Below are 144,179 nucleotides of genomic sequence, written 5' to 3'. Positions count from 1 at the left end.
TCTGAACCAGCAGATCCCCACCTCTCTGCTGCTCCTGTCTCGAGCCATGTTCCTCCCCGACACGCTGTCTCCCGCCGATCAGCTGAAAACCACACTGCAAACACTTCCTGAAATGGTGGTATGTTCAGTATTTTATTCAAGTTGAAGAAAGGAAATACCAGAATTAGGTCAAACGTATTTAAAGAACAGAGAAGTTTCTTTAGTTATTGGTCCTTTTTATTCCTTAATGATAACGTGCAGCCAGCATTTTTAAAAATTTTTTTTTTTATTCCGTCTCCCTTGAGATAGTTGACTCCTCTCTTCTCTCCTCTCCAGACCAAAGAGGCCCAGTTAATGGTGGCAGAGTTGGAGCTCTCCAAGGTTGACAACAAGACCAAGGTGGAGGCGACGCTGAAGGAGGAGGCGGCGATACGCCAGGACAACGAGGACCGGGAGATGGAGAGGCTGGTGGACGCTGCAGAGAAGGCTGCCCGGGTAATGGCCTTGTCTTTTAATTGTTTAGGGCTGGGTACGGTTTGAAAGTTTGGTACCGGTGCAAACAAAAGACCTGGAGCTGACTTTGTAAACTGAAATAAATATCTTTGACGAGAGTGAAATTTGACAAAAAGCGGCAACATAAGAACTTAAGGTCTTCATGGATTTGTTGTTTTTCTTTCAATTTGTCGACATAAAAAAGATCACTAAAAGTTAATAATAAGACTGACTTCTTTCACTTCGATGACTTTATTCAGTCCTGTTTTTCTCAGTTGCACTGTCACTGTCCTCCACAGAACGGTGAGTTGGAGCTCGAAGCGGAGGCGGCGTTATCGAAGGCTGACCTGGCAGCTCATAAAGACACTCTGAGGGATACGGCGCCCGTCCTAGAGGGGCTGAAGGTAATGTGACTGAGCATACAGGGGAATCAGTAGAGCGCAAAATGCTGGACAAAGGTTTAATTTTTGTTTACATTTTACACAACATTTACCTTCAACATTGAAGTTATTTTATGATGGAAAAACTTTCGAGCACATTTAGATCTCTGAAGTCAGTCCTGGACATGAGTAAAGATTAAATATTCGTATAGTGACATTTTTAACTAACACAAACTTTATGTCACAGATCATTAATCATATTTTGTGTGGACACAATTTCTGCTTCTTGTTTCCTGATGATGTACCCGACTGAGATTATTTTGTCACTCACTTGTTGCCGTTCTGTACCACACAGTTTGAACAGTGGCAGACGCTTCTGCGCTTCCAGGTTAGGTTTAAAAAAATGCCTCCTCCCAAATGACCCCTGACACCAGTTTATCCCTGATATCCCCTGTATCTGGTCTATCTCTCCGCACACCCGGAGGTGGGTTAAACAGTGCTTGCATATCATTCTGGCGTTTCATGTTTTGTACAAGTGAGAACATAATAAGGGATAATTTATGGGAAAGACAGGATGGCTGTTGACCTCAGCCAAAGCACTCATTTTCAGCTTTGTGTTCTTCAGCAGGATGAAAGGTTGACAAAGTAAATTGTCAGCAAAGAACACGGTGAGGAATGATCAAATGTGTCGAAATTCAGATTATTTTTGACCATTTAACCCAAAATACTGGCAATAATTGAGAGCATTTCCTCTTGTCACAGAAAATCTCACTCCTCCGTTCTCCGACTTTGTTAAAGAAATGCTAAATATGATCTGCAGACTCTGTTTGACCCACGTCTACATGAACTCTTCCTCCTCTTTCCCCTGTCCATCCTTCAGCCAGTGTGACTGACTGACCTAACAGCCTTTGTAGCAGCACACAGTTCCTCCCACCATGTGGTCATGTGTTGTGGGGTTTATGGGGAATATCCCAGTGTCCCCTCGAGCTTCCCTTTTTTTTTTTTTTTTTTATACCAAGTTGGTGTTTTTGGGTCAGTTTCTTATGTGGGTTTATATTAAAAGCACAGGTGGTACTTGCTAATTGAATTAACAAAAAAAAAACAACAACAACCAAAAAACAGCTTTGAACTGCTGTGTTCATTATTCAAGATCAAAAAATTAGCCTTTAAAAGGATTTATACATTTTACATATAGGATTTTATTTCAGATATTTAGGCCCAAATTTCCTCACATCTAACTCCCTGTTCCAGGGTGAGGAGATCACTAAAGAAGAGATCGACATGCTGAGTGACGCCTGCTCAAAGCTGAAGGGGCAGAAGAGGCTGTTGACTCTGGAGAAGGAGGAGCTGGAAGACCTGAAGGATGACGTCCAGGAATACAACGAGGTGACAAAATTCAGGCATCGTTTGCGTTCAAATCAAAGGTTTTTAAGGGATTCATTTGTGAAACTGTTGGTGCATTTCCGAGCTTCGGTTGTGCACGGATTCATGTCTCGCTTTGTGTTTTGTCTGCGAGTGTAAGCGTTTATTCATCTCGTTTCCTTCGTGTTTTCTAGGATCTGGAGGAGATAAAGAAGGAGCTCTCAAAGACCGGCCAGGAGAAAGCTCTGGAGGAGTCCAAAGCCAGCAAGCGCCTGACGAAGAGGGTGAACGGCATGATCGGCCGCATTGACAAGATCATCCTGGAGCTGGAGAAGGACAAAGTTATCCTGGACGGACAGGTGGACAGCGGAGTCACTCCGCCTGTTGGGTAAGAGCTGAATCATAGCAGTGTGTGGCGAGTTTCATCCCAAAATGTTCCCTGTAGAAAAATTAACTAGAAAAAAAAAAATCCTCCCTTAGTTGAGTTATTGTTTCAGGGGTTGGCTTTGGATTATAAATGTTTTGTTAAGCCGCTTATATATTTTTTTTTTAGTATTTGCATCGCTATTTGCATATTAAAAAAAAAAAACTTATCAAAATGGTAAGTAAGAGAGTCATGGCAATGAACTGAGCCAGTTCTGTAAAGTTAAAATGCTAACTTTCCAGACCATATCTGATCATTTGGCTTCATGACGGTTTTACTCTTTAAATGAACAGTTCAAAGTTTTGGAAATGTGCTCACTTGTGATCTTTCAGAGGGTTCGATTACAAGATCAGCTTCATGTCTGCGTGTTGAGTTCAGAACTGGACGTCGGACATAATCAGCTTGGCTTAACATAAAGACTGGAAGCTGGTAGTAAATTACACCTGCCATTAAATATCATCAAACTTCTCATATTTCTCTTTTAGGAATAAATCAACTAATCAGATTCCCAAACTTGTTGAACTTTTCCTTGAAACTAGAAAACCTTGACTCTCATGGCTTTGCTTCATTTCATAAGCTGTCGTGTTTGTGTCTGTAAAGGACGTGAGGTTTTTGAAAGTGAACGATGCAGAGGCAACTCTTTGTTGGACAGAACTGTCTTTGTTTACACAGTTTTAAAAAGTCAGAAAAACACTCTGATTTCAACAAACATCAACTCTGATGTTGTTGTTGTTTTTTTTTTTTTTTTTTTTTTTTTAGCAGAGTTTGCATCATATAAGTCAGAATGAGAATATAAAATCATCTGCAGTTTACATTGCAGTCCATCTCCATTGCTTTTGCAGTCAGCTCCTGCACACGCTGATGATAATTATCAGCAGTTGAACACAACAGTGATAGAATGAAAAGAAAATATGTAACTTGGAAACAGCTAGTGATCCAGTTTTCTGTGATTTTTCTCCAAATGTTGCCTGTGCATACTTTACTTTATCTCTTTATGACACGTAGCTGTGTATTTGTCTGTCATAGATTATGTATTCTGTTGGTAACAGTCAATATCATCATCATGTCTTCATCCTCATCTTCATCATCACTACTTTCCTTGTAAAATGGTGGTGGAGATAGATAAAAAAAAAAAAAAAAAAATTTAAAAAAAGGTTTCCCCCAAAAATAAAAATAAACCCCCAATCATGTAGTTTGAGATTGTCAAACCAAATCCTCTTTAATGCATTTAAAATCCATTTGAAAATTTCACAGACTGTTCTTTACTAAACATAGTGATGCCACAAGGTAAGAGAAACTGTGGTCAATCGCCATTTGCTTGCTTTTCCAATGCTAACATCGCATCGTGGTTGGTTGAAATCATGCCGTAAAAACTAAAGAATCAAGCGTTTCATCTCAGCTTCCATTTCTGCTCTCCAAAGCTCCGCCCACTCGTCGCTGTGCTCCAAATTCATTGAACAGCTTTTGTGTTTTGATGAATGAAATCATATTGAATACAAAGATATGACCCGCACTGCTTGATGGTCTTTCAGACTCTTATCTCAAATTCACATGAATATTTATGAGCAAACATCTTGTACGACTAATTTATTGTTTGTTTAAAATCCGAACTTTAAATGCATATACATCAGCTATAAAGAAATCAAGTAAAACCACGTGTGCTGCATTCAGCATGAATTAACGTATTTACCAAATTTAGACTCAAAAATTGGTTTGATTGGTGTGCTCCGGGGACCTTGAACGCAGCATGTAGACCTCCAGGCTTCTCCACCGCATTTTACGTCCAGTCAAACCTGGTAACCGTTTCCTGTATGCAGTCTGTTCTACACCTTCAGGGAGAACCTGATCAGCATCGACGAGCTCATCGCCATCATGCGGCAGATCCAGAACATTCCCGAGCACAAGCTGCAGAGCATCGCCCAGGCGCTCGACGACAACAAGGACGGGAAGATCGACATCGACGACGTCATCAAAGTACGTTCGTCTCCTCTGGGGAACACGCAGGAGTGTTCGTACTGTCGTTTGTGTACTTTTTTATAATGACTCGCTCATTCTGTTTCAAACAGAAAGTAAGCGTTTATTTTTGTGGCTCATGATGTGGTGATGAAGACTTTCACCTTAGCATTACAAAATATATTTAATGTGTGAAGTAACACTGATTTGTCCAGTTTCCAGCTTCTGGATTCAGTCAATTCTGAAAAAGACTTTGTTAGATTTGGGCTGGTTATAAAGACTAAGTGCTCTATCTTACACCCAGCAGGTGTCCTTGCTAGTTTGAGACAAGTATACTTTGTCATTTTCCCATCCGGTGCCGGCATTGGTGGCCAGTTGCAACAATCTGAGTGCCCTTGAGTGTGTTAGTCTAAAAATGCGGTGTGGTCAGGAGCATTGTTGGTGCACTGCTATCTTGGGGCAGCAGAAAGTGACTGACCAAGAAAAAGCTGGTCTTAAGTCAGTGTCGCCGTGTTTTACGCTCACATAGGTGGTGCACAACACACATACCCGTTGCTTATTACAGACACGTGAAGCAGCACACAAACATGAAAAAGATTAAAAAGAAAGATTATTATTATTATTATGTACATTATTTGGCATGCAAGCAGATCTGTTTCCTCTGCAGAGAAAAGCTGCTTCCTAGTCCTTTTCAAATCTGCATTTCTAATTGCAACCTGCAATTTTTATTTTTTTTCATGTCAACGGGCCAAAAATACATCTATGATGAATAAATAAAGTAAATACAACCCTTTTGAACCACGCACCTCACTTTGTACTGATATTATCCATCTTTTAGACAAGCACGAGTGGATTTGGACATGTCTTAAATGCACTAATGCAATGTGCTTTAGATTGTGCTAGAGATTTGTGCATCTCTGGTATCTGAATGAGTTCCTTGGGTCCTGATTTCCAGGTGGTGGAACTGATTGACAAGGAGGACATCGACATCTCCACCACGCAGGTGGCCGACATCATGGTGATGCTGCAGAAGGAGGAGAAGCTGATGGAGAAGGAAAAGGCCAAAGACAAGGCTGAGAAGGAACAGGCGGCCACGCTCAACAGCTAACTCGCCTTCCTCACGGACACAGAGTGCTTGTTTGTGACCGGTACCTGGTCACATGACACTCTGAACACCAGACTGATCTGGAAAACATCAAGAGAAAACTACAAGGTAACAGCTGCCTTCTGAAAAGAGTTTTTCACTGTAAATTGAGCTCCTAAAAAAAAAAATAATAAAATAAAAAAAAAAATAAAAAAAAAAAAAAAATCCAAAAAAGAGGCTTATTGCCTTTTAAAATGCACAAAATCAACAAGAAACTTAACTGTTATTATAATAACCTTTTGTGGACTAATCATGTACATGTGTAAACTTCATTTTGTGTAATTATACGCAATTATTTATTGAAGCAGGGAACACAGTGATATGAAACCATGCTTGTTTCTCCCAATGTACAATTTGGAAAATAGGAAAAATGTATCAAAAAACAATATTTTTGGGAAAACATATTAGGAGATGTATTATTTAAAGTTTGGGTTGGACCGTCTTTGCCTTTCATTTCCTTCATGTCATCATCTCAGAGAAATGAGAGATCATTTCTGGACATTGCACAGTGAACATCATTACCGTCATTCCACTCTGTTTCCTTTCCTCTTTAGAGTTTATTTATCCATCATGCCCCCACATTGTAAAGTGAAATGTTATGTTGTTGTTTTTTTCCTGAATTGTACTCGGACAGGTAGCTCAAAGTTGGCTGTAGGTTGTTTAAATGGTGGCTGCAACCAAAAACGTTGCGAGACAACATAAAAAAGAAATCATGAAAATTCATTCAAAAATGTCAAATTAGTGCAGGTTCAACCTTTAAAGGGTTGAATTCTCATCTAAAAAAAATTAAATATTGTAGTTTCAGGTCCATCATTCCCTCTAAAACAGTTATATTCATCTGAAGTGTTGGATGTTTGTCCGAAAAGCCAGGGACTACAGTTAAAAGTTTTAATATTAAATAGTACTGAACTGTAGTTTATTTTCAGTTTGCACTCATCATCCAAAAGATTCCTGTGAGTTATTTCAGTAGTTCACGTCTCATTTTAGCGCAGCTCTTTGTTTATATTCTTTTCGTATTCATTCTTGGCTTTTTTTGTAAAATGCCAAATTTGAACTGTGGCACATTAAATAACAAGTTTATTCCTAAAAACCAACAAACTAACCAGCAAAGACTGATTGATGCGTGTTAAACGGTCAGTGTGGGGGACGCTAAACGGGCCACCATCCAAATATTTTGTCTGTCGTTTCCGTGACAAGAGATAGAAATTAGTTTTGCAGCAGTTAGTGTAAGAAAATCAGTTATTCGGAGGTCGGAGGGTGAAAGTGTCGTTTCGTGGATGTTAAGTTGTCTGATAATCGAGGTAGTCTTGGACCTTTAAGGGTTAAATGCAAAGTGGCCTTCGCATGACACTGATATTGTGGTTCAGATACTGTTGTGTATTTGTTTTGGAGTATTCGAAGGAGACAGTAGAGCTCCTGATATTATTTTCACTTGACTTAATTAAGGTTTTTTGGGCTGAAGAAGTTTGGCTGAATTTATCTGTAGATCAGGCAGTTTTGAGTTTTCGGCACATACCGAGTCCTCGTTGTGTTCTTTGCGCTGCAGCCATGAATGTTGTGTTGGTTGGATTCATCAGGACCAAGTGATAATTTCAGATAAATTATATTTATCCTGATAGCTGTTGAAATATGTTTGTCTGTGTTCACAACGCAAACAGCTTCGCAGTTGTGTTTTCATACACAGGGCTGCAAATAATGATTAGTTTGATTATATCATGTAATTAATCTATCAAAAAAATGTAACAAATGTTTTTTCTGACTAACACCCGTTATATTTGGGTTTGATTTCCATAAAAGAGATAAAAAAATGAAAATCAGCAAGTTCTCACGAGCTAATTTTCAGCCTTTTTGATCACTTGCTAGTTATACAAGTAATAGATTATTTTTAAATGATTTTTCTGTTGATCTAATCAGTGATTAATCTAATAATTTCAGCACCGATTTACACAGAAGCTGCAGTTGATGATGCATTTTTTTTTTTTTTAAATTTGCGGCACACATTTGATAATTAAACTTAATGAACTCACTCAAATGAAAAAAGAATAAAACTTCATTGACGTACAAACAAACCCAAAATATAATTGTTCTGGTTTTCAAGTCAAATCTTCTGGTTGATTTCCCAACAGGTTTCTGTTCGCTCATTGACATCGGTATTGTGTGTCGTGTTGCTCGCAGTGTGAACCCGGTAAAGGGTCCATCCGCCTCTTTATGTTGAGGAGTTTATGGTCACTGCCAACCGTCCGTCATCCCCGTTTACACCCGAGGTCTTCTCGCGGTACTGCGGAGGAACACCAGAGTGGTACTTGAGGTAGCGGCGAGTGGTCGACGCGCCACTTAATCCGTTCCCGGAATCCTCCGTCACACACGCGGGTGATCGAGCGCTTCTTCCATGAGAGCGTCGTCCCCGCTCAGGCCCAGCGCTGCTCCGCCTGGGACCGCTCAGACTGATGGGGGGGGGGGTGCCGGGGGTGCCGGGTAAACACTCGCCCCATACATGGGCCACAGCCAGCTCCACTGGAGGGTTGTGTTTAGGTTCGAGGCGCTCCGGCGGGGAGATGGCACGCTCTGCGCCCCATAAATCAGCGGCGGGTGTAAACACGTCGGAGCAACGTTGTGACAACTGCTTCGATTACACTCGGCAGGAGAGAGCGGTGTTTGTGTCGCCCTGACAGGTCGGACTGAGGGCAGCGCCGCGCCGCGCCGCAGCACCGCCACTGTTTCCAGAAAGGGCGGGGTCAAAGGTCAGAAACAGGCAGGCTGATGGAGATCGATACTCGGGTCCAGTGGAGGTCCAGAAAGGTTTGACAGAACATTCATTTAAAGGCCTCTGTGTTTGGGCTTTGACAAGACACAAAACTTTGATCCGTCAGCGGGACACCGTTTGATAATCGATTACATTAGTCTATAGAATGTTTTGTAAAAATATTTTAAACATGATCTCTAGGTTCTACACAAAAACACTTTGGGCACTCAAAGATCAATTCTATCTACATTGATATAAAAACACAAGAGCGACTTCAGCATGAAATTTCCAACTTCCAAAGTTACATCATAAAATTGCTTTGTTTGTCTGATCAACTTTCCAAAATTCTGTTTTATGTCATCATAAAATGAACATATTTTTTTTTTAAACAGCCGAAAAGTAGCAAATCCTTAAAACATAAGAACCTGAAACTGCTGAATTTTGTAGGAGTTTATTTTCATTTCATGCACGGACATCGTTGTGAATAATAAATGTCAGTTATGCAGTCATATATATGACCTGACAGCCATATTTCCCATATGCTACCAGGATAAGATTATAATATATGAAACCTGTCAAACCTTCAAATGCATTCAGGAAATGAAAATAAAATTTTGAAATGACAGAGACGCCGGGACCCTGATATGATTATCAGCAGAACGCCACAACCTCCTGAATATGGATGTCTAGAAACAAACAAACAAATATATGTGACCTTATATCTCCGAATGTGTCGTATTACAGGAGCGTTCTGAAACAAAGGTTTCTCCAGCCGTGCATCGAGATGGTTCTTTGTATGTCCTTGTGTTTGGCTGCAGTGTGAGGAGAAGAGCCGAGTTGTTTGTTTTAAGCTGCTCTCTTTTAAAAAAAAAAAAAGAAAAAAAAATACTTGAGGGAGGAGCACAGGAGAGCTACAGTCGGTGGAAAAAGCATTTTGACAGTGAGCTTAAATCAGTCATTTTTCATTGCCATGCAGTCCAGTAACCAAGACGAGGGTCGTGTTTTTTTTGTTTTTTTTTGCCTTTCTTCCTGCATTTAGTTACTTTTTGTTTGCATTTTAGGTGACTGAGAAAAAAAAAAGCTCATTGTCATGAACTCTGACTGTTCTCTGCAAAGTATTGCCACTGTGTAAAGTGCACTATTCATTTTTTGATACAGCAGGTGTGTGTGTGTGTGTGTGTGTGTGTGTGTGTGTGTGTGTGTGTGTGTGTTCGCCGATGGACTCAGGGTGTGAATGTTCAGCAGGGAAACGCGAGTGTTGTAATCTACCATGCAAACCGTCCTCTTAAGATTCCCGTTGAGTTTAAGGATCTGATTTTTGTGCTAGAAGAACAAATAATATAAAAGCAATAAGTCATTTACGCATCATGTAACTTTGTTTTTGAATTTTGTTTTTCTCCCTTTTTGAGGTGGAACAAATGTTGTTAAAAAAAAAAAAATCTAATGTAATAATAATTTAGCATGTTAAAAGCACCAAAGAGGATGGTGTAGGTAAAAAAAAAAGAAAAGCCACAGAAGATAACTTGTGGATTCGACTTCTTTTGTTGATATCTTCTTATTTGGGGTTGATGTGCTTACAATTGGTAATCGTAGAGACTTTTTGAGAACAGATGTACCCACTTTTTCTTTTTTTTAAAGTATATTGCACCAGTCTGTTTTATCACCAGAGGGATGCTACTTTTTCTAGAATATATAAAAAGATGAGTTTTTTTCTTTGACTGGGAGTAAAGAGTACAGTTTGCTGAGGGAAAAAAAAAAGGGGCAGCCAAAAACCGGATCAGCAGCGGGCTGTCGCTGCAAATAAAAGCTTGAAGGAGCAGTTTTCTCAGATTCATACAAAAGTTTTATGAGACTCTGAAATGAAACGAGATTTAACTGCATCTCAAATAGTCGTGCAGCCACCATCGTTTTAAAGAGGAATCTGGTTCTGAAGGCGTTGAGGAGGAATTTAAAGTGTGTTTTTCGCCTCGCATGAATCGCACAAATTGTCAGTCATTAGCTGTGAGCGAGCTTTAAACAGCCACCAGGTCTGTTTGCGTTCAGCTCGGCCTGCGACTGAACTCGTAACCCACCAGAGACTCCGGCCCCTTTATTATTTTCCTCCAGATTCATAAAAACTTGTGGATGTGCAGGCAAATTCAAATTTTTCTGTCTCATTTTGTGTTTACAAAATGCACTTTGGTTTCTTCCTGAACACAAAGTAAAAAGCTAATTTCAGCTTACAAATGTTTAGAAGCACCAGCTGGGCCACCGTCATCTTGCATGATATCAAACCCCAAATCCAATTTTCAGATATACTCTACAAATAGAAAAAGTAAAAAAAAAAAAAGAAATCGAGTTTTGAAAACCAAATTAATGAGGCAGAAATCTGAAGCGACAGCTGCAGTTTAATATCTTACTTGATAACATTATGTTTTTGAAACTATATAAAAAATATAAAAATTAGTCATTGGCTCAGTATATGGTAATAGCGTACTGGAGTTTGGATTAATTTTTATGTTATTTATTTATTTATTTGAATCAGATTTTTTTTTCTTCCATTTTTTTGTTTTCATCCCAATGTGGAGATACGACATCGTTCAGGTCATAAGGCGATGCTGGGTACTGGATTTGGTTTTTAGTTGAATCTCAAATGTATAACAGACATTACTTTTCATTTTTAGCACAAATTTAATGTAAAGGAAGCATCATTTACAATATGACTCATCCGTGTTGAATAAATTGTGAATGATCCCGTGTTTTCTTTTCGTTTGGTTTTGTTGGTTTCTGTTTCTCATCTCATATTTCCCACATTATGTATAACTCACTTCCTCTCTGCCATTTTTTTAGGCTGTGTGTGTCATTTTTTTTTTTCATCATTTCTCTGCCCGAACCCTCGTTCATTCCTGAGTCCTGACTGGCCTCGCCACACTCGCGGCCACTCCCCACTCAGCCTCCGTTGCTCCGCCGCTGGAATGCAACCAGACTCATTTTTCCAGCGACAGTTTTAGGGTCCTGCCTGTGGAGTGGTTGTTTTAACAGACTGGAGCAGGATACCCAGAGCATTAAAAAGATCTGGGTTTTAACTCTTTAGGTAAACAAAGTTAACTGGCAAACACAATGTAATCAGGAGCTTATGTGTCTTGTTTTTTTTTTTTTTATTATTTTTTTTTATCATGAAAAGAAAAAGAAATGTAATGTCCAGATCTGACCTTTTAAAAGAAAAAAAAAAAGAAAAAGAAGTTAATAGTTTGGGAGAAAATTTTTCAGGGTTAGAGTTTTTTTTAAAATTCGACCACAAAATCTTTTGTTAATGCTTTTAAGGCCATGAAACTCGTTATTTACTCTCAAAATCTTAAACACGAGCTTCACTGCTCTTAAGATTTCATGGAAAAGTCTGGAAAGGTCTATTTTGTTCTGAAGTTAAAATGCAGAAATCCAACAGAAACAGCATAACTTCAACCAATTGAACAAAGTTTGTCATATGTTCTGCTTAAGATGTGGGAAAAAAAAACAGCCTCCATTTGATGGCAGCATTGCTCCATGGTTTACGTGGCATCACATATGGGAAGATGTGTATATGTTTGTGCAGATTTTCCTGGAGTAAGTCGCCTCTTTGAAAGTATGCTCTTGATCCAAAGGATGCTCGCAGCCTGTGAGTATTTGCTGGGAGCAAATAGGTACAAAAGCAGTTTACCAGCAGTTTTTTCTGGTATTATAACATACTACAGCTTCCTGCAGACTGCATGTCAAGTGCAGTGATTTGTCTGTAACACGTTGTATAATGAGATCTGAGATGAAAAAACCCCGCAGTCGGTGCAGAAACCGCTCGCGTGCGTGTTCCGAGACGAGTCCTGACCTCACTGTGAGCTGACCCAGACGCTGTGTGCAGGTTTCAAACATGCTCTGTCAAAACATCCGGAAATATAACCTGCAGGTATTTGAAAATAATCCGTTTTAAACCCAGTCGCGCAGAATCTGCGTGGCGACTTTTAAACACCCACCGACAGAGGTCTAAAGAAGTCGACCTGAAGCTCCTTGAAGCCGCAGACACCCTGTAACAATCCGTTCCATCCTTCATCACGTCCCCACAGAGTCAGATATTTACACCTCGGTCGGTTCAGCGGGTTGGTGTGTCGGAGGGGCAGGGGGTGGGGGGGTGGGGGGGTTGTTCGTCGGGACGGTGAAGTGCGTCTGTAAACCGGCTCACGCTGACGCCGTTTTCAGGCCCGCAGCCTCTGACTGATCTCAGGAAGCGAGCGCTGTCTGCTTCGGGGAGTTTCTGTTTTTGAGGCACCGTATTCTGATGAGGAGGTTTTGATTACTGATGAGGGGGAAAAACACCTAGGAGGTTTTTGAGTAGCTTAAAAAAAAACACCAAAAAAAAAACACCAAACGATGATGTTGACAGTTTTGCACATGCAGTTTGTACTCGGGTTCCTGAAGACAAAGACTTGGATCCCTTTTATTTTCTAAGACTTCAAAGTATCAGTGTGTGATGCCAGAGGTCAGGGGCATTCAGCAGTATTAGGAAATTGTGTGTGAGGGAGAATATGAGTGACACAATTAGGTCTTTTTTCAATTTCTGTGATTTCATTTGGTAGGGTTGGAAATAAGTTTCTTGCCGTGGAAATTCAAATTTTTTTTTTTTACCCTAAAATTGAATTGTAATGCAGCTCAAGTGAAACAATTTTGAAACTGGGTTTATAGATGATCCGATTTTTTTTTAACGGGAATTCAGGTTAAAGGCTCAGAAGTGCAGAAAACGACATGTTTTAGAGCGGCACGACACTAAAGGAAGCTGATGGCCATTGTTTCTAAAAGTGAATCTTTGTATATGTTTTGTAAATGGGAAATGTAGGTATTACTGTATATATAAGATGATATATATCAGATGTTTCTTAAGTAACTGATCCCTCATTTCCACGGAAATAAGTCTGCAAATCTGAATGTAGCAGAATTTCTATCCGTTTAGAAATATTCCTTCACACGACAAACAGAGCTGTAGCTCGAGTTTCACAGGTTTGAAGGGCCTTTTTTTTTTCCACAGATTTTCCCTCCATGAGTCTTCTTCACACTGATGGGAGTAAAGTGCTACAGTTTTTCGTTTGTTTAAGGTTTCAACCAGTTTCCTCCATTTTCATCCCTTTTTGAAAACATTTTCCGCAGATTTTGGTTTAATTTATGGAAATATTGCACTAGTGAAAATAAGTTTTTCTTTGTAGGCTTTATTTGTTGTAGAGCATCTTAAGTGAAATTTGTTGAAGATTAATAAGATGTTTACACATGTAACACTCAACCGAAATACTGAAAACACCCAAATATAGCAAGTGTGCTAACTAGTGTTCATGCAAACACGTCTCCAATCTCTAATTTGATCACAAAATGAAACATTTAAGTGATTCTCAATCAGGATGACGAGTTAAACAACAAGTGTTTCCAAGAAGTGGACACTTAAAACAGCTGTGGGATCGTTGGGAATTTTATTTAACTGCTGTATAAATTGTATGTAGGACTTCTTGTAGATACAGCATGTTGTGCAGCAGTGAGTGAAGATCCTCCACGGGGCATGCTCAGTGTAACTCCCGCTGCAGACTGCATGCTGGAGAAGAAATACTCACGTTTTCACGTCAGTTTACAGATCCAACTGTTCTAACAGCATAAAACACACGCGACTCTTTGTAACTGCAACATTTTGGAGGCTTTTTCTGCCGCTGCTGAACAAGAACACCCCGCAGACTGTCATCCTGTATATTTCAAACTGTCCTCACAGCTCCTGTGTTCTCAGATGTGTAAACTGACTGGGTCAGCTCGAGTAAAAAAACAACAACAACAACAACAAACTGTCGGGCATGTGTTGCACGCACCGGCTCTTCATGTACTGTTAAAACACGAGAAGAAGAGGAGGAAGGGACTTGTTTCGACACACTGATGACGTCTTTTCAGCTGAAATGTATTTCAGAGTCTTGTCATCTCATCACAGGTGCTTCGTGCTGCCGCACTGTGACGTTTTTATCGTCTTTCTTTATTTCCTCTGGAAGTTTAGTTAATCAACGAACGTCTGCAAAAAATCAAGCGCCAGTAGATCAGTTCAGCTCTGGTCTCGCACATGTCCTTGTTTTTGTTCCCGGTTATGGTTACGGTGCTTAAAACAAGTTGTTATTTGTAACTTTTATTCTCGTAAACACATTCATTGTTAACATCCCGTTTGGGTCCTAAAAGGAGATTGTGGTTGCGGTGGACTTTTTATGTTAATCACTTATTTCCTCTTTAACAGGGATGCTGTTTGTTTTGTTTGCTCTGAGGGCAAAATTGAATTTTAGAAGTTACACTTTGATATAAAAAAGAAGCAATTAATACCATGACACAAGATTTCAATCTCAGCTCTGCAACATTATGTTTGTCAGGTTTAAACACAAACTTTAAACTTAGTTTATTAATGTTTCGAATGAATCCACTGAAAATGATGAGTTCTTGAAGTATCAAAAGACAAATAAGTGACGCATAGATCTTGATCCACAAAATCACAATCAGCTGAGATAAAAAAGAAAAAAGAGCCACAGGGTAGCAGTTGCTAAGTGCAGATAAATGGGCATGTTTTCACACATTTCCTCCTGACCTTTGACCTTTAATTACACTCTGCCGTCCGGCTTTTGTTCTTCGTTTTAGTAACCTTGGTGGGTTTAAATCTTGCAGCGTGCCGAGCCAAACAAACCGCCTTATAACTGGCAACAGCATCACTCACTGCAGCCTTCAGTGCCTGTGCGTGCAAAGTGTTTCTTTACTGATTACTTGGTTTATATTACTATCAGTCTTTCCATGCAGTTTAAATTGTCTCAGTATTGTCACATGTGAAGCTGCATTAGTTGATATTTTCAGTCTCTTAGCAGCAGTGGAGCCGGCTAAAAACGCATCCTAAAGAATTGTTTTACAAAGTTGTTATTGTGAAGCTGGCTATTGTTTTAAACATACAGCAGACACGGAACAAACTTAGTATGTTAAAGTAAAATTTTCGTTCTCCACCACCTCCTGCTTAATGCTTCTTTATGTTCACCAGCTCATCTCGAACTGGTTATATATTGGTCTAATTAAGTGACGACATTATGGTTAAGATTTGGTCAGGGTTAGGCTTAGTAGTAAAGGTTAAGGGACATTTGTTGTCACGGTGACAGCAATTAAAACTCACGACAAACACTCGGTTAAGAACAAAATGTTGGCAATCAGGAAAGGCTTAACTTTTTACATGTGCTGCATCACTTTGCTGTGGAAATCTTAGCTGCATTTCGAGAGGCTGCACACTGCAAGAGTCTGCCCACCTTTAGTTTAAATTATTCTATCCACACAAAAACAAACCTCACTTTGCGACACTGGTGCTAACTGATGATGTAACACCTGCCAGATATGTTATTAATACCGCTGTAATGGTTGGACACCAACAAAATCCCCAAATTACACCTCAAGGGCAATATAAAACATAAACTTGTAAAGAATGTGCATCTTATTATTTGTTATTTTACGGATCCTGGTATACAAGGTTACTCCTATATCCTGGATTTTTGTATGACTCTTCAAGTGTCCCTTGGTTGTATAGTTCAAAGCCTTAGCGATGAAAGCCATTCGTTCAGCCATAATGCATGGTCACTCTTGTTCTTCTGTTTGTTGACAGCTGAATGTTCACGTTGCAGGATTCCTGCACTTATTTACAAAGTCAGGAAAAGACATGAGTGTAAGAAACAAGAAGGAAAATGTGCTTGCAGTAGCTGTCATTCTACATTTTACACTGAAATACTTGTGGAAGAAGGTGGAGAAAGAGTCTCTCGCGTTCACGTAAATCGATGTTTATGATCCCTGTTTTGGGAGAAAACTATTTTCCACTGATGGTGAAACTGATAGTGAAACCACGCTGTTGTCTGCTGCAGTGAGAACTACACCGTGCTGTCTGTCTGCTCTGCTTATCTTAGTCTGATGCGCCGAAGCCTCTCTGCTCCTAAACGAAGCAGAACTGAACACATCTGAGACATCTGGATTGTTCAGAAGCTGCTGTGATCACATCGCTTGAAAATAACCTGCAATAAATCTCTCAACACAGCTTCTCTCTGTGGTCCTGTCTTCTCTACTCACTGTCTGTTGGGCTCTTATTGGATATAATCCATTTTAAATAGAGATACAGTAGACTGCTGCTCTGGGCTGATGCTCAAATATTGGATGGTTCTTGTCTGTAATCTTCGCTAATTGTATTTCATTGGTTTAATGTATTCATTAAGTCCTTTATGTAAATTAATTCCTCGTGTAATAGCAGCATTAACTCTGAACATCCCCTGCCTGTTTAAAACTTGGGTTATTTTGGCATAGGAGGAATTTAATGATTCTGGATTTCAGTCTTTTCAGGAGTCTTCTTTGAAGTTTTTCCACAAAAGAACGATAAAATAAAAAGGATGAAAACACTTTTTTGGCATTAAAGTGATAAATAAATGTATCCTGATCATTAGCTCCTGACTTCTTCGAGTAATTTTTGTTGAATACAAAACACATTATACAGTATGAATAATAAAAAAAATAAGTTTTACTTAAAACCCCCCCACAAAACATTAAGATAAAAAAAAAACAACCAAATAAAGCAAAGATATAGGTTAAAAAAAAGAAAGAAGCAGTGATCAGCAATCAAAAACACAGTCTGGGTGTACTGTGGGTGGATTCATGGGGGTGAAGTGCTTTTGCTCAGGGGCTACTTGGCAGGTTTTGCTGCAAGAGCACAATATTAATGTCTCACTCAGTTCCCTGTTGTTTGCAGTCTGGCCACCAGATGGCAGGGTGTGACAGTTTTTCAAGAGACAAATAAATCCTCTCACTGACAACCTGAGACTTTTGAGAATTTATGAGCAGACCAGAAATTAGAAAAAGAAAAGAGAGAAATTAGTGAAAACTGTTTATTCCTCACAAATTAGGAGATTAAGGTCAGGGGGGGAGAATTTTTTCTGGTCTGGGGAACTTTGATACTGTCAGGTGAGCTGTTAATAACTACTAATGTGTAGTCTTTCTGGTCCTTGCCGCGAAACTTCCCCTCCATGGCATTATAGTGAGGAAAACAAACCATAAAAATGTTAGTTTTACTCAATTATTCATAAACTTGCCAACTTCTTGTTTTACTGATGAAAAATAGAAAAGTGATTCAGGATATCCTGAATAAGGCTGTAAGACAGGGAGTTGTGCAAAAAGAGACACCAGGAAGAGGTAATTAGATCCTTTAAGCCTTAGAATTAATATTTTACTTGCATTGGTTGCTCAACATGATTTACGACCACATGAGGGATTATTTGCTCTTTTATTGGTGAGAAAAATGATAACAAAATACCCCAAATACAGGTCTGTTTTGAACCAGCACTGAAAAAGCATTTTAGTGCGGCACTGTATTAAATACCCCACCTGAATTAATTGGATCGAGATGTTGATTTTTTTTTAAATGCCAAAAGTACCTAGACTGGACCCATTATTAGTTAGTATTATAGTAGTAGTAGTAGTATTATATCGTGTTATTGTTACAGCAAACCGTGTTTTTGACAGAGTGCATCCAGCTTTGTGGCAGCAGTTTGTGTAAAACAGGTCCATAAAGAAACATTAAGTTCACTGACTGTTGTTCCTGAATGGGAGCAGAGCGGACGCTGAAGTGTTGAAGAATTAATGTGCCCGTCCACCAACCTTTGGCCTTCCAGAACAAATGTAGAAGACTTTGCTGCCTAGATGTAAAAGTCTGAAGAATTATACTCTAGTCCTTGGAGACTTTCAAAGTGCAGCACCCGAGTAGAAGTAAATGCAAATTTTACAGCTCTGGTCTTTGTGTACGGCTCTCTTAAGTTTTGTGTGTGAGTTAGTGGGCGAGAGAGAGAGACAGAGAGAGTCTCCAGGCCTCTCTCCTCCTCCAGACCAAACACAAATCCATCTCTGTCCGCCGGGCTGCCGGTGACCTCTGCGATCTGGCGTCGAGCTAACCTTCGCTCTGGCGTCCGTAAACAGCTTGGCCCGTCACCGAAGGCCACCCAGCAACTCTGTGGTCTCTCACAGGGATCCGTATTAGTGGGAGATGATGAACGTCTTGGAGCGCCTCAGTGAGCCTCGCAGTCACCGAGGCTTCCCAAAGTTCTCACAGAGCTGTTGCCTTTTCTTTTCTCTGTTTGAGCTGCAGGAATGTTTATTAACTTTAATTGTTCATTTCAACCAAAGTGTACCGGTCACCAACAGGAGGAGGGTTTCGTGTCCCTGGAAACTTTGCTCTGTCACACTTTGTGTGACTTGCATTGGTTTTCTATTGACTTGTGTTTCTAGTGCTGAATATGCATCTTCAAATTAGAGGTCATTTGCTTGTTTTCTTCACTTATTTGCTGTATGTGTGCCATAGATTTTCCTCTAAGTGTGCTCCTTTTTGGCACTTCCTGCATCGTTTGCCAATCTATCTAATTTGATTCTAGTCATCGATACACTGGGAAAAAAAAAAGCCATGCACGAGTCACAGTGACTGCAACATGTCACTATCCTGACAGCAAACCTTTTTGAATGAAACCCGGTGAACCTCTGGAGTAACAACAAGTCATGAAAGCGATATTTGAATTTAAATGCAAATGATTGCAGGTGACCGGAGGCCGAGTGTTTGGCCGGCTGTTCGGGTTCACAGTTCGGTGCGGAGAGATGAAGGGAGGCTGCAGCACCGTCGGCCAGGTGGGAAAGGCCTGATGCAGGTTGTAGAGTTGTTGGCTCATCTGGAAGGGAAAACAGGGCGGCGATGAAATGCTGGTTTTTAAACGTCGGGGGAGGGTGGGGGGAGGAGTACTGGCTGCTCCTCGGATACTCATTAAGAGATCCAGCGGGTCCTGGTGTCTCCTGGCATCATCCAGTTCAGCTGACAAACACCAGAGGAACAAAGAAAGCTGCTTCACCGACAGGAAAACTGCCGTGTGTTGAAATCAGTTGTATCGGGCACTGACGGTAAAATGACCTAATTAGAGTGTGCATGATTGGAGTTAAAAAAGGTGCGTCTCTCCTGTGTGAATTTTATTAACCAACAGTTGCTTTCCAAGTGGCAACCAACAGTGACGTCACCCGTCGGTTTGTGAACGGTCCCCCCGACCTCAATGAGGACTGGCTCAGGCCTCTTCACGAGAAAGGTGAGTCACTGTCATCCTGCTGAATTATACACACCGCTCAAAAAAATAAAGGGAACACTTAAACAACACATCCTAGATCTCAATGAATGAAATATTCCAGTTGAAAATCTTTATTCATTACATAGTGGAATGTGTTGAGAACAAAATACCATAAGAATGATCAATGGAAATCAAAATCATTACCCCAAGGAGGTCTGGATTCAGAATCATACTCAAAATAAAAGTGGAAAAATCAGATCACAGGCTGATCCAACTTCTGTGGAAATTCCTCAAGACAAGTCAAAATGAGACTCAGTAGTGTGTGTGGCCTCCACGTGCCTGTATGCACTCCCTACAACGCCTGGACATGTTCCTGATGAGACGATGATGTTCTCCTGAGGGATCTCCTCCCAGACCTGGATCAAAGCATCAGTCCACTCCTGGACAGTCTGTGGTGCGACGTGGCGTCGGTGGATGGAACGAGACACGATGTCCCAGATGTGCTGGATTGGATTCAGGTCTGGGGAACGGGCAGGCCGGTCCATAGCATCGATGCCTTCATCATGCAGGAACTGCTGACACACTCCAGCCACATGAGGCCTGGCATTGTCATGCATCAGAAGGAACCCAGGGCCCACTGCACCAGCATATGGTCTTACAATGGGTCTGAGGATCTCATCCCGGGACCTAATGGCAGTCAGAGAACCTCTGGCTAGCACATGGAGGGCTGTGCGGCCCTCCAAAGAAACGCCTCCCCAGACCGTCGCTGACCCACCGCCGAACCGGTCACGCTGGAGGATGTTGCAGGCAGCAGAACGTTCTCCACGGCGTCTCCAGACTCTGCCACGTCTGTCACATGTGCTCAGCGTGAACCTGCTCTTATCCGTGAAGAGCGCAGGGCGCCGATGGAGAAGCTGCCAATCTTGGTGTTCTCTGGCAAATGCCGATCGCCCCGCACGGTGTCAGATGAGCTACTACAGCGGGAGAACGCACTCCTCCGGCACTGCCACAGCCTACTCGGCCTACCATCACGACACTGAAATGGACTCTTCAGGTGCTCCTTTGCTGCTCTGAAAGGCAGCACAGGAAAAAAAAAAATACCTATACGTACAAAGGATGTGAATTATTTCATCCTTCTGCTGTTACTGAGCGGAGCACCTGCGCGGTTGTCTTCTCCTTTTAGTGGTCCGGCTAATGTTTTCGACTGAACCACCACCCCCTTATGGCGACGTATTTGTTCTCCTCCCTTGAGAACAGGACATGTTCTTGGACACTGACGTGTGACAAAATAATGAATCCCTTGCCGAAACTCGAGAGAAGGGGCAATGGAGATGATGTAGTGTCAATGACTGATGTCTGGTTGAACAATACTCAACAACAATTGTGTGATTAATGATTTTCCTCATTATGATTCTTTTTTAAAAATTTTTTATGTACATGTTATACCTTGAATAAACAGGAGGGATATGATGGAAAGAAAATAAGATTGTTTCATCTTATTTGCAAGTGACTCCGGAAAGTTTCTTTTGTTTTATTTTCGGCATCTAATTTACAACTCTTTTGTGTCTTTATCTTGTGACCTACAACCAACTCAGTATTACCATACGAAAGCAGATACAAAGGAAATGGGGGTGACTGTCAATTGTTTGTCACACTGTATAAAAGCTGCCCTAAGGAGGAGTGGCGTTGAGCAATGCTGGCCATCCTTCTTTGAATGTACATGTATTTTGCTCTTTCTTGCAAGAATAAATGTCCGATATGTTTGATTTTGAATCTAGCCTCTGAGTAATTTTTCTAACATAATTGGTCCTTCGAGCCGGATACCAACATCTCCTCTTCACTCAAGAAGCATCCTGAAACCGTGCACGGGGGAGTCTGGGACTCCTGAGGAAATCCCTCCGCCCTGTTTCCTTATCGAAACAGTTTGGACATTGGTGAGGCCAGGACTAACTGGAGAGAGGACGAGTGACGGGATCCTAGAGAAAGGCTGATTCACCATCAAGCGTCGGACACCCGGGTAAGACTTCTTTTTTTTTTTCTCCTAAAGAGTAAGGTCAGGGACCTACTAAAGAGTCTGAGTAGACTATATAAACTAAAGAGTCTGAATAGACGAGGTAAACTAAAAGTCACGCGCAAAAATAGGTCAGGGACCTACAGGTAACTAAGTCAGGGACTTAGGGGATAGGTCAGGGACCTACAGATAACTACTGTATATATATACATGTGTGTGCGCGTGTGTATGTGTGTGTGTGTGTGTGTGTGTGTGAGAGAGAGGGAGACAGTGACAGCTTCACAATTCAAACTCACTGCGGAGTCCGTCTGTCAGAGCTGCTGGTTTCATCTGTGAATGTGACTGTTTGAACACTTCGGTGGTGAAGGTCTGTTCTCTATTGAGATAATGACCCACATTCCCTCTGTGGGGGGGGAAGAGCTAGTGATGAACCACAGAGAGCTCCAACCTGTCAGTGTGTCCGTCAACCAACCGTTGCCCCTCATATTTTAACTGCATGGAGGTTTAAGGGTATCATTTGCAGCATAGACTCACTCATTTTGGAAATCTATTGACTGCATGAATAAGGAAAACAAAATTCTAAACAGTGCCCTTTGTGTTTTTGCATTGGCCTGCAAAGATAATGCCTTTAGAAATGATGGATACTAAATATTTACTGTTGTGGAGTTTGAACCAGGATGTCTCGGCCCCCCTTTTATCTGATTTTGAAGATTCAAATGAAGGAGAATTTGCCTTTCTTTGATTTTTCAGACACATAACTCCATCTAATTGAGTCCTAAGCAAACGGCAACCAACAGTGACGTCACCCGTTGGTTTGTGAACTGCTGTTATGAAGCCCCGAGTTTGGATTTTGGCCGTCGTCATCTTGCTAGTTCGGAACGGTTTGGAGCAGGAAGTGACCATATTTGGACAAGCTGGGGAGGAGCGAGGGGTGGATCTGACTTGACCTGATTGGAAACCTGACGATACTATGTCCCGCCCACCAATAGCTGTAACCTGACCACACCACAGGCCTGCCAATCAAACAGACGCGCTCCCAAAAAACATGACTTTTTGAAGCTTATTTTCTAATTAATTATGGAACTATTTTCAGATGGACCGCCAGAAAACTAATAAGAAGGAGTGACTAACAACACTGAGATAACTCGTGGAGAAAATGTATGACTTGAGAGAAGTTGAATGGAAGTCTATGGAGCCGGAAGCTTTTTGGAGCCGACCTCTAGTGGCACTCGGTGGTATTGCAGCTTAAGGCACTTCTGCATCGGGCTCATTTTTCAGACCCGGAAGCTACGTCCACTTTTATATACAGTCTGTGGTCTTAATGCAGAATGCAGGTCAAAGTGAAGTTGTAAATCCTTCTTTTTGTGACAGATGTGACCCGTCTTCCAGAGGTAAGAGATGAGATTTGTATGCAAGGAACCAAAAACGTACAAAACGGCCAGCACGGTGCTTCAAACTGGTTAGGAAACATGCCATGACTCTGGTTTCTTCGATCCCCCTTCATCTCTCTGGAGAATCACCAGTCCTTTCCCAATGTGATAAGATGCTCTGTATTTTATTTTATGCTAATACAGTCTCATCATCTCTAAGAGCGCTTGTTCTTCACAATTGCTCTACGGGTCATCAGGGGTGATGTGATGGAGTTTCATATGGAGTTGGAGCAGAAAGTTGAACTTTTACATCACGCACACCTCCCTCCACGTCTCCCTGCTTTCCAAACCACACTACAGATGTGGCGGGAGCTCTGCTGTGGGATGGAGGGGGAGAGTGTGGGGTGTGGGTGTGGGGGGTGGGAGGGTGGGAGGAGGATAAAACTGGCTAAATAAGACGGCTTGAAAGAGGAAGAGCGCATGGACGGCACTGCCAAGAGGATATTTCCATCTTTCTTAAAAGCATCTCTGTTAAATAGAAAACAAATGTGTGATTGATGTGTTGGACTTCGGCGATGACGACAGACGCGGGAGAAGTCGGGAGGCCGTCCCCATCGCCAAACGATCGCTTTGAAATCAGAGAGCGGCGCGGGGGAGGAAAGCAAGAGTGAATAGTTATATGGAGTAACACAAGAATGTGAGGTCGCTTTGATGGTGAAACAGATGAGATTTTTCTTCAAAGCTTGTGATTAAAAATGCATTAAATACAAATAAAGGTGTGAAACGTAGACAAGGAAGATTTAATTAGGGGATTCAACCTTGACAGAGAAGCTCTTGAAGAACTCAGAAATACAAAAGAAGTCACCTTGATAGAATTAGTTTTATACCAGAGAGATTTACAGAGACAAAGTCCGAATCTACAAATAAATCTCCAACATCCAGAAACAGCGTGAGAGCTCAAACTACTAATGAAAAAACAAATGGTTCACTTCCTGTCAGTATTTTGGCCATGAAAACCATCTAATGGAATTTGGAGTTAAGCCTTTATTGTCATTACTGACAGTTATGACTGAAAAGCTGCTCCTAACTGTTCCTCTGTGAAAGATTGTCCATCAACTTTCAGTAATCTGCTGCAGGACAAGTGAAAGCTTTTTGGCCGAGGTAACAACAAATCACATTCTGCTAAAAGGATTATCTTCATACAATGGTCTCTTTCAGTATTTTCAAAGATTAATGAACAAACCCAAGAACTGAATTTTGGTCCATTAATCTTTTTAGGAAAGGGTAACCATTTAATTTTTCAGCAAATAGCAGCTAGAAAACCAAACAAATCTGTCAAAAAAGTGCAGATTGAAAGGCGAACGCATGTTTGATTCAGCTTTCTCTTTAGCATCCTTTTCAGTTTTGCATGAATGGATTTCACTCAAAGCAAAATTTCAAGTGGAGTCCATGAAAATAATGCCCAAACATTTCTAATCATAGTCATAATCATAATCATAGTGATTATTATCATAATAATAATAATAATAATGGTGCGAGAGCTGATAGAGCAGTCATGCTAAATATGTAGTGATTTCTGGCCGGCCGAAAAATCCTTTTAACATGTTGCAGAAATTATTTTCAGAAACTAATCTTTGATTTTTGTCTACACGGACTTAAAGAAAAGAGCTTTGGCAATTTTTGTGGACATGGATGAAACCATTTTACAGTAGTGGTGTATTCATGAGCATCTGGGAAGTGGGAGAGTACCTGAATGCCTGTCATACTGGAAGTATTTGAGTGCTCCGAGGCATAGGTTGGATGTCACTTTGTCATGTCAGTGTTTGTGGTAGAAGGAAGAAAAGTACTTGCTACAAAAATATGCTGAAATAGTCAGACTTGGGTAGCCTACCTGGTTTCCAATGGCAATAAGTCAAAACATGTAGAAATATGGTGTACAAATAATATTGACTTCCAGAGCTCTATTGCCTGTGATTTTTTTAAATGGATGTATATGGGTGGTTGTTAATTTTTCTGTTTCTCACAGCAGAATAGAGAGCGTGTTGCCTGTTTGCGCTCAACCAGGACGTTGGATGTTCCCAATTGGGAATTTCCCCAATTCCCAGCTGCCTGAATGTACCATAAGTACCTATAAGGTTTTGCTTGGGCCCTTTTTTTTTTTTTGCTTCCAAAGTAATGTTGCCTTCTTATTGCTGTCTAATATGGGGAGAAAAACTCAATTTTTTTTTCATAAAGACCAGTGAACGATGCTGAATAAGAGACTGCAGGTTAAGATTGACTTTGGCTCTTTCATGTTCTTTTTGTACAAAAATTACATTTTAAAATTTTAAAACAAACCCTACAATTCACAAATATATCACCGGAAAGATATCAATGAATGTTGATGCGTCAGACGCCCTGTCAGTGTGTATTTGTGTGTACAGGAAGCTCCACCCTCCCCAACTGTTGCAACACACCTTCTCCAGAAGCTACTCAACGCCCCCTCTGCAGGCAGGTGACTAAAGGACACACACACAGGCACGCACGCACGCACGCACACACACACACACACACACACACACACACACACACTAAACATTTCACTGTGCTTTGGATGCTTCTGCACTTGGCAAAGCGCCGGCTGGACGACCTGCCACCACCTTGGCACCCAAACAGACGGGACCCTCTGAGTGCTGAAGTTGGGGGTGGGTGGCCTCCCTCCCCTCCCCTCCCCTCCCCTCCGCTCCGCTCCCTTCCCCTCTCCACCCTCCCTCCCTGTTTCTTACTTTACTCCTCACACATTCTGGCAAGGTGAGAAGGAAGAGGAGGAGCTCCACTTGTAGTCAATCTATCCTCACCCCTCTTGACTTGACCACCTTAACAGGAAGGGAGGGGTTTTGGGTGGGGGGTGGAGGGGGCACCATGCCCACACACTCTCACACCCCCCAACACCACTCTCAGCAGCCACCCACTGCGCTTCCAATTTAAGACCCTGGCACGACCAACGGAGGGAAGGGAGAGGAGGAGAAAGTGAAGATGGAAAGGAGATTGGAGGAGGTGGAGGCGTGGGCCTCACCTTGTGGAGAAGGAGACCCCCCCCCCCCCCCCCCACACACACACACACCGCCCACCACCACCCCAGTCCTCCCAACCCCTCCCTCCCTCCACCAGCACAGCCACAGTCCCATACTGGCAGGAGGGGAAGACAGGTGGAGTTCCCTCCTTCTCCCTCCCTCCGCCTTCGCTGTGTAACTGCATTTTCATTTATGCAGCCATGTCCAGTGTGTTTGAAGGGCATACACACACACACACACACACACACACACACACACACACACACACACACACACACAAACTGTGGAGAGCTGCCAGGTTGCTGCTGTTGATGAGCGGGAGAGAGGGAGAGAAGCCTTTACAGTGACTGATGCAGTTCAGAGCCAGCTCTCATCCCCACCCACCAACAGCAGCTCCGCGCTTTTTTTTTACTGCCTTTAACTTGAAGGAGAACAAAAGAATAACATTTTTCAATGTAATATTATGATTTAAAGGTTAGATAAAAAATAATAATAAATAAATTTTAAAAAAAAATCAATAAAGGTCATGAATGCATTGTTGTTTTAAAGATTCGACTTTCAAACATGCATCAAAAGTATTAATTCACAACTACTAATTTGCAGGTATTGTCTATTTACACAATGATGTAAATAGAAGAAAAACAACATATGACAGTATAAAGTGTAATATAACACTTGATTCAGTGTCCTTCGAACACTTTTATATTCTGTCCCAATTTGTCCATTACTTCCCGTTCCTGTTGTTAAATCTTTTTTCTGTTTTGTTCAGTTTTGCATGGCTGACCCCCGTCACTCCGTTGATTGGTAATTTTAAAGACCCCAGCAGGTACAAGTCCAGACTCTAAACAACAAATGAAGCAATCTTATACCTCTCCTCAGGCTCTGAATGAATACCATTCATGCAGGGAGCCCGTCTTCGACCATATCACATCCAGGCTCGAAAAATTTTACGTCATTAGTCAACTTTTCTGTTGCTGTGTTACACATTCTGAATTTGCAGAACTTTGTGCTTAAAGAAAACATGTATTTTGATATAAAAATGGAGCTGATGGTGAACAGGATGCAATATGAAATCATTTCCTCTCCCCAGTTTACAAAAATATTCAGTAATCAAACATTCTACGTTACCCTCGTGTGAGCAGACTGAAGCCCCGTTTGTCAAATGCAGCTCTGATTTTTGCATATTTGCATTTCCAATATGTAAAACTCACATTTTATGTGCAATATTTATTTCCTGTTTGCTTTATTTGAATTTCAATTCATAAAAGTTGTGTTCAGGGAGAAAGTGAAGCCAGTTTTGGCCTCATGGCTTGAATTTGACCCCTCAACCATTTGTCTTAATTTGTCCAAAGCAGCCAACATACTGGCTGTACAGACATTAGCTGTGGGCTGCTAAAGCAATGACCGTCTGTGTGTGTGTTTCAGCTCAGCCTCTGAATCATCTTAAAATACACCAGAAACTCTGTTATTTCCTCCCACCAAACTCCTTTTTCAACTCTTTACATTTATGCAGCAGATTCATAAAGCCTGGAGATACGTGCAAATAATTCACTGCAAACTGAAACTCGAGCCGACTCCTCTTTGCATCAGCCTGGATGACTTCATGTCTAATTGGAGGCGTCACACCGTCTCGGAAAAATCGCTTTATCTGAACACACGGTGAGAGTGTATGTGAAACTGGTCTTTAAAACCAACCCCACAAATGCAAAACAAACAAAATAGGTTGTCAGTGTCCCTGCCAAGCTCTTTATTTTGTATATCTGTCTCTAAAGATTCTCTCTTCTACAATGATGACACACTATGAATCCAACCAGCTTTGTTTAAATAACATAACAATGTGCCAATATTACAAATGTCTCTATGTATTCCTGTTCCAGGAATTGACCAATCTGAGGTCTTTTGGATGAGTAGTCTTATAAAATATTGTTATGATTTTCAGAGAACGACCATGCCTTCTCTCACCCTGCAGTTACAACTAATGCATGTGTGGTTGAAAGCTCTGGTTGTACTATGAAGCTGGACTTTAGTGCAAACTTTTCCCATCAGTTGGATTAAACACTGAGAGGACCCCGAGTCCGGTCTGGAGGTGGACCAGCAGCGACAGCTCAGGGGAACACGGCGTCCTCTCTGTGTGGTGGCGAATAGATCTCCTTCAGATGGAGATGGATGAGGCTGCGTGCAGAGCTGCTGCAGCGTGGCTACATCACCATTTGTTTTCATTACGCAGTCAAAACAAGCTCATGAGAGACGGTCGACGGCTACGGTATAGATGTTCTACAACACGTCATCGTTTCTGTGAGACGGGCAGCAAAAAAAAACCAAAAAAATGTTGAAGAAGAAAGGTAGTTTTCAAATTCGAGACCAGCAGATTCACGCGAAACATAATGTATGGAAGATTCAGTCACAAATCACTGACTTGTAGGTCAAAGAGGAGAATGAATGGCACATCTCACTGCACCTCTCACTGGCAGACAGCTGACAGTCCATTTCTAACCGCCTCTCTGGGATTTCTCTGCCGTCAAACTGTCTCAGGAGCTTCCCAAGAGCTGAAGTTAGCGACAGCCCAATCTCATGTGCTTTGTAGTCTGTGGACAGGCTTTGTGATAGTTATATTCTCAGGGGGTGGATTTTATTCTTTGACCCTGAGACAGACAGACAGACACCTCAGCGTAACTAGAGTTGCAGCCTGGCGGTTTTATGCCTCTGCTAAACACTAGAGTTGTAGTGTACATGCAGTTCATGTGTGCAACAGTTGTAGAGATTTCCTCAAGGTGTCCCTGTGATATCGCGTTCATAGTCGAAAATGGATGTGAACTCTGACCTTTGACCACCAAACTTTTTTTTATCAGTTCATCCTTGAGTTAAATTGAACATATGTAACAAATTTTAAGAAGTTCCCTTCAGAGGTTCCTAAAATATCACGTTCATGAGCATGAGCCAATGTGATGGTACAGTGACCTTGACCTTTGGCCATCAAAATCTTAACAATTCATCGTTGGTATCAAGTGAATGTTTTTGCCAAGTTCAAAGCGTTCGAGATTTTCACGAGAACGGGAAAGACAGATGAGAAGGACATGGGAACACGGTGACCTTGAACTTCAACTTTTGACCATTAAACTTCAATCAGTTCCTCCTTGAGAGCAAGTGAACGATTGACAGATTTCAAGAAATTCCCTCTAGTTGTTTCTGAGATATGTTCACGTAAAATGTGTAGAATTAAGGTCACAGCGACCTTGACCTTTGCAGCCCATAATCGAATCAGTTCATCCTTGGTATCAAGTGAATGGTTTTGCCAACTTTCAAGAAATTCCCTCTAGGCATTCTTGAGATATCACGTTCACAAGAACAGGACAGACAACCTGAAAACATGATGCCTTTGACATAGAGACAGAAAAATTGTATGCGGCACACGTTTTATTTCAGAACGGGAGAACATACATGTGACATTTTAAAGCCTTCACATACATGGGGAGACGATATTCCCTGAGGTGCTTCAGTGTCAGAAAGACTTGGGATGACATTCATTTATATTTTTGGCACAATGGGGAAAAACAAATCTTCACCTGCAGAGTTTCCTCACTTGTCACGCTGTGATTTAGAGAGAATAGAAAATAAATACACTCAATACTAAAAATACAGGCTCGTAAAGCACTGAACATTCACACCCTCCAACTGCACAGCGAGGCATCCTGTACAGTAGATTTATTCTCTCGGTACATTTGACTTAAATACTCACAAGGGCGCTTGTGAGTCTCAAAAGATTTCAGCTGAAATAAGAATGAAAGCCTGAGGCTTAACTTATTTGCCATGACATTATGCAGAACTACTGGAATAAATGTGATTGATTGACTCGGGCTTATCCTTTCAAGTGCGTGGCCACTTATGAATCTCAAATATTGGTTGATTTCACGGATAACGTCGACACTCAGGCTTCACGTCACGCTCGGCTTTCTCTCCCTCGGCGGAATTGCGCTACAACAGGTCAAAAAAACCAAAAAACCTCAAGGAGCGGTTGATGAAATTTCATGAAAGAGCAACGAGGAGTTAGTCACACTGCTATACTGGGACACGTGGGAAAGTTTGATGTGTTCCCCCCCTCGGCGCTGCCCTTCGGTTAGCTCATACTTTTCTCAGTGTGAGAGAGACCCCCCAGATGTCTCATTAGCTATATCATTAGGGAGACAGCTGGAAGGGGGTGCAGACAGCTGACGCGGGGCTGCAGGGGCAGGATTAGCTGTGACTTTTCAGTGTGTGTGTGTGTGTGTGTGTGTGGGGTGTGGGGGGGGGGGGGCGGGTTGGGACGTGGGATATATTCAGATCTCATGTCCAGTGTTTCAGGGTCTCATATGATATCCCACAGACCCACTAGAAGGTTTACTCAGAGTGAGCACCATTGTGTTTGCAGGTTTCAGTTCCTCGACTCCAATCTTTGTTTGCACAGAGTTTGGTGGAGTATTTCTTTAATATTTACAGATGATTCTCTGGTAGACTTGAGGTGCTTCTAACATATCAGAGCATCTATAATAGCCCCTTTTGGAAATCGTGATCTTGCAATCATAGTAATCCTTGCAAGTCTGACCAAATTTCACAGTATTTACGGGAACTATTTTGCAAAATTCCCATGATTTCTCTAAATAAAAAAGGCTCTCAATTGAAGGCAATGCTGAAGGCATTAAGGTGAAAAACTTGTTTCATCAACGAAAAAAAAAATAAAAAAATCCTCATTTACAGCCAGCAGAGCTCCTCAACCTCTCTTCATAATCAAAACAAACCCCATGCTGATAGACTAACAGGAAGTGATGGGCTTTATGGGAAATGTGGTCTTATGAGAATTAGGCTGCACAATTTTTGTAACTTTAAACTGGTTTGTTGAGTTCAGAAACAAAAAAAACAATTCTGTGATGTGCAGTTTGCCTTTTGTCATGGGGAGCAATTATATATGACTGTAATTAGTTAGTAGTTAAAGAAAAAAAAGGTGTTATTTTCATTTGACTTGCAATTTTTTTACAATTTCTGCAAAAAAAATTGAAGTTTTTTTCAAAGTTTGCTACAAATATCAGGTGTTTTTGTTGTTGCAACAATAACACAAAACTCTGCCAAATGCTGGAGGGATTGATATATAAACATTTTAAAGCACTCTTTCAGGATAATCCCCTTTTGCAGGGGTTTTCACGCCTTTGTTTTCACTTTAAAGCCGCAACAGCAGCAACTGAGTCGGCTACAGCAGAGCTTGTGATGTGAACTCGTCAACAGGGTTTCTGTAATTCCCTCCTTTGTTGAAGGGGGAGACAAAGTTCAGCTGTGCAAAGTAACCAGCAACTGAAGCAGTTGAATGTTAAAAAATAAAATATGTCCTGAAGAGATCAAATTTAGTGTCCCCTCTTACATTCAGGATCCCAAATCTCCCTTCATAGTCTGCTGTACTGTGATATCATAAAGACCTGGGGTGGAAAGCCTTCAATACACTGGAGACAGGATAAAGATAATCATGAAAACCCCCTTTAGTGAAGTCACGATGGACAAATTAGGCGTTTAAAAGTGCAGCGTGATAAATGAAGAAGCAGAGTAAACATTTGCTGCGGGTCTTGTTGAGCGGGCCTCAGTGCAGTCATTAATGCGCTCTGCGTTGACTCGAGGATCACTCACGGCTAAATTATAGGGTTCCCTTTGCTTATACAGTCGATGGGGAAATTAATGACGTAGCAAGCCACAGTTAAGCCTTTTTTTTTTTTTTTTTTTAAGTGTTGATTCATTTACAGGGTAATATGGTTTTCACATTAAAGCATGAAAAGTTGCTCCGCTGCAACTTTGGCTGCAAACCACAGGGATCAAAGCCTGGCGGTGGATTTGTAATGTGGGGTGGTATGTGCAGTATTACTTTGTGTAAATTTGCAAATGTAAATATGCCTGTATGTCTGTGCATAAATCAAGATTGTACTGTACACTTTTTTCATTAAGTTACTTGTATTCAAAAACCAAAACGGGGACAGTAAAAAGGTTGATTTGATATTTTTAGGACTGCAAGTTATGAAATTAATAACACTGGCTAGAAAGGTCAGAATTATACACTTGATGAATAAAAGTGAAGGTTAATTATATATTCTCTCAACTCTTTAACTCTCTCTCTACAGTTATGTCTGTGAACCCCCCGTCTAAATATATGCAATGAACACGGGAGTGTGATAATTGTAAGAACAGCACTGAGGGGGCGGTGAGGATCGAGGTTTACATTCTTGGGGTATTGCATTTTGCTGCACTTATGCTCCCTCAACAATGTCGTGCCTCATCGGGGCCGCGATCCTCGGCGACCGCAGGGCCAAGCGGGCGACAGCTGCTGAGCCAGAAAAACAACGGACGCCATTTTATTTCCATGTGAACCCCTGCGAGAGAAAATTCCTGGAATGGCCACGATTGTAATGTGGTCCTCTAAGGTTACATAATGAGGGTGCTTCATAAACATAATCTCCGCTTCCTCTTTCCTTCCTCTTCACCTTCTCATCTCCCGCCCGTGCACAGGCTCACGTCCCCCCCTACCCACTCCCTCCCCACTCACTGTCTTTTACATATTTCACATTATGAATTTGGACATACACAGCTGCGCTTACACAGCTGTTATTTAATTGCAGTCGTGATTTGCTTTTGCACATCGTTGTGATTTTTTTGTTGTTGATTCGAGTCCTCCCTGACAGCAGCTCACATCTGACTATGAAACAGTAAACATGTGTAATCCCCAACATGATCCAGAGCTGAATGATAATTCCTGAATATTGTGTCGAGCACCTGGTGGCTCATCGTGTGTCTCTGAGGTTAACAGACATCAAATCATTTTTTTTTTAAAACCCAACTTTTATCGATAGCTTTGTGCCCAAGTTAGAATTATAACAATAATTTTACAGGAGATTTAGTTTTCTTTGAATGCCTATTTCTTTTCCGTCAGGATCTCAGTTGTTTCTTCATTTAGAGTCCAACAGTATAACATTTAGGTTCAGGATGTGTCTCTGATGGGTTGTCTCCTTATTTATGGAGATGATGCCATCAAATCTGCCCTAAAGAAGCATATTAAATAAATATAGGAAGGTGACGTGAACTTAATGCCGCTGCAATCCTTTGCTTTTTAATGGCAATGATGTCCACTCAGTTTTACAGAGATTTATTGTGAGTTTCTATTTTAGCTGTTCACCTCACAACCGGCTGTGCTGGTTGACTGTCACTGCTTCAGTGCACTTCTGCACTTGTTCAGCACCACAAAGCAGACACACGGTCACAAACTGGTAAATATAGTGGGGCATTTAGTGACGAAACAGCCCAGTACATCCTTCAGGAGCTAAAAGAGAGTGAATATTCACCTGGTGGACACAAACATGATCCCAACGGCAAGATGTGTAACAGTTTGTCATGTGAACGGAGAATATAATGTTTAATTTTTGTGATAAACATGCTTCTACCAGCCACTTAGAAAATCAGGTTTTAAGGTTCTTTTTATATGCATTAACTTACTAACACTTAGTTGTTGACAAGATTTCTGTTTCAATAATTTGGGTACATTTCAGGCTACCAAGGCAATAAACCCTTTACATGATAATAAACATGTGGCCTATCCCTGATCGACACCCTGAAGGCTGAGGTAAGTTTGAAACAAACTAGTTTGTATGACGTATTATTTGACGTCGTCTAAAAGGTATAGGAATAGGCCTGTGAAGATTCTCAGTCATGCAGATCATGGTCTGGCTAAGTGTTTCTGTGAAGTTGGATTTGTTTGAGGTTCTTGAAGACGTTTCATCTGAAAGATTTCTTCAGTTCTGTTCTCAAGAACCTCGCAAAAGTCCAGTTGTACTTAAGATATTTTGAAATGTACGAGACTGTCCCAGACAAATTTTTCATTTTTGGCCCAGCAACTCTAAGCTGTTTGGTCTGTGAACACCGTCACATCACGGTGGCCTCCAGAGGTCGATATGGGACTTCAGAGTTTATAGTCTTTGTTTTTTTCACAACAGTTCAAAATGTTTGATCGGTTATGTGTGTACCCAACATGCCTGGTTGAGTGTAACACTCTCTCCTCCCGTTCACCTTCATACACCGTAGAGAAAAAAAGCTCCGTCCACCAGTGTTGACAGTCTGAAATAACAATTGTGTAACTGAAGAAACTGCCAGCGCTCTGTTTCCACAACAGAAGTGGCTACAGTTTATTAGTATGCTCCATAAACAAGCAGATCGCCTTCGATACGCCGAGTTTTGTTGATGGCGGGCTCATCGTCCTCTTTGGCCGCCCTCTTCTCCCTCATCTTTGTTTCTTGGAGTACTTGGAGTGGGTGTTGTATGAAAAGGCCTATTTAAAAAGGACCTGAGGGACCCTCTGCCTCCCCAACAGCTGCCCAGCTGTGCCCTTTGTCAACTGCCCCAACTCCCCCCCCCACAGCCTCCCAACTACCTCCGACCACCCCGGCCTCTCACCAAAAGCCTCGACATCACAGCAGCGCCAGCAGCTACTGTACAGCTGTAATGAAAAGAGCTCCTTTCTTTTCAGGGTGATATGAGGGTCAGCGTTGAATCTGTGTGAGGTTACTGACTTGGACACTTTTAGGCTGCAGCTGGAAGCAAAAAAGAAAAAAGAAAAAGAATCTCCTTTTGAATGTGTAATGAATGTAAATCAGCAGATCGAAAAACTGCATTTCATATCAGAAAGATTAACACTGATTTGATACCACTCTGCCTTTCTTTCCCTGCATGCGCTCCGTCACCGCTCCTGCTTCACCCTCGAGATCCACTCGTTCCCTCCTCCACCCTCACCATCCTCCACCCGAAGGCAGGAGCGACAGATGAAAGGGAGCCAGCGAAAGCATGAAAGGCAACGACTTGGCAGTCAAGTTGACCTCTAGGCTTTTCTCCTCACATTCGCTTTCTTTTTCTTTTCTTTTTTTTAAATTTAATCCCCACCCTCCCACCTATTCACCTGTAAAGCCCTCCATCTCTCCTGCCTTAATGCCCGTCTGCTCCTCCAACAAACCCCCAAACCTCTCCTCCATGTCCATGGGTGGGATTTAGTAGTTCGAAAGCAGGTGATTAAAAGTCCATCATCCCATTTTTCCTGTTTTGTGTTTGCTCCAGAGGGAGAACCTTCAGTTCTGCCATTAGTCTAATTTCCCTCTTTCAAAGTCCATGTTTTGATAATCACAGGGGGTATATTAATGGTCTTATTCTGGCTTTTATCCTTTTGCTGATAAGAAAAGCGGATCAGGTAACGGGGAGCTGTGGGTATAAAAGGTTGAATAAAATTTGCTGATCTGAGGCAGCCGCCTTTGACACGCCTCGAATGGCAGTGTGCAGTGTAAGCATTTGTTCATTGTTTGCAGGTGGGGATGTTATCAGAGGTGAATGATTGAAAACCGAGTTATGGATAGGATATGGGGCCAACAATGAGATTTCACCATTCATACACAGTGCTTTTAGAAAATGCTGCCCTCTGGACAAACATCACAAAAGGTCTTTAGATAAAAATATTAAAAAAAAAAAAGCTGCAGTTTCCAAGACGTGCTTTAGAAAAACAGAAAACAAATTTGCCATTGATATAATATACTATTCCTTGTTTCACAATATTTAGTTTAATCAGTATCTTGCCAAAACAAAACGGCAAAATCCTTCAGTTTTTGGAAATGTGCAACACAAATGCACAGATTCATGCGCTTATTACATAAATTACATCAATAAGACTGATCAAAAAAGAAAAAAAAAACTATGAAATTTATTTATTGATAATTTCTCATGGTAGAACATTTGAGTATTTCATTGGTATTAAGTTTGTGCTCTAACCGTGACGGCACCCATCGGTTTGTGAACTGTCGTTCTGAAGCCGCAAGTTCAGCATTTCAGCCGTGACCATCTTGCTATTTTGGAGCCAGAAATTACCATATTTGGACAAACTGGGGAGGAGCCAGCAGGGATCTGACTCTGACACTATGCCCCACCCACCTAGCTGGAAACCTGACTATATCACAGGCCTGTCAATCAATTAGACATGCCCCCAAACATACTGCTTTTTGAGGCCTGATATCTAAATAATGATGGGATTATTTTCAGATGGACCAACAGAAAGTTAATAAGAAAGAGGGACTTTAGCAAATGACATCATAATGACTTGTGGGAAAAAAATATTGGCTTTGTATTTCATGAGATAAGGAATAGGAGTCACTGGAGCCAGAGCCTTTTTTGGAGACAACCTCTAGTGGCCATTGGTGATATTGCACTTTAGGGAACTTCCGCCAAAGAGGGTTTAACAGTTTAAAAGGTCAGATTTTTCAACCATTAGTTGGTAATCCAAAACTCAAAAGTATAGTAATGTAAAGCAACATCCTCCCACAGTCCTCTACAGGCTTTTTCTAAGTGGTCGACAATGTTTTGGTGTTAAATCCACCACTAAAATCCTCCTACGGTCCTCGACTTTGTGACAAAGGTGTCGCTATTTGAAATGCCTTTACGAGTGCTGAGCACCAGAAGAACACGAACGACTGGATGAACTCAACATCCCATTCCCGAAAAGCACCTGTCAGGCCTGCTGGTTGCTAGGCAACAGCTCCCCTTGCCTCTCTCCTCCACTTTGCTTTATTCTGATGGTCCATTTCTGTTTTATTTCCACCACCCTTCCTATCTCTGTGCACACGCCCTGAAAAAGCTCAACCCGGTGTTCTGCTTAGCACAGAGGTTCGTATTACCTCAGGGATGGGTTTCACCACGCTGAGACAGAGCGCTGTGTTAGCTGCCTTGGTGTGTGGACAGGTTTAGTGTTGGAGGGCTAACTAGGTTAGGGACCAAAGTGTTTTTTTTTTTTCTTTTTCCTACCCCCCACCGCCCTCTTTTCTCCCTCCGTTTATAGGGATGAACAGCAAGGTGCTAACAGCCATGATAAATCAGGCATGGAATTATTCAAAAAGCAATTCAGTCTAAACAGTGGGGAAGATATGGAGCTAGCCTTTCCCTGGAGCAGGCACCTACTGAAAAAAAAAAACACCCACAACTGCTATTCACTTCACCCCATGAGTGATTGAATGCTGGAGCAACAAGCTTGAACACTCAGGCTGTGATTCTGCTGCATAGATTTCATGATTCAACAAACTATTATGAATTATAAACAGAATCTAAACAGGGCAGGGTTTGTTCAAGATGGAGTGATATTTTAATCTATACTTCAAGCCAGGTTTTGACTTGAGGTGAGAACTTTTCAGATAAAAAGACTGCTCCCCAAATGCTACATGGAGTTTTTTGTTTCATTCATATGTTCTGTTCACTGCGACAGCAAAGACGGTCTGACAAGAGTTCTGCCAGAGAGCTGCCTTTAAGCCTTCAGTCTGACGAGCCAACAGGAGGTAGCTGAGCAGGTAGCGGGCCGATCAACTGACGAGAGGCAGGTGTGCTGAATCAGGAACCCTACAATACTTTCAACTACTTTAAATTAAAATATACATCTTATTTACATGGTAAATGTGATCTACTGCAGTTTAGTGTCATTATACAGGTTTTAAATTTGACCTCCCAACTGACAGAACATTAAAAATGTGTCTAACATTAAAGTCTAACATTAAAATATATTAATATTGTCCCTTACAAATAAAATAGGATCTGGAAACTGCAGACATATAACTCAGAAACTTTACAGAGGTACAATTCTTAAAACACCATAAAGTGGTAAAGTTAAATGGTTATGATGAATCATTGCAATTATTAATATATATATTTATTACAAAATATGTTTGGGAATAAACCACACTTTGGATTACATTTCTGTCCAATCAGGAAGTGTCAGAAATATTTAAAAATGGTCTTTTACTTCAAATTAGTATTTTTTTTTTAAAGATATGTTATGTTATGAGCAAACATGAATATAAATAGAGTTTTCGGACTATAATCACAGCAAAATCTGAAGCTTGTATCAATCAGTGGGCGGAGCCAGGCTAATAAGTTGACTCTTAAAAAAAAACATTGCATGTCTTAGCCACACCCACTGGTAACTGATTGGTGAGCAAACGTTAATGTGATCAGGGTTTCTAGAGTATGATCAGAGAAAAAAAAGGAGGCGTTGGGCAACAGGTGGGTGGAGCCAGCATAATAAGAACCTCAAAAGAGATAACCAACCATTTGAATTAGCCACACCCACTAGTAACTGATTGGTGAGCAAATGTAAACAGGGTTTCCAGACTATAATCACAGTGAAAACTATGTTTTTTTTTAACAAAAGGTGGGCGGAGCAAAGCTAATAAGTCACCTCTCAAGAGAAAAACAACCACCTGAATTAGCCACACCCACTAGTAACTGATTGGTGAGCAAATGTAAACAGGGTTTCCAGACTATAATCACAGTGAAAACTATGTTTTTTTAACAAAAGGTGGGCGGAGCAAAGCTAATAAGTCACCTCTCAAGAGAAAAACAACCACCTGAATTAGCCACACCCACTAGATTGGTGAGCAAACATTAACGTGATCAGGGTTTCCAGACTAAAATCACAGGCAAAAACGGAGGCTTTGGGCGACAGCTGGGCGGAGCCAGCATAATAAGAAGCTTTTCTTTATGATGCAATTAAACTTTTCAATTAATATAAATGTATCAAATTCCAGACCTTTCTGCAGATTATTACATGCCGTGGATGTAAGTAAGAAAATGCCATCCCCCCCAGATCTGTCAAAACTAGGGTACATTCAGAAGCAGAGAAGGGTACAATGGTTGGATGGAAGTTTACCCGATATCGCTGAATCAATGAAATTAAAGCTGCGCTGTTGTCTGTGAGCGTCAGTGACATTTTCACGTGTTAGGGTGTCTTTTTTGATGTTGCTGGAAATGTAACCTCATCCCCGGTAGTTTTGTGCCAAAACTCTTGTGTCTCAAGAAATGTTTGGTCTGACTTGACCATGTTGTGACTTCATTTCGACTGCCAGACTATAATTCCCACCACATGTTTTGAAACATGTTTACCGCTTGTATAGCCAGGGATAGAATAACAATCCAGAAATATGAAATATATTATTCTATTCCCACACACGGATTTCAAAGCAACCACAAATTGCAAAGGGAAACATATTTCGTAGAAAAACTAATTAGGATGCAAACAGGAAAACAGCTACTCAACATTTGTTGTCCTGATGATAAACAAAACCAAGTAAACAACCTTTTTTTGGGGGGGTACATTTTACACACTATTAGCCAAAGTTTATCTGCATGCATTAAAGGAGTTGCAGTTCCAGATGTGGACATAATGGCGACCCCGTCATCTCTGGTCACATAAAAGGTTGAGCAGGTGGTAAATGTTTGTTGATACGGGAGCGAGGACGTCAGGAAGAATGTTCCAGATATGATGATTGCTCACAGTTGAAAGAAAAAAGAAAAAAAAAAAACTGAGGAGGAGGAAAAGAAGCAGACATACAAAAAGAAGAAGAAAGAGAGGAAGGCGATGAGAGAGAGAAGCAGAGGAGATAGGAACCCGTGGGTGCTCAGCAGGGGTCAAGACAGTAAATTACACTTGGCAGAGACAGGTGTGTGTGTGTGTGTGTGTGTGTGTGTGTGTGTGTGTCATCTTCTTCGTTCTCATTGCTTCCTTTCCGTCTGTCTGCTTTCATCTCTTGCTTCTCTATCTTTACCTCTTCTTTCCTTCCCAATGCAGACTTCCTCCATCTCAGACATCCACCAACTCTTTCTACTTTTCTTCCTCCTGTTTTTGGAACATTATGGATGAGATTTAAACGATGGTAGTGTTAAATAATCAGCCCACATCTTTGTTTCAGACTGACCACTGGATGGATTGCCATACAGTTTTGAGCAGACATTCATGGTACCCGGAGAATGAATCCTTGTGATCTTCAAACATCTCTGACGTTTCCTTCAGCAGCAGATCAAAGATTTTTATTTCTCCAAAACCAACAAGACTGTGAAGTTCATATATCTTTAAGTACAAATGTAATTTTTGATTTGATTTCTCTGTCTCTGTCTTTTAGGCTTGGCTAAAAAAGCCACAAAAGTACCTTAATAAGTGTAACCCTTTACCAAAAGGTTTTCATGCAAACCTTAGCATGTAGCTCAAAACACTGCTCGATAACATCCTTGCAAAGCTGCAGCACCTTGTTTCTTTCCTTCTCCTCCTTTTATTCTTCTCTTCTGCTCTCTTCATACTACATCTCACCCGTTTTTTTGTATCCACTCTTTACCCTCTTATCAAATATTGGCAATGGGCTCCTTCATTTTTGTCCTCCTTATCTTGTCCTTTTCTTTCTCCACCTCATTTCCTCTCCCTCCTTCTCCTCCCCATCCCTTTCCCCTCAAATCCTGTCTCCCTTTCTCTTCTCCATCTTTCCCCTTTTGTCCTTCTTGACATCCCTCTCCTCCGCCTTTCTTCCCTCTCTTCCCATCTTCCCTGTGCTCTTCCTCTTCTTTTCTCTCGTCTTCTTCTTCTTCTCTACTTTATTCCTCTGTGCGCCGCTGCCTCCAGGAAATGCCTTGTCAATGGGGACCATTGAGCGTGCCCGGCTCTGGCCCAGTTGGGCCTCTCTGGCCCGTCAACAGTTGTCTTGGAGAGGGACAGCAGCCGCCAGAGCTGGCCGTCCTCCCACTGCGCTCCTTTGACCCGGCCCGGCTCGAAGCTGCCGGGCTGCCCGCTCCCAGCCCAAACAAGCTGGTCCAGAGCCTGCAGTGCTGCTGCTGATGGAGGATGTGTGTGTGTTTGTGTCAATGTGTGTGTGGGCTGGTTAGTTTTCTGGCTGAGCTCAGTGTCACAGCACAATAAACTCCCTGGCTCGGACAGCGCGGCCAGCAGTCGAGAGGAAGCAACAAGACTTCTTTACTTGCTTAAATACCATCTCAACACTGTGTTGGACATAAAGTATAAACCAAAGTAACAACATAAAAGCAAATTATCTTAATTTTCCAAGTATGATCTAATTGTAATAAGCCCCATTGCCCACATTTAAAATGCTGCAAGATGTCAATTCAATAATAAGTAACATGAGGCCAGAGATTCCATTAAATTAGGCATCAAAACTTCATGCTTTGGTTAAAAAAAGATCTTGCTTTGGATTAAAATAAATTTGTTACCTGTGTATTCTTGGTGAAAGTCCTGTGTTTGACCCATCCAACCACCCGAACTCCTCCACACTGGACACTTTCCACCCTGAACCGACGTAAAAGAATCTCAAATCAAGGCGCCTGAGAACAGAAGAATCAGTGTGTTTATTGAGTGTGTTAAACAGAGGGCACAAAAACATGTTGATTTCTGGGTAAAATATTTAAAGCTCCAGATATTTTGGGGGGTGATGTGTTCACATGCTGAGATTATTTCCGGTCAGTGCAACACTGACAACACGACCCTGTCGAATTTCCTGCACTACACATGGAGACCTTGAAACGAGTGGAAGCTGTTATAGCAGCACATTAATGTGGATGTTTTTGGAATAAGCAATTGCATGTGTTTGAATACTTTTGGCCATCTAGTGTATGAAAAGAGTTACAGGCCATGCTACAAATGCAGACAGACTTAAATTAGAGCTCAAAGTTTAGACTTCACTCTCAGTTCTCTTTAAATCCAGTGTGCTAGATGTACTTCATAACACCAATGACTCTGAAGAGGATGAATAGAAACACGGAAATACTGTATAATTATACTATAATGAGTTGCAGCCCGTTTCTGAAAGAGAAATGTGAGATTTATGTGATTTTATTTTGCTCTGCATTTAAATGCTCCATGAAAACACAGTCTGTTTGTATAAATGCTCGCACCGCTGGAGTTACACCACATAGAAACTATCCTGGAAGCCACAACGGAGGCCTCCGTCGCCGAGGAGAGCGGGACATCGCTGTGATTTTTATTTGGCTCTTCTTTTCCATGATGTAGGAAAACATGCTGCAACTGTATGAGTGCATGGTGATACTATAATTACGCAACGAACAGTATGTAATTACACTGTAAACCACAGTCTGTGGTTTCTTTCAACAAGAGAGGTTGTAGTGGAGGAAAAAAGAAAGAGGAAAAGTAGGTTGGTCTTCTTTACCGTGCAGCTGTGAAGGGAAGAGAGAACCAATGGGAGCAACTGCCACTAGAGGTTGACTCCAAAAAGCCTTCGGCTACATAGACTCCCATTCAACTTCTCATAAAATTCTCAGTCAGTAAAATGTCTCCACCAGCTATCCTCGGTGTTGTTAGCTAAAGTCGCTCCTTCTTATTAGTTTTCTGGCGGCCCATCTGAAAAATAATCCCATCATTAATTAGAAAATAAACTTTAAAAAAACAACGTTTTTTTTTTTGATTGACAGGCCTGCGGTGCAGTCAGGTTACAGCTATCGGTGGGCGGGTTGTAGTATTGTCGAGTTTCCAATCGGATCAGTCAGATCCACCGCTCACTCCTCCCCCAGCTCGTCCAAATATGGTCATATCCTGCTCCAAAGCGCTGAACTAGCAAGACGGTGACGGCAAAAATCCGAACTCGAGGCTTCATAACGGCCGTTCACAAACCAACGGGTGACGTCACTGCTGGTTGCCGCTTGGGTTGGACTCTGTGGCTTGCTCAAGCGTATGTCGTCCCGAGTGGTTCGACACTGTAGAAGATATAGCCTCACAAAAGTTGCAGTCTAAAACTGGAATTCAGTGACTGTTTGATCAAACTTTCTGCCTCTATTCACCTCTTGAGCCCATAAATGCTGAACTGTAATATATTCAGGCAATATGTAGCTCAAAAACGAAAAAGAACAGTTGCAGCTTTTACTTTAAATAAAAATGATTTGTGCTTTTTTTCTGCTCTGCTTTAAGAACAGAAAAACCACACTGTATATATGCATGTATGAATGAGAGCTTATAATAACTGCTGTATATGTACTGTATAATTACCTCCACCACAGCTGTGCGGTGTCTGTTGTTTGGAGAAGAAAACACAGCGTGGCATTTCTGTGCTTTTATTTTGTGCAGGAAGACGCAACGCAAACATATGCATGTATGTAACTCTATACAGTATTTACAGCATATGTAGGCAACAGTCGCTGCCTCTGTTGTTGAGAGTTGTTTTAAAGAAAGAAGCTCGGAATGTTTTCACTTTGGTGTGCATTGAAAGCATGTCGACAGAACAAGGACGGCTGAAAATATATCAAGCAGCCACAACATATCGAGACTATGAAATAGTGTTTACAATGTGCAGCTGTCACATTCGTAGCCTCGATCGATGGATGGAATACTAAAATTGAGACGTTTTTTGTTTGTTTTGTCTCGTTGACATGGCAAAGCATGATAACACCCCAGAATACTTAATGAAATGCAATCACCATAAAAACACTGCTCTATAAACAAACTGCAACTCTGAATACATAAAGCATCATCATGCCAATGTTAGCTGTAAACTGCTGTGACGGCAGCCTCCGACTTTCTAAAGAATAGAAATTGTGGGATTATTTTTGCTCTGATTTGACTAACAAAACAGGAAAACAAGAAGAGTGGAAAGTACATGAAAAACACTGGCCAAATACTCTTATCACAATTACGCACAGTAGCTGTTTGGATGTATATAAACACTGCAGTTGATGCAGAATCTGAGTGAAGTGACGTTGGAAAATTTGAATGATTTAAAGCAAACAAACTTGCGACTTCAAAACTGTTAGTACACATAGACAAGCTTTATTTTTCCTACTATTTGACATCGTATCTTCTCTCATTATTTTATCAACTTGAACATGCCGTCACTCAGCACGTGTAAGTAATTCAGAGGTATGTGATTTCTTTTTAATGTATATTTTGTATTTCAATTGCACATTTTATAACACTTTTCTGTGAAAATAATGCTCGAAAAGATTTCATTTTACCTCACACGCTTCTTACGTGTCATATTCTATTTTACCACCCTGAAATGCATTGTTTTCTACATTTAATTTTTGAGGCACTGCATCATTTCGATACTCTGAAAGCACTCTACCGTGCCACACTATATTTCATCGTCGTTTTAATTGAACTCCCCGAACGGTGCTCGCGATGCTCTCCAACACGGTACCTCCATATTGATCGCAGAGAACAATGGAGACCTGCGGGGCCTTAGTAGTCCAGCTTTTTAACAAAGAGCCTCGTGCCATTTGCAGACAGATAGAAATGCAGCGGCGTGGAGCACAGAGCCGCCGGACTCACCTGTCACTGCACACTGAGGGGCGTTTAATCTCCACCGCAGCTCATCCATCACACACTGACAGCACAAGAGACAGCAGCAATGTTTACATGCGCACAGCACTCACTTCTAAGTAACCCAGTTACCCAACCGTGATACATTTTTGGTCCTGGGGACAAGTAAAGGACTATTTCTGTAAAAGAAATAATAATTGAAAATCATTCACATCCCCAACAGATTGATCGGTTTTCTACGGTGGCCCTGAGGTTCAAAAAGCAAAAACGTTTTGTGAAATGTTTTGGAACAACTCTGAAAGGTTTTTGTGTTTTCAGAAATGTTTTTTGCTTTTTGTGTGACGCTTATATGTTCTGTGAAATGTTTTTTGTGGTTTGACCTTTAGGGCCACTGTAGTTTTCCCTGCTTCGAATGCAGAAACAAAACATCTCAATGCTGTTTCTGTTTTCATTTCCGAGCACAGAAGCAGCCTGGTTTGGATCAATGCATATAAATGTCATAACTCTAGATAACCTTGCTGAGCTTATAATTTAATTATGGGTCATATTTGGATGTCAATAAAACGGCGTGTCGAGCCAGCAGTTTGTACGATCACCGCTGCCGTGGAAATCCTTATTTATTTCCCCTGCAGGCTGATAGTCTCGGTCACTGAGCTGGCAGCTGAACTCTTTCATATATTTATGGAGCAGACAGGAATATTCTGTTCACTTTTTTTTTTGACTAAAGAGAAACTCAATCCCACTGTATTAAAGGATCATGTAACGGTCTGGCAGCTTAACCTGAATACTACTTTAAGTATGACCAATAGCTGGGTGGCTCTGTACATGTATTCATCCCCGCTGTGCAGGCCTACATATGCAGTATTGTGCTGTGCTAATCTCATACGCATGTGTGGATTTCCATTTGGTTTTTATGTGGTTTGAGTGCAGCGAAGGTGTTTATTTCCTATTTAATTTTGGCTGGCCACTTTCAAAAGGGTTGGGTAGCCTCTGCATCACAAAGCTGTCTACATTATTTTTGTGGATAGCAGAGGAAGTCACCCTTACAGGTATTAATTATGGGCCAAAAGCTGCAGCCTTCATTTCCCTGTCTAATGCTCCATGAATGGACAGCTGCTGCACAACAACACAGTTAAATGGTTCATTTTGGTGCAGCTAAGCCTGAATTTACACAAGTACTCTGCTTTTATAACCATCCAGGCACCAAGACTTTAGAAAGGGAGTGAAAAGCTACAAACATGGTGAGAAGGTAGTCCAACTTATGTTGCTTTATCGACATCAGCGCCTGAGTTACACACATTTTTGTGACCACAAGTCCACATTTCCAATTTCGCCTGAAACCCGAGTCGAGAGCGAACATAAAATTTTGTGTCAAATTTTTTGGGAACAGATAGAAGTCGCAATGAGTTAAATCCAGCGAGGGTGCGTTGTGGGAAGCTACGATTGTGTTGTTGGGGGCAAGAAACTTGTTTTCAATGTGCGGTAAACAAGTTCTTTGCCGAACCTAAGTGCTATTGCTACACAATTTAGGGCGTTGCAGCAAATGTTTTCCCTCAGACGCCTCATAACGTCAAAGAACAACTCAGTGTTGACATTCTGAACCCAGAGGACGAATTCTTTCTACCAAAACTGAATCTAACCTCCATTATCCAGCTTTGTACTGATGCACTGGACAAAACTTGAAGCACAAACAGACCAGTTTTTCAGCAGCTGTGTGACAGTAAGTCTGGCTCAAAGAAGTTTGTTTGTTTCTGGTCTTCGTATCAACTTAACAAACCTTGTCTTGTTTGTTACTCAAGGACAAATAATTAAGTCACGTGTGACATGAATGTTACAACTTCCAGTGTTTTTCTTTAATTTGTTCTTTCTGCTCTTTCGTTCTGGATAAAAGCATCCCCTTCAATGAACATGTAAAACTGTGACAAGATTAGTCAAGACTTGTGATTCATGTAAATGCATGGATGCGCTATGAAAGAGTGGAGCTCCTAAAGACTTGCAAACTTGCATAAAAAGCTGGACAGTGTTGAAAAATGCATGAGCTGGGCTTTTATTTTGCAGCATAAATAAGTGAATTTCATCATCCATACGAGATTTCGGATGATGGCTGCATTGTGGAAACTATGGGGGGGGGGGGGGGGGGGGGGGGGGGGTTCATCCATCTCTGCTATTGATCTGTTTGCAGGATGAGATCTCCAAAAGTTACCATCGGATTTGTCTGAATAATCAGCCAGGTTTAATTTAGTCACCTTGGAAGCCTGAAAAAAACAAAACATGGAAGTACTCAAATTAAATCACACTTTGACTAAGTAGGACACAACTTTAAGCTAGGAGGTAAGAAGTATGAGCAAATACTTCAAAATAAATTCGATCAAAATTGTCATAGTATGTCCAAATTCAGACTTTTGTGTTAATCATGTTAATTTTGACTTAGAAAGTAACACTTTTGACACGAACTCTTTATTTTTGTGGTGACAATAGGCCTCCAAAGCTTACAGGTTACAAAGTTTAAGAATGTATTTCCACAAAGGAAAAAGATGCCAGTCTAAATGCATCAAACTTTTCAAGTTTTACCTATTGGTGCCAAAAATGCATCCCACATGACAATCAACAGCATCGAGCTCCTGTGATTTAACCTGATGATATCATCGTGCGTCAGACTTGGTGGAAACATCCTCCATCTCCGTCTGAAACACCTTTAAACTTCCTGTTCACACCTTCTATCCATCACGCTGCGCCCGGCCTCGTGCACACGAGCTCCGTCTTGATGGTAGGAGCTAAGTTTCACAGGCCCACTTTAAATTCCACATCGGTAGCTCCGTGTTACCTCAGTGCCATCAGTCATGTTCGTTTTTGGCTGACGAAAAGGGAGGAGGAAGTGTGTTCGAGTGTGTGTGTGTGTGTGTGTGTGTGTGTGTGTGTGTATGTGTGTGTGTGTGTGTGCGCGCAAACGCAAACATTCGGCAAGGTCAAACAAAAATGTGAAATGTGTCGGGCGAGAAACAGAGATGTATTGTCGGCGCTGCGTGTTGTTAAGTTTGTCATTGATGCTACTTTCTAGGTCAGACGTCTGGTGTGAGGGGAGATGTGTATTCTCAGAGGGGCTACCTGCAGCTAACCAAAGCTTTTAAAAATAAAGTAGGAGCGATTGAGAGAGCGTTAGAGCCGTCTTTCTTTGTTGTTTACCGTGAACGTGCGAGCGAAGACAGTTTTCGCATGTGGAACTATTTTCGCCCGGCTTTAATGACTCCTAATTTCATGGCAAATAAACCAAACAATGATGCCTTTGAGTCTCGCTTCATTTGGGGAGTGTTGCTGCAAGACAAAAATCACATTCTTTTCCAGCTCAAGTGCAGCTTAAATGTTCCTTTCTTATCTACGATCGACCTGTGAGTGCACTCGGGTTGCTTTTTTTGCGATTTAGTTTTTTCAAGTTCAGTCTGTTTGAGGTCTGCTGTCGTGTGGGGTCACTGTAAAGAATCCCTTAAAAAAAAAAAAAAAAAAAAAAAAATGGTTATATTCTTTTGTAAACTGGCTCCATAAACATCTTTTCTTTTTAATTTAGTCAAGAAAATGTGTTCAAACCACTGATTTGCCGTCAAAAATTGTATTCCGATTGAAGTTTGCTTATTCTAAAAAAATGCATATCTCTACAAATCCAAGTGTTAAAGATCATATGAATATACAGAAATGTTTTCATGCTTCCTTTAACAACCAGGATGGAGTTTCTCTTTGTAAAAATGATTCTCATTACCCGCTAATTTCCCAGAGAGCCACTGGGCAGCTGCAGCACAGAGAATAATAAAACATGCATATTTTAAGCTACTATTTTAAAACGGTTGTGTAACATCAAACATAAGTATTCAAGTCTGAAGAATATTCTTTGCTTCTGTTGATGGGTGCTGTGCTGCTGTCGGTTGTGACCAACTGAAATCTCTGCTGCACATTTTGCAGTGAAACAGTAAACACTGAAGCGATACTATAGATGGAAATTTAAAAGAGACTCTGACCATAGTTCACACCGCACACGAGTAATGATTTGTTTGCATAACCTTTCTCGCTGTAAATCACCAAGGACGGTTTCAGAAAGTGTCCAGAGGGAACCATAAACACACCGTGCCCTCCTCCTCCCTCCCTCCTTGAATCACCCTGAAAAATGCCTATTGAACGTTGAGATAACCATGACCCACACGGACATTTTTCCCTCATGATCGCACATCATGGGCGAACATGTCAAAGCAGCTCAAGAGACGACTGTCAACAAGCAGGGCCTTCCCGTCACCCCTCTAATCCAGCAATTAGAGAAAAGGCCAGAAGTAACAGATGTTCCATAAATGGGAATGGCAGAGGGAGTCCTGGCCGTCGCTGGTATTCCTAATCTCTCCAAGGAGGGACGGCTAAGGGAGAGACGGAGAGCAGCCACCCTGCCACATCAGACTGGGGTCAAACACTGCACTGCTAATAACTCTCGGGGCTTGTCGTAAGCTCCATGGGGTTGGCAGGAGGGTGGGGTTTGCTTCTTAGGGGCTCACATTAAGTACTTGTTGGATCACTGAACCTTTCTGATAATGAAACTGGAGGATCTATGTTTGGACATTTTTTTTTTTTACTTTTGAAACCAGCAATCCATGACCCTGCACACATCATGCAGCACTTAGTCAGGTGTGTGGAGATGAGAGAGTGGGCAGAATTTGGACTTCTACTTTTTTATAGGAGCCAGTGAAACACCATAGAAAACTTCTTGTTACCCGCATTTAAAAAAGGTAATCTTGTCCCTTCACTTCCCTCTTAAATTTCACTGAGCTAATTTCTTCATCTAAATCTTCTACATGTCTGCAGGCTATTAAAAAAGGTTTTTACTCTAAATACAATCTATCTTCATTGACATGCTACATAGTATAAACTTTAAAGGCTGTTGTAATTAAACCTACTTTAAAACCTAATCTTGATCCAAGAGCTTAAACAAACTACAGACCTAACTTTTGTAAAAACCTCCCCTTTACTTCTAAAATACCAGGACAAGCTGCTGTGAGTCACAGTAATGGTTTACTAAAGATTTTCAGTCAGTTATCACAGCGCAGAACCAGCGCTGGGGAAAGTTATCAATGATCTCTGATTGCTTTTTTCCTTAAATAAAATTTCTAGAACCAAATGCACTCTGGATCTCTGGGCTGAGGAGGAAAGTTTAAGCCCTTTACTCTAAAGTTTGCAAAAAATACAAAGCAGGGCTGAAGTTGATCATTGGGATAAGGCATGGACAATTTCCCAAAAAGGCAATGGTCAAAAAAACAGATGAAGTACAAAAAGGGCTGGACTGGAGGCTGGGATCATAACCGGGAAGACGAACAACGACCACGGGGGGGAGGGGATAACAGGTGAAACAAAGAGCATGGAGGAGAACAACTAACTGTCACAGACTGACAGAAACACACAGAATAAATACACGAGAGGACAATTAAACGCAGGTGGAAACAATCAGGGCTGAGGCACGACGACAGGAAGTCAAGTCACCAAGAGATGAAGGTATAAGAAACAAACTAAAACAGGAAGTAAAGTGGACTCAAAATAAAAAGAACAGAAAACACGACATTTTATGTCCAGTTTTATAGTCAGACTTCAATTTGAGTCGACCTATAACTGAACTTACTGTGTTGGCAACATCATGCAGAAGTTAAACTTTCCCCGACTTTTGTCCATTTTCCAGTTTTGTTGTTTGATTAAACACAATCATGAGTTCGACTGACACTCGAGAGGAACCCTGATATTCGGAGGGCATCTACAACTTAAGCAACAAACAAAACTATGTCGGTCCCCAAACTATCATCAGGTCTATTCCTGCCGCTCTGTGGGACCCGAGTTCTCCAAGGAGCCCTGAAAACCAGATTGTTTTACACACACCTGTTCCTGAACGTCACTCGGCTACACGCCTGTCTCAGAGGGAGCGCAGTTAATCGCTGATTTGGCACACTTACAGTGACAACATACCAAGGTCCAGTTTCAGGAACTTAGCATGGACACACACACACACACACACACATGGATACACACTCTCATTCTTGTACTTACTAACACACATAGACATAGTTTCAGACCTCTGACCCACACACATCTACACATACAGACATTCACACTCTTTTACAGGAAAAAAACAAAACATCATATCGTGACCACATCAGCCCGATGGCTATGTAACAGACACTGAGACCTCATGATGAGACAAACAGTCTGTCTGCTCAGCAGCCATCTTTGATTTTCCTCCAACTGTTGACTCACCAAAATAACTTCAAACTGTGCAAAACACACAGGAGACTGCGTTTTCAAAGCCAGCCTGAAACTTGCAATTATTTTCAGTTGTCTGCAAAAAAAAAAAAGAAAAAAAAAAAAGAAAAAAAAAAAAAAAAAAGGGGGGGGGGGACAGTTTGTATATACTGGAACGCTTTAAGCTCTGCGGCTTTGACTGAATGGGAAACAATTAAAGTGCTTTTTGGCAACACATGAAGCCAGACAGCGATAAAAATGGCTGAGCTTTTCAGCGCGGGTGAGGCCTCTTGGTTCGGCCCGTCTGGAGTCATGAGAATCTTCCAGACAACTTTCCTCATGGACTCCGGGTCGCTTTCTGCTTCCTTTGTTCTCTTTTCTCTTTGATTTGGGAGATTAGGATACTTAGCTGCTGAAAAAGCAGCTCTCATGTCATTTACACATGTAAACATTACATTAAAATGACATAAAAAAAAAAAATTAAAAAAAAAACTGGCATCTGTGACTCTGATTTCTCCTTTAGATTTTTCTGTCATCTGTCAACTAGCGCCCTAATTCGTTAGCCTGGAATTTAATTTATTGTCTTGATAAATATCTAAAGATTTCTTTGGTATCTATTAACTTATATCTGCCTCACAGCCACACCTCCTTCTCTCCAGCTCCTCCTCCCCCAGTGACAGGTAGTTCAAAGGTCCTACAGGAGCCTAAAGCAGAGTTTTAGTTTATCATGCGCGCCTAAAGTGATGTCGGTGCCGCTGTCGCGCTGTGCTCTTTGCTGTCATTTCGGCCGGTCACACATTTACCGGTATACCTGGAGCACACAACATGGCTGCCACTTGTATTTAATGGACAACCTGGAGGCACGAGTCAGTGAGCAGATCCATTTCCACGATCCATCAATGTGGAACCTTAGGGATTGAGACAATTTTTTTTTTTTTTATGTCATTTTAATGTAATGTTTACATGTGTAAATGACATGAGACTGAAAAATATAAGAAGTTCTGCAGAAGAGTGTGGAAAGACATCAGCAACAGCTCACTTTCCGTGAATGATCTCTTCTGTTGCAATTTCAGCATAGTAGATTTTTCTCAGCAGCGCCACCTGTCATCTAGGAGGAAGACTGCAGCTTGTGTTGACGCTCTGGGTTTTTGGCGCGCGTGGTGACCTACCGGCTTAGATTCGGAGAGTGGGTTTGACGAACTGCAGCCGAGAGGGTAGTTAGCAGCGAGCGGAGTGGGGAGGAGGAACGGAGGGAGAAAGGGGGAGGAGGGGGAGGAGGGGGGAGGGAGGTGGGAGGGGGTGGGGGGGTGGAAAGCGTCCACCAACGCAAACACCTCTGAAACAGAAACATCCATTTAGCGGCGAAAACAAGCCCCCCTCACAAGACCTCCGTGAATGGGCCACTTCAGCCGGCCGAGGAAGTTCCAACGCGGGGCAGGATGTTCCCCTCAGGACGCACTTGAGACGGGCTGAGGGCCAAAAGCCTGAATACATAGACCCCTCTCTCTCCCTCTGTCACTGTCCAGCTTTGCCCTCCCACCCTGGCCGAGTGGCTTCAGTACCCCTTGAAATAAATAATAATAAAAAAAACAAAAACGTCCTCCCCTGCCTGCTTGCCCGCTCCTTCCCCTCCTACCAGCCATTTACTGAGCCGCAGCCAGCGAGGCGGCGAAGGAGGGCGTGGAACTGTACTCAGCACACAAAGACGGAGGGGGGCAAAGACTTTCCCTGATTAAAAAGCAGTTAAGATGCTATGAGAGGCTAATTTGTTCCCTGTGTGACAGAATCAACAGGAAGTGGGGGCAGAAATTCTTCTGCTGCCTGCATTTCCTGCTGAAGCATTTTTCTCTGCTGCAGATTTTCAAAGTTTGACGCAAAATTTGATTGTTTTTTCTCCGTTCAAGCCCACACAAATGAACACGTACCTGGTCACAAACACTTGTGTGGCTCGCTTTATCGCTTCCCTGTACTGCAGGAAAATCCCAACGCTTCGTTTCAGGCATTTCAAGTATATAAATTGGACGTAGCTTCCGGGTCTGAAAATTAAGGTCCATGCGGAAGCGCCGTAAACTGCAATACCGCCAAGTGCCACCAGAGGTTGGCTCCAAAAAGCCTCCGTAGACTCCCACTCAACTTCTCTTAAGATCCTAAGACAATACATTTTCTCCGCCAGTTATCTCGGTGTTGTCAGCTCAAGCTGCTACTTCTTATTAGATTTCTGGCGGCGCATCAGAAATGATCCCATCCTCAATTAGAAAAAAAAGCCTCGAAAAAGCTATGTTTTTTGGGGGGGGGGGTGTGTGTGTCTGTTTGATTGACAGGCCTGCAATGAAAACCATCGTTAAATGTGATCACACGTTCTGTTCTAGCTATTAATAAGTGTTTTTATTGCCGCCGGATGCCATGCGGTTTGACATCCTTCACAGAAATCTCGGTGACATTTGTTTTGTTGACTCGCTCGACGTGAACGTTCACAAGTCCCAAGCGTGAACACCTTTCCCGTCGCCACCTTCCATCCCGCGTCATGGAAACGCCACACGACTCCATCCCGTCTGTGACCGCGTCCGAAGCTTCTTCGTTTCCCGTTTAAAAAAAAAACCGCAGTCGGGTCGGTTCGCGCGGGAAGGAGAACGCGTCACGGTGTCCGCGACTCGTCCCGACCGCGTTCAGACCAAACAAACCGAGACAGCGCAGGTAAACAAACACGCCGACATGTGCGCTCTGCGGTGTTCTGCTTCCATTTCATTAATGTGCACTTTCTAAACTTTGGATTTCATCAAATCTGCTCGGGGGGGCTTTTTTTTTGTTTTTTTTGTTCTCGACTCGTTGTTCGGGAGCCGTTTGTTTTGCAAATACGTGGTCTCTGTGACAGACACTCCGTTGACAGCAAATGCTATTATAACATGTTTATTGAAAACCTTTTTTGACAGCATAGTTTGTCAGGCACAGAGAGAGAGAGAGAGCGAGAGAGTCGTGAAATAGCCGTTTGTTCCCAGTGGGAGATGTTCGCCCAGAGGGGTTGTTGTGGAGGAATGTTACAGAGGATTCATCATGATCAAAACAGGTACATTGCAACAAACAAGCTATGAATTACAAACAAAACAAAACAAAACAAAAAATCATAATGCCAAATGGTTAGTTCCACCTTTCTACGTTAGAAACATGAATGCAGAGGGAGTAAAAAATAAATTATGTGGGAAAACAATCAAAAGGACAAACAGGATTTTGTCTCGCTATTGTTTAAAAAAAAAAAAAACCTGACGTGGAATGCAAAATGAAATAAACTGCGTATGAAAATCATTTCCTCTCTAAGATTCGTACAAAATAGCTCACAGCTACATAAAACTCTACGCATGTACATCGGCAACGTAAAAGCGGTTTTCAAACTATAAATTAATCTGCGCTAACGGGTAAAAAAGGAAAATGAACATGGGATGAAAAAAAAAAAAAAAACAGAAGAGAGATGCGTGAAAACTGGCCGTGGGGGGGGTGGGGGGGGAACAAAAACACAAACATAAGCAAGAAGGTGAGGAAATATGGAAGAAAAGGTCTCTTTTTCTATCTTGTGGATGAACAGAACAGAGAATAAATAAATCCGGCAGACTGGAGGTTAAAGGTCAACGTATGACTGTACATACAGTAATGGTCCGTCCCTGCTGAGGCTCTGATGTTTATTCATTCAAAAGCAATGAAAACATGTTCAAACTTAATTATAGTTGTTGTTTTTAACACGCGCCTGTTGAGCGACACACATCTGAGTCCGGTTTTCAAGAAGTTTTGCGAATAAACTTTGCAACTAAAACTTATTAAATAGTTAGATTTGACTCTAATTCAGAAGAAACATAACCACAAGTAAGATTTTTCTTGATTAAAACGCAGCCACCTTTACCGTCCAATGAAACGGGAGGCGTTGCGCTAGTCAGTGCTAATGTTGGCAAGCTGCGCTGACTGTTTTGGGGGGAAAAAAATACTGCAGCTTAATTTTGCTGCTAAAGACAAGACACATGTTAAAAACAACATTTTAAAAGTGATCGAACAGAGACAGAAGCCGTCGGTGTCGGAGTAAAAAGGGGGAGAGGGCGTCCAAACAAAACAAAATAAGGTACAGGATAAAACTACGCCGGGATTACTACTCTACATCATCATCATCTTCTTCTTCTTCTTCTTCTGGCTCTTTAATTAAAAACAACACTGAAAAGCAGATATGAATAAAAAAAAAAAAATACTCTCACCATAGGGAAAGCTTTTACTCAGCATGGAAGAATAAATAAAACCAAACAGCATCCGTTTCATTAGATCCATCCAACCTTTACACTAGTGCCTTTTTGTCTGTTTTGTTCACGTGGGACAAAAACAAAACCCCAATAACAATCGGGCTAACCGTTGCATCGCCTGCTTCTAATAAAAACTTACTTTTTTCAAATTTTTTTTTGTTTTGTTTTAGTTTTTTTTGTTTCAATTATACATTCAAAACGTGATTAAAACGAATCCATCTCCTTAAGGTTTGCTAAATTATTCCAGGCACTTCATTAGACTCGGGCCAAAACGACCGAAAACAGAAATAAACACTGACTTTGTGGAACCGTTCACTTTCCAACGACCTCGTTTCTGAGCATAAACAAACAAACCCCCCCCCCCCCCCCCCCCCGCAAAAAAAAAAAGAACATCATTTGGTGCTAATGACAAGGATCGACCGGTGTAGCAACAAATTTAAAATACAAATTTTGTACACGTTGAAGTACTTTAAATACCGAGGGGATTTCACTGAGTAATGACACGGTACCGTTGGGTAATTACAGTTAATTTGTCTCCATAAATACTCTAAAATAAGGCCGTTGCAGAGTAACCGTTTCCAATTAGCAGCGAGTGAATCGCTTCGATGCCACTTGAACGTCGCTTTTCCCTTTTGTGACTTTGCTAAAAACGGACGCTGTAAACATTTCAACCCTTCTGCCTTTTTATTTTTTTTTATTTTTTTGGGGTCAGCTGGAGAGACGACTGCATATAAAAAAAAAAAGAAAAAAAAAAAAAGAAAAAAAGGTGGAGATATCCATTTGGCAATCCCATGATCCTTCCCTGCACGTGTAACCCTCCGCCCGCCTACATTCGACAGTGCAGCATTTGGTTCAGAGATCCGGAGAACTCGGGTGAAATAGACTTCTTAAGACTTAATTTGGCACTTTTCTCAACAAATGGAGATAGAAAGAAGAAACCCACCACAGACTTCGGAGTCTCCTTTAACAAACCGATATATTCATATATATTTATACTGTATATATATATATTTTTTTTGCCACGTGATCTGTAAGTCGCGCAGCATGCCTTCATTTCAGTATTAATACTAAAGAGCAGCGATAAAACCTCGAGCGTCGGGGCAACACTCGAGCGCAAAAAGGACATAACGGCTTTACGATTCCTGCGTTTTAGACACCGCACGCAAGCTTGTCAGCATCGACCCTGTGACCTTTAAGAGTTAAGAGATTGAAGCCTTCAGAAACACCTTTAAGAGAGATAAAAAAAAAAAAATCCACCTATAACCGCTTTAAAACTGTTCAATTACTGGCCGATTTTTGTTTTCTTTTAGAGCGTGTAAATATTTGTTGTGCCGTCCAACGATCAAACATGAGGATACGCATCTTTAAGAGGCAAAGAAAACAATCTCTGACTTTTAATTGGACTCAGATTCCCAGCATGCACTCCAGCGAAAATACTGAACGAGTTTGGGATAATGAATGAAACTTTCACTTGTTTTAGTTTGGTCCTTTTGGCATGTTTTTACATTTCTCTGAAGGCCACAAGTTTAACAGCTGGAAAGCAACGAGTCGGGTACCAAACTCAGAAACTTTAAAAGGTACCGACCGAGTTGCTTCAGTACCATTTACAATCAAAAAAAATACTTTGTGATTCGGCAGTGTCAGTACCATACAAAGCCTCTTTTTGGGCAAGCCCGCCTACTTGGCGTCAATTGAATAAAATCTTATATTTCAATGCCTAATTTTTTTAAAATTTTATTTAGAATAGATTTAACTAAATCCGCATCGAAAAGGAAAGCGTAGCTCGGGACCGGGTATTATAGTCAAGGTATTGGTACCACATATGGAAAGGAAAAGCGTGCAGGGAGCTGTAATTCACATTCATCTTCTATTATTCAAATAGTACAAATAGGAGGATTTTTCCTTAAAAAAAAAAAGAAAAAGGGCCGACGAGGTTCTCTGAAGGCTTCTCATGATTCACAGCTCGTTGTTGTCGGTGTTCATTGTGTGTTTTAAGTACTTCAGTCGTATTAAAAAGGTCTCTGGTACGTTCCCCGAAGCGCTACTATTTCTTGCCCAGCAAGAGTTAATCGTTGCTTTGATATTGCAAACTTTTTGAACCAGAATTCAGACTGGGCTGAAACATCCAGCTCACGGGTCGTCCTCCGGCGGTCGGATCACACTCGCTCTCGAAAAATCATCTTCGTGTCTGTTCTACATTCTCATGTTTTTTTTTTTTTTTTATATATATATATATATATAACTGTAAACAAACCAATAAAAAAGATGGATCTAAAACCAGAGGAGTCTGCCAGTTGTGAAAAATAACGCTGCGGTTCTGTTGTAAAATAAATTACAAAAAAAAAAAAAAAAAAAAAAAAAAATTTGAAATAAAAATCTTTGCGTACAGTACTAAAATCCTAAACTAGACCTTTTTTTTTTCAAACGTAAGAACCACATAAGTCTATAAATATCTTTACAAATATACACGTTAATTATTCAAATAAACCTTTTCAGCATCACTTTAAATGATTAAATGTTTTACACGTTGGTGACAGTGTCTTCTAGCTTACAATGTTTCCCATCCTAAAACGATATCTTAGAAAAATGTAATTTTTTTGTCTTTTAAGTACACGGCTGTGAACAGCAATATGATACATATTTGCATTTATATATTTACAATAACTCACTTTCTAAATACATTAAAAAAAAAAACAAAAAAAACCTCCAAAGCTCCCTGTTCTTATTACTGAATGGCCCTGAAACTTCCCCTCGCGTTCGATGAGGAATTTGTTCCATGATTATCATAAAACTGTTGTGTCTTCGGAAGAACGAGTCCCATCAGCGGGTCGATTCTGGCTTCGCTGGTATCGTGTCAATCGATTTTTCTTCGTCGCAGACGAGGGACAAAAAAAACCCAAAACAAATCGGAGGTCCCCCCGACTACTTGATCGCCAACCAGTCGCTCATCAATGCCCTTCATTTCACCCTCGTGTATCCTTTTTTTTTTTTTTTTTTTTTTTTGAATTCAGTCTCAGGAGGTTTAATCCCAAGTAGGCACGGAATGGTTTCACCCCACGGATTGTCTGTCCGTAACAAACAAAAAAAAAAAAGACTGGCCCGAGTACAAAAATATAATTTCATTTTTGAAAAGAAGAACACAAAACATGGTTCGACGGCAAAAATAAAATAATAATAATAATAATAATAATAATAATAATAATAAAAAAAAAAAATAATCCTTCAATGTTTCAAGGGGTCTCTCGGGGACGATGGGGAGGAAAAAAAGAAAAACTCGCTCAGAGAGAATTTTCGACCGAGAGTTTAAGACGAATCGAAGAGCTGAAGCGCTGTGGAAGTATTGCATGCTGAGTTTTTGTTTTTGTTTTTGTTTCCATGTCTTGAGGAGCTCGAGTCACTGAGAGGTGATTATTCATCACAAACTGGGAGAAGAGGTTAACGTCCAACCCTGGCTCACATTTTTTTTATTTTTTTTTATGTCCTGATCACCCCGTTACTGGGAAGCTGTTTGGGAAGACAGGGCTCGTCAGGCAGCGGGTCGTGGGCGAACACCGAGTCGTCCCCCGAGGAGCAGGTGCTGTTGGAGTCCTGACAGGTGGGCGAGTACTGCTCGAAGGGCACCGACAGGTCCAGGTACTCCTGTCAGGGGAGGGGTCAAAGGTTAGGCTGGGGTGTCGCCGTCAAATCCACCTTCTGTGGTCACACGATCGGGAGAAAGATTTGGACTTTTCTTGCATATTTTTTTTAGCATTTCACAACAGTTCTCCACAACACTTTAACCACTGCTTTATAAAAATGTATTTGAAAGTCTGTATTTCCTACGTACTTCATGTATTTCTTTGGCGTTGTGAGTATTGTTTTATATTCTTTCCGTTGATTTTTATCGTGCGACCTACGAGCGTTTCCCAAATTTGCGGCCGTGGTCAGGCACAAGCGCCACGTCGTTAAGTTTAGGGAAAGATAATGCTTTAAGTTAAAGAGTAAGGTAGGGGTAATGCAACCTTCGTCGTCATGGCAACAGTAAAAGTAGTTTTCAAAAGAGATCATAATGGATGCCATCTGAACTGCGTCACTCCTCCGGGACGCCATTTTTCCTAATTCATAAGATTGCAACGGGTCGCTTTATTTAAAAACGTAACTGTGGGTCACGATGAGCTGCTTTTATTTTGGAGGACGGTTTCACTAATACGTACATAAAATAGTAAAACATAAAGAAACATTTTCGGAAACTTTTAACTGCCATTTCGATGCGACTTCAGATGCTTTAGCGTTATGAATTGTGTTTCTTTTTTAGGCGAGGCGTTAAACTAAAAGTGAAACTAAAAAAGTAACTCATTCTGAGTCGCTGCTTGTCTCCGTGTTAGAGGAACGGCAGCGGCGGAGGGAGACTTACATCGGTGGAGGTCATTGATAAAACCCGGTCGTGATCTTCTACCAGCTGTCTGAAGGTCGGCCTCTGCGACGGCACCGCATGCCAGCACTCCCTCATGATCATGTACCTGAAAGGACCACGTCGAGGTTCAGTTACTCTGCGTTTCAGCCAATCAAATATTCTCAGATCTTAAAATGAACCGTTTTCAATGATTTGTAACCAAATCAGACACCTACAGTTCATGGGTGCAGTTGGCAGGTTTGTCCATTCGATGTCCCTCCTTCAGCAGTTTAAAGAGTTCCTCCACGGGGATTCCCGGGTACGGCGAGCCTCCCAGGGTGAAGATCTCCCACAGCAGTACCCCATAAGACCACCTGAACACACACACACACACACACACACACACACACACACACAATGAAAACAGATTAGAGGTCGAACAACCCTCATGGCCTGAAGCAGTGAAGCCAATCGATCTGTTTAGGGGACATATTGATCCTAAATCATGCTAACTGCACTCTATTTAGAAATCAATGTGAAACTCTTATTGTCTGAGACAGTAAGTCGATGTTTGTAAAAATCAACATCTCTTGCCTCCAACCAGAAACAAGACAAAAGGGGAAGTAAACGGATCAGAAAACGATGATGAGACTCGAGTTGGATCTCGTTAGGAGACACAGAAGTGAGCTGAATAATGAGTGTTGGTCTGTGATAAAGTACGACTCTTGTTCCTCATGAGTAATCTATAAACTTGTGAGGACGGAGCCTGTTTTAAGTCTGTACTTTTTTTTCTTTTTTTTCTACTGTCAACACACCATCTGTGTGGCTCTGAGCCTCAAGAATCAGAATTTAAATATGTAGAACGCCAAAAAAAAAAAAGAAGTATATTGTCGTTTTTAAAATGGCCGCAGTTTCTTTTTTTTTCTTTATCAGATGTTACTCAGGAAGAATAAATTGATTATATGTTGTAAATTGGTTTCAGCTGTGGGTCGATCCACATTAGGTTTTGTCAACAGCTCGAGAGATCAATTAATCCCTGGTTTTGGTCTTCTACTTACAAGAAGATAAATATAGATTATTGCCAACCTTGTACGAGAGATTTTTAAGCAAAAAGTTTATTCAGAAAAACTCATCAATTTTAATATTCGGACTCCCCAAATGTACAACGGTGGTATCAACCTGCCATTGGTCGACTATTTCAGTCGATTTTCTCCTTCCCTTTCTACTATCCGCGTCTTTTAATATCTCCGTCGCGATGAGACACAACAACAAGCCCCGAGAGAAGCCCACTTCGCGCTAAAAACGGAAAGTTCGATGAAGATTTTGAACCATGCAATACGGCAACATGCAGGGATTTAATTGATTTAAATGTCAGGCCTCACAGCGTCCGCGTGTAAACGTTACCCCACTGACAGGACTTAGCAAAGACACCTTCGCTGCATCAGCGTCGAAATAGAAACAAGCCCTTGGTGTGCTTTTTTTTTTTTTTTTTTTTTACCCCTTTACCAGAATGATAAATGGGTGCAGCCAAACCCTCATCCAGCTCTGTGCAGTGCAGATTGGTGTAGCTATGCAAGATAAATCGATTTAATAAAGACATCGCTGTTAGCATCTTTGATGTCGGCGGAATACTTTCCACACTCAACGATTACACACTGAAGACAACAACAAAAAAAGGTCTTTTTTTTTTTGTTGTTGTCTTCAGTGTGGCATCACAAACAGCACGGTTGCACTCATGTGTAAGTCGTTAACTGTGTGTATCATGGGATTCATAATCATGCCAAAATAAAAGAGCTTTAACCGTCTGCGTGTTGTTTTGATGGCTCAGAGTGGATGAACACATGAACAACACATGCATCTGCATTTATTTTGGACCCGAGCCAAAAAACGTCTCCAAAACATCTGCACGCTCTGACCTCAAGCGAGCAGCGAGGATGAATAGAAAAAAAAAACCCCAAAAAAACGTATTATACAGTATCTACAGTTACAGCCCAGCTGCTGACCGCTCCCGAGTCTCATGCAGCTCTAAACCAAGCCATCATCTCGCTTCCTTTCTCTCTCCGTGGCAGCAGCTTGAGTGAATCGCCGCATTATTCCTAAATGGCAAAAAAATGAGGGAAGGTAATCAGATAATGGGCAGTCTATTAACCCAGCGCACTATTGTCCGGCCGCTCGTCCAGTGAATCAGAATGAGACCCCTCCTCCCACCGCTGCGCTCAGCGGGTCTAATCTAATTATCCACGCTCGGTCCAGAGGCTGGAAAACAGCCGCCGCTGGCCGAGCCGGCTGGTCCGTCATCCGAGCACAGAGAGCGAGAGAGAGAAGACTGAGGGAGGACCGTGGTGAGAGAGAGAGACATCAAAATTCAGAGGGAAAAGAGGTGAAAGTGAATCTGAAGACGGACTGAACAGATCTCTAACTCATTATTGTTATTGACATTATGGTCCTGACAGAAACAAAATCATGTTGGAGCCGGAAGAACCAGAAGAAATAGCAAAAAACGGACCCATAGACTGCTTATATTTACTGATAGTCGTCAGGGGTGAATATTCAGAGAAAGTGGAAGGCGTCAATAAAACGCTTAATTTCTCACGGGCACTTGCAGCAACAATGTTTGTGATGTTTGATTTTGTGAGATTAAGATGTTCCGCTTATGAAAGGACCATCGTATTGTGTAAAATCTCAACAATATTGGTTTCGTGGAGGCCAACATAAAGCTGATATTTGTAGGTTAAAGCTGTTAATAGTTTCGAAGCCTCCAGTTTGACATTTTGCCCCTTGCCATCTTGGTTTTGTGGAACCAGAAGTGATATTTGGACGAGCCTGAGGAGGCCTTAGGCGTCAATCAAACCAGGAATAACCCCAAAACATACCTTTCTTCGAGGCCTAATATCTAATACATTTTTGAATAATTTCCAGAAGGACCACCAGACAACTGATCAGAAGGAGTGAATTTAGCTAATGAAAAAAAAAAAAAATCAATTTACTTTGTATTTAATGAGAAAAGTTTATGCTTTTTGAATGGGATTCTATTGGAGCCCCTAGTGGCCCTCAGAGGTATTGCACTTTGAGGCAGTATTTTATCCTGTCAGGAGTAAAAGAAAAAAAATAAAAGTCACTAAACTTGTATGTAGAACGACATTAAAGATCTCTACATTAACAGAAGAAAAATAAGGCTTTGAGATTGTATTCAGCCACGTGGAGTCTCTAGCTCCCCTCAAATGCTGCGTTATCACTCATTATTTTTCCAGAGCATACTTGTTATCTGCTTCGGTTTTCTGACGGCCAAATCAGATCCAAAGTGTTGCTGATTGCCTGGCAGAACCTGAAGTACTCGTCGCCAGGTGTTTGCAGACGGGAGGCAATCTTTGGCTGTGAAAAGTCAACCACAACTTTATTGTCTTCTATCAAGTTTCAGCAATAAACTCCTGGCGGTTTTTATAGTCAACACGGCCTCCCTTCTCGACTCATATGGAAAAACAACACGATAGCAGCGTCATTTAGTCTGACGCTGCAACTTGTTCTAACATTTAAGGACCAGTGTCCGTCTATGAATTCAGTCCTGAAGACATTTTTATACGCAGTTTTTACACAAGATGCGACTGATGTTTTATTTTAATGGCAGAAGATCCTTTGAAATAAAGACAGCTGTTAATATAACCGTCTGCATAAGTCTGTAAGCTCTCAGAAAATTTCATTTCTGTTCAAGATCGTGAAACCTTTTCTTTTCATTTCCCTCTCTTTAGTAGTAATTCAATTGTTCTAATGGAAAATGATCAATCAAGTGATTTATTTGCAGGGTTTTCGCCCATTAAATATAACTCTGATAGTCCGGAGCGTCATATTTTTTATAAACCAGCAGATTTTTGGCCCACACCTCGCCCACTTTCCCCCGTTAGTGCGTCACCGTGGAGGTGCAGCAAGATTTGTTCACTGCTGCTTTTATAGGCTCACACCTCCGAGGCTGTCCAAAATAAAATCCTCACCTCCGTGACATTGGCAGCAGCGAAACAACCTCCTGGCTGAGGAAAAATAAAAGGTGCACTAAATAAACCTGGTATGTGAGCAGAGAAAGTGTCACTTGGGCTCAATAAGTGATGATTCAAATGAGTTATAGGCGCACTGTTTCTCTGCAAGTATAAAAACAGAAAGAAATGTGCGAAATGACCAAAATCCTATAAAAAGGCTCCTGAAATGTTGTCGCTGCCAGTTCTGCCTTTTGCAGCTGTAAATGTTTGGGAAGGTGCAAAAAGTTTTGACTGTTTGAGCTGCTCGCAGGAAAAGCTTTTGTTACTTTCAGCTGTTTTTTCTTCATTGTTCGGTTGTGTTTTCTGTGACAGATTCGTTTTTAATCGTTTCCCCGTCTTTTTTCATGAAAAATCATCACGGGTCAAAAGTCGAAGCCCCCCGGGGTGTGTGAGAGTAAACTGGCTTCGGAGGGACTACTGTATGAAAGGGAGGGAGGAGGTTTGGCGGGAGGATTGACTCTGTAATCCAGACCTGCTGAAATAACAGAGCGGGCTGATTCGCCCCTCGGCCCGTTCCCAGTCTGGTGTAATCACACGGCGAGCCAGTGTTGACAGCGGCCCGTGTTTGGCTTGGATGGCTGTGCTGGGGACACAGCGTCTGGCTGTAGCCGGTGGGGGTGTGTGTGTGTGTGTGTGGGGGGGGGGGGGTTGAGAAACAGTTTAGTGGGGTGGGGGGGATGTGTGTAGTGGGGTGGGTGGTGTGGGGAGGGGGTTGCAGCTACTGCAAGACAGATTGCCTTCGCGACCTCGTCGCCTAAACGTCGCCTTTCGTTCTTCTCTCGAACGCAGCCGACACAGAGGCAATCAGAGGTCGTAAGAGTTGCGTTTGTCTCCTTTGAACTGTTCTGTAAAAACGTCCCGAAGGGAGCACGCGGTGATAAATCCACCGACCCTCTTATCTCCTTCTGTTCTGGGGCCGCTTGGATTTACGCTGATAAAACAACATTAAGACGTCGGGGCTCCGCTGTGCTTCCGTCTCTCTCTGATGTCGTGTCGGGAGATTAAAGGAAAAAAAAACACACACACACAAAAAAAAAAAAAAACGCAGCGACGAACGCGAAGCCGGCGATGCCAGCGCGGGATTACCGGGCGGGGAGGAGTTGACACTGAACGGGAGATATTTGGTGAGGGAAATGTTATGATTCCATATTCACACGCGCTGATTCCGCGCTTGATGCTAACGCGCTCAGTCACGATATTTCAACACCCGGATTCCTCCGCTGCACAGCGGCTCCACATGAGTGGACGGCCGGCATGCGCCGGTCGGTTTGTGCAAACTCACACGTCGCTCTGGTGCGTGTAGACCCGGTCGAACAGAGCCTCCGGAGCCATCCATTTCACGGGCAGACGACCCTGAAAGAAAAGAGGCACAGCAGAACCGCTCCGGTCAGCAGAACCACTTCTGCAACGGAGCCAACGGCAAAACGTGGACCCCAAATTCAACTTCGTCCTGCCAGCTAGTGGTTGCTATGGAAGTACGGTAAATAGCACCTCATTGAGGACGGCATCTTAAACTTCAAACTAAAATATTTAAACTCGGAATTTAACACGAAAGAATCGTTTTACTTTGCCAGACAAAAATGTGTCCTAAAACTGATTTAAATCTGAAAATATCGTATCAAATAAGGGAACATTTGATGCAACTTTTATGCACGTTGATTGGTGCTACAAGTAACTAATCATTGTCACCAGGAGCAAAACATTGTCATATTATGAATACGAAAGGATTCAGACATATTTTTTCATTTCTAAAACTGTACGAGTTTAATTTGTTTAATTCTGCTCTCTGTCTGTAACCTGACCGTGACACTGAAAGATAAAACCTCTTTTTTTTTTTTTTTTTAAATAGGACTTAAGAGTCACCGAGTATGAAGTCAATAACATCCCCATCATGCAAGTGAAGACAAATAATATTTCCCCTACAGAAAACACTGAAGAGATGAGACTCACGTTCGTGGTCTTTTTGTAGTAGTCTATATTGTGCACATCTCTGGCGAGACCGAAGTCGGCGATCTTCATAACGTTGTCCTCTGTCACGAGGACGTTCCTGGCTGCCAGGTCTCTGTGGATGCACTGAGGGAAGAGGTGCAAACGCATCAAACACATGGTCAACACAACGCAATGCACTGGGACATAATAACACACACACACACACACACACACACACACACACACACACACACACACACACACACACACACACACCTTCATACACAGATGTAGGCTGACAATTTTCTTTCCTGACCTGAGAATCGAGCGTAAACCTTTAACTAACCTTTGACAAAACTTAAATTAATCTACTCCCAATTACTTTTTGTGAATCTCTAAAATGAAGATGATTTAACCTGAAAACATTCCTATTTTTTTAATTGCATCCAAAAACAACCCCACAAAACATTCACAAAGAAAATAAAGTTTGCTTTTGTCGAAAATGCAGAAAAAAAATAAAATAAATAAATGCTCAAATGTCCTTATTTTGTCAGATTACTTCCAGGTATTTCTATTTCCTTCGGAGTAATAACGAAGTTGAATTTGCAGCGTCACTGCGGCTGACCTTTTGCGAGGCGAGGTACTCCATGCCTCGGGCGACCTGGTAGGCGCAGGATACCAGGTCTTTGAACGTCAGCTGCTCGTCGGGGATCTTGCAGGTGTCGAAGGAGTAGTCCATGCCCGGCGGCCGCCGCGCCCGCAGGTACTCCCTCAGGTTGCCTTTGGAGGCGTACTCCACCAGGACGTACAGAGGACCTGCGTGGAAGGAGCACACAGACAACAGAGTCACTTCCAGGACGTGGTTGAATTCCTGCGTGAATCACCTCCTCCTCCTCCTCCTCCTCCACGCGGCGCTGCGGTGCTCACCGTCCTGCGTGCACGCTCCCAGCAGGTTGATAATGTTTTTGTGCTTTCCGATCATCTTCATCATCTCCATTTCTGACACGAGGTCGGACAAATCTTTATCCGTGGCGTCATCTGAGAGGAGCAGAAGAGAATAAAGCCGGACTAGAACATCAGTGCAATTTGCGCTTCGTTTGTAAAGAACGTAGAACACAAAAGCGAGAGAGAACAATGCACGATGAACAACGGAGCAGGAAAGACAGAATCCTGCTGATTTCCTTCAGGAAATCTCAGCGCATAATACCGCCGCTGTCACCGTCAAGGTCATGTATTAATTCCTGTTTGCAGCAACAGCGATTACGAACCTTTCAGCATTTTCACAGCAACAGTGAGTGGCTTGTTGGGCTTCTCCTTGTCAATGCCGACAGCCTCGGCCATTACCACCTGGCCAAAGCAGCCCTCTCCTAAAGGTTTTCCCAGAGTTAGCCTGAAACAGAAGAAAAATAAGTTTAGAGCTTCAAATTTTTATGCAAGCAATGTTGAGTTTAAAAAAATGTTTTTTTTTTTTTAATATGTTGCTTAGCAGCGTCGATTGTTTCTGGTTCTTTCGCACCTTGTTCGAGGGAACTCCCACTTGGGGTCGGAGGGCAGCTCCAGCTCGGAGACGTTGGCCAGCATCGGTCCGTCGCTGGACGACAGACGGGCGATCCTGACCAGCGGTGTGTTGGAGTTCATGGAGGAGTTGGAATCCAAGGACACCTGCTTGGGTGCAAAAAAACAAACTGTTATCGTCTCTGAAAGGGGACGAGAGATGTGCGTTCAAATAAAGACACAGAGGGAGAAAAAAAAAGACAACCTAACTGTGACCCTTGACCCAACAAAAATGAAACTAAAGAAATTCTTTCTTGAAAGATACTGAAAATGTTCTGGTTTGTAGAGAAACGGCCACCAGTTCACCTTGATTTGAGGTTTAAAAAAAAAAATAAAAAAAAATCATGTAGTGACTGAATGACTGACTGCAGCAACAGACTGCAGATATCCCACATTTCAGGACCGATATCAGCTCCTTCAGTTTCTATAAAAAAATTTAAAAAAAACCTCCTGACTTCTGACACCAGCAGAGACTTTTACAAACAGCCGGCCTGTGGCTGCATGCAGGAGGAAGCGGGAGCTAACAAAGACGGATGGAGGAGGATGCGGAGGTGGGCGAGCGTGTGGCGAGGTAGGATGGACACCTCTATCCATCAACGGGCTCCATTTCCAGACCGGCGGTCCCGTCGCTGAGCCCGTGGGCTCGACATCCTCCAACCATTTATCTGAATGCTGCGGGGGCCACGGCCCCCCTTTCCTGATGGATCTGTTTGTGTCAGATTGTCCCGGCTCAGCCCCTTCAGGAGGAGGTCCTGAAACAAACATGTCCACTTACCCGACTTCTCGACTGGAGGAAAATGAGAAAAATGCTGTGAAGCTAAAAAAGAAATAAACCCTGACCACAATTTCAGAGGCATGAAAAGTAATATCTGATAGAACATGCCACGAGGTTTACAGGAGATTTACTCAGAGTTATGAAAAAGAAAGGAGAGAAGCGGGAGATTAGCTTTACAAAAATGAAGCAAAGATTACAGAAAAATGCAATAAGAAGTCTTCCTGCACGGCCTTATAAGAGCATTTATATGAAGGTAGCAGAAACAGAAATTATTTAGAGGCTACAATTAGCTCCTATTTGACAAGAAAAATACACACAACATTTACAGCTAAAACTTTACTCTGGTTTGTAAAAGTTGTGTGCTTGTTTTCCAAGAAGTGAACTGACTGACTTTCAAGTAATACCAAATGCATCTTTTGCATTTTGAGGAAAACAACCCTTCAATTACAAAACTGGAAAGCTGGAGTTTGCAGAAAGCAACCACACGGCGGCTTTGTCCTGCACACAGCGGGAGTCCAGCCGGGTGGGGCTGCTCCGGTAATGACAAACTCATCTACAGTTTAGACGTTCAGCCAAGCTTTACGATTACAAGATGAACATCTCTGCAGGGATTATAATTATTGCAAGAAACTAAAAGAAGTGTATCTGGAGATAATTTAAAACATAAAGACAAAAAATAGAAGCGAAGGAGCTCAGATAGAAGTCTTCTTATGAAAGTAAAATGGAGAGAAGATTAAAGGGGTGACTGAAAATGAATTAGTGTGCTCTAGTTTGTTCTTTCGAAAGCCTTCTTCTCTTATTGGACATGCCAGATTCTACTTCCTGGTTTGATGTGTCCTGGTAAAACCATTGATGGATGTTTCTCCCAACAGAGAACAAACCTTCTCGAAAACCTTCTTGCAAAGTCAATGCTTTTCCCAAAACATTTCTACTATTTAAAGCACCATTTAGACTGAAATGGCATTGATTTCTTTATCTGACAAAAACTCCTTTAAGATACAGAATCAAATGATCATTCAATCCTCAGACCCAGAGTTTAAAAAAATAAAAAATAACCAACAGTACCAATGTTAACCTGCGTACTAAACAGACGCTCATCTTTACAAAACGTCCTCAAAAGAATAGTTGAACTCTTTCTTGCCAAGAGTTAGTTGAGGTGATCAGTGTTAGCTGAAACCGTTTAGTTTAGCCCAAACTACCTAAAAAACGACGAACTTTACGATAAATAAACCCCCTTTTTTTTTTTTTCTTTTTTACAGATATTAAACAAATAAGATATATTGTGTTCATTTGTGAACTTTTTCAAGTTTTTATGCTAAGTAAGCTAAGCTAACCAGCTGCTGGCTCTGGCTTCATATTAAGACACACAGACATGAGAGTGGTGTCAAACTCTTCCTTCTGTCGTCAGGACTTGTTTTCACCTTAGTTTAGTCGTATTTATGCTTAAACCTGACGTGATTAGCCTGACGTTTTATCCATATTTCATTTGAACTTCGGACCCGACTTGAGATTTGTCTCGAACGCAGCTGTAAGACGCGACGACGCGGAGACTCCTTCGGACCGCAGCGACGCAGCTGCTCCGCTTAATGCTCCTCTCCAAACAGTTGAGGGGAGAGTGTGCGTTACACAGAGAGTGAAATCTAAAACTAACACTGACAGTCGCAGGAGGGCATAAATATCCCCGAGCTGAATCTGCTCCAAGATAAATGTGAACACATGTCACCGGTGTGATGCCTTCCAGCGTCCGCGCAGCCTCATTAACGCAGCGGGACGGGGGAGAGATCGGCGACTGATAGACGTATAATAACCTTATGTATTTATTAATACTTCGGCCTACACGAGTCCTTTTCTGCGTCCCAATTCTTCTTTCAAAAAGTTCTCGAAGTTGAAAAGGCAGATATTGTCATTTTAAACTCCTCTTCTTTCATTGTAGCACTTGCATCAAGTCAGTTTTGAGTTTTAAGCTAAATGCCAAATAGACAGGGAGAGAGGAAAAAGCGGGAAAAGTTTTGTACGAATCTTGTATCTACTTTCTGTTACCTGTCTCTTGAGAGGGAACTTGGACAGTTTTTGGACCGGAGGCGTGGGCAGAGTCTTCTGCGTGGTCATCCTCATGCGGCAGAGGATGCCGATGACCACGGCGAGGATGAAGAGCACGCAGCCCGTCACGTAGATGAGGATGTCGGCGTAGTAGTCCTCTTTCTCTGGGCTCACTGCTTCAGGAGGAAGGGGGTGAAAAACAGGGAAAGTCAGTGGAAATAAACACAAAAGATTCACAAAATATATATATATATATATTTGTATGGCTTTTTTTTTTTTTTTAAATGTGTTTTGTTCAGTAGCACATCTTTAGGAAGAATTCTCTACAAAATGGCGCCCATAAATCAAAGGATAAATCAAAAACTTGCCTTTTGCACACAGGAAACTGTGCACTCAGGGCAAAAATAATCAGCTTGTTGTTTTATCCTGCAGCAGGTAATTGCACCTGTGATGTGCTTCTCCCCGGGGAGGTAATTATTGTCTTGAACAGCGAACATAGAAATGTCTTTAAATTTCCGCGTGTAGCCTCGAGACGTTTAAACAGACGATCTGCTCTGATTAAAAAGCGTCTTCAATTGAAGGGATGGATTACACGTTCGGTTGGCTCAATCAAAGGGGAGACGACAGTTACTTATACCGTGTTAACAAGTCACAATCTATGATGATGCATGACAATTAGCTTTGAAAAATGAATGGCAAAGATTGTACTACTGAGCAAAACATGAAAAAAAGAAAAGAAAAGTGCAGCAGCAATTACAGTTCAATGGAGTTTAAAACATTTTAAGATGATGTAGGTGGAAGAACTGGCCGACAAAGAGACCTGTAAAAACTGAAGAGGAATATACCTGGAAGCACCGTCAGCCAAGCAGAGTGGTAAGCATAGCCGATAGAGTTCCCTGCCAGACAAGTGTACTCGCCCGCATCCTCAAAAGACACATTGGTCAAGAAGAGAACCTCTAGCTCCTTATCTGTAGTGTTAATGCCGGCCGTCTGTGGAGGATGAGAGATGGAGGAGGGAGGAGGGAAAGAGAGAGGAGAGGAGAGATATCATGAGCCCAAAGCTTCTCAGAGGAAACACCAAAATAAAACCCCGAAGGAAAAGAAAAGGTCGGCCATGCTGCTTTTGTTTCTGCTGACAGCAGCGCCACCACCACCACCTGAAAACACCCAAGCAGCACCGTCACCACGCTGCGGAGGAAGCTGGTTGGTTCAACCCAAGACCACAGGCAGCTTTTCATACAAATCCACTTGTATCTTTGAGATACTTGCATTCATGTCAAGAATTTCTACCACTTGCAGAAGCACTTGAGTTTAAACTGAACCGGCGTACAGTTTACCTGACGTCAAAGCAAACCAGATCCCTTCAACGCAAGCTCTAATCTGCAAAAATCTCGATGAGTCAACATTTTCTTTGTTTTTAGACCTTCTGTAGTTTAAGACGAAGTGTTTTATGGCAGAATAGTTGACACAGAAAAGTCTACTTGTGCTTTTTGATCCGTTTTTCTTCCAGGAGTGCCTCAAGGATCTAGTCTGGGTCCTCCAAGCTTTATCAACGTTGTTTGATTATAGAACCAAATTTACATGAAAATGTTAGTCCACTAATACAATATATTATTAACAAAGCATCAGTGCTGTTGTGGTTTTCATCCTTTAACTAGTCTTTGCTGTGATGACCAGTCGGGGAGTGTGTTGCAAAGCCGCTGTTTAATGTGTAGCATTTGTTCTCCAGGCCTCGGTAATGAACATCGACATCCAGACCCAGTTATGAATCAAGAGTCCTGCTGCACACTTTCATATAAAAGCACATTAATATAGCAGGAGAATGCACTCCCAGGGAAATCAATACAGGTATATGTGTGTGGGGGCTTTTATATTTATATGTGTGTGTTTTTGTGTAAAGGTGGTTCCTGGGTGTGCGACGGTGAGACTTTACCATAATTAACTGTGCAATGTTGCGTTTGTTATTGATCAGGGAGGAAGACAAAGTGGCACCGGGAGTTAAAATGGATGACAGCTCGCAAAATGTAAGCAGTTGAACCCAGCAGGAGGAGTGTTTGTGCGTGTGTGTGTGTGTGTGTGTGTGTGTGTGTGTGTGTGTGTGTGTGTCATATTAGCGAGCCAGCGAGCCGATCAAACCCACAACCCAGGAGGAACGCTGCAGAGAAAGAGGAGGCGCAGCAGAGGAAGGCGGTCGCGTATCAGAGCTCAGGATTTACCTGCTCTGTGCATCTTAAGCCAGAAAGCGTTTTCCGACTTGCCTACAAAGTTGGAGGCGCGACACCAGTACTTCCCGGCATCGCTCTCTGTCACGTTGGACAGTTTCAACTTACTGTGGGCCTCCGTGTGTTTACTGACAACACTCTGTAAGGAGGGGAAAATTGAGAGGCACAGTGAGGCCTTCACAGGTCCTGCATGACGAACACATCGTGACAACATATAATGCAAACGGAGAGGCAGGAAGGAAGGTGAAGTACTGCAACAAATTCATATCAAACTGATTACAGGCATCATAAAAGTAGACTTTATAATAGAATAGTTGCATATTAGATTGTGGCTGAGAGTACATCTAATAAGAAAAGAAATGTACATTGCTAGTTATCATTTACTGTTTACTGTTTGTGTTGAAACCTGCTTCCCTTCTTTTTATTTGAGTAAATGTCAAAATAAAGTCGAATAATCCTCTGTTGAAGTAATGTTTTTACATTTCTTGCTGCTAACTTTGCTTTTACGTTTCTGTTTGAGTACAAATCAAACAAATGAGTTACAACTTATTAATTGCCGACTTTTAAAGAAACTAGTACATTTATTTTACAACTTTAGAGACAGCTACGGTTGCAGTTTTCTCCCCTGCTTCCAGTCTTGATGCTAAGCTAAGCTAATTCTTGGCTCTTGCTGCACTGTAACACAGACATGAGAGTGATACATTGAAATGTGTTTGTGAGATTAAAAGCACAACCTGTAAAATCACAAACACACAACAACACACACGCTGTACACAGTAAGACATGCTGTCCTAGGGTAGATTAAAGGCAATTACAGTGTGTCAATCTTCCTGAAGTGTTTGCATTAACACACATTGCACACACTGCCGCTGAATAATTAAATGGGTTAAAGCACATAAAGGAGAAAACATATCATGTTTTATAGCTGCTTAATAAACATCCAGGGCTCGGCTCCAGACGCCCCCCCCCCACCCCCGGCCCCTCCCTCCCACAGGGTGAGTCGCTTAGCGTTAAATCTTTTTCCAGGCATCAAAAGAGCGATTAAAAAATAAAAAATAAAAAAAAAATATGACCATGACCCCCCCCCCCCCCCATCCTTAGCTGGGTTTTAACTCCTACAGTATATGCCACACATGAGAGAGCATATCACGTCTGAATGAACTGTGGTGGGCCTGACAGAGAGGGGGGGGGGGTGGGAGAGGGAGGGGGAGAGAGAGAGAGAGAGAGAGAGAGAGAGAGAGAGAGAGAGAGAGAGGCACATACAAATCTCAGTAAATACTGTTTCAATTATGCGGTAGTCGAAAATAGAGCGTGGAGCCGCGGTCTGGGCTGTCAGGCTTTCTTTCCCCCCTTCTCTCTCCCCTTTTCTTTCTTTCTTTCTGTTGGCCTGTGTTTCTCCTCCTTTTACTCTCCCTCCTTTATCTCTTTTATTCTATCCCTTTCTTCTCTTCGTCTGTCGCCACCTTCTCAGACTTCTTTGGAAAACTCACAAACTGATCTTTTCCGTGAAGGTTGTGACGGCAATCGGATCTACTAACACATCCTTATTAACACTTCCAGCATTCAAGTCTGAATAAAAGGCCAACACATAGTAAAAATAAACAGACATTAAAAAGGCGCCTTGTTCTGCTCTCTTTGAACACTGTAATAAATTTGACATTTAATTATAACTTCTTTTGCACAAAGAACATAAAATTGTATGCTCAGTCCGATTCATGACTTGAGAATGCACCACTTTAAAAATGACATCTCAACATTTAACCAGTGAGCTTCATATTTAATTTATAGATATGTAAGTGGTATCGATCTTCTTATCGAACTCGCAACAAAAACAGGCCTGTCAATCAAACAGACACGCCCCCAAAACACTGCTTTTTGAGGCTTATTTTCTAATTAATGACGGATTATTCTCAGATGGACCGCCAGAAAACAAATAAGAAGAAGTGACTTGAGCTAACAACACCGAAATAACTAAACTAATAAATTGTATTGACTGAGAATTTCATGAGAGACGTTGAATGGGAGTCTGTGGAGCCGGAAGCTTTTTGGTGCCGACCTCTGGTGGCACTTGGTGGTATTGCAGCTTACGGTATTTCCGCATCCTTCGCTCTCATGAAAGTTATTATTTGAGACTTCAGCTGCAAAATAATCCATTATTTATGCAGCCTGGGAGCTCCTCTACACCCGCATTGTTACTTTCAACTCATTGCTGAATAAAATTAAGTTTGAAAGTCAAAAATCCATCACCTCCAGAAATAGTCTGAAAAGGACTTATTTCTCTGTCTCCTGTCACTCTCCTTCGTCTCTCAGCTAAATTTCTATCTCTTGCTCCCTTTTTTCTTGTCTCAATTTCATATCTTATTTCCTCCTTTCTATCTTTCTTTCTTTCTCTCTCCTGTCTGTCTCCCTGCTTGCCTCGCGAACTCCCTTCTCACCCTCCATCTTAACCCACCGCTGTCACACATTCTCCCTCTCCCTCTCTCCCTGCTGACTTTGCCCTTCCTTGTATTCCTCAACTCATTTTTTCCATGGCTTTTTTGTGTGCCTCTTCTCTCTTTCCTCCCTCCTCCTCCTCCTCCTTCCTCCTCCTCCTCCTCAAACCACGCGACGCAGCACATCTGACGGCAGCGGCGGTTAACAGAGCCCGTCTCTCTCCCTGCGTTGCCGCCACCACAGCAGTTAACTTAGTCCAAACCAGATGTTTGTTTTATTCTCTCTCTCCCCTCTCTCTCTCTCTAGAGGCAGAAAAAAAAGGGGGATGTGGGGGGGGGGGGGGGGGTGAAGCCAAATGAGAAAGCAAAAAGCCCTCTCAGTTTTTTGCTGTGGGAGTCTTCCTCTCTTCACCCCGAATCAAAAAGCATGCCTCTCCGTGGGTTTAGGGTGTTGTCCTCTCTCTCTCTTGGTGAGGAATGTTTTCTGCTCTATTCTTGAACACCAATGCTGCGTGGGGGGGGGGGGGGAACCTCCTAAGACTATCTGACACCTTCCCCGCTGCGTTTATTTAACCTTCATTTCACCAGGGAGCGTTCAGGGTTGACAAATCAAACAAAGAGCGGCATCGGAGGAACCACAAAGGCTGCAGACAAACAATATGGGAGCAAATATAACTCAAAAATGAATCAAAAAATTTGAATATCAGTGATTATTGTATAATGTACTCTTTCATAGTCTTGCATGCTACTTTATGTATAATTGTAGTAACACATCTGGCCAATCAGCAAGAAAAGGCATCATTGATTTGAGGTTGGCCCCCTAGTGTGGCAGGTAGATTATGACCTTTAAGGTACAGATGTGCTTTTGTCAGGGTGTTATCTGTGATTTAATCAGTAAAATATTTAGTTTTTCTGACATTTTCTCCTAAAGTTGAATTAAATCTGGAGATGTACTGGAGTTCAGAGAAGAAGATACCATATAAGAGGCCCAAGAAGAAGACTGCTGATAGTCAGGACAACATGGAGCATGATTTTTTTTTTTAAATGAAAATATACATTTTATAATCCAACAAGGAGAAACTTCTTGTTGATTGTCAGTCTGTTAAATACTGACTAAAACAATAAAAACATGATTACTTGCATCAACTTTAATCTCCTTTTCAGCAGCTAAACAAATTAGAATCTTGCAATTTGGCTTTAATAGTATGACCCAAGATAAATGATCAAATTTGATTTAATAATCAATTTCTGTCTGAACATGCATGTATTTGCACTCTAATATCTGCTTACTTCTAAAATGCCCTGTTTAATTTCATGGCTGATTGGTTGGTGGAACTACTGGTTAAATATAACTGGTTGGTAGTTAGTTTATTATAGCAATAAGAATACATTTAGGCTGGTAAAAGATTCACAGTGTTGGCAATCAGTGGATATAATCCTGCGTTGATCTCTAATTTAGTTCCTTTGGAAGAAGGTTCGACAGCAAGAAAACTGAAACATCTTGACGGAAAAAACTAAAATACACCTTTAATTATAATCACTAGAATAAAGGGTTAAATGCATCACATATGAACAGAAACCTGCACGGTGACATCATTAGGTTCCTCAGTGTACATAACATGCTGTAAGGTGCAGGTGAGGTTTCTGTTCCCATAATGAAGGTTTAGTGTTAGAGGAATGAACTCTGAGTAGTTATACGCCGTAGTGAGGAGAGCCTGTGGGCCCCGCAGACCTCCCTACTGTAAGAGCTCATTAAACAAGACATTTAGGAGAGATTAATTATGAGCAGAATGATCCCAGGCTGCGATCGGCTCCAGGCGCTGAGACCCGGACTAATTAGAAAACATGAACCCACCTTCAGGATGTTGACGTAGGGAACGCCGTCGGGGCCGTAGCGGCTGCCGTTCACCTCGATGTGTTTGAGCCACTGGATGTGCGGCTGGGCGTCGCTGTACACCTTACAGTGGAACTCCACGTCGCTGCCCACCACCACTGTCTGATTGGCCGGCAGGCCCGCCTGGAGGATGGGCCGGTGAGGTGACCGCTCTGAGGAAAGAGAAGCATCGGCACAAGTCATGCATGGGAATAATGTGCCGGAGGAGACGCAGATGTGATGTGGTGCATGATGTTTGCATGATTATTTATTCATAGTTGACATAAAAGTGAACGTTTACCGAGCACATCCAGCTGGTAGGTGTGGGAGATGGTGCCGTACTTGTTCTGCACCACACAGGTGTAGTTCCCCCGGTCTGACGGCACGGCGCTCTCCATCACCAAGCTCCACTGCTGGTGTCTCAGCTGGGGGAGAAGGACGGACAAAAGAATATTTAATATATGTCATTACAACACATCCAAACAGTGAGCATACCGAGCGTATTTCGAAGAAATCTTCGGGGGAATTTGGTATCATACAGACAAGAAACACACAAGTACTCATTTAGTTCTGTATAATCCTATTTGTGATGACAGGCTTGTTTATAGAGACCAAATTTACAAGCTGGTCTCCGAGGATTCTGTATCATCTGTTTGTAATGGAAGCAGAAGAAACGTGAAGCAGAAATTGTACAAAATGTATGTAAATTCAACGGCCCATTCTTAAACTGACAAATTCTCCTTTAACGGACACATCATCCTCCTATTTATACAAATGGGCCGAGTTAAAACCCTCCTCCAGTGTCACATCTGCTGCTTCCTTTGAGCGTGTTTTGTGCAGGGCATGTTTACCGGGGGCAAAACAACATCTGAAATTATATTAAAACTTGATGCAGAACAGACGTGACAAGTTGAAAACCATCTTTTTGACGTGGTGTAAATGTCTGGATGGTAAATTGTTGTGTGTGGCAGCAGAGAGCAGGTAACTGGTGCACACTTTGGATCATATTTCAGAAGAACATTTTTTTTTTAAACTTTTTTACAAGATATAAGTAGAAATTTGATGGGATTGCTTTGCAAATATGAGCAATGATGGCAAAAATACTCGAAACAGAATGGCAAAAAGCCCCAAAATGTTTGAGCAATCACTTAAACTAATTGAAATAATGATACAAAGAAGATATGGGGTTATTTTCATAAGCGAGCGCTCAGTAAAGTCTCTTAAAAGTGTTTTCTTCTCTGCCTGCAGACAGGATTTTTCTTGCACCTCTGAATTTGGTTCCACCGTGCCACTCAAGTTCAATCCATCCCTGGAGAGTTGCGGGGTAAGATTCTGCGGAGTAATTCAAACCAGGTGTGTGTCTGAATGGCGGCAGCAGACAGATACTAACTTGACAGATTCAGAAGCTGCTCGGGGGAGAGGAGGAGGGGGGGGGGGGGAAATCTGCTCCGCATCAGCAGGCGGAGTCTCCACGGGCCAACGGGGGCCGACCTGCTCGGTTTAAGTGGAAACGTGAACTCCTCGGAAAGAAGGTCAGAATTACTAACGACGGGAGCGAGTGATGTCAACGAAGAGGCTTTTCAGGGTGGAACACTTCACATCACCTGCGTCGGAAAATGTGCCGACCCAGAGGAGGTTTTCTTTCACAAACATTTAACCCCACGCGTTCGGTTCGGGTGACCGGCCAGCCATTCATAGAAGCTTTATGTATATTTGTAGGTGGAGGATCACGCGCTCCTCGCCCCCCTCCCCCGTTCAACCAACACCATACACTTCTCCACTCTTGGAGGCGCACGCGGAAAATTATGTACCAGTGTAAATATTATGCCTCAGTGTGCTTCTTGCAGTTGCGTGGTAACGTAGAGCAGGCCGCCCGCTCAACGCTGGCAAATGCTTTTTTTTTTTTTTTTTTTTTTTCAGAGCTGCCGGCTCCACCCCGTCTACCCCTCTTAGAGCCTGGGAGTCAAACTGAAGTCAATGGCTGCTCTCATGAGCAGATGAGTGACGCCTTGTGCTGCGGTCGCCGGGCCCGAAGCTGAGCAGAGAGGAGGAGGAGGGGGGAGGAGGGAAAAAAAGAAAAGAAGAAAAGATGGCGACACGAGAGGATGGAAGCTAAAAGGTGGTAAAATATGAGCTGGAGTTGATGCTCAGAAGCCAAGACCACCTACAGAATCATTTTATTCTAGTCTTGATTTCATAAGACATTCAATGATATCCAGGCAAAGTACATTTACTTCTGTTCTCTACTTCGTTGGTACTTTGAAGTTCAAACTTTTATTTTGAAAACTGCAAATTTCTGAATAGGAATATCAACAAAACAAGGTGAAAGATTTTAGGAGTTTATTTTCCAAGTTAGACTGAAGCTTATAATCATGGATACTCTTTAATTCGCTGTGTTGAGGAGCACGATTCAACTGTACTTCTGGTGTTTACTGTACAGCTTTGTTGCATTTTCTTTGTAACATTTGAGAAAAAAAGAAACCAAATTAAACCTAAGTGACAAGGAGAAAGTATATTTACTTTTGCTCAAACATGTGTAACATTTCAATGAAGACATAATGATACATAAAATGGGACTATGATTCAAAAGTTTACAACAAAGGAACATGATATATATATAACTATCACAGTCACTTAAAGTCATCAACTGGCTTATAATTTGTTACTCAAGTGTATGAAACCATTAAAAACCATTTCAGGAACCGTTTTAGTGTGATGAAATTTGAACTCTGTTAGTATCAAATAATCCATCCTTCTAAGTGTTGACTGTTTACACTGTAAACGAAGTTCATGTTAAAACAACTCAATGTAAAAGTTGAATTTTACTCATCATTGGATTAATGTTTTAAATCCAACTAAAGTTCAGGTTTAACTACAGAAATCAAAAAAAGTCCCTTTCACTCCATTTGAGAGTGTGTTCGATGGTCTAACATGTACACTCAAATGAAGTTGATTTAAACTCACAGAGTTTATTCTTATCTTTACTTGCCCTGTTTCATCCGCTAGTAGCTGTTGTTGCTTTGCAGAGTCTGATTTTACATTTAGCTGGAAACATTACGACTGCTAGTCTTTCTTTTATCTACCAACACTGCAGTTATAGCTGATTAAATCGTGGATATCTTTACATTTTCAAATGCAACACTTGAACTAAATTCCTTGCTTATGATATATATTAACGTTGACTCTACTTGAGTTTCCCTCCGCCTTTCTATTGGCACATTTCATTATTTCTCTACATACACACCACTTGCTTTTATTACCATGTTACGCTGGCTAACCCCCGCTGAACCTGCAGCATTAGTCCCCAAACGTGATAATCCCATCCATTCCAATCATGCCAGATTCCAACCAGAATTAAATTATTAAGCAGCTTACGTTAGAGTCATACGAGGCTTTAAAGGTTTTAGGGCTTTGGCTGTGGACGTACAGAACGGCGCGAGCCATGGGAATGGACAGGCGGGTTACACTGCAAAAAGTGTAAGAGTCTACGAAGAGAGCCGCGGAAAGGATTTGGATGAAAGAGGACGGAGGAGCGGGTTAGAAGTTCAGACTTTGTGTCGGAAATATCTTGGGGCAACGTAATCGGCTTTATTTTAAGATATTTCTGTTTGCTTCACAGAGCTTGCCATGGAAAACAGTGAAGTTACCTCATCCCTCTGGCAGATTCTTTCACTTACTTTAATCAAAACAAGAATTCAGGACTCCACTTCCAACTCTAACAACCTGTAAAGACGGAAATTTTTTACAGTGTAGTAGTTGTCTGAGAAAATACAGGAAGTTCTTTTCCCTTTATAGTATAAGCCCTCCGTCTTCACCTCGCAAAAATAGCCCTGTCAGAACCAGCGGGGCCAGTTACCAGAATTTATGAGTGTGTCAGAGCGGCCCACTGGCCTGGATCTGAGCTACCGTCTAATTTGACCCACGGAGAAGGCAGAAAAAGATAGACGCGGCCCCGAGGGCTCGCTATTAGAGCCCGGCAAAGTTTGTGGGTCCGCTGCCCGAGTTTGGCTCTGAAGGACGTTGCATCAACATGGAGGAGAGAACTGTAAAATTGGAATTGGAAAGTTCAAAGCAGAAAAAATGGGTAAGAAAAACCAAATAAATAGAATAATCTGTCTTTTGATAGCCATGGTGTACCTCAGACAGGGCAGGCAAACGAATAACCGCGGCAGGTCTAAAATTAAAAAGAGCCCAAAAATAATCTTGCAAAGTGTAGAAAAAATTATTCCGTGGCCCTAGACTCACAATCCAGGCTGTGTTAAAATCTGGACTGGAAAAAGAAGGATTTAAAGTGCTTAAAGTCTTAAAAAGTAACAGTGTGGAGCCAGTTTAAGAGCCCTGCCTTGGAAAGCTGTCAAAACAGGGATTGAAAAATCAGCTAAGTTCCGAGTGACCTGGATGGAGCGAAACACAATAATTGCATTGTCAACTTTCGTCCTGCTTGTGCCGCCGTAGTTTAACGTGAACACAATGAAATCCACCCCCCCCCCCCCCCCCCCCCCCCCGTCACATACGTGGCAGCGCACAACAGCGCCAGGAGACGCCTCAATGGGCCGAGGACACGCCCACCTCTTGCCACCTCCATCTGATGGCTCAATAGAGGTGACCTTTGACCTTTGAGGCCCTAGCCCTTCCATAAAGGAGCGCGCCGCATTTCGTCTGGGAAGGCGCACAATGCTCCGGCATGTCACCCTGCTGGAATTTCATTTTCCATTTTTACAAATGAGCCTCACGTCCTATTCACCGTTTCATTTAGTCTCAACAGACGTAGTGTTTGGTTCTCCGTGGTGCGTTTCAATAGACTTACAAAGAGTTTTTGAGATTGTACTGAATGTGGGGAAGAATATACCGAGAGGATTTTAGCGTACAAACATATACAGATCTGCAGGACCGGACAATCGAATACGGACACTTTGGTACTGAAGCTGCTGATTCAAACCTTCAAGAAAAAAATGTGTAGTTTGGATTTTCCTCCATAAATGCATTACTTCCAGGAATGGAGAGCATGTGGAAAAATCATTCAGACCATCATGGGGTATTAACATTGCTCTCTGAAAACTGGACTGGCTGATAAAATTCATGCCAGCAGCTCTTAAAAGCAGCGTGACTGACAACCACAATTACCGGGAGGCACTCAAAGAAGTTAAATTACACTAAATACAATACGACAACAGAACAGAATGGGATAGAAGACATTTTTAGTAGCTGTGATCAAGGACGGACTAAAACGGAGATATTTTCTTCATAATACTTCTCCTATACGATCTCCTTTAGTCTATTTCCTTTTCAACTTTTGCTGGTCGGCCCTAAAGTGCCACCTCTGAATGTCTTTATCATAAAGATGTTGGCATAATCTCTACTATCACCTCATAAAAAACACTTAATAGAGCTCCTTTTTTATCCCTTATTATATTGGAAAAAGGCAGAAAGTCCACCTTAATTTCATATTCAGAATTAAAAATGGAGGAGATTATTTTGCTCTTGACACAAACTCAACGTTGACAAATGCTGAAAACAAATGAGTCAATCTGCTTTAAATCCCTGCAGGACTTCGTCACATTTCCTGTAAAGTCTCGAAGCAAATGCTGAAACTATTTCGATCTTTTTACATTTCGCAAGAAAGAAAAAAGATGATGAATCTACTTGTCAAAATAGCTCCAGTCTTTAGGGAACAAAGGAGAACGCAGTGCATCCTCAGAAAAAGCCCACTTTCATCCTCTCCAGTGTGAAGACAGGTGGTGTTTTTTTTTGTCGGTGGGTAATGGACCTTAATGGCCCGCTCAGTCGGCAACTTTCTCTCTCACTCCTGCAGATCTGAAGCCACTTAGGCTAGATGACAAAACTGGCTGGTGGGAAGTACAGACTGGAGAGGACTCCACTGTGCTGATCAGCACGAATCAGTTAGCGGAGTCACACACACACACACACACACACACACACACACACACACACACACGCAGCCCTGAGAGACGTGTGACAAAACCGACCCATCACCCGTCAAAAGACCCCCCCAAAAAAAATCTGCCACGGTCGTGATTTATTCAGACAAAATTAACCACGGCTGTCAAATGAGAAACGATCTCAATATGGACGCAGGAGGACGACGGGCTTCACCTTGAAGACCCGGTCGGAGGAATAGAGTCTTTAGAAGTCCATTGTCAGGCTGTCAGGGACTCAGAGTCGGCCGTCTACCCCGCGACCCCCGCCGGATGAACTCATCACAGGCTGATGGGAGGCGGGGTGACGAGGGCGGTGACACAAGGGGAACTGAATGGGAGGCCGAAAATGTCTGTCATGACATCGAATTGTTGTATTCTGTTTATTATGTGTCTGACGGCACAATGACGATTCAATCTTCAGCTGTTTGAATATTGATCGACTTTTTTTTTTGCTTCTTTTCTCTACTTTTTATAAAGTTATTGGTGATTGACGCACATGCTTTTCTCTTAGTGTCTTTAGGGGTCCACTGATGCATTTTTTTGTTATCATTTCCTGCAGCTTTCACGGCATAATTACAGTATTTATCAAAAAATATCATAGATAGAGATGGTGGTTAGCATGAGCAGCGTTAGCTACAAAGGAAAGCACAAAGGAAAAAAGGGTGCTATAGAAAGAATAAAGAAAAGTTCTTATTGCATTTGATTGACAGGTGATTTGTTCACCGCAGAAACACAAAACAACCACGAGCACGTTAGCGGGAACAAAAGAATAAAAAAGGGGCACCTGATGGACGACCATGATCAAAATTAGGTGACAATATAATAGAATTAGGCACATCAGTCAACTTAATTGCTGATAATATGAATAGATTTTTAGTGCAAATATGTTTCACAGCAAAATGAGTCTTGATGGGAAGATGTTGACATTATCTGCAGTAGTTTATGAAAAAAAGATGCTTATGGGGAGTTTTTGAAATACATTTTTTAAATAATAAGAGCAGCATGAATGTGTCTCAGTGGACGAGATCTAAAAATCTGTCTGTTTTATGTTTTTTTTGTTTATTTTTACAGATAAAAAGACCAAATAAAAAAATTTCTTGCAGTGGGCAGACTGGTGGTGAGGTCAGCAGAGGTTTTGACATGAGGACGGGGTGAAGCTGTTACTCGTGACACCCCCCCCCACCGAGGCCTGGCCGTGTCACACACTTGTCTGTCATGATTGTATAGAGGATGACCTCTCCCTTCACCTCCCTGAAGGCCAACAGTGGCCACACAGTGATCGGCTGACTTGATTGTAAAAACGGCTTTGGGACAAGAAAGGAGAGGGAGCGAGTGATAACATCTCGATGAAGACACGAAGAAGAACGTCTTAATAATTACATAACAAGTCCATCACAACAAATTATTCATACGTGTGCAGCGTTTTCCAGCATGCCTCTTTAACATGATCATTTCATGGGTAATGATTTACAAATCTAAGCTACCTGTTCCAGATCATTCAGGAATATATTTAATGCATTACTCTATTTTTCTGACTGGAATTCAAAGAGCCACATCGATTTTCTTTTGTCAGAGAGAGAAACAAAGTTTATCACAAAAAGTCATGGCGAGCCAGTTCATTTTCTCTGTCATTGGTCAGAATATGATTATTTTTCAGTGGCAAATACAATATATGGTCAGGAATCTGCTCGTACTTTATACTGACCCCATCCAGCAGAGACCTGAGGAGTGAAGTGGCTTTAAAGCATAAAGGCAGTTGATTATTTAAAGCCAAAACTACCTAGAAGGGAATCCAAATGGTCATTTCTGCATGTAAGTGGTAAAACAAACCTTTCCCTTTGTGATGTAGGTGGACTAGTCCTTTAAAATAAACAATAAACTCGTGCATTAAAAGACATATTTTCTTCATGCTCCTGTTCTGCTTTAAGCTCACAATGCCAGTACAAGGTCAACAAGGATGTCACGTCCTCTGCAGAGAGTTTACTGTGAAGAGGCAGCTTTCACTCTCTAATTAGACATTTAAAATCCTTCAGGAGCAAGTGTGCACAAAAAGGCTGCAGGGGGAAAATAAACAGAACAGTAAGCACCGCGCTGGAATGACACAGATTAGACCGACAGCAACGTCTTCATACATCCTCAAAAACACAACGCTGCTGTGCTCCTTAACTCCACACTGGTGAGTCACTTCGTGCAGAACGTGGACTCGCAGGGATCTGAAGGGGGAAGTTAAAGATTTGGTGAACAGGTGGAGTAAAAATCGCAGAGTGCTAACAACATAGCTGCTAACTTTATCATCAGCAAACCAACACATGCAAAGAGTTGGGGGAACGAGTCCAGTCCAGGCTGGAGCGTCCTGAGGGCTGGTGACAGGTGTGTGTGTGTGTGTTGTGTGTGTGTGTGTGTGTGTGTGTGTGTGTGTGTGTGTGAGTGTCTCTCAAGAGTGGGGACAGAGGGAGGGAGACAACTGCTGTTGGTCTGCTGGGAGCAGATGTTGGAGATCTCCGTAAACTGTTAATAGCTGCAGGATCTCATTACATTTAACCCTTTAAAGGCCAAAGCACCACTGGGGATGAATCGTCTCTCGCAGCCCGACACATGTTTACTCCGCTGAAACTGGAAGATGCAACTTCAGTTTGACAGAAAACTATTTAAATGGCCACTTTAGATGTTTTCTTTTTCTTTTTTACAGAGGCTGAGGTTTCTGCTGTATTTATACGTGACATTTAGTTAAAGCCAGAATGAGAAACTTCGAAAAGATTTCCTTTTAGAAATATATTAAATTTAAGAAATTATACTCATTCTTTCTCCATTCAAAACACTACTATGTTTGATTGCCTTTTAACAAACCCTAAATCATAAAAATTGAAAATAACTTTGAAATATGGTCGCTTTTAAAGAATTTAAAGTATTTTTTGCACTAGTTTTGTTCCAAAACTCTGTAAACGACAGTAAATAAAACTGCCTCCCGTCATCATGACTTTATTATAAAGACTGAGAAGGAGACAAATAAGATGCAGCAAAGAATTCACATCTCCGGGCATCATTTCTGAATGTACGTGCCATTAACTTGAAGTTTATTTTGAACCAAAACACACGTTTCGACTGTTTGAATTCCGATCTTCTTACCACACCGCGTTCGTCTTTTAATCCCGGCAGCTCGGGGCCGTTAAAGCAACACAAAAGTAAACCGAGCCCTGTTACTTTAAAGCAGCGCCATTCCACACGAGAGCTCGCTGTTCGGAGCCAATCTGATGACAAAACTGAGCACAACAGCTGTTTGCTGCGCCGCGTTACTGTCAACACGCGAGCACGCATGTATCCGTGCGCCGCTCTGATTTCAGCACGGCAGTTCCGCCCTCCAAATTTATTGTGGGCGGCTAAGTCGAGGCTGAGAGCCGTGCGTTTGCTCGCCGTGTTTCCTGACCTTTATTTATCGTGAGAAGATTCGTCGAGCACGAGTCTCTTTCAGCGCTCCGCTTCACACTTGTCCAGTTATAGAAATTCACACCGGGGAGCATCGCAACACAGTTACGGATACACAGCAGCTCCGCAGACACCGGCGGGGGGCGGGGGGTGGGGGGGATTAAAATGCCTTGCTAAAAGGCACTTTGACGGGAGCTCAAGGAAAAGCAGAACATGACCTCCTCCTGGCGCGGTTATTGGCACCGGTGTGAAGATTTGGATCCATAAATCACAGCCTCTAACCTTTAGGTGCTAACATGTCATGCCGCTCACCTTGATGCCTCCCATCCGCTGCTCTCCCTTGAACTCTTTGCCGTTCTTCAGCCAGTGGATGGTCGGCGTCGGTTTCCCGGACGCGGCGCAGCGGAACTTGACGGTGTTGGCTGCAGGGACGGCGAGGAGCTTCTTGTCCATCCGGTCGGGCCGGGTCCAAGATGGCGCCTCTGTTGGTAGAATACAAAAAAAAGATGTTGTGTCAGCCATGGAAAATCAAATTAAACAAATGAAAATATGTGCAGATCGAGGTGTGAACTTTGACCCTTAAACGACATTTAAGGTCATTTTCGTGTCGTTCTGCGAGGACACGCCCCTCTCTTATGCAAACAGATCTGTCCTTTGTTTTTTCCATTTTCTGCTGCATTCTTAGATCATAGACAAAAAAAAAATTGTTGGGGAAAGACCCTGCAGGAATTTATAGTTACATGTTTTTTTGCAATTGCAAAAAGATGGCACAGATGGGATGGCTTGCTCCTCTGCCCCGATCTGAAAGTGGCTCATCTTGGATGAGTTACGTACTTCCTGGGAACAGATGTGAGGTCGTGGTTTCACGAGAGGGCTCTTCCCTCAGAGTACCTGCACGGTTTACGAACACTCACTTCAAAGTTTCTGAATACGAGTTTAAGAAAGTGGGAGAGTTGCTGCTGGTGGCTGTTTACCGGCTGCTGTATGTGAAGCCCACCCTGCCGTCCACAGAGGTGTAAAACACAGTTTGACGGATGTTGAAAAGGAAGCAAAACGAAGCATCACGAGCACCGAGGAGCATCATCTTCTGCCCCCCCACCCCCACCCCGACGCAACAATACGAGAGTTCATCTGAAGCGTCCGATCCGGAGAGTTTGGAAACCTGTCAGGGCGATTTATTGAGTTGTATTGAGAAGACGGAGGGACAAAGGAGAGTGTAGCGAGTCAGAGGGGCTTATTGTTGCGGCTGTGGAGGGTGAGAGCACTGAGGCATGGCTCGCTCACCCTCTTTATATGTGTGTGTGTGTGTGTGTGTGCGTGCGTGCGTGCGTGCGTGCGTGCATGCGTGTTTCCCAGGACAAAAGCCGGGGAGGTGGCCGACCGGTCATCAGATGTCTCTTTTACTTTCTAAATACAAGAGGAGAGAGAGGAGCTAATTACCATCTCAATGGTCGAGCTTGTGTGTGTGTGTGTGTGTGTGTGTGTGTGTGTGTGTGTGTGTGTGTGTGTGTGTGTGTGTGTGTGTGCCATCAGACTTGGGTCAGACAATAGCTGAGGAGTAATTCTCACCCTCGAGCACCACACTGGGCGGATCTTATCTCACCGGGACAACTCAGGTGACATGTCAGTCACCGTTAAAACATAATGATCTTCTTTGATCTACAACGTACGTGCGTGTGTGTGTGTGTGTGCGTTTATCATCAGGCCTGGAGTGTCCCGATACACATTTCTTTTTTTGGCTCCCGCTCACACACGGCGTAATTACAAGCAGGCCGAGGGGAGATTTTCAGCGATGAAAGACGCATCTTCTTAGAAAGCAAACAAACACCACTGAACTCCATCAAACGCACTATAAACTGTGTGTGTGTGTGTGTGTCTAATGAAGCACACCGGGCTCTGCCTGAATAAGAGACTCCCCAGCTTGCAAAGACAAACACTCTCCACGTGCAACCACACACACACAAGGCTTCCACCTTAAAAGGGAAACGTCTGTTAGATTTCATTACTTCTCTCCCTCCGTCTCTGTTTCTGTCGCTCCGCGATCGCACAGCCCTCCGCAGAACCTCTGAGGAGTCTGCACACATTGTTTTCTTGGCATCGAAATCAGCCCCCCCTTCCCCCCCCCCACACACACACCCTCCACCACACACACACACACACACACACACACAGTCAAATAGAAACACACACTGAGTTTTTAAACAGTCTCTCTTCCCAATGTGTGGTCCTCCTGCTGCTGCTGCTCCTGACCTCATCTGGGCCTGAAAACACCTTCCTCCTCCTCCAGTCCCAATGATGTTTTTAAACCCAAAATAGATGTGGAATCAAGCTCGGGGAGTCTTTGTTTTGTCCCTATAACACACGGAGATTTATTGTCTGACCTTTGAACTGCTTCGTACTAAATGACGTGTTCCTTCACGAGATCACCTGTCAATCAGACAGAGTGGGTGGAGCTGTGGCGTCTTCGTCCTCAGATTCATTTACATTTTTTGTACTTATTCTACGTCAGGAACAACATCACCTTCTTTTTTTCTCACCTCAATCAGTTTTTAGGATAAATATTCTGTTCAGTTTATTAAGTTACATTATAAACGGTAAAAGGAAACTGTTTAAGTTGCAAACTGCTTTAATATAATAACATTTTTGCCCTTCTTCGCTTTCTTTTTTCCCCCAACTTTAAATTAAAAATAAGTGTGAAATTGTACAGCTGTGTCATATAACATGACATTAGATTACTATTAAGCGGAGAAATACTTTATTCTGGCCAGTATTGTTATAAAAGAACCAAAAGTTGTATTTCCAGTGCTTCCAAAATGTGACACATGATTTGTTGGCCCTTAACACTTTACTTTAAGAAGCTGAAACACCTTCCACCCTAAAAGAAAAAGTTACAAAAATTGAAGCTCTTTCCCAGTGTGGAAACAGCAGTCGAAATTCTGATTCCAGCATGTTTTTTGATTTACTGCGGAGTCCTGCTCTGTACGCTCAGCAACACACAGGAATCCCATCCCGTGTCTAATTGGGTGGATGGTATTTCCTCAGCAGAGGGGAGAGGGATTTTCTCGGGAGGAGGGAAGAGGGAGACCGGAGCAAGAAACCCCTCCACCTCCACAGGGACGGGATCTTGCAGCTAACCCTGCAGTGGAAAGTGGTTTTACAGTTGCAGTGTCACGTCCACCTGTCAGCTGCGGAGGTTAACTCGAGGAGGGGAATCTCTCCGGGAGCCTAAAAATACACGAGTGTGTTTCTGTTTGTTTGGTTTATGTTGGATAACGAAGTGCTGGCTGCAGGAATCACTGAACACCGACAGCGAAGAGGTCGGTCAGCGGGAGGAGAGTGTGTGTCAGAGTCTCACACCTTCACAGACAAACAAACACACACACACACACACACACACACACACACACACACACACACACACACACACACACACACACACACACACGCGCATACACACACACACACACGCCCTGGGTAGTTTTACAAGGAAAAAGTCTGATATTACAGCTGAGATCAGGAGCTTGGAAGCATTACTCGAACTCAGTGATATAATGAAATACAAAAGTCAGGATATAACGAATGTTTCAGCTGCTGCTACTTGAATAGCTGCTTGATTTTCCTTCTTGATGATAAAACATAGTCGGAAAATTGTCACTAATTTGAATGAGATTTTGTAAAAAAGTTCGGCCACGAGCCAAAAAATCTTTTTAAAAAAAATCATTTTCCTCTCATGATTTCTTTTCCGAGTATTTCCAATATTTTCTCTTGCGCTGCTCAGTTGAAGGACAGATATCTGGCAGATGTGACGCCACGACTGTCTGCCACAGTGTGTACTTTGATGCCGATCCAGATACACATTAAAATGTTCTGAATCCTCTTCTCTTATTAAGTACCGTCTGACTGCAGAAAACAGAGCGTTATTTTCTTTATTTGGATCATGCATCGCTGCAACAAGTGTTCTGCAGCCCAGTGTTCACCTCTGTGGCTCTCCTATCTGCTTCAACTTCACTGCAACAGCAATTAGCTGCAGCAGGACACGGTGCGGTGCCGATGGCCACGGCACAAGGCCCCTTCAGCGCTCAGACACCGATCTGGGGGGAAAAAGGAGGAGGAGGAGGAGAGGTCTAATTGTGTAATTGTATAATTTGCCCTCGCTGACGCCTGCGAGCACACAGGCAGATTTCATTACAGATTACACTGGGGCTCTTTTGAAGGCACGCTGCCCCGGAGAGCCTGCGGGGACTCAAGGCAAACAGAGGCTGGAGGAATGGCGGCCACGGAGCAGCGTAGCGTGGCCATGGCGTCCGGCTCTCTGCTCTCCTGCCAGGGTAAACAAGGAGGCCTGCATAGCTCGGGAGCACAGCACAGATTAGGCTCTGTTAACATTCCCCCCCCCTGACACACACACACACACACACACACACACACACACACACACACACACACACACACACACACACAGTGCCCTTTCACTTCACACAGGCTCGGAGTGTGTACACTGCTTTCCGCACTGTAAAAAAGTACTCACTGTTCGTAACTCGTATTCATCGTGTGAGGGCAGATGATCGGTGAATCGCTTATTTACCCATCTATCAGTGCAAAATCTACATTTTGAAAGCCTGAAAAATGCATGTTATTACTTTCTACTGCAAGACTCAAGCTTATTCTGAGAGATCAAAGGTAAGGAGATATAAATATGAATCAAAAAGGCAGCGACAAGTCGCTCCCACGTCTTTACTGACATCTTTGTTCAGTCTCAATATCGTGAACTTAAAGTAAATAAAAACAAGTGGAATCTGGATTCAACAATATTATTTCAGCCTCTTATGATCTTGTCAAGCACTTTAAGCAACACTATTTCATTTAGCACGTTTTGATGTGTTGCCTCATTTACATTATTATGAACTTTCTGTGGTTTTCTAACTTCCAAACTGCTCCCTCTCCTCATTAATAAACTCTCTTCTCCATCTCTACGTGTCTGTTATCTTCCTCTCTGGTTGTGGACGTTGTTCTGCTCACCGACAGCGACTCTCCGCCCGGCCGTGTGGCTCGTCACATGGCTCCTTCCCGCTACAGTCGGCTAATTATCGGTGGCTTAGCGGACATTAAGCAGGCGATAGGGGGGTTTAATGTTTCTGGGCTAATCCCTCTCCTTTTGGCCAGGAAATCGGAGCCTCGTATGTCATGAGGTAGACTTACATCGAGAGATTAAGTCTGGCAGTCTGAGGCTATTTACCGGCATTCAGGATGTCTGCAGTAAGCTGCCACCGCCGCTGCCACTTCGGCCCGTTCAGAAAACACTGCGGGCTTTTCACTGCAGCGCATTCAGACACATTCAGGGTCTCACACTGGAGGCGTGAAGCTTATCCACAGCGACTCGCAGTACAAAGACATCAACAGGAAGCTTTCTGCAGCGTTACTCTGCAGCTCGTTCTCTCTGCTGTAATCTCTCTGGATAAGAGCTGCAGCTAAATGCCTCCAAGAAAAAAAAAAAAAAAAAAAGGAAAATATGAAGGCACGATTATATTCTTAATTCTCCTACATCCACAGTGAGGAGAATGAGGGGATTAAATGTGGAAAGTGATAGCAATATAAAGAATATGAACACAGATAGGCTGTGTATTAACAGATGTCCCAGGGCTCAATAAATGATTGAACTCCTGAGTGCATTGAGTTATAAAAACTGAAATTATTTTTAACTGTAGAGTGGTGTTGTGGAAAAATAAAGAGAATTTAGATAAATTGTGAGGCGATCCTCTGACGTACAACTGCCTCACTGATAGTCGTTGCATGTTTTTGAACCTCTGTTGTTTTCAAAACTCCTTTTCCATGCAGTTTTAAGTATGAACTACATTGTTAAGATTTCTGTTACAGATTTATTTTACTCTCTGAGAAAGTAAAGCAGAAACTCTCAACTTAATTCATTTGGGCATTAAAACCTATACTTTTATTTTGATAGTGGAGAGATGACAGGAAGTTAGTGGGCAGAGAAACTGGGTATGACTCGCAAGGAATGTCCCCAAGCTGAACTCATACTGAGCATCTTAATCCAAGAGCACCAGGACGCTCATTAACACAATAAAAGATTTGATCTGTCAGCAAAGACATGGTGCTGAAATACAATAAGCATCTAAAAGTAAAAGTATTTCTGCATATAAAGTTGTTGCAGTTGCTTCTGGGGCTGTTCTTCTTTTTGTCAAGCTATCCTGGAGGAAGCTCTTTGCTGTGCTGCACATCATTTTAGCACCAGTCCATCGTTTCACATAACTCTCTCTCAACTGGAGCTGGATGACAAAAGATTGGGGTGTGATATTAATGATGACCAAGGGGCACCAAGGTTGTCACAGTAGCAGTGGCATCTCCTACAGTCACTGTGTCAGTGACAACACTTGATTCGGTTGAAGCTTTGCAGCAACGCTGACAAACGGTCTTTGATTTCAGTCGGTCGTCTGCCCGTCGCTCTCAAACACTAAAATTTCTCCATATTTTGCTTCTGGCACCGGTTTTGTTGAGCTGTTAAGGTGGACTGGGAGTTAGTTCAGTATATTATGGTCTGTTTGACACTACTGGCAGGTTTTGTGCTGCTTTTTAGTTTAGAACGGACGCCTGCAGCCTGCTGTCGCCGTGATGACGAGTCTAATCGAATACTGTTTCGAAAAACTGAACCTTCAAAGTACGAAAACAGTCTTTTGCAAAAATATTCATCCATCTCTTCATCCATCCATCCATCCATCCATCCATTCATCCATCCATCCATCTATCCATCCATCCATCGTTTCTGTCTCTATCATCCCCCTCTCTTCATTTCCATCCTGTCGTCTCTGCTCCTTCACAGACTTTTCACCGTTCACTTCTCTTCTTTTTCTGATTTGTCTCTGACTGTCTGCGCCTCACCTTCGACTGTCTCCCTCCGTATGGTACAACAAAGGCGCCGCAGCGTGGCGTCTGGCTGGTCGAGAGCTCGCCGAGGGGGCGGAGACGCTTTCTGTCGCGCCAGCTGACAGAACAGAGCGTGTAAAGTGTACGCAGCCAGCAGAAGCTGTCCTTCATCTCTCTTTGTTCACCTACACCTGAACTCCACACGTGTCTGAACGCCAAAGCAGCTGACATCACAACAAAACGCGGAGAGAGGCGCTACCTGCTGTAGAGCCACCCGGCTTTTATCTTCGGTTTACTGCTCTGTGGAGGAGGTTTAATGTGAGCTCAGCAAGGCGGCGAGCGGTTATAGGAGCAATATAATGTCAATTACAGATATAAAACTCAAGAATGAATCTAATCACCAGCATAAATCCATTGATAGTCACACAGCGGCCCATTAAAGCAACTTCCTGCTGAAGTGCAGACAGAATCTTTCATCACAGTGACAAGTGAAATGAGTCCAAACTGTAAAATGCAGATTAAGGTCTGAGGTTAAAGGCACCACAGTGTGAAGTAAATTATGTGAAGAGCTCATTTGTGCACCGCAAGAGGTGTGTGTTAAATACAGCAAACGTTCTCCTCTGTTCGAAGCTCATAACAACATGAAGTAAATGGAAGAAATAAAGATGTAAATGGAAATCAGAGAGCCTGGAACACTTATAACAACCGTCTGGGATAAGTGTCATGTTTTAAATCATCCATCTAAGTTTAAGTTTTAGTTTTTAATAAATTATGTCAGGTAAAAAAAACAAAACAGGAAGTTATATAACTTATATTGGACTTCCTTCTTGCAGGATGGCATTAATTTATTGCAAATGTAGTCCAAACTTCATTGTAAGTAATCATAATTGCCATTGAAAAACAATAAAAACCTGAAGTTTTATGTAAATAAAACTAAACTTGTCTTAGGGTAAGCATAAACTTTACTGCTCATGTCTCACATACAGGGATCCTAAAATCTGTCCTTTTGCTATCAAAGTGAAATAATGCTGCTAAAGATTTATTAAAGTAATATGTTTTGAACCCGGACCCCGACCCGGACCCCGACCTGGACCCGTTCACAGCTCTCAATGTGGCAGGTGCTGCTCATTAAGCTTAACAACGTGGTTCACGCCACCTTAATCAGACTCGGGTTGTTGTTGGGTTTTTTTTACATGAAAAGTCCAGAACACATTAACACTCTGTTTTTAAGTGATAAGAATAATAGTGCAAGCTGGTAAAACACTTGGAAGATGCATGATTCTCTTCTCAGTGGTTAATAAAAAACTGAAGGTAAAAGAGGAATAATACAAAAAAAAAGTCACAATTTGTGGACTATATGCCCAAGTTAAGGTTGATCAGTTTAACATTTAGGGGTGTGGTTTTAGTTAATGAAACATTATTTTAATAAAACCCAGGGTAAAAATAATCATTTAAGCTTTAAGTTGCTCCTGTTTCTAGTTTCTTCACTTTTTTTTTTTTTCCTACTTTCAGTTAAAGCTCTTTTGCTTTTCAAGTTTTGTTCTCTGTAAAACATTATATTAATCAAAAGGTCTTTCATCATGAGCTAGTAAAAGTATTAGTTTGATCTGATTCATTTGCTTTGTCATATTTTCCTGCCTATAAAATGTGGTTAAAGAAAAAGATAATTAAGAATTCACCATTTTCATTACCTGCATCTTCTGGGTCTTCATCGTAGTCTTCATCATCACCAGACGACAGAGAATCTGGGAAAGAAAAGGGAAGATAAAAAGTGTTGTGAAAGTTTGGATTTAAAAGAATTCAATAAGCTGAACAACATGAATAAAACGTCTTTTCTCTCGAGACTCGCTGAACTCTGAGAGCCATCAGATAGCAAAGAAACAACATCTGGAAAGTTTGTAGCCCACAATCTATTTGATGGAAAATTGAGGGAAATAAAGAGGGCAGGAATTGTGTGCATGCTTAATGTTGGCGATTAAATGGAGTGTGTTGAACGAGTCCGATTAGACAGAACGTGCACCCGCCCACACGGATGCATGAATGCATATTCAAACCCGACTGTTCACTGCGAGGGTCATGAATGAGTCCACAGTTCTCTGCAGTTGTCAGATATTACAACCTAAACATTTCCACACACGGTACAAATGAGAGGCTCGTTAGTGTCGCCGCGACGCGCTCGTGTGAGCGTGCGTGCAGATAAACCGCACGGGGAAAAAAAACAAAACGCCAACTCAGTCCAGCTCCCCTTACAACGCACACCGACGCGAACTCTCGCTGACGGTGAGCGTGTGAGCCGACGCGTGATTATTCTCCCGCAGCAGACACGCCTGTTTAGGTTTTGCTGTATCACACCTTCTCGCCGCGGCGCTGTAATTATTTTTGATCTGACCTCTGAAGTTTTCTGGTTCGGCTCCACAGGTCTGGTTAATGAGAGCCAGCTGTTACCTCGACAACCCCGGTGAGCTAAAACTGCTCCTGAAACTCCTGACTAGCAGGTTTCCGTTTCCATTATTCGACACCTCGGGTCCACAGCTCCGCTCAGCTGCTGCAAGCAACCACAGCAGCAGAGCTTCCTACGTGCTCTCAACAGTGCTGCTTCCAATATGTGTAGCGAGCGTGTACGACATGATTTTTGGCCCCTTTCTGCTGTCTGGACGCCATCCAGGTGCTAAATCTGATACCGCCGCTAAATATCTGACACCTTACTCAAATATTTGAGGAAAAACACAATAGTCCATGTGTGTTTTAGATGGAGCTGAGGCTCCCGTGTTTAAAGTAGAGGGAGGAGAACAGGATATTGCAGTTCCATAGTGTAAAAAAGACTTCTCGTGTAATTCAAACATGCACCGAGTGCTGAAGTGATACGAAATGTCAGTCAGCAATGATTTGCTTCCTGTGTGGTTTTAACTCGTGAGACATGCCGAGCGCAGCTGGGAGCAGATTCGGTTTTTATCACTTTATTTGTGTGCTTGTTTCAAGAAAAGAAAATCGGGACTTTCCAGAAAAAAAAAAACGTGACTTGGCATGATGGATTTCTTCCTTTCAGTGACGTGTGGAGTGTGTTTGCATGCATCATCCTTCAGATTTGTAGGTCCGGGAGGAGAAGCTGTCCACCTTTGATCAGTCCTGGAAGAGGCCAATTTTACCTCGGCTTAGAGCCAAAAACCATGCGTGTGTGTGCGTGTGTGTGTATTTGTGTGAGGAGGTGGGGTTGAGTCGAAAAGAGAGCGAACTCTCTCATTTCTTGCCACCCCATCTGTTTCCAATGATGAAATGTTTCGAGCTAATTGCTTTCTAATTAGTTGTCAATAACGGGCTCAGCTGGTGTCCAAGACTTTTACAGGGAAAAACACCGGCCGGCTTTTAAAGCTGCTGCATGCTCCCTTCTCCCCCCCACCCCCCACCCCCCTGACACACACTTCCCTTCCCCCCCATGCCAGTCCCCTCCTCCCCTCATTGCATTCCTACAAGAGCTCTGCTTGCATCACATACTTGTTCAAAATGCCCCAGCATTGAGAAGAAACACTCGACTCCAACGTCATCACACTTAAGCACTTAGTTGGTAAGCTGCGAGCCTTAGTCTGGCTCCATCAGAAGGGGAATCTGTGGTCCTCCTTACAATGAATATTTTCCCACTGGCTCTATAATCACCCCGAAGCGCTCACCTGTCACCCTGATGGTGTAGTTGTTGAGCAGCGCGTTGCTGTGGGCGAGCCGGCACGAGTAGACTCCCGAGTCCTCGTACGACACGTTAATGATGCGCAGCATCCTCTGGCCCAGCCTCGTCCGGTTGCCAGGCGCCAGTCCGACGCCGTCCTTGAACCAGACGATGGGCTCCGAGGGGTCATCGAGGTCACATGACATCTGCAGGGTGTCGCCCATGCCCAGGACGTAGTCCTCCAGGTAGGATGTCTCGCTGGACACGGAGTCTATACATGAAAAGACAGAAACAGTGGTTCATGAAAAAAAAGTCCTTTATCCTTCGAGTCCTTTATCAGCATTATTAGTTTTCTACCTGTAAAATCTGAATCAGCTATTTCTATATAGTAGAAATCTAATAATAAAAGGTTTATGATTTTTGCATATTCGCCCTCTTCCGTTTTCCACCGTGTATTCAAGAAGAAAACTCGGCCTGCAGTTTTCTTAGTAGAAGAGAGAACCCTCCTCCACCTAAAACAAAGAGGCAGTGGTGCAGAGGAAGCTGCCGACCTGCTGGCGAGCTACCTGCAAATGAGCTTTCAGAAGTCAGGAAAGAGCAACTTTTTATTCCAGCATGAAGAAGAAGACGATCTGAGCCCCCCTCCTCCCCCAACCTTCCCTGTCAAACACCAGCTCATTTACTCCAGCAGCTCCGTGTGCCAGCTCGGCTGGAGCCAGGGAAAAATCAACATGTTTACCAGCCTCAGTGAGGATGCTGGCCTCCGCCTAGGGACGGAGGAGAGACGGAGGGACACACGTCTGGATAAATAAACACTGGCTGCCTTTGCGCCTCCTCTCGTCCTTTCATCCGAAGTGTCTTCATATTCGAGATCACAATCGCACCTCGCCGCCGTCAGAAACAGAGATATAAAAGACGATCTCGCATCCCGGTTGCTCTGGCTACCGTTCGAGTGAACGTCCTGATGCACTCAAACACACAAGGGTCCTTATAAGCACACAAACGGACTCGTACTTCCACACATGCAAGAGAACAGCCACTGTAGAAGTCTTTCAATGAGCTGCTCGGGCAACAAACGACACAACACACACACTTGTTTGCGCACACAAACGCACACCCATGGGAAACAGTGAACGAGGTGTGTTAAGAGCGTGATTTATGATGGCAAATACAGCCGCTATTGACCCGCTGAAAAGGGCAGCGGCGTTACTGAGGCGCGCTGACAGGCGGCGAACGTGAATGCAGCCCTCAAACCGAGAGCACGGGATTGGAGCTGAGAGGCAAGGTTGAAACCAGGAGTGGCCCAGACAAGACAATCTTCACGGGGAATATGCAATAGGTGCCCTAAATTATGGATGAGCTCGTCGAACGCGAGGCAAAACTCACAACTCGCAGACCAACGCGGCTGTTTGTGTCGGAGGAGCAGCGGGCAGAGCTGCCGGAGTTACTTTGAAATACGTTTTTCAGGGACAGAACTCAAATCTTAAAGTAATAAATAAATACTTTAAAACCTGGATATGCAAAATAACCAGTAACTACAGCCCTTAAATAAATGTAGTGGAGTAAAACAAAAAAATTCCCACAAACATCAAATATTTTCTGCAGGTCTTAAATAAAGTGCAGAGAACAGATGGATAAGTGAATTGTTTTTCTCCGTCTCATTGCATCTATCAGAAATCCAGGAGATGTTAAGTCAATAATGTGCTTAAGGTGGCAGCGCAGCTCTCCACGTGGCCTCCGGCTTTGACAGCCGTATTTACAACCGTTTTGTTTTAAACAAAAAGGCCCATTCAGGAGAAGAAAAACACTCCGGCAACAGAGCAGAGCGCATAAATCCAAGCCGCGCGGCATGAATGGGCTCGCTCATGTTGTGTATGAAGAAAAACTTAGGAAATCGGGCTGCGGAGTATCTGCGGGTCTTAAACATGAGGAATCGGCCTTTATGGGGCAGATATAATAATCTCCCGAGACTCATAGCTCACTTTAGCTTTATGGACCCCAAAGCAGTCGAGCACGGCCTCCTCTGGCAGCTCCGAACAAGCAGCAGCAGCAGCAGCAGCACTGCAACTGGGGCTCTGTATTAGGCACATATTTCTTTCTTAAAGGGTCAGTTCACCCAAAATCCAAAAACATACACAACAAATGAGTTTCAGTTTAATGTGCCAAGGTTTTGAGATATTCATCTTTAATATGTTTCTGTTTTTTAAGAATATGAGCAAATTAACTTTTAAATGAAACGTAATTACAATTTTGAGGAGAATGAGAATTTGCTCAGGGGGAAAAAAATGGCCTTTTCTGCATCAATCTTATTCTCCTCATTTAAACATCTATTTGAAGCTCGCTGCAGCCTCCATGGAAGAAAATATAGATTAGACATTACACTTTATTTAATTAGGAATTGTTATAGCCATGAAACGAGGTGCATTTGTGTGATCTCACGCGGCGTCTTTGCTTTGATCCTGTGGAAACGGATAGGAGGAACATTTGCACACTGCATGTTTACATTGCCGGAGGCGAAACGAATGCAATTTACAGCAAAGAACAAAACAAAACAAAGATATATCCCTCGTGTATTAATAAAATGCAATTTCTTAGGTGTCGCACAAAAAGAGCAAAGCCCTCTTTTTCCTTGGTCACCATCAAGGACAAAATATCTGCTCCTGCTTCAGATCGTTGCACTTTGAAATGCAGATTTGAAGCTGCTTTGAATGAAAGTGGGATCGGTTTGAAAGGCCTCACTTTGCACAACCTTTCAGGACGCCGAGCTGCAGCAGAGACCGAGATCTACCTCTAGAGTGAACGTCCTGTAATGTCAGGTCGCCGGTTTGATCACACTGACAAGAGACGGGTCTTTGAGCAACAATGTTCTCCACAGAAATATGCAAAGAGGGAATTCCTAATTAGTGGCCGAGGACTTTAAATCCAGCTGCTGTCTGTCCGGTGGTGGTGAGCAGCTCTCAGGTGGGTTAGTGTTACTAAACCACCTTCTTCTGCATGTAAAGGGAGGATGAAACTAAATTAAATCCAAGCTTTGGTTTTGAGTGCCGGTTGAAATCAAACTGGGCCAGCTGGTCTCATGTGGTTCCCTCTCTCTGACAAGGTGAGGCCTAATAATCCAGAATAAGTCCAGAGAGACAGGTATTAGGTCTGCAGGAAGGTTTCCAGAAACTTTACTTCAACTGCAGAAACCAAGTCCTACTTCAGACTCCTGTTCCTAATCCTGAACTAAATCTGTGTGGATTAGCAGGAGGGAAATGGTCAACTGGTCAAACACAAGCCTCAGATCTGCAACGAGCCGTGTACAGGATCTCTGATATTAAACGTGAGCCTCATATGTTAGTCTAACAGGTTAGTCGTTAGTCTTTAATAAAGTGTTTGTATTTACATATTTGTTCCTGAATAAATCAGACGAAATCTGGTTCTCTGGTGTTGCACGTTCTGATATCAACATCATCCCGATTCCCGCTGTTTTAATGTCCGGTGCAGCATGTGAGCGCTATCGGCGGCCTGGTGTGTGTGTGTGTGTGTGTGTGTGTGTGTGTGTGTGTGTGTGTATGTTTGAGGGGGGTGGGGTGGGCGGACAGGAACCCGGGGCCAGCTGGAAACAATGTGTGATGTGTACTTTTTTGAGTGAGTGTGATAATGTGGATGTGGGTTCGGATATGTGTGTGTGTATGTGTGTGCATGTATTTGTGATTGTAAACGAGATGCTCTCTCTGTGTCTGTCTGTGTGTGTGTGTGTGTGTGTGTGTGTGTGTGTGTGTGTGTGTGTGTGTGTGTGTGTGTGTGCAGTACAGGGCGGATGGTCACTCAATAAATCAAGAGGCCCCTGCACTCCCGGCCCTTCTTACCCTCCCAGCTCGATATGGTAACAAATAGCCCTTCAGAATAATATAAAGTCGGTCTTTGAGATGCGGCGCTGTCCGTTAAAGCGCCGCTCACAGACTCCATCTTTTCTGTGCATCTGAAGAGGTTTATTTATCCTCTAAAAACTTCTCCAGGGGCCAGCGGGCAGGCTTCGGCACCAGGGATGAAAAGGCCTCTTTATGCTGGGGAGCCTTTCCACGTGCTCTCTCTCTCTCTCTCTCTCTCTCTCTCTCTCTCTCTCTCTCTCTCTCTCTCTCTCTCTCTCTCGACACACACACAGTGAGTGAGTGAGTGAGTGAGTGAGTGAGTGATCCTGGAGGAACAGGAAGGAGACCAGACCGAGGCTGCTGTCACCATGGCTGCTGTTGTATAAAGTCATTGGGTGGGAACATGGATGACGTTTTACCACAGTAAACCCAATTTAATCCGATTTACTTGAATTTTTACTGTAAGTAAAGGATGATGAGGAGGAGTTTCACAATTCAATTCAATTTTATTTATATAGCGCCAAATCACAACACGGGTTATTTCATGGCACTTAACACATTAAAGTCCTTACTGCAAGACTTTACAATATTATACAGAGAAACCCAACCCATAAAACCCATAAGCTAGAAGGAAAAAAACTCCATCGCCATCTACCTCGACCAGTATTACCTACTTATGTCTATTTAAGTGGAACTGTGGTCCAGTTTGATTTTTTTTTTTTTTTTTTAAAGAGATTTCTCCAATTCTTCCCAAATGAAATTTAGTAGTAAATGCAGTTTTAAAAGATAATTTGGGCTTTTTTTTGGTAAAAAGCAACTTATTTTTGAAATATTTTCTAAAAAAAAAACACGTTTCAGCACAAAATACATCCAAATCACCATCTATTACATCGTCTATCATTCTTTGTGTTTTGACTCTGAGTTTATAAATATTTTAGCGTTGCAGTCTTGAAGAGGACACTCTCCTTCATCGCTTTCTCTCAATGTGGATTTTTTTTTTTTTTGGTCTTGTCTTTTAAGAGCCCACAGAAGCAGAATTTGCCAGTGTCACTTAGTTTTCATCTTATTTAAGTGTCTTAAACATATTTTTCACTGATATTTGAGTGTACGCTTCTGACAGTCAGGTTTGAATGAAGTAAAAATGGGAAAAATTGCATCCACATTAAGTTTAAAGTGAGACTTGATGCTTGAATGTTGCTTAAAAGGCTGTTTTGTATTTGTGTGTGCGCACGCGTGTGTGTGTGTGTGTGTGTGTGTTCATGTGTGTGTGCGTGTGTGTGTTCATGTGTGTGTGTGTACGGTGTTCCCTGATGTGTGCCCCCTCTTTAACATTCACAGCGAGGATGGTACTTTTATGAATTTCACATTCACTGTCAGTAAACAACTAAATCGTGGCATCGCTCTCGTGGCAGTTTGACGAATTCATTTTCTGCTCCGGAGGATACATACGCAGCGAGTTTTATCTCATCGCCGCCTAAAATGCCCGAAACCTGTGTCCTCAAAAAACATTTCGTCAATTGAGAGTCCTTCAAACTTCCTCGTTGATTTATGATGCCCCCGTTTCGGTGACGTCGTCTCGTTCGGGCTGCTTTACATGAAGCTGCATCGGGTTCAAACAGGCTGTCGGGAGGGAGAGATTACAAGACTCTCCTTCTTTAGAGGGTCTTAACAGGTACTTTTATTGAGTCTGGTAGAAATGCAGCAGCACATACCTTCTCAAACCATATCGGAGTTTAAGCTGCTTTTCAAAGTGATGGATTCCAGATGGGCATTTATCTTTATCAGGCTGCCCTTTTCCCTCCTCCTCCTCCTCCTCACTACACTTAGCTAATAATACAACAAGGCCAATGTTTCCAATATGTGCAGAGCGGCCAAAAAAAGAAAAAAAAACCTGCGACAAATGGCCTTTTTTATTACAGGTAATTAGTTGTTTGCTTCCACTACTGAACGAGAGCGGACCGGAGAGGAAATACTTTCCACATTTTTGGAGAACGTGCATGGCCTGTTGGAGTGCGTGTGAAGCTGGGAGTAGATGTTTGCAGTGTGTACGTGGGGACATGTGATCGGCATGTATGTCTTTGTTCATCTCATTTGAAACAAAGCTGAGAATTTAGAAACATTTCCACCATCTTTTGCACAAAACAAGTTCAAAGATAAAGCTTAAAGTCGGTCTTTAAAGTGTCCTGAAAATTTACAAGAGAAACAGTTTTTCCTCTTCTCTTTCCGATGTCAGTGATTCATTTATTGAGTAGAGTTTAAAGATAAAAAAAAGTTGTTGATTCATCAACAACAAAAAAAAATAAATAATTTAGCTCATTTTTAAGCAAAAGAAGCGTTAATTAATAATAATAATATAAAAAAAAAAATCATCAAATTCATTGATACTAAACATGAGCGTTAGCTGCAACCTTATAGAAATGATATGCACAATATCACATACAATATGCAAGTTGTAAGGTCATGCAATCCTCTTTAAAAGATATTTCCTGAAGAGCTGCAGGCAGGCAGCCAGCCAGCCCGGTCCAGACCGTGATGTCCTCCACAGCAGCCCGTCTGCTCGCCGTGTCCCGCCAACACATTCTTTTACTTTTGCTTCCTATGCTGAAAAAAAAACGGAGCGGCTGCCAACCATTTGGCAAACCCAACACCCCGTCAGACGAGCCAGCATCACATGACCTTCAGAACAGGATCTGTGGAGGTCCCCCCCCCCCCGCCCCACCAACCAACCACAACAACAACAACAACAACCACCAGCACCTCCTCTCCTCCTCCTCCTCCATAAAGAGAGCACATTTCTCTTCCTCCATTTCAGAGTGAAAATCCTGCTCATCCTGGAGAAACTCCTTTTTTTTTTTTACCCCCCTCGTTCTTTTTTTTTTTTTTCTCTCTCTCTCTCTCTCTCTCAGTGAAAAACCTCCTAATCTCTGTTTAATATGGTTTGGCCGGATGTAAATACCTTCTGACAATGCCCTTAATCTGGGCCAGGCTGACAACCTCACACCTTCGCAGAGAGAGAGAGAGAGAGGCCTGCCAGGAGGAGAAGGAGAGAGAAGAAAAAAAAAGGAGGGATGGCCGGCGGAGATCAAGGAGGAGAGGAGAGGGAGGAGGGAGGGTTTCCCCAGCTTGTTGCCTCCATTCTTCGAGCCGAGCTTTATCAAAAGAGTCCCCCCCCCCCAAAAAAAAAATCAAGTTAAAGATAGACATTGCCTCCAAACATCCCACCCCGGCCTGTGCCAGCCTCACCCACCCTCCCTCCTCCGCCCCCTCTCTGCTCAGCCGCGCTAACGAGCATCGGAAGCTACTGTACATGCAGAGCATCTTGGCAGCGCCCAGTCGCCTCTGCTCCTTTCATTCCCACCCTACCACCCCTGCAGCCTCAGAATAGGGCCCGGGCTCGGTCCACAGTAATTGTCATTCCAAAGACGAACTGGCCTAGTTTCAATTCAACAGACAAAGTGTAAGAAGCCTCGGCCCCCCCACAAAAGCCAGGATGTCTGCGGAGTGTGTGTGTGCGGCTGCTATACAACATAATCACACTTCCCTAAACAACACGGAGGAACTAATCTGATTACAAGGCGGCTTTTCGGAGCTCCGAATGTTGACGTCACAGCTTCTGATTGAGGAGGCAACTTCTCCTAATGTTCTCTGGACGGGGAGAGCGGGCGAGATATTGCAAAAATACAAAAGTCAACTGGTTTAGGGCCTCTTTGGGAAAACAGATCTGGAGGTTGGATATGTTTCGGGTACATCCAGAATTTTAACTCTGAATGATCTGAACTGATGAGGAAAAGCAGAGAGCTCGTTAAAGTTCAAAGTGATGAAGACGTCGTCAGAAACAGCTGATGGAAACTGTCTCCGAACAGCACGATGAGACGCCGGACTTTGACCTCCGCTCATCCCGACTGCGACCCTGCCCTGACCTCTCAGTGAAGCAAGTGTGTACCCCCCCCCCACACACACACACACACACACACACACGCTCTCTTCTGATACTCTCCAGCTGGGATGATGACCTTCCCCCACTAATAATGCCCGGTATGTTCTGGTGTCATGGTGATAGCAGCGTGTGTGTGTGTGTGTGTGTGTGTGTGTGTGTGTGTGTGTGTGTGTGTGTGTGTGTGTGTGTGTGTGAGGTAACAGAGACATCAGTGTCATGGTATGTGATCAATGTAAAGGCACACTTGTCTTTTGAACAGACACACACAGACACACAGTCTGGATTATTCTGCTGTGCGTTCAGAGAAGAAGTGAATGAGATAAACGTCATCTGGACTTTGTTAATTAATCTGTCGGGAGCTTTTCATCCACATTTAACATGTTTTATTCACTTTCAATAAACGCTACCAGCACAACAAACATGTTGCAGGACACTGGAGACACCAAGGTTGTGTCCTTTGTGTTCTTTTTGGGGATTTAACTATCAAAAGTTAAACATGAAACGTACATTACAGGCTGATTCCCAGACTCACTGTATTTATATTAAGGCTTCCGCATACAGTTTCAGTTCAAAAGTTCAACATTTTCCCACCAGAGTTGTAAAATTATTCGACCGAATTGAATAACCAAGAGAATATGGAAATAATGACATAATGTTAGAGCCATTTCTTGGTGTCCAGCTGTTTTTCTGGGGGAAATAAGGATTGATAAAGGTGATCAGAAGCTGTGATGCTCCCCTCAATCAGAAGTGGAACTGATTGAAAATCATCAAATTGTTAAAAAAAAAATAAAAAAAATATGGAAGAAAACACAACATGTCATGAAAATAAAAATCTACTTTAGATGAAAATGTATTCGGTCCGAGGAGGTGGAAGCAGTGAGAAAGGTTGTGTGTGTGTCTTTTGGTCAGGATCAGCAGGACGTAAAAGCGTTTACTGCTCTGTTTACGATGCCGTTTATTAGTGCGTCTCCCTGCAGCCGCCATGTGCTTCTGATCACCTGCAGCAGCAACCTCAAACACTTCCTGCTGCTCGACAACCAACCACGTCGAGCTCCTGCCTGTATTCTCCTCTTCCTCTCTCGACTGTCAGTATCGACATCGCTCCCCTTTCGGGTCCTCGTCCGAACGCAGTGAAACTCTTGAATGAAGTTCTGTTAAACTGTGTTTGCTTACGGGAGCAGGAAAGCCTCTAATCCCATCATCCCTCCCTCCAGGACCGGCCTCCACTCACACCCTCACAAACTGACCGGAGAGAGAAGCCTCTGTTCGGGAGACAGAACAACTGCAGCACAGTTGTCTCCAGACATCGTTACTCACACAATCATCCTGTAGGAACCAGGGTCAATGCAAAAATCGACATCCTTTCCAGCTTTTATAACTCCCTATAAACAACCTGAGGCTGACACTCCGCTGTGCCCTTCAGGTACACGGACAGCCTGTTGTCTCTTGGCAACCCCTTCAGTAACCATGGTGACAGCGCCTGCATGTGTCCCACTAACAGTCCCCAGCTCTGCCATTCATTAAAAGAGTCAATGGAGTTTTTCCTCGGTAGCACAATGCGACAGTGTAGTACTTCACACATCAAAATGTTCAATTGCTTTTCTTATTGAGGCGGCGCCAACGTGCCATTGAGCAAAGTGTTCACACTTGACTCCCAACTGTTCCAGAGAGAGACGGCTCAAAGGACGACGGTTCGAGGCCGCAGATGAACATGGGAACTGGGGGGACTGAAGAGAGGTAGTGCCTAATTCAAAAAAATGTGTTTTTAAAACTATAGAATGATGACATCATGATATAAATGGAGAAAACCAACCAAAGAAAAGCTCAAATTTGCAATAATTGCAAGTAGAGGGAAAAAAAAAAGTTTTTTTTTTTTTTTCAAGCACTACCTACATCTGCTGTCGAAATAAGAGCTTTAGATGCAGTTTAATTAATGTTAATTCCACACAGCCCTACAGCATACACAAAAACAACTTGAAATGTGTATAAAACTAATTAAACATACAATAATAATAATAACAGTTTGGGAGAAAGCAGCATTTCAGTTGATCCCTTCTCCTTAGATTTAGTGTTTAGTTTTGTTCTCTATTGCTTATTTTTCAGTCTGTGTTCTCAGTTGTTGAAGTCTGACTTTATAGTTTATGTCAGTTAGAGGCCACTGTACCAGCAGGACATCAGAAAACCAAAGCTTCTATCAGTGTTGTTGATCTTCCTCCTTGTCAGAGAGGGAGGTCGATAAAGGTCGCTAATGACATCAGGACCCCTTAAAGAAATCGGAGGCAGGGTGACGCTCGGACGGAGCTTCTGCAAAGCTTCTGAAATAAAGCAAAGATTTAAAGGGCTATCACACAGACCGACTCTGTGATGACGATCGCCCGTTGCGTGCTGCACGAGCGACAAGGAAGAAAGTTGTCACACGAAGGGGGGGGGGGGGGGGGGGGGGGGGGGAAATGCAGCCAATTACCACAATGCACCACACTCCAAATTAGCATTTCACAGGAGTTTTTGAAAGAATTTCTGACGTGGGTTATTTTAAAAACACTTAAAAAAAAAGTTGGAGTCAGCTCTACTGTCACTGCCCTGCTGTTAGCCAGCACAACAGCCAGTCTCCCCCTCTCGCTTCTTTCCAGGGAAGGAAAAGGCTTCCATTACGCTCCGCAGACGATACAAAGGTTTATTATTTTAGGTCTCCTGGCAAAATAACATAAGGGGAGAGTTGGGGGGGGGGGGGGGGGGCGGGTGAGAGAGGGAGACGTGGGAGGGAGTTTGGTTTCAATATGAGATGTGTCAGCTGCCCTGAATGTGAGGGAGCTTTAAACAGAAGCTCATGTGAAGGTGCGACGAGAGACGCATCAACACGCTGAGATACCGAAATAAAGAACTGCATATTGTTGTTTAGTGTATTTATAGTCATCTACAGACCATTTCTAGTGACATATTCTGAATAATACCACCACGACAGTCTTTCTTTTGTGACTTTACTGTCCTTAATTAGTCATGCCAATGCTGCAGACCTGAATTTGGGAGGATGAGGAGGTTGATGATGAAGGCCCAGAGAGAGCAGATGTGTGGAAAAAAAAAAAAAAGAGGAGGGAGGAAGAGGACAACAGAGGGAGGAAGAAGATGAAAGAGACACACATTCACGAGCGAGGAGGTGAGCACACATACCCCTACACACACACACACACACACACACACACACACACACACACACACACACACACGACGTTAAACAGTGTGCTGGCTCTCTGTTTCCATTCACAGAAATGTAAATGGGGTGAAGCAGAGCCAGACAGCTCTGCTTCTGGTTTAGCGGTCTGCGAGCGACGGAGACGGCGAGACAGAGCTGTGATTTAAGAGGAGGAGCAGAAGAGCACATTAAAAATGGAATCATGAAGTTTTAATATTTATCATGAGATTTGTTGTTATATTGCAACATTGTGATGTTATATGGGCTGTATTATGTCACCGTGCCCTCGGATATGCTCGTGAGCGCGTGTACGACCTCCCCTTCATAAATATTGGGCGTATTTGGTTGTGTTTCCATAAAAGAAAAAAAAAGGCCTTAAATAAATCTAATCTACACTCTTAAAAATGGATGCGTTAAATAATAACACTAGAAATATGTTGTGTTAACAATAAGTAAAAGGCGTTAAACACTTCATGTGTTGGACAGTTTAACAAAATCCGTGTTATTTTCTGAATCCAGACCGAGTAGCTTGTCAGATTGTTCTGATTTAAGCTTAACTGTATATTAAGTATTATAATTATTATTAATATACTTAATATTAAGTATTGAGAAAAAAAATTCCCCTCGGGGATTAATAAAGTAACTACCTAACCTAAATAAAATACAATAAAAAAAAAAAAAAAGAATGAAATGTCCAGTTTTTGGTCTTTTACACAATCTTACTGGCATCACAATAGTCACCAAATCAAATATTTAATTTCATTTAACTAGGATTTGTAGTATAAATGTAGATGAGACGGTAACACACAAACATACAACACACAACAGTAGAGCCAATCAAATTAAAGTTAATAATAAACAAACAGAACAACAAGGAAATGGAGGGAAATAAGAACACGAGGGCAGTCGAGTGGCTGAGTGACGGGTGGGACAGAGAAGAGCCTGAATGGTCTCTGTCTTGGTCTATGTGTGTGTGTGTGTGTGTGTGTGTGTGTGTATGTGTGTGTGTGTGTGTATGCGTGCGTGCGTGCGTGCGTGCGCTGGACTCCTCACAGCTCAGCACACAACCTGCCATCTGTTTGCTTCTGCCAGCAACAAAATAGACTCTTCCAATGCTTCCAATGGGGTTGGCTCGAAGCAAAGACACACACACACACACTCGCATACAAACAAGTTCAAACATGCACGGTGTACATTGGCTGCATTCTGTAATCACCACAATCGAGTGAAAAAGTTCAACGAATGTCGGCCATATATCTAGACGTCAGCGGGGAAAAAAAAGTGAAAAAAAAAAAAAAGTGACATTTTAATAAAACGCTGTCGACCAGTCACTTCACTTCACAGATCATATTTTGTCAGATTCAACTGCAGCTCCAGCTGACTCCCCCCGTTCCACCCATCCCTCCTCCTCCTCCAAGAGACGCCTTCCTGATTCCCGACACAACGAGCGTTTTTGTTCCCCTCCATGTCTGCCCTTATCTCTTAAGTATCTCAACAATTTCCTTAAGGGGAGCTTTGTAATTAAAAAGCCGCCGTATGTCAACGCCGCTGTCAGCCAGCGGGCGAAGAGCCGCGTTGAACCGCAGCCAGAGGTGGAGCGGCGGACATGTGCAGGTGTGTTTACGAGAGAGACAAGTGTGTGTGTGTTGACATCATTAGGCTAAAAAAAAAAAAAAAAAAAAGGCTGCTAAGAAACGCGTGGAGATTTGAAAACATTCCCCAAATAAAAGAGAGAGAAAATGAGCCGTCATATGGGAGGATTTAAAGGCTTGAAAGCGTGTTTGTCTGGGTGTCGCATCATGTCCGTGTGTGCATGAGCTTTTAAAGAAACAGACAGAAAGGAGGCAAGACGTGAGCAGAAACGCACAGACAGGTCGGTGTTTTCATCCATAATTCATCGAGCGGCGTGCAGGGAGGATTTCAAAGGGCATTAATGAGGCGCATTAATACATGTGCGGTTGTGGCCTGCAGACGAGGTTCGTACGAAGGCCGCCGTCTGACAGTGACCTACTGATCTACAGCTGCCTGCTCGGGTTTCTGAAGGCTCGTTTAACCTGAAAGAGGAGTTCACACTCTACATGTGGTCGAGAAAGAACACCTCTGATACGGGGCACTTTTTGTTTCATGGTTTATTCATTCTGACCAATTTCCCATCAGATTTGATATGGAAACCTTTAATAACATTTTGCTAAGCAACAAGTTGCTGTTTTTTTTCCCGCTCTGCTGTGTGTTATCCTTGAAAAAACACCTCGTCTAGACAGTAGTACTCTGCAGATGCTTAATGAAAATCCCTTGAATGCGTAATGTGCTCAGAGGGGCGAGACGACACAAAGTGCAACATGTTTAAATGCCGCTGTGAATGCATCATTTATCGGAGCGCCTTCCTTAAAGATTTTCAGCGTGCAGACGGTAAATCCGGCGGAACCTGCTCACGGGAGTCGAGGAGACGTCGCTCCGCTGCGATCGCCTCGTTAATGGGACTCTTGAGTTGTCTCTAATATTTAATTCCGATCCAGAAAAGTGCCTTGAGTGTCTACTGGATTAAGCGCCTGATGGACTGAGGATAGAACCGCCACTGTTCAACAAATCGTCATACTCCAAAGCTTGTGTGGCCGCTACGCTTCCCACGCTTGGCAAAAAGATTTTCTGATAATGTTGCCAGGGAAATGAACATTCGTCCAGAGACTCCGAAATGTTGCTGCAGAAGAAGACGAAGAAAACGAAGAAGATAACGAAGAAGAAGAAGAAGAAGAAGGAGAAGAAGAAGACGATGACGAAGAAGACAACGAAGAAGAAGGAGAAGGAGAAGACGACGACGAAGAAGAAGACGACGAAGAAGACGATGACGAAGAAGACAACAAAGAAGAAGAAGAAGAAGACGACGAAGAAGAAGACAACGACGAAGAAGAAGATGACGATGAAGAAGAAGACCACGAAGAAGAAGAAGGAGAAGGAGAAGAAGACGACGACGAAGAAGACGATGACGAAGACAACGAAGAAGAAGAAGAAGGAGAAGGAGAAGGAGAAGAAGAAGACGACGACGAAGAAGAAGGAGAAGACGATGACGAAGAAGACAACGACGAAGAAGAAGATGACGATGAAGAAGACCACGAAGAAGACGATGACGAAGAAGACAACGAAGAAGGAGAAGGAGAAGAAGACAACGACGAAGAAGAAGACGACAAAGAAGACAACGAAGAAGAAGAAGGAGAAGGAGAAAAAGAGGAAGAAGAAGAAGAAGGAGAAGGAGAAGAAGAAGAAGGAGAAGAAGAAGAAGAAGGAGAAGAAGGAGAAGGAGAAGGAGAAGAAGAAGAGCCACTCTGAGAAAGTTGTGATGAATGAGCCATGTTAGAGCTGCACATGGAGCAGTGCTCATTTGCATAATTGGAGGATAGAAGGGGGAAGCAGGTAGGGGCGGCTCCGAGGTAAATAAGACGACCCGGACACTCGAGGAAGGAACCATATAAATGCACACTGGATAAGCACGAGTGTCTCTTTGTGGGTTAAAAACAGGAGCAGCTTCATCAGCAGACGTGTTTTAGTCACCAACATTACCGTCACGTTATCACTCGAGACAAAATGCTGGGTAATGGTGCGTTCAAATACAACTGGGAAGGGGGAAAGTTGCGGCCTCAGAGAGGGAGGAATCACGTGAACGCCTCTCAAACTGGAAATTTCGCACGAGGAAAGTCGCAAAAAACAAGTCACTTAAAGTTGAATTTAAGTCATTCAGCTCTCACACATGGCTGTTACGTTGTTGCCGTTAGATGTTGCCTCTTTGTTGTGGTCATGTGAGCGCTCTCAACTGGGACGTCGGATGTTACTAAATCGGAAGTTTCCCATTTCCCAGCAGCTGCCCGAACATCACCATAAGATCAGACTCCTTAAAGCATGAACTGTCAACTGGATGAGTTTATTTTAAGTAGCACTCAGGTTGACTGCAGGCAAACATGGGCTGATAAGAAGGGCTTTCTGGTGGGAAACGAGGAGAACTAAAGCTGCGACAGAAAAAAAGATTAACCTTAAGCATCTCTAGAAGAACAGAAGAAGAGATGAAACTTGTATCCGTTTGTTTTTACACAGCAAACTTTCTCCAGAGATGAGGAACAGGGCAGCTAAAAACTAGCTGCAGGAGTTGCACTGAAACTGCTGGTTTACACACACACACACACACACACACACACACACACACACACACACACACACTACCTTCAGGACAACATAGCCACCATCAAGGGAAGTGTATGTGTGTGTTGGGGGCAGGGGGAGGGAGAGAGAGAGAGAGAGAGAGAGAACTAATTGGTTGTTTGGATGTCACACAATACTTTTGGTCTCTAAAAATGACACGTATTGCTTTCTTCCCTGAAAGGGAGGGGCAGGGTGACCACACACACCCACTCATGGTCTCTCTCACACTCACACACGCCCAAACACAAACTCCGCTATCCTTTAATTTCCGTCTCCGTTTTTTCATCTTTTATAACCCGCCTCTGCTCCAACAGACATAACATTCGGTTCGCTGCTGCAGCCTCCATGTATGCCTGCTGTCACACACACACACACACACACACACACACACACAGAGACGCTGAAACCGAACGTGTTGAATTTGTACGTCTGCCGTTTCACAGAAAGCATCGCAGCCGAGGAGCCGCATATTTCATCTGATCTCGACGGGGTACGGGACACCAGCGGGGGGGCGTGTGTGTGTGGTCAGTAAACACAGACGGGAGAGGAATAACACGCGCGCACACACACACACACACACACACACACACACACACACACACACACAGCCTCTGCTCTTTGTCATCAGTCTCTCACATCGCTCAATTTGGCCCCTCAAACATTTTTCTTTTCACAGCGTTTAGAAATGCCACCAGCCTTTGGAGAAATAAACAAGGCGGCGCACTGAGACAACATAATGGTGGACTTAATGGAAATAGGGAATTACACTGCAGACACACGCATAGACACACACAGACCACAGTACCGCTTTACCTCACACATGCATAAATACAGACCAAGTCTGAGATTTATTCTGGACGGCTTGTTTCAGCCCCATTAGAAGACTTCTCAAAGGGTACTTCTGCTCTTTTTTTGGGGGCTGTTTGCAAGGAATTCTGGGAAATAAACTCTCTACGTGAATCACGACATGTTTTATATTTAAAGTCTACAATCACATCCATCATGCTGCCCCGTTTTATCATCAGTAGTCGCCGTTTTTCTTCTATGACTGCTTCTTTTTCCTGTATAAAACATGCCTACGATGTTTCACAGGGGTCAGAGGTCACAGCCACTCATCATGAATATGTAACAGCTGGACCAAAACAAGTAAACCGTTTGGAAATATTAAAAGGCAACCTATTACTTTTGATCAATATTTACAGGCCAGGCTGTGAACTTTCAAGGGCGTTTTGGTCCTCATCACCTGCCCCGACACACACACACACACACACACACACACACACACACACACACACACACATTAATCCGCACACACGCACGGAGAACACAAACCCAACCGACAACTTTGCAGCCCGGCGTCGTGGCGGCTGAGGGGGCAAATCGTGCCATCTGCCAGTAAACGACAGTCATTTTGCTCCCACTGCTCGTCCATCTGTGGATGTGGGGAACTCTGCTGGAGGCCAGAGGGCCGCGAGGGAGCCGAGGAGCGGGCCGGAGATACCGACCAGGCACAGAGGACGCTGCGAGGGGAAGGAGGACGCTGCGAGGACGCTGCGTGGGGAAGGACGCAGGACGCGGCGTGGGGATGGACCAGTTTTTGTCAAATCTCCATATCGTATAGAAAACTACTGCCAGATACGAGATCATGACGTGGACCCTGAAGGTGAAGATTATTATGACCAGAAAAAGCCACCAAGGATATATTTATCTTACTTTTTAATCACACTTACCATAAATATTCATTATCTAAATCATTAAGATCTTTAAAAATCAGAGCCCAGATTATCAGAGGCAACAGATTATCAGATCAAGATGAAGAAAGATGGTAAATTAATGCAGCTACTGGGTAAAAAAAAAAAAAAAAAAAAACTTTACCTGGATGGCAAAGTAGTAATTTTCTGAACTTATAAAAGAAGGTGTAACTACTTTAAACTAAAAGGTAAAAAAAAAAAGTGTTCAAAATCAGTTCCAGATTTTATGCTTTTTTTCACTCTTAGAACCTAAAATTTGGGGATTTTTAATCCTGGTGCATGAAATAAAAATGTACATGCAATATTTTAACAGGTAACAGGGGTATTTTTTGCAGTATTCCTGCATATTCCCTCAATATTATTACTCAAAAGAGCACCAGAGAGAGCTAGCAGCCTCTAATAGGATTTATCCTTATTTGCCCTCATTTCCAGTCTGACTGAGCCGCAGATAAACGTTCAAATCAGCGAGGAAGCAAATGTCTGCGCGGATTTCTTTCTTTTTTTTTTTTTTTAATAACTTCTTTTAACCTGAACCATTATCTTTTCCTGACCTTAATCAAAGTGGGGGACACCCACGAAAGAACTTTTATATATCTGTTGCCATAAAGTAACTTCCATCACGACAAAAGGTGGAAGACCTTTTGAGGTCCTACAGAGGCGGAAAGAAATAAGCATTCACTTCACGTCAAATGTATCATCACACCCCGACGTGACAACCACGAGCAGCTTGAAGCAGCGTCCTCCTCTGAAGGTGTGCGCTGCGGCTGCATCTGGCTGCAGGTACACGGGGATCACAGGCCGAACACCCGCCACCCGCAAGGGGTTTTAAAAAAAAAAAGAAAAAAAGAAAAACACACACACTCAACTTTTTAAGATGATGCCAAGCATGATTGGCTGTGATGGCTCCCAGCAGGGAGAGCAATCAGGCAGACAGGATCACAGAACGTCTATGGTAACATTGGGGTTTTACATGGGGGAGAGGTGGAGGGGGGGTTAGAGAGGAGGGGGAGTTTTTTTTTAAGTAATAGAAAGCCAAATTTACACAAAGTAATGTCATATCAGCCTAAAGCAGGCTTATTGAGGTTTTGAGGAAAGTCCATTGCAAAATAAAAGCTGAAGATTACGTGACAGTTGTGTTTTTTTGACATAATTAACAACAAACTTTTAAAATTGAAAAGCATTTTTAGGTGTTTAAGTCTGAAAAAATTCAGTAAAGTCCTGACTTTAGTGTCTTCAGCTCATCCAGCTGCTCTGACCTCAGTTATTTGGACGATAACCACGATATACTTCACACACACTCATGCACAAGTTTAAAATGCACACACACACACACACAGAGGAATGTCAGATCAGCCTAAAGCAGGTTTTTCAGTATTTTATGGAAAGTTCATGTCAGAATAAAAGATGAAGAGAACATGACAGTTGTGTTTATTGACATAATTAACACAAAACCTTTAAAAATGTAAACACCTATTCAGGTATTTAAATCAGAAATAAGTAAAAGTCTCTGACCTCAGTTATTTGGACGATACCCACAATATACTCCACACACACACACACACGCGCATAAGTTTAAAAAAAACAAAAAACGTGCGAGCACACACACACACACACACACACACACACACACACACACACACACACACACACACAGGGTATCTGAGCTTCATAAGACAGCTGTGTCCTCTCCAGAAAGCTCCTAGTCTTTCTTAATGCACTGTTGCATGTAAAGTGTGTCAAAGACTCATTTTAAATAACTCTCACATAAAACAGAAAAAAAAAGGAGGGAGGGGAGAAAAAACAACAACTCTTGGCTAACGCCTCAGAAAAAGATTACTCCGCTGTGTTAGTTTTTTTTTTTGTGCGCAATATGGAGAGATTAAAGCAAACACAGTCAACGTTTACTTTGGATTGATCTTTGGCTATTTCTCTGCCTCGAGAACAAAGAGTGAAAAAATCGTGCTAAGCTCAGCGAACCGAGAAGAGTCCAATTAAATCCTCATCGTAAAAAAAAAAAATATTAACAAAAAAAAAAGGCCACATTCGCATAAACAATAAATGTGCCTTTTAAAATACGCTTTTTGAAGTGATGAACACAGGAAAAAAAAAACGAGTGTAGTTCTGAGCAGATGTCATATTAGGAGCTTATGGAAAATGAAGCAATGAACAATTGAGGAGGAGAAAGCGAATGTGCGAGCTGAACACTGTCTTTCATGTTGTTGAACAGGCACCCTTTCAGGCTCCTTTTTAAAAAAATGTTATCCTCGTTTATGACTTAATGTGAATCCGGCTTTAGGAGGATTCTTCTGGGCTCGGGTTTTGTGTTGCTTTTTTGTGGTTTAATTGTGGGAAAATGTAAAAGTTTAGTCCGAAACCAAGTGCTAAATTCACGTGTGACACCTCATGTTTCCTTTCTTATTGTTAAAAGAAAACGCAAGGCTTTAAAAGGGACATTTCTACTCCGATTTCTTTGGGGACACAAAACTGTCCGGGCAGCGATGCTTCAAAAATGCTGCAAGTGTTTACTCGCGTGTTTGAGCTTTTCTCCGCAATCACCAGAATATAAGGGTGTGACATAGCAGGAATGTGCACGAGTTCGATTCCGTGTCCTACCTGTGGGCTGAGCGGTGGGCAGCCTGGCCGGCGCGACGCAGAGCGGCAGGAGGAGAGAGAGCCAAAGCGGGCACCACAGAGCCGTCATTCCTCTGGATGGAGAGGCGAGGCGCAGAGCAGCGAGGCCCGACTCCAACTCAGACAGCATCCTCCGTTCGCATGCTGTCCAGCAGAACGGCGACCACGGACGCCGCTAAGAAAGAAAGTGTCCCGACAACTCTCCCCGCCCGCCGACCTGGAAGAACAAACAGCGAGAGGGTGGGGGGGGGGGGGGGGACACTCAATCAGATGAACGAGAAAGATATGTTCATCAGGAGATTCTCATTCAAAGGAGGTGAGAGAAAAACGTGCAATGAGCAAACAAATCGACACAAGACTGTAAAATGTAACACAACACAAAAGAAGGGCCTTGGGTTGTGCGCACATGCTCCCATATTCTGACCTGACATTCCTCACAGATTTCAGGGATTAGGGTGGAAATCCCTATTCTGAGTTGTTGTTTTTTTTTTCTCAGGGAACTTTCTCAGATTGTTAAGACTTGTTAAGATGACCAAATAAATTGGACACAAGTTTTGCACCACATCCCCGGACTAGAATACAATCTCATTAAGAAGATATCTTAATGCTGTTAGTTAAAGAGAGAATATCCTGTTATTCCTTCCACAGGACTTGTTTTTCTGCTTCAGACACTTCTTCTGCATGGTTTAGCGACCGATCGACACGGATGTACTAATCTTCCTGCAGGATAAGGAATGCAGAAGTCGAACAGTATCCGTTGCCCAAAGTGCCCGGCGGCTCCCGGGAGGGAGGAGAAGGGCCTACGCAGAGCACCAGGGCGGCGGCGGCGGCGGCGGCGGCATGGTGCTCTGCCCTCATGTTTGCCTGAGCGGGGCGACGCTGGAATGCACAGAGGCTCACGGAGAAAAGCTCTGAGCGAAGAGCCTGGAAAAGAAAAGCACACACTCACTGCCGCTGTTAGCTTAGACTTAAGTGGGCATCGTCTCGGCTGTAAAAGGTCCAAAAACACACGCACAAACATCTCAGGACCTTTTGCCTTGCGCACACTTGAAGCGGATCTGCGCGCACACGGTCCAGAGAGAGAGAGAGAGAGAGAGAGAGAGAGAGAGGCAGGCTGTGTTGTCTTAAGTCTTAACAGTCCTGTTTTTCTTTCCCCTCTGCGGACCTGTGACCCGCTCCTTACTCAGCACAAACCGCGAGGCTCTCTTTGCGCAAAAAAACACCAACTAGGGAAACTTCACAAGACACACATGAATAGATAAAGCAACACACACACACACACACACACACACACAGAGAGAGAATACACTCATCTAACCACTGCCCCTGCACCTTTCATGCTGCAACATACTGCGGCCTTTTATGTGCCCTGCGTGCACTCCGGAGAGCTCTTCGTCCCTCTCGGCTCATCCTCACCTTACAACACCAGACGCCGCCACGCTGCTGCGGTTTGTTTTCACAGCGCGATAAAGGCCTTCGCTCTGCAGGCGTGGGGGGCAGCTGATTGCAAGCCGCTCTAGATCGAAACTTTTTTGTTTTCTTTGGCAGAGAACAGACACACACATAAAAAAAAAAACAACGCTTTTTTTTTTTTTTTTTTTTTTTTTTTTTTTTTTTAAGGGCCAGCTGACAGAGCCTCCTAGATGGTTCTCGTCAACGTGTAGATCTGTTTGGAGAGGCAGCGTGATAGCCTGTCGAACCGTGCGAGAAGAAACTGGAAAACAATAACAGCTAGGAATCGACTAATCCGGTGTCGGGCAGCAGTTTGGACTGCCGTGTGTACAAACTGGGAGTCTGAGGAGCAGCCAAGTGTTGCAACATGACTGATAGCATCAAACTCTGATAAATGACGGCCCTGAGTTGGAGCGATGCCCCCTTCTTCACAAAATTATAACCTCGTCTCCTCTTTTCTTATTACCATGTTGGCCAAAGTGGATGAGCTGATCATTAGGAATGAACTGCAAAACCAGGGAAAACCACTTTGCTTTTTTTTTTTTTTTTTTTTTTTTAGGTTACGTGAAATCAGAGAAAGAAGAACGGGAGGGTTGTGCAGGATCCCACAGACCCAGCGAGGAGTTCAAAGCCTCCGGAGTGTTTTCATGCTAATATTTTCTTAAAGCATGAAAGGGAAACACAACGGCGGCTGTGAATAATACATGAACATTAATCATGCAGAACTATCTTCACATTGTAAGAGCTCAGAGGCAGAGAAGGGCTTTCAGCCGGGGGTTCAAATCCCTGTCAAGCTCCCCCTCCAAACTCCCCCTACACCCTCTCACCGAGGATCAATGCGAGGCAAAGTCACATGCTAGTCACACCTCTCCGCTAGTGTCAGTAATCTTTAATTATTAAGCCGGGGAATCAACAGCCGGGTGCCTGATCGACTTTGTCATTTTGCGGGGGAAAAAAAAGAAAAAAAAGGGGGATTAGAGATTTTTTTTTTTTTTTTTCTGAGGGGAGGGGGGGAGCAGAAGTGCAAACAGCAGCTGAGCGGAGGACAGATGGGGAGAGACGAGAAAGATAGACACCAGAGTGGGGGCATTTTTCCAACGTTTTCTTCTCCGACACTTCTCCGTGCCTTCAAACCCTCCCTCTCTTCACTCAAACGCACCCTGGGTGAGAGGAGATATCGATCAGCTGAGAGAGCTCTGTGCTTTAAAGCTGTCAGAGGTGCAGAGTGACTCCAGGTGGAAGGAGGTGCAGCGTCTTGTCATGTGTCCCACACACTGCAAAAAAGACCACAATACCATGCATTTGTCCTCTGAAGGAAACAGAAGGACACTTCAGTCCCTATGAGATGAAACACTGCAGCACTTAAACCAAAGAAAATCAGATGATTTAAACACTTAAAAGTGCTGAGAACATATATAACTCTCTGAGACAATACTGCGAAGATTACAGAAGAAAATGTGGGAAATTAAATCATTACAAAACCTAAAAAGGACCAGTTTTAACTCTGATACAACCTTACAGAGCCACTGCAAACTTACTTATAATTTTGAGTTCCTGTAGGAGGTCTGTTCAGGAATAATGTGCTTTTAAAATGAATCTCTATAAAGCTTTCACTTGACAATCAGACGTATACTAGAAGAGTAAAACTCCTAAATAAGCCACATAAAGTCACCACTGCAACACAAAGGGTTTTTCCTTGTAGGAAGATGACAGTGAATGAGTGTTTATGCATGAAAGAGATCCACTTTTCTCTCAAATTACACAAGTTGAAGCCAATTAATGGACTGTTATCCTCTTTATATACAAGAAGAAGTAAAAAACTGCACGCAGAGAGATGGTCTCAGGCCAATTTGGGTAATGAAAAGAGGCAATCAGACTCTCATTTGGAACCAAAATGTGTCTGAGGCTCAACTCGGATTGAAAACACAGCAAACTGGAGTGTGTGATTTCTCGGGTCAATAGATACAATTAATTTGCAGCATTAAACAAAGTATTATTATCTTGCTTTGTGCAATACGAGTCCCAAATATCCCCTCGGTCCCGTCCCCCGTCCCCATCTCGTACAGAGTGCTATAATCTGGTAATTTTCTCCGGTTGTGACTTGACATGTTTGAGATTCAAAGCTGAGCTGAGTGGCCAAAAGAAATCACCATCTGAATCCCATTGAGGTACGTGTGTTTGAAGAAGGGGATGACTGATCTGCTGCGGAGGGGAGAGAACCGCACAGTTCGTTCATTCAATGAGAAGGAAGAAAAAAAAGAGATGTGCTGCTTTCTGGAGAAACTTCAGAGATGATCAGAGGCATTAAGGCAGAGCGGCTCTGTGAGGGAGGCTGATGGGTAATTCATATTTCAGATGGTAACCTGGGAAGACGTCACTGTTGCAGTGAGGAGAAAAGGCGTGTTCATCCCCACAAGCAGAGGATGGACAGTCAATATATTACTTTGTGACAATAATAATAACACAAAATTATTCCATATGCTTGAATCAATAACTCATCTCAAACACATCTAATGGGGATCACAAACCAAACTTGATGGGCAGATAAACGTGCGTAATTCCATTCAAACATCCTTGTTTCTGGCATATCTGCCTCATTCAAGGAATTCAATGGAAACCAAAGTGCCAGTATTTTAAAACTGGACCGCATGACGCGTTAAAATGTACTTTTAATACAGAGAAAAATTCTCTCAGCAACTTGATTTTCATTGAAAACAAGAGGAGGGACTCATCCAACTGCTAGTTCCAGAGAAAGCCATACATATTTTCCGACCCAAACGTGTAGTTATTTTCACAGCGTGCGTAATTTCACCAACAGACACGAACCTGCGCCACACACAGCGCAAACCGCATTTATGAGCTCTAATAGAAACAGTCTGGGGCAGTTGCTCCAAAACCAAAAGTGATAAAACATTTTTTTTTTTTATTTTTTTAAACCGCACAGTTTGCGTCCTTTTTCTCGGTTCACACCGGTACTAGGGCGCACCAATTGCGCACAGACCGGGCACGACGGAGGAGCCGTTTGTCTCTGCGCCACCTGTGCAGTGGCACGGCTGCGGGGCTGCTCACTGCAGCTCCACGCTTCACTCAACACTCTTCAGTGCAACACGGCTCCTTAGCGCGCAGACACTGGAGGCTCCAACCTGTCCGACTCGCATCTACAAGGAAGTGAAGCTCTCGTGTCTGAGAGTCTGAGGGACAGTGTTGGGTAATAATGATTATAATAGTAATAGTAATAATAATAATGATAATAATAATAATAATTCTCACCCAAAGTGTCCCGTTTTGACAGAAAATCGCAGCTTTCAGATTTCAGATGTCACCAGTCGCTCATTAGAAGAAACCCAGCGTTTATTTTCCAGTGAAGTCCACAAAAAAAAAAATCCCCAAAGCTAATTTAAAATCCTCACGTCCTGACGCAGTTTGGCGACAGTGGAAAAAACAGAAGTCAGAAATCCCCCTCACGACTTGACGCCTAGAGTCTACGGTTCGGGCACCGCCGCTGCGAAACCAAAACTTCTCCCCCTAAATCCAGCTCTCCTCTCCACGCTGCCCTCCACAGTGTCCACAGTGTCCAAACCTCCACAGTGCGCTCATCGTGTCCAACGCGGAGCAGTGTGGCTGGCTGACACGGACGGGACACGTTGAACGGAGGCTCCTCGCTTCTCTCCGGTGGCGCGGATGCCAGTTGTGTGTTTCGTCGCCACGGATCAACCAACTCGGACTGGTGGCTGAGTTCGTCTGGCTGCCTCTGAAGTACGAGTTGCAAGGTGCTGCCGTCAAGTCAGCCCGGCTGGAAAAAAAAGGAGGAGGAGTTCCGTAACTGACTTTTAAAATAAAAGCTTTGGCGCGGGCTCAGTGACGCAACGCTTTTCTGGACGAATTATCAGTGTCAAATGTATTCTATGAAAATAAAGTCCACCAGAACAACTCTATCCGCACATTTTCAAGAACAGGAGAGAAGATGCATTAACCAGTTTCGAGACAGTGTTTTTGATAAAAAGTATTTTTTTTTTCTCCATAATTTATTAATAATATGCCAAAGAATGAGATGTTTTGAATAATATTAAATGTTATAACCCACTGGCTGCCAAAAACCACCTGAGCCGAGCAGATTTAAATTTTGCTGAATTATTAATACTATTTGTATTCATTATAGTTCCCTTTATCGCTCACCATTGTATGATTGCCTTCCTGTTTTGTTTGTTATTTGTATAAAGGCACTTTAAAATGATAAAACAAATTAATAGATTTTCAAAGGACTTTTTTTTTTACCAACAGTAAAATGTGCTAAAACAAAAACAAAAACTATGAACCAAATAACAAATATGACCTTGAGTTTATAGTTAAATACGTTAAGTAGGTAGATAAATAAAAAAGTCCGGTGGATCACAATTAAGTCATCAAAATAATCCCCGTTTTACAACTATACAGATTATGCTTTTATTTTGAAGTCTGAACCATCACGTGTGTGTCAGTGTTCTTGCTGGAGACTTGACGCATGCTCTCCTCCTCCAGTCCCGCCGCGCTCTCTGATGCCTTCTGGCTGCCTGTGCCTTGTGCGCCGGGGCTGTGCGCTGCCGGGACAAACAGCAGCGCCGGGGAGGAGAGAGGAGAGAGAGGGGGAGGAGGGGACGATCAGATTTCGGCGCGCCGCCCCTCCGGGCCCGCTGGAGGCAGCAAGTGACGGATGGTCCAAGTGCCTCCCATCTCTCCTTTTCTGTCTTCCACAAAAAAAAAAAAAAAAAACATACAAAAAGTCAATCAAGCCAGGCCTTAGAGCAGAATCAGGAGCTGCTGTTTGAGTCCAAAATTATGTCTCACAGCTTTATTTAGTGGCTCCCAATATGAGGTTAGGGGACCTCAAGGGGACTGAGGGCGGGCTGTGGGAGGTCTTAGGGAAACAGAAAAATATTCTGGCTTTTATACCAGTTTATATCAATACAGTGACAAATCTGGAAATATTTGGTAAATCTTAAAACGGAATATTGAACATATGAGTGAGTCTCGGGTACAAGGGATTGTATTTCTTTCACTTCTACTCGTCATCTGGTAGATACAGCGAGATATATATATATAGAGAGAGATAGATAGATGATGCAGGTGCACAGCTAATTCTTTTCCCATTATTTATGATGTGTTGACATTGATTGTCACAAATCACGGCGAAGAGCCCACCTCTCCTGGACAAACACAGATGGACGACAGCGGCACACTCCTCTCAGTCACTTAGCGGAGGCCTTGCTCGCTTTATGGCGTCATAAAGTCGCCTTCTCAAAACACAGTTTAAGAGATGACAGCAATTGACGTGTTGTTTAGAGGGAGTCGGGTGCCATCAGCTCTGTCCCGATGGTGGTAATTAGGCTGCAGATTTAAACGAGTGGTTAACGGTGATTTACTCCTCACTCAGGTTGGATGGGTCAAACATTAGTACAGGCAGTTCATAATCACCTCATGGCTGAGGGGCAACTGTGAGTGAAAAATGACATCATTTACTGTTTTACAGTGTTTAATGTTGTACAATTAAGAGTAGTGAACAGGTGTTAAAAATGTAATCAATAAAGAAATAAAGCAAATGAAGAGCTATATATCTATTTATGTATCATCTATCTACTACAATTACACTTAAACTTAAAACATTGGTCTGCAGTTGCTTTTACTCATTTTCTGATCCACAAACTTTTAATTAAATTAATTACATGACTTAAATCAGATTTAAATTTTGATATATATTAACCCCTCAGTTTTTATATTAGTATGTATATATAGCCCCTTTTTTGTACAATAATTCAGACCCGTAGTGACGTTGCATCAGTGCTCAGCCTGCATGGGAAAGTTAAACAGTGTAAAACAGCAAGCGCTCTTCATTAAAGCGAGTGAAGAAGAGGGCAGACTGATGATGAAGGCCCGGCCCAGTGACCCTTCGGACTACAGTGCTCTGTGAGAAAAACGTCGGTGGGAGGGAGGCAAGCTCGGGAACAAAAGCCGGTCGGTCAGGAGGGGAGGTCATACAGATGGTGAGAATGCTCAGTCAGACAGCTCGAGTACTGATGGGCAAACTGACCAGATGACCTCTTCAGAGACACACAGAACACACACACACACACACACACACACACACACACACACACACACACACACACACACACACACACACACCTTAGCCTCCCACAACTGCTCATGTTAGTTGGAAAAACAAAACTCCTCCCAACACCCCCCTATAACACCCTAGCTTCTAATGAACTCTCTCTCTCACACACACACACACACACACACACACACACACACACACACACACACACACACACACACACACACACCCTTGCCCTGCACTTACATTCCTCTCCCCCCACTCCCCGAGGGAACAGATCAGCAGGAGATGAAAGGTGAGGCCTTTTCATTTAAAATGGAGTTAAAAATTAAACAACAAGAAATCCTCTGAGTTTAGTTTGATTATTCAAAGTTTGAAACACCCAGAATAAAAAAAACAAAAACAATCTCAACAAATCCTTCCTCCTGTGCAGCAGATTATTTATCCGGTGTTATCACGGTGCATATTTTCACTGATAACCCCTCCGAGCAGCCGGTAGCATCGACTGTTTTCTCCTCGGGCTCACTGCACTCCGTCTGTGTGGGCAACAGCAGGCTTTGTATGTCCGAGGCGGACAAAAGCAGCAGGACTGATCATTAACTCGAAAGATTCTGGCCAGACAACGATGCATCACAAAAGGGAGGGAGGTGATCACTGAGGCCACTTCACACTCGACTAGATGCCGACTCCGCTCCGAGCCGCTGACCCGCAGGGACAGGGTCGCTGCTGAGCTGTCCCACACAAACGTACTGTAAAGTAGTGGTTCCCATGGAGGGACCCCTCCAATGAAACACGAGATAACCTGAAGGGGTTCATGACTAACGCACAAGATGACTGATGGGATTGGAAAGAAGAATACATTATTTTTTTGCTACTTTATTTTGTTAAATAATGTTGATTTTTCCTTTTCTGGTCACTAAAAGTCTTTCAAATAAAACAGTTTCTGCAGGAACAACTGGCAATTCATTGACAAATAATGTCAGAGGCTGAAAGTAGACACTATTTAAATTCTAGAGGTCACAAACCAAAAAAGATGTACGTTTGGAACCAAAGTTTTCCTCTTGAAACAAGAGACAACAATAAAAAAGTGCCTGGACGTGAGTTACTCACGAATTCACAATTTTGGCCGGCGCCATCTTGCTCGTTCGGACCGCCAGAAAACTAATAAGAAAGAGCGACTTTAGCTAGCAACACCAAAATAACTTGTGGAAAAAAACGTATTGACTTCAATTTTGAATTTGGAGTCTATGGAGCCGGAGACTTTTTGGAGCCAACCTCTAGTGGCACTCGGTGGTATTGCAGCTTAAGGCATTTCCACATCGGCCTCAGTTTTCAGACCCGGAAGCTACAAACACTTTTATATACAGTCTGTGGTCATGACTAGTTGAAAATTGTACACTTGTTTTTTGTTTTAAAATGCTGTTTTAAGATGAAAACATAACAGTGTTGAGAAGGTCTTACTTCAACCTGCTTTTTTGGCAACAGCTGACAAAAAAAAAAAACAATTCAGAGGAGTGCTGCATGGTTGCCACACTTACATCCCAAATGTTCAACAAAAGCGGGTTTTATATTGGTGGGATTTTCATGCTAGTTTCCCGGTATATTTTAGCACGTAAGCTTCAGCACTCTTTGGCAAGCAAGTGTTTGATTTGTGCAGGAAAAGAAAAGAAAAAACAGAGGCACAGTTGAGGGGAGACCGCGTGCCACCTCCCCCTGTAACCGCACATTGTGCTGAGCACCCGCACCTCAAAGCAAAAACCAGAGCAGCAGGTTTGAAGACTCCCATCTGAGGTGATCTGAACTCTCCTCTGAGGCTCCGCGGGGGTTCCAGCACAGCGTTCGTATTGTCTCTCCGTCTCCGCAGGGCGTAATGGCCTCAGCGCTGGGAGCTTTTGGAAGGAGAGGTTAGAGACGACATTACTCCCATCACACCTCTCTTGAAGACCACTGAGCGGCGAGTGATTTAGCGCAGCGGGTCGACGTTTTTCCCCCTCGCTGCTGCGAGAGAGGAGCGCTTGTTGGTGGCAACGCAGTTTGACAGCTTGACTCTGAGCTCCCGGGTGTTTGCTCAGAGAAAATGCATCTACACGCCGAAAGGGTAAATCACTCAGGCACAACTGGATCACTGTTCTCTCAGAGGAACGCGGAGGTTCGGTGAGGGGACTGGCGAAAAACTGCAGGCTACACGCTGCATCTAAATATTAGAGATACAGTTTCAGTGAACATCAATCTGAACGTTTTAATAATTAGGAAGCCTGTCAATAAATATCTGTGGTTTATTTATCATTTTTAGTCCCCCTTCTACTCAGAAACGTGTCTTTCTTGTTTCTATGGTTGAATATTTGAGCGCCGCTGTGCAGAATGATGGATGTGCACGGTTTAAAACTCAAAAGGCTGTTTTCATGTTCGTCTGCTTAAAGGTGAAAGCCTCTCTGCGCTCAGATCGAGTTTTAAGGGTCGGCCCGATACGAGCTTGATTTGTGACATCACAAATAGTTTGGAAGTCCATCCAACTCGCACAGGTATGATTTGGAACTCTAAAGACTCTCAAGTATACACACACACACACACACACACACACACACACACACACACACAGAGTGGACTTTACAGTGGAGTATGAGCCATCTTTTGTCCAGCGGCTAAACTTTAGAAATGAAATATATTTGCATTGGACTTTTACAAGATATTTTTTTGTGGAAAAAAATAAGGGAATTTTTGAATACTATACTTTATAATTTGAAAAAAAAATTTATACATGTAACTAACCTATTATTTTTAGACACGTTTAGTCACCTTTTAGCACACATCGAACCTTTGACCTCACTTCCATTTCCTGTTAGCCAGACTACCTCAGCATCAGCTAAAGTGGGCGCATCATAACGGATCGTTTTCACTGCATGAACGTTAGAAACTCCATAAAAAAAAGTAGAATCAAGACTGAGTGGGAACCTAACAGGGTTACTACAAGCGAGGTTCATATTTCATGAAGGTGTAGACACAACGTTAGCATAACTACCAGGACCAGATATGAGGAGGAGGAAGAGCAAGAGGAGGAGGAGGAGGAGGAGGAGGGCCTGACTGCGATGGCTGCTGAGGATATTAGCACTGCTAACAGATATTAGCAATCATCCCCCAAGAGGAAATCACATCAGCAAAACCACAGCTAATTAACAGGCGGGTGCTTTCATGTCTTTAATGTTGCATTCTGTGTATTTTAATTCACAAAGCTGGAAGCTGCTGGTTTTGCAGATGCTACGAGTTTAGAGTATTAAACAGAATGAGAAATTAGCACAGCAATCACACGTGGCAGTAACATCTCAGGACAACGTGACAAAACCTGTCATTGTAAAGTGTAGAAAAGAGGGCAGACAGTTCAAGTTTTAAAAAGATGGACGTCTCCTCAGATAGCTGCTGACACTGAGGCATGTTTTCATGCCAAATTTAAGATTTCTGAAGGGTGTTTGGTGACTTTTTCCCCTGTAAGACAAAGGAAGCCTGTTGGGACTGAAGGTTTTGAGTGATGTAAATTTGAGGATTTGAGTCCTCCTGATGCCGTTAAACCCGCTGATATGGTTCTCTGAGTAAATTAAAAGCTGCTATTCAAACCTCGTTTGGCACAAAAACGCACCGAGATGCTAGAACCTCTCCGTTGTCCCGGCACACAGTGGCCGGTTGTTCCACGTCCGGGGCCTTGGCACGCTCCGCCCGTCTCCGTTTCCAACTCGGGCTTTCCATCCCCTTCTGCTCTAATTATGAGCGGAGGTGTAAAACAGAGAGTCAACAGAGAAAACAAAACAAGCCCTCAGCTGTGTTTGCATTTGCACTCACCCAAAAAACCTCAAAGAGTCAAAAAGCAGCTCGCTTAATTTCTACCTCCCTTCCCAGAGAAAATCTGCTGTTTACAAGGGATTAAAAAAAAAAAAATTTTTAAAAAGAAGAAAAAGAGACGCAATAACGCCACACAGTCATTTATATTTAAACAGACCTCTCAGGCAAAAATCAAACAACGGGGTACTGCGAGGCCGCAGAGCAAGCTCAACATCTGGCTTTGAGAGTTTTTCACTGTGTTTGCATGACAGCAACAAAATCTTGAGGAGGTAAAAAGGACTTCTTTTGATCAAACAAAGCACTGTTATCTAATTGTTCGACCTGAACGTCAAGTGTTATCTTGGTTAAATAGGCAGCTGTGAGCACTTGGCAAGAAGCACAGGGTAGAAAAAAAAAAAAAAAAAAATATATATATATATATATATATGTATAAAAAAACAACCTGCTGTGTATCAGCTGTGGAGTTTCTTGAAGAGTTTGCCGGCTGCCTCGCTGCCAGACAGACAGTGTGAAAAAAATTATTGAAGTTTATTGAATCAAGGTGGAGACGGTGGAGACAGAGATCTGTGCTCGGATTAGAGAAGAACTGTTTTTGGTTTGTTTTTTCTTCCTCTACTCTTACAGCGTCCAAAATACAGCAAGAACTGAAACTGTGACTTCAAAAATCAGAGTTAGACTAAAGTGCAGAGAAACTGACTGATGGTAGATTTATATACACTCATAAAATGTGTATTTATTTCTCTTATTCTTTCATTTTATTCTTGCCTCATGACTTGTTTTCTTTCTGCTTTCTTTACATCTCTATTTCTTTCTGCATTTGTCTAAATCCATTACTTTCTTTACTCTTTCTTATCATTTTCTGATTGATTTCTTTGTCATTATCATCCTTCTGTTCCTCCTTCCCTTCCATCCCTTTTCCTTGTTTTTCTTTCTCTCCTTCCTTCCTTTTCTCATATTTCTTTCCATCTTTGGCTCCAACTTTCCCCTTTTCTGTCCGTAAACCTTCATTTGTTTTCTTTCTATTCCTCATCTTCCTTATTTCTTTCTCATTACCTCCTTATTCAGCTCATTCTTTCCTTTCCTTCTGTTCCTCCATTCCTTCCATCCTTTTTCCCGTCCTGTTTTTTTTTCTCTCCTTTTCTTAAGTTTCTGTCCGTCTTTGCTTCCCCTATCTTTCCTTTTCTCTACTGCCTTCATTCCTTTTCTTTCTATTTTTTTATCTTCCAAATTTCTTTCCTTATTTCTTGCATCTTGATTCAGGAGGCCGTTCCTCTGTTTTGGTCCACCTTTCTTATTTCCTCACCTATTTGGATGAACGTCGAGATGTTGTTTCCTGTCTTGCAGCAGTTTTCCTTCTACTAATGAGACAGATTTCTTTTTCCCTCTACGGTGGGAAACGTGCAAAAGTACTTCATGTTCAGCTCTGGAGGACGCACAGCAGACAGCAGACTATACATTTCACTACACAAACATATACCGAGCACAGTGGTGAGCAGGCACGCGGCCAAAACAGTATACAAGCTCTTCTTTTCAGGTTACACAAACTCAGCTGTCTCTCCTCTTTGAGCCACAAGTCTCATATTATCAGAGCGTCTGAGTTTTATCTCGGCGGCGCTCTGATCACGCTACGCTGGCGCTTCATTGGTAATGACACGGAAGCATCTGGGTAGTGTTCACCTGAGGCTACTGCTGATACAGTGACAGAGGAGTGGAACGGAGAGATGGAGGCCCCGCGGCGAGGAAGATAAGCCACAGGAAAGTGGCATTAAAGGGAAGGTTAAATATGAATGATGGAAAAAACCTCAGTTTGCTAAAAATACACCAGCAACTCCTGATATGTTTGTGTTGTCCCCAAAAACTGATGACAACATATGGGTGACATAACTCGGGTACAACTTTCGGTACATTTGGCAACCGGTTTTAGCATGTAGCATTTAGCTTGGAGTCGACATCTGTTGATTAACAAATTAAACTTGTTGGCTTTTACAGCACTTCCAGTAACAGTTGTAGTTGTCGTCATATCAGGTAACGTTGTCGTCCCTTCACCTGTCTCTCCTCTGCTCCGTCACAGTGTAGCGAGGCTTCATTAAACAGAGAAGAAGAGAAGAGAAAATAGCATCCACGAAAGCCAATCGCAGAAGAGAAACTAATCTAAAATGAAATGGGTGCACGAGTTAGGTAAATCCACTATTCTTGTTTGGACCACATCAGTCCTTCACTGAGTGACTGAGGAATCAAATTCCCACCACTGATTGGCCAAATCACGCAACTTTCTGGAACGTTTCAAATTAAAAGTCCCCGTTTCAAATTAAAAGCCCATTTAGCGTTTCATATACAGTCCGTTTTACACTTAGTTTTGACCTATTTTTGTGTTGTTGTTTTTTTTTTAATCCCCGAATGCTTTATTTCACTCTTTTCAATCTATTTTGGCCCCACACAAATTGTGTACACTGCAGTAACTGAGTGGGACCAGAGTCTTCTCTGTGCAAAGCCGCCTTGCTAGCATCTGAAGGTAGCCTGCATGTGAAGCGTTTAGGAGACATCAGTAAATTGTTGCACCGACCAATGGTCTGCATGTGAGTCATTTATGGGACATTTGTAAACTGTAGCTGCAGGAAATGACCTGGATGACACTCTCCACCTTTAAAGTGCGTAAGTCTCTGCGTGGCCACCACGAGTAAATTCTCCAACTGTGGGAAACACGAAACCGAGCCTGGAGAAAGAAAATCTTTCAACAATTTCATATTTAAATGATAATAGGTTTGGTGTCACTCCCTCTGAGTCACAGAGAGGGAGTATCTTTGGAGGAGAAATAGAGCAGAGTACAGTGCAGAAACAGTTTTAAAGTTGTATTCAACTACCACTCTGTCGTCTCAACAGTTAGGAAAGGCACACTGTGAAATACTCATAAAGATATAATTCTGTAAGGGAATTCATCGCTGTCTGGTTTACCAAAGCTGACATTCGAGTTGCATCCAAACTGTGTCGATCTTTTTCCAGTTGTTCACCCAAAAGCAAATCCAATTGCAGTTTAATTGCCAAATAATCAGTTTTACATCAAAATTTTCACAGAATGCAGCACATAATTGAAAACTGAGTGTTTTTTTGCAAATGACTTAAAAGTGAAATCCCTAACACAAGTTTGGCAAAATAGTCTACAATTTGCCAATTACATGCTGGACCTTGTTTCCCTGAGGATGAACTGCTATTTTGTGTTTTTGTTAGTAGATTTCTGTTTATGAAAGGAGGATATCTGGTTTGGTTTTGCCGCAATATCTTCTCTTATTTGTGGCAATTTGTATCTTTATTTTTTCAGGATGTAGCTCAGTAGGTTTAATTTCTAGCTTCATTGTAAACAAAAGAGCACATGGCCTTTGAGTCCAAATGGATTCCTGAAAAGCTCAACATGTGATGTAAACTTAAGTTTAATTTCTAATATGAAGGATTAAAAAAGCTGTACAACATCTTGCTTGACAAAGGAGAAAGTGTCAGGGATCAGACAGTCTGTCCAACGGCGACCTCCGATCCCCTCCCTGCTTTATCCTGTTCTAATAATCAGCTATCATGCAGGTTTTCAGGATTTCCTTTCCGTCTGTCAAGGAAGAATAGAGCAAAAAAAAATAAAAATACATGCTGCAAAGACAGATGAAAGGCTATTTTCTGCCCGCTGCTCATCCAAAAGCTATTTTTAGCCTGTTATTTTTTTCATAACTACTCCCTCAGTTTCTCACCAACATCAAAAAGCTGCTGCTACAACCAAGAGCTTGATAGAAAGATACATTTGACAGGGGAGATGGGTTTTCAGAGAGCAGGATAATATGCATTGTTAAGTGTGTGTGTGTGTGTGTGTGTGTGTGTGTGTGTGTGTGTGTGTGTGTCCATGCCAACATAGCTATGGCAATGCAGTGCAGAGGTAATCGAAAAGGTGGAGGATTAGTGGAGGTTTGTGTGTGTGTGTAGTGACGTAAGGAAGATTAACAATGAAAATGCAGCTGGTATACAGTGGTGCTGCTTTCTCCCATAACTCGGTTGTGCTGCAGTGTGATGCCCTTTCAACTTCTGCCAGTTGTTATCACATGAGCACATCAGAGGATGTGTTGCCTTCATCTGACGAGAGATATTTTTTTCCTCCCTTTCAGTCGGCTACATGTGGCTGTTTTAATGACTGCGTGGGAGGGCGGAGAGGCGGATCTCTGCCCCGGGTTTCTAATTTTTCTGCACAGAACCACTGGGCTCGTCCGCTGGATTGCAGAACTGCAAGCGCAGCAGCGTGGGAGGAGAGGCGGAAGGTGGAGGAGAGCCTCGCGCTGCCAGTCAAACCTGTTTCGTAAAGTACGGAGCACCTCGATGACTGACTGCAGCCAGACCTGATTTACAATCTGCCAGTCAAACCAGATATGATCTCATCTGCTGCGAGGGTGACACAAGGCCTCCTTACTTCATCGATGTCCTGACAGGTGTGCGAGACACGTTCTGTTTCGTGTCGATTCTTTAATCGCTGTTTGAACACGGAGTGAACCTGCGAATTGTGACGTAATTTGCTTTGTATCGACTGTTTCGATTCTACTGGTTAGCTTTAGCTTTACACATGACCCCGCTTATGGCAGTTTCATTAAAAATAAGCTTAAAAATGCAAAATAAAATCAGAAAAGCATCTAAGAATATCAGCATTAAATGTTGCTAGTTTCAGAAAATAAGATAATTTGAAGCAGAAAAGCAATTGGCAAATCAGGAAGCGCTCACAGGTAGTTTTTGTAGTCATCTGTGTTGTATTGGAAAGAATAGACAGAACTATGACAGCTTGTTGCATCCTGGTTAATTAAGCGTATTTTTAGATCCCTTAATGAGTCTGCTACACGTTGAAATACAGCCACTAAAATGTTGTGTAAAACTTTCAGTCAAATTAAATCAGTTTTTTCCCCCCAGACATCTAATTATGTTTTCACCCACAAAACACTGCTTGCACACTTTTGTCATCTCTTTTTGGGGCGTGTGATACTGAAATTGCATTGTTAAAAAGGCAGTATAGTCTAGACTGAACTGTCTGGCAACAATTATGTGACTTCAAGTAAATGTATGGCATTTCATAACAATGGTGAGAGGTCATTCTGGGTTTTACATTGAGTCCACGGTATGTAATCTGTTTTTTAGAGTCTCTCAGGATTGTATGAGGCTGTGTTGCGTCGCATTCACTGTCTGATTGACTTTGTCTAGCCTTTGCTGGCAGGCTGTTCACACAGATGTTACAGATCTTATTGTGTCACTGATGTGTAAACCCATGAGAGCGAAATGAGCAGTCAATGCCATGTGCGTGTAAGTTTTACACTTTCAAAGCGTTTAACTTTCGCGCATAGACAGCCCAAAGCGTGGCCATTTCACGTTGTGCTGTACTGGACCAGCGTGTCTATTTCACGCATTGCTGTGATACCGGGTTGCATATTCATATATATGCAGATACTGAATGAAGGCAAAGGTGGAGAGTCACATCTAATCCATTTTAAAACATTATGGAATTTTTTTTTCTTGTAAAAAACATCTTAATGACTTTTTTGGAGGTTTAATCAATTCCAGGAGAGGAGCCGGCACTGCTCACCTGCCCTCTGCAGCGTGCAGGCCCGTGAAGGAGTGTTGTTGGCAGACGGCAGGTGTGTCACGGCATTTATCAATCATCGCTACGCTCCAGCCGGCCCCAATCTGTCACATAAAGGCAGAGAAATACCTGACATGAGCTGGCTGCGTGTTGCAGGTGAAGGCGTAGCTTTACAGTGAGACAAGCTGTCCTCGTGAGATCATGAACTCTCTCGTATGTCACGTATTCAAAAGTTTTCAGCCAGTGTCTGTTTGCGTTGTAAAAGTTTCATCATTTTGTTGGTTTTCATTTGAACCTCAGTTGTTTTTTGCACGTTGGTATCTCGCTGGTATTCTTATTGAATTACATATCTATTAATACTGTCAGTGTAAGACTGATGAAGCCCAAGAAGCAGTCATAACTTTGCTTATTAAATAGCTCATTCCGGTCAAATCTTGATGTTCTAATGATGATTTTAAAGTTTAATTCGTTTTTTGCTTTCGGCAGTACTCCTGCATTTTACTCTGGATTTCTGTGCTCATTAATTATCTTATTTTTAAGCCTTTTTCTTCAGGTTTCTGTGGCATTTATCATTATTCTCAGTGTGAGAATCGATGTAGCTCCGACAGCCCTAATAAAAATGTTGCATTGATTCTTTTGCTTCTTTGTTGGACCTTTACTCTCTTTTAAATCTGCTTTATATTTAAAGATTTAAACTGACAACCTCAAATCTAACATCTTAACTGTATTATAAAGCGATAAGCAAAGCTACAGGGGGTTCATTGATTGGTCAGGATCCATCTATCGTTCTCTTGTCTGCTAATGATAAAAACAACTGTTATCTTATTTGAAATCTTATTTTGCACATCTGTTTGCTTGCAAACACACACACACACACACACACACACACACACACACACATACAGCTGCACCTGCCCACTCTGTCACATAGTATCAGCGCACAAACACTGAGCTCCCCGTGCAGATTATGATCTCTGCTCCCTGATGGAGGGAATTTGCCAAAAGCAGCTCAGCACCTCTCCGTTGCTGCAGAGCTCGCTGAAAAAGAGCAAAATAAATGCTGTGCATACTGCACATCAGTTGCCTCCCCGAGGCCGTCAGATCGAACGCCGAGGCACGTCAGCAAATTCTTACAAAAAAAAAAAAAAGATCTGACACAATTAAATTTTCTAGAACAAAAGGCAAACAAACCCCGTGAAACCTGCCCTTCCCCCCCTTTGGAGACACTTTGTGGTGACAGCTGATGAGTTTGCCTCTTTCTGATTAGCCTCTCGCTGGGTTGCCTCACTGTTTGTGACGGTCTGATTTAGTGGTTTCTTTAGGTTAGGGAATGGAGAAGGATGGGTGGGAGGCTCGGAGGAGAGGAAAAGCCCCCTCGCCGCTCCAAAGCTATTAGCTCGCTCTCTTTCCACCTGTCACACATTGGTGACTTTATTTAGACTTGGCTGAGGCCCCCTCGTAGATATCAGAGAGATCATCTCCGACTTAAGCTAAACGACTCCAACAAGCGTTGCGGCCCCGCACTCTCGTCCCCCACGATCCCCCCCGTGACCCCTCGGCACCACAGGCCGCCCGAGGAGCAAAGGTCTGGGCTCGGGCGAGGAGGAGCGCTCATGGGAAGAGAAGGAGATGGGCCCAAATGAGCTCTGTCATGCAGAAAACTGCAGGAGGGGGAGGCGACAAATACACACTCCCACCCCCCACAGATATGCACACACAGCTGGGACAAAGAGTGACACACACACACACACACGGACTCTTTCTTCTTCACACTCTCTCCTCTGAGTTCTCTCTTCTTCTACTGCTCACATTTTTCTTTCCTTTAACCCCCCTCTTTCTCTCTTTCCATCTAACACACACACACACACACACACAAGCAGCTGTGACAAAACCCGCTGCTGCAGGATTAGCCAGCCTTTGTTGGCAAAACACAAATTACAAGTCTTTTAGTGCTGACTCCTCCCTCCCTGCAAGTGAGTGAATGTGTGCGTATAAAAAAAGAGAAATTGTGTGAGCATGCATGTACATGTGTGTGCTCGATATGATGCGACACATGCAAGCGTGCACGGGGATGCATGTGTGTTGTGTGTGTGTGTGTGTGTGTGTGTGTGTGTGTGTGTCAAGCTGTGTGAAACCAAATATGTGATTGTGTGTTTATGAGGGGTGTGTGTGTGTGTGTGTGTGTGTGTGTGTGTGTGGGGAGTGTTTTAATGAGGGGGTTTTGTTATCAGTCGCAGGCCAGCAGAGAAAACAGGCGTAACGGAGGAGAACACTTGACGAGATGCTGTCTGAAACACAGAGGAGGAGCAAGTTGTCAATTAGAGACGTCTCTTTTAAGACTGCACTGCAGCTGACTTTGTGCTCCTCGCTCGCTTTGGCGAGTTCAACTCCCCCAAATATCCCCCCAGGGGTTCTTTACGTAGTCACATCTGCAGCGTGCACATGATGAAGCTTTCGAGGAGTTTGAAGACAAGACATCAAGAAGGTGGCAACGCAGCAGCTTGTTTCAGTCACGGTTTGTCATTTGTCTTCACTCAGATCACGACTCAAACTCGGCTGAGGTACAAAGAACGCTCACAACTGTGCAGTTAGTTTGCTAGACAGCAAAAAACAACACAAAAACCCAGAAATGAACTAAGAGAGTGAAAAAAAAAAGTATCATTACGCATTCAAAACATAATTTAAATGCTACATTTTTATCGTGACTACCCAAAGAAGTATAAAAAAGGCATGCATTTAATTAATTATTGAAAGAATTGCCAGAAGACAAAGAAAATTATAGTTTTTCAAGTTTATTAACATCAAAAAGTTTCTTAAATAAAATAACCTTATTTTGAAAAACTGCTTCGAAATTGTGATAAATATATTCAGTTGGAATAAAAACTGTCTCCAATTTTCCTTTGTGTTTAAACCATATTTGATTTATAGTTTGTGCCAATCCTTTTTCTTGCAGCAACATTTCTCTGAGTGTACTTTGAGCTGCCTGAGCGCTCTCCTTAAGCCAAAACAAGCAGAGGAGTTATTGACTATTGATTGCTATTGATCACCGCAGGAACTCAGTAATCATGAGGTCTTTGAGGTCAGGAAGAAAACACATGCAATGTGGTTGTTTTCAGCCTGTAGAGGAGAAGAGTATTGAATGTTAAGAATCTGCCTGGCTCTCTGAAATCATTTTGCCTCAAACCAGTTTTGGTTTCAGAGAACAGTGAGACCATCTCTCTATGAACCAGGAACATATCAGGTTTTAAGTACAAAACACATTTAAACTAATTACCAAATCCCTCTAGTACAACAACTAACACCCTCTGCAGTTTTCAGATATTTGCTTGAGACAATACTTCCCCCCCCCTTGTTTTACAATTAAAACAAAAAATTATGACGGTATTAAAAAAATCTAACTTCGAAAACCTTAAAAAAAAAATTAAATCACGATTCATCCAGTGTATATATAATAACACGATACAAAATTACTCAATAGTTCTAGTAGTGGCCAAAACCACTGTATACCTTTAATGTGGCAGAGACATGATCACATTCGCCCAAAAAGTTTTGGTAATAAAGTAAATTTGTTTAAATTATCTGTCTTTTTCCCTGAAACATATTTAAAACGTATTTTTTCAAATACTGCAACAAATTAAAGTGTATTTGAGGGTTGGTGTGTGAATTTAAACTCTTGTTTAAAAATCAATGACACTACTTATGATGTCACCTTCTTTTTTGTCGGGTGAAATGTCAGTTATTAATTTTCACCCCTCTAACGTGCAGAGAATTTAAAGCAAAGTCCACCTTTAAAAAAAACCCCAAAAAAACCCACTGATAGCTGTTAGGTAAACAGCTGTGAGATGTTACCGGCCTTAATCAGCTAAGCAGTAAGGTCAGCCATGTCAATATTTTCCCATATCTGCTGAGCATTGTCTCCTTTATTTACCTTCCCGCTCCCCTTTGGGAATAGCATTCCACTTACATCTTAAGATGGCTCCAGATCACTTAAGCCACTGACCATATGTCATAACTCTGCACAGGATTAAGCACATTCTCCACTTTATGGGCTAACTTGTGGGAAAGTGTGCATAGAGGAGGATGACCCGGAGTGCTTGGTGAAGATTCACCTAAAATGGGGATCATTATTTAAATCTGTTTTCAAAAAAGTTAAATATTTTATAGTAAAAGATATGTGTAAACATCTAAAGACACTCACTCATAACAATGTGAACCCATGCAATGTGTTTTCATGCATTAATAAAACTGCAACCACACAACTCTCCTGGTAACTCCCTCCATTATTTTCCAAGTGACACTGCGCGTTATTCTTGTTTTGTTTTGTCTCCATTTTTGTTGCTAAGAGCTAATCCCTGTGCTGGTTCTCTGCTTTATTCACCTGTCAATCAAGCAGAGTGGGCGTTACAATAAAGCCCTGTCCTCCACTTACTCTATTAATGTTGTTTGAGAGTCTGTTTCAGTTATGCTTCTTTTGGAAAGCCATTTACACGACTTCCTTTGTTAAGTGTACAAAGCGTTTGCAGCTACGAATGTAAACACTTTGATGCGCTCATTAATTGGAACAATTACAGATTATTTTGTGTTACTTAAACCAAGAATAACTCAATATAACTGACAGATACCCAACTTAAAGCGACAACTTAATAAATAGTTAAAGGACATTTTTCAGGAGATGTGGACAAAAAAAAAATGCTACAATTGCATTCAACCATTTTTTGGGGGTTTGAATTGATGATGTACATATCATTTAAAGTTTTTCTTATCAATTACACACAATCCTTACATCCTGTCATTACTGTATTTGGTAATATTAAGGATCAGATCTGTATCAAACTTCAGCACCAGTGAGGTACAAATTCAATTTTAGATTTATGTTTTCTCATATCCTTCATGAATCGGTTGATTAGGCCAATCTTTGTCAATTAAATTGTATTCATGAGGTGCCAAATCACAACACAGTTTATTTTAGGGCACTTAACAATAAAAAAAAAAAAAAGTCCTTACAACACAACTTTACAACATTTTACAGAGGAACCCAACAATTCAACAATTCCCACGTAAGCTAGGAGGAAAAACCTTCAGCAGTGGGAAGTAAAAGCTTTCTTTTAACAGGAAGAAACCTCTGACACCACCAGGCTCAGAGGTGGGCGGCCAACTGCCTCGACTGGATTTATACTTATGCTTTTAGACTGGTCAACTCAAAAGCACTAAAATCATTTTAAGAAATAATGAAACAAATGTTAGTTTGACAGCAGTTATTTACCGTAAAATGCGAGTGTAAATTATTTTTTTACTTTCATTTTGGATTCAACTAACAAGGCCATTTTCCTGAGGTTTACAAATAACCCGGTTTTAAATGGGAACTTAAACTCAAGAGAGACATAAATGCAACCCAACCACTTTTACACCGCCTTAATATAGCTGCATTAACTTGTGAATTAATCCTTGGGAAGCTCACAATTATAATGTGTAAACACCCCAAAAGGCTTAAGGAGTAGATTTTTTTTCTGCCTCCATGAAAACAAGGACCATCGGTTGAGATGAGTAAATGAGGCCAGCAGGGACCACCTGTGAAGATAATGATTGTACAGTGTAATGATTACAGCAGCAGGGAACAATAAGAAGAGAAATTCCACTGTAAACTAGCTTTAGAGCTGCATTTATGTAACGTATAAGCTTTTATGTGCAACCTTCAAAGCCTGATGGAAATCAATGTGATACATTATGCATGTTGCAGATGAAGCTGAAAGGCTGCGTGCAGCTACAGTTGTGGTCTGTGTGGTCAGTTTGTTTTTGGGTCACACCTGGACATGATTCACACAGTGGTTCTGTGAAAGCCTTGCAGGGTCTGGACCTTCAGACAAATAATATTTGTTGACTTAAATTTGGATGTATGAAAAATGTAACGGTCATTGCGGAGAGGCTGGATCCAAACTGAAATGTGAGTGCCAAGATTTTACATGAACCCCAAAAAAATCTTCAAACTGCCAGTCTAGTTAATCAACTGGGACTTTCTGAGTTATAATCAATAATCATAATCAACTTAACTGGCCAAATTTCTTCAAAGACTTCCCTACATATATTATATGAGTCCGGACTGACATGAATATAAACTGCAACTTGCGGAGGCATACAGCTACGAGGCGGTCAGTCTAGTTTGAATTCATTCTGTAAACCATCTCTATTTTACCAACTTGGAAGTGAACGTAAAATTCATGCAGACTGGAAACCAAACCGAACCACAAGCCCATTCATTCGACTCGACTTCCCTCCCATGGAAGGCTGAGTATCATTAGAAAAATAAATGTAATACTGATACCTTTTAATTCCTTGAATTCGATACTGATTCCTGAACTACAGTTTTTTCATCCATCCTTAAAATCCATTTTAAGAAACAAAAAATTACAATACGGTACAAATCTTTAGTTTTCATGCAGTTTAGAGGGCGAGAGTAAAACCCAAGTTATTTTCTGTAGCTACAATTAAAAACCATGCATGCACGTTATCGCTAGACATTAAAATTGACCGATGTACTTAAACACCTCCCATGGAAGCTTTTGCTCCACACTACAATATACCGATGTTCTCCAAACACCTCACATGCTATAAGTGGGTGCTAGTTTGCAGGCTCCACAGTGAAACCTTCATGGAATTTCTTTAAATTTGAAACTTCCACTTGGACTCAAGGATGGACTGATTCAAATTTGGTGCTTGAATGTCACTGTGACGTCATAAAAACACACTTGTGGTTTGGACACTAATTTTGATCAAATTTCGCACAAGAAATTATGAAGTGACAACATTTCATACCCAAAAGGTCAAAGGTCAGCTTCCCTGTGACGTCATCATGTTCTGCAACAGCACTTTTCTGTCTCTTATTCAACACTACACCTCAGGAACAGACGGTTGGTGGAGGCATACAACCTTGAGGCGGCAGTTCTAGTTTATATTATGTGAAACCATTATTGAAGAATTCAGCAATGTCAAAGTGTGACTGCAAATAAATGAGCTCTGGGCGGCACCGGGAGAATTTAGTTCCTGTAAACTTTCTTGAAGCCGAGTATCCTGTGTCTATATATGGTACAAGCTTCCTACACAAGCTTCCGACCTCAGAGGCAGCCGAGGGAAGAATCCGAGATATGTATTGTTAAGCGGAGGTGGATAACAGCTCGGCACTCGGACCGGATATGTGACAGTCTTCAGATTCTTTTGTGCGTTTAGTACCTGTGTTTTCTGCCCCTCGAGACACCCTGCTGCCTTCGAAACACCCACTCAGCCTGCACTCAAGTCAAAACAAACACAAAGAGAGTTTGTGCATGTGATCACGTCAGAAATAACTTCCCTACTTATGGATTCATCGGTGTTGTGACAGTCCGCCGCAAACCTTACTGCAAGCATCAGAGACCTTAAAATGTTTTTACAGATCTATAGGAAGTAATCAGACTGTTGAGATATAAAAAAAAATAAAATAAAAAAAAAAATGCTTTTGGAAAGACAAATGATGAATTAATAGTGCTAAACCACCCTCCAAAACAAAACCAATTATTAAAGCGCTAATTCTAGTCCAACAAACATTCCTTGTTAGTTTATTACAAAAATGATCTTATTAAAGCAATCATGATTATAATACTGAAAATCAATTCCTCAGACTACCAACAGTCCCGAGGGTAATGGTGTGATTAACGGTGGTGGGTAACCTTAATTGGAAATCCATACAAAAAACATGTAGGGATGTTTATGTTTGCATTGTGGGTGAGGCTCACTAGAATGGTAATTGGTGGTTACCTTGGAAACAGAAAAGGACGGTCCTTTTACTCAGTGGACATTGGGCTTTAAAGCACTTAGAAAAAAATAAATAAATAGAGGTGCACTTAAGATACGGAAGAGCAGTAGTCCTTGTGGGAATGTTTGTATCGTCTGTCTGGTTCTGTGCATTAAAAGGATTTGACCTATTAAATAAAATTAGTTTGAATGCATGGCAGTAAATAATTTTGATTGAAATGCTGTTTTGAAGCCTCCAGTCTGGCATTTTGGGCAAATTTGGAGGAGCGAGCGGTGGATTTAACTGAGATCCTGAGAACACTATGCACTATGTTAATCAAACCAGGCGCGCCCACAAACATACTTCATACATTTTTTCAGATTTATTTGTAATGCAATGAGTATCATTTTGTCCCTGAAGGAGGCCATACATTTTCCACAGCAGTTCAGTTCACCATAATTAATGCCTTGTTCTTTGGTCAGTTGAGTAATGTAGGTAAACCATTGATCGGCCGCATGCAACGACTTACTGTATCCATTTCAAATTAAAAGCCGTCACTTCAAACTAAAAGCCCTGTAACATTTCAAATAAGGTCCAGTGATGCACTAGGTTTGGACTGAATCTGGTGGCATTTACATTTGTGGGTTTATTTGAATTTTACTTGTGCAAAAACGGCATACCACTGCGGATTTCAAAGCTGGGTCAGAACCAACACTTTCCCAGTATCATCCATCATCTGCAAACGACCCAGTCTTCCCCAACCGAGTAATAACACCTCAGTAGACCTGACTCGACAGCCTGGATCAGTGGCGCTCTCACTAATCAGGACTGGTCCCCCTCTGTTTGTTGACTCTATCCTCTTTCTACTGTCAGTGTCTCTTTCAGTCTGCGCGGCTACTCGTATTTATCTGCTCCTGTGTCTGCCATCCTTGCCTTTGTCTGCCTCTCCAAATCTAAAAAAAGTGATAAACAAGGTTCAAAAGCATTTTTTAAGAGCAAGTTCAAAGAGTCAGTGAGTCCACCCCTCCTTCTTTCTCCCTCTGCACATACAGTATATATATATATATATTTATCTCTTCATCTCCTTCTTCTCCTTTTATTGTGTAGCATGAGTGGACAGTTGCCCACTTTCATGCTCCCTCCCGCTGTCAGCGACGGCATCCTGCAGCTCCAGCCGGCCCGCTTGCCGTTAAACACGGGTTACTATGTCTGGTTAGCGGTTGTGTTCGGTGCGACAACCTCGCCTGTTCTCCCTGATGCCCAAACATTTTGTGTTATGACAGCTAAAAGCAGGGGAGCGTAATTGCTGCAGCATAGTAACCCGAGTGTTTCTGTGGGGGCGAAAAGGACTGCATAAACACACACATCACTCTTAAATAGGTCGCATCCAAAATAGAAGACCGCAAATAACACACAGTAATAGAAAGAGCTTTGAGAGCACTTCAGCGTGAATAACACTAGCTGCAGAGTGCTTTAGACACGGAGCACATTCTGACATAAAAGCCTCCTGTTTCTCTCTATTAGTTTCTCTTGTTTAACTGTGTGATATAATATGTCATATAACATTAAGCAACACTTTACAGCGGTCTGTTCATAGCTGGAAATTTCTCTCGCGCATACGAAAACAACCTGATCTAAACACTGGAGGGCAGCAAGAAAGCCTACTTCCACTAAAAAGCTGCGCAGTCACAACCGTGGTATTCTAATGATAATTTTTTTTAAAAATATGCAGCATTTGAATATACATCAGTGGTCTTTCAGAATCGTGAAATCTGTAATGTTTTTGAGATATTCAGGACACTAAAAACAAATTAAAATAACCATGTTCGTGTGCACTCTATAAAGATTTTGTTTTTAGGCAATTTTGACATCCAACACTTAACTATGCGAAGAATAATATACAGCGTCCAGGATGTTAACAATGCAAAGTTTGAAGTGGCATTTGAGAGAAATATATTAATTAAGGCTATGTTTTACTGCGTTGAGCTCTGGAAATGCTACACGAATATGAATACAATTCGTTCCAGTGTTTTGATTAATTTGTGCACATGAAGTAAGGTACTTATCATCAGATAGAAAGTCGGCCCCCGACATGCATTCAGTGAGGAGTTACATCATGACGCTTCGATTTCACCTAAGTAAATGAAAAATAGGAACATGTTCATTATTTAATTCATCGCTCGAGCATTGTAGTTTAATTAGTGAGGTTTTTCAAAGTAACACAACAAAAGTAATCAACCATGAGATGCATTATAACATTTGGAAATGACAGGTTTTTCAGTATTCATTCTCACTTCAGTGCAATACAAAGTTTGTCATTCAAAATAGATGAGCCATGTGTTGTAACCTCACTACAGTACGAAAACCACGAAACGCAAATGCCGCTGTTTTTCAATTCCTTTTCGGTAAAATGTGAAAAGTTCATTGAGACCTGCACTGGAAACTATCTTTAAAATACAAATTTTTGCAAGTATTTCGTATATTTATAAATAATTTAGATTTTTGTGGGATTATTTTGGATTTTCCTTGCAGATTGTGTACTTCAATATTTTTAAATAAGGCCATTTTTAAGTATGAACACATTTTTTTTTACCCTGTTTAAACAGACCATTTGATTTCAATCTCTGGTGAGCTTGTATTTGATATAAACTCCCTCTGTTGGTCTTGTGGGCAGCGTTTTTCCTCCCTTCCCTGTTCTCTGCAGCCGGGCCTTGCATTCTCACGATAGCTTGTTTTGACAGGAGTTCCATGCTCCAGACGGCCGAGTATTACTTGACTCCAGACCTCCCCCTTTAAAGGCGCTGAGCCTGGCCCTCAGAAACCTGATTAAAGCCTTGGACAATAATCTTCCACAATTTCAAACCCCCCTCATACCCCTCCCACCTCCCGCACACACACTCCCCCCAAACGATTTCAACCAGAGCTTCTCGGTTTTTGGTCAGAAAAAACAGAGCGAGATCCCTGGCGCCAGGGTCCGTGTGTTTTCACAACTGCTTGGCTAAGCGCTCGGAGCGGCCTGTTAGCTCTGCTCCGTCCACCACTGAACGCTTAAGACAAAAAGGATCTTTGAGGAAGGGGTGTTAGTGTCAGTCAGTCCAACCCCCCTCCCGTTAAACCCGGCACGTATTATGTTTCAATCCTGCTGGATTTACTGGACCGATTGACTACTGTTGTTCAGAGACAGACCTCAGTCTGACTCTGGAGAACTGCACTCCATCTTTAACCTGTCTGTCCTCTGCTGCACCTTTATTTAGTCATCATTCATCCAGGCTGAGCTCTTTTACTTTAAGCATCCAACTTTATACTCATCCATAATGCACCTTCACACCTGAGCTGAGAGTCCAAATCCAAACTAAACATTACACAATATTTTTGTTGTGGAATATTATTTTACTAAGTGATTAATTATTAAATAAAGAAAAAACAATTCATGTTGAAGGCCCATATCTTTTTTTAACAAAGTTGCAACAGTCAAAAAGTCATGATCGTGAATCAACAATGAAATAAAACAACTAAAATACCCCCAAAAAACTTTAACATTTCAGATGGAATCATTAAACATGAGCTATATTGCTGTTTCCCTGATAACTTATATGAATTGTATGCTATATTCTAGTAGATTTTAATCAACAACAACAAAAGAGAAGTAGTTAAAACGTGACATACCTCATCAGAGGACATTTGCTGATGCTCCACTAACATGTCCTCTTGGGTCATCCAGTTGGGTCATCTGATGACAAAATCAAAAAAACAAAGTGTAAAATGCATCATTGTCGATGCAAACTTTCCATTTGTAACACAACTGAATAAAACAAACAGTTTGTCCAAAGATGTTAAAGTAACAGCTCAACATTTTGGGAAATACATAAATCTTCTCTAACATCCCATCTCTGACATGCAGATGTTTTATCTCCGATTACTGCTTCTCTTGCATCCAAGTAAATCCATAGTTACATACATTGTTTTTCCTTACAGGGCTGCCGCTATCCGGCTTCATACAAGACAAAACATTTCAGACATGATCCTCATGTTGGCATGCAACCACATATTGGGCTGCAGCCAGCGTGCCAGGCCACATTACGCGTCTTAGATTAATAATCATT

At 42.5% G+C, this 144,179-nt stretch overlaps 2 protein-coding genes across 6 annotated transcripts in view; one reads left to right on the top strand and one right to left on the bottom strand.

Moving 5' to 3' along the window:
* letm1 (leucine zipper-EF-hand containing transmembrane protein 1) overlaps positions 1 to 11,215 on the top strand; it is a 21,412-nt gene extending 10,197 nt beyond the window's left edge. For 2 of the 4 annotated variants that reach the window (XM_069160783.1, XM_069160787.1), the window contains 8 exons: positions 1 to 118; positions 316 to 474; positions 771 to 875; positions 2,103 to 2,237; positions 2,408 to 2,601; positions 3,892 to 3,924; positions 4,455 to 4,611; positions 5,546 to 11,215. The exon at positions 1 to 118 is cut by the window's left edge and continues 14 nt beyond it. In XM_069160783.1, the coding sequence (XP_069016884.1) occupies positions 1 to 118; positions 316 to 474; positions 771 to 875; positions 2,103 to 2,237; positions 2,408 to 2,601; positions 3,892 to 3,924; positions 4,455 to 4,611; positions 5,546 to 5,698 (1,054 nt within the window). In that variant the 3' untranslated portion in view covers positions 5,699 to 11,215. The remainder of the gene's footprint in view (positions 119 to 315; positions 475 to 770; positions 876 to 2,102; positions 2,238 to 2,407; positions 2,602 to 3,891; positions 3,925 to 4,454; positions 4,612 to 5,545) is intronic. The other 2 variants (XM_069160786.1, XM_069160784.1) reach the window with 2 other exon arrangements.
* A 43,825-nt stretch (positions 11,216 to 55,040) lies between these two features.
* Positions 55,041 to 120,056, bottom strand: fgfr3 (fibroblast growth factor receptor 3). 2 transcript variants are annotated; one of them, XM_069160782.1, is made up of 18 exons: positions 115,775 to 120,056; positions 115,333 to 115,567; positions 95,807 to 96,070; positions 93,833 to 93,886; positions 85,575 to 85,744; positions 76,202 to 76,325; positions 75,883 to 76,073; positions 71,590 to 71,734; positions 69,374 to 69,549; positions 66,521 to 66,669; positions 66,273 to 66,394; positions 65,932 to 66,042; positions 65,630 to 65,820; positions 65,026 to 65,148; positions 64,358 to 64,428; positions 59,284 to 59,421; positions 59,069 to 59,174; positions 55,041 to 58,314 (listed from the first exon to the last, which is right to left on the bottom strand). In XM_069160782.1, the coding sequence occupies exons 2-18, from the start codon at positions 115,478 to 115,480 to the stop codon at positions 58,150 to 58,152; spliced, it is 2,448 nt and encodes an 815-aa protein (XP_069016883.1). In that variant the 5' UTR covers positions 115,481 to 115,567; positions 115,775 to 120,056; the 3' UTR covers positions 55,041 to 58,149. The 2 variants fall into 2 exon arrangements, with proteins under 2 accessions (XP_069016883.1, XP_069016882.1); XM_069160781.1 differs by lacking the exon at positions 71,590 to 71,734 and adding an exon at positions 70,219 to 70,363.
* Positions 120,057 to 144,179: the final 24,123 nt, after the last annotated feature.

Source organism: Embiotoca jacksoni, unplaced genomic scaffold (genome assembly GCF_022577435.1).
Source record: "Embiotoca jacksoni isolate LCO1_2020_lvr unplaced genomic scaffold, fEmbJac1.0.p SCAF_27, whole genome shotgun sequence".
Taxonomy (NCBI): domain Eukaryota; kingdom Metazoa; phylum Chordata; class Actinopteri; family Embiotocidae; genus Embiotoca; species Embiotoca jacksoni.
Note: the sequence above shows the minus strand (reverse complement) of the source record. Positions and strands in the feature narration are given on the sequence as shown.

Bases quoted from the DNA above. Each gene is read 5' to 3' on its own strand.
- fgfr3 (XM_069160782.1), bottom strand. From the start codon at position 115,480: ATGCTGTCTGAGTTGGAGTCGGGCCTCGCTGCTCTGCGCCTCGCCTCT. The intron at 96,071-115,332 runs GTAGGACACGGA...TTTCATGTATAG, and splicing joins GCCCACCGCTCAGCCCACAG to ACTCCGTGTCCAGCGAGACA. The intron at 64,429-65,025 runs GTGAGTCTCATC...CTTTTCTTTCAG, and splicing joins ACTACAAAAAGACCACGAAC to GGTCGTCTGCCCGTGAAATG.